The 144,179-nt window shown below is 37.9% G+C and overlaps 3 protein-coding genes and 1 pseudogene across 7 annotated transcripts; 3 read left to right on the plus strand and 1 right to left on the minus strand.

Moving 5' to 3' along the window:
- Positions 1–15,165: 15,165 nt before the first annotated feature.
- nckap1.S (NCK-associated protein 1 S homeolog) lies at positions 15,166–80,810 on the minus strand. 4 transcript variants are annotated; one of them, XM_041578904.1, is made up of 32 exons: positions 80,418–80,810; positions 65,867–65,884; positions 63,040–63,150; positions 55,059–55,145; positions 52,855–52,911; positions 51,121–51,263; positions 50,669–50,759; positions 49,599–49,736; positions 47,171–47,219; positions 45,739–45,895; positions 43,158–43,214; positions 42,514–42,610; positions 40,975–41,081; positions 38,978–39,110; positions 38,250–38,331; positions 38,029–38,087; positions 34,066–34,211; positions 33,023–33,155; positions 29,955–30,074; positions 27,705–27,844; positions 27,003–27,134; positions 26,479–26,697; positions 25,871–26,001; positions 23,797–23,894; positions 22,546–22,639; positions 22,199–22,281; positions 20,810–20,890; positions 20,458–20,551; positions 20,116–20,232; positions 18,111–18,220; positions 17,551–17,640; positions 15,166–16,214 (listed from the first exon to the last, which is right to left on the minus strand). In XM_041578904.1, the coding sequence occupies exons 1-32, from the start codon at positions 80,523–80,525 to the stop codon at positions 16,098–16,100; spliced, it is 3,399 nt and encodes a 1,132-aa protein (XP_041434838.1). In that variant the 5' UTR covers positions 80,526–80,810; the 3' UTR covers positions 15,166–16,097. The 4 variants fall into 4 exon arrangements, with proteins under 4 accessions (XP_041434838.1, XP_018094393.1, XP_041434839.1 ...); XM_018238904.2 differs by having other exon boundaries at positions 55,059–55,151; XM_041578905.1 differs by lacking the exon at positions 65,867–65,884.
- Positions 80,811–82,514: 1,704 nt separating this feature from the next.
- Positions 82,515–82,666, plus strand: LOC121399208 (annotated as a pseudogene).
- Positions 82,667–86,090: 3,424 nt separating this feature from the next.
- dusp19.S (dual specificity phosphatase 19 S homeolog) lies at positions 86,091–93,399 on the plus strand. The gene is made up of 4 exons (XM_018237759.2): positions 86,091–86,130; positions 86,341–86,387; positions 89,828–89,980; positions 93,154–93,399. Exons 1-4 carry the CDS (start codon positions 86,091–86,093, stop codon positions 93,373–93,375), a joined length of 462 nt encoding a protein of 153 aa, XP_018093248.1. The 3' UTR covers positions 93,376–93,399.
- Positions 93,400–99,367: 5,968 nt separating this feature from the next.
- On the plus strand, positions 99,368–120,329 carry nup35.S (nucleoporin 35kDa S homeolog). Of its 2 annotated transcripts, XM_018237424.2 has the most exons (10): positions 99,368–99,593; positions 103,056–103,214; positions 103,528–103,655; positions 103,832–103,886; positions 107,502–107,537; positions 113,062–113,203; positions 114,775–114,844; positions 114,923–115,051; positions 118,580–118,747; positions 119,752–120,329. In XM_018237424.2, exons 1-10 carry the CDS (start codon positions 99,563–99,565, stop codon positions 119,827–119,829), a joined length of 996 nt encoding a protein of 331 aa, XP_018092913.1. In that variant the 5' UTR covers positions 99,368–99,562; the 3' UTR covers positions 119,830–120,329.
- Positions 120,330–144,179: the final 23,850 nt, after the last annotated feature.

Genomic DNA, 144,179 nt, shown 5'->3' on the forward strand with positions numbered 1-144,179 from the left:
TATGTACAGTCAGTGCTTCTTTTCTGTAGGGAAACTATTTAATGTGACCTACTGTCTTACACCTGATTTGGAGATAAGAATTGTTTTCTGAAGGCGGTTTCCAAGTGATTTTAACCATTTAGCTAAGAAGGCACTTGGCTAAACTTGCATAGACATTCGATGGTCAGAAACAACAGTATGCAGAAAATGCTGAACTTGATTAATGTATCCTTTCCTCATTCTGCAGGCACAAAAGTTATTTATCTGTGGCTTGGCCATGTTTTTTTGCAGAAGAGAACTGAAATTGAGCAGCACAAGCAAGTTGAAATGTGAGGTGGAATCAGGTTACCAGTGGTGGGTAAGGGAAATACATTATTTTCTAGATCATTTATAATGACATGAATTCAGAAAAAAAAATACTGGCCTTCGTTTTAGGTGTATTTTGGGTCTTGAATAATTGGAGTCCACTGTCTTTTACCCTGGTTGTTATGATTATTGCAACATGAGGAGAGAGCTAAAAAACAGATAAGGTTATATTAAAACAACCATAAACATCCAGCAAGTAATAAAAATGGAGCTCCAGTTAGGTGAGCATGAATACAGCACTCCTTAAACACATGCATTATATATATATATATCCTTAATAAAGGGAAATACCTTCCTACAGAGGAAAACAGAAATTAAAAAAAAAGTTCCATCATTGGTTCTAACCCAATATATTTGGGCTTTTGTGGCTCAGGCTCCCTTTGCGTTCCAGCATTTAATTACCTCTCACAGCTGGTATACTGAACATCAAAAAATTAAAACCAAAAAATTGGACTCAAGATCAAGAACTTCTGCCTCACAATTCAACTGCCATATGACATTATCTACTACTGAAGCTGCGGTGAGCACCCATAGATCAAATCCTTGAACTTGGTAATGCCACCAGGCCTGGGTTATGTACTTGGGGGTAAATTTACTAAGCGGTGAAAATGCGGCAGTAACGGCTTTGCAGCCATCACAACATTTCTCCAGGCAAAAATTCGATCAGACGCTAATTTAGTAATATGCAAAGTTGCGTCCAGGGCGCCGAATGTTGGTTAATTTTTGCTATCGTTACTTCGGCAATGCAAGTAGGTCTTCACTTTAAAGTTGAATGGAGGTATGTGTTGTAGCAAATACATTACACTACACAAGTCCAGGGAACCTTAATAAATAAAATAGAGTTGTTATAATGCCCTACACATCAGCCCACTGTATAGTTTATGTTCCATATGTTAGGAAATGTATGGAACCCGGTTACCCGGCTATCACCAAAGATGCCAGCGTTTTTTGGACTTAAGAACGTTTTCCACTAAAAAATATGATGTAAGTAACAGAAGAATGAAGAAGTTCTATGCACTCCAGTGCACTTCACCTGGTCTGAGCTGGAGAAGGCAAGTCTGGCGAAAGAGGTAACGTTCAGTAAAATCCGCATCTTAGTGAATTTGGGAGTAATGTCCATTCGCCAGAGCAAAAATTTGCCTGGCCATAGAGTTCAAATCACTGCTAGCATTTATCTTTTTTGCTAGTGAAACCGGTAACGCTGGCAAATCTTCGCCAGTGTTAGTCACTTCACCCTTTAGTAAATCTGCCTCATAATGTTTACTGATGTCATCCAGGTAAAAAAAAATTTAAATGCGGATAAACAAATATCAATATTTGACCCTCTGTCTATTTGTTTTTCTTCTGTGTTTTATATTGTATTTTTTTCTTTTCTTTTAGACTAGAGAGTTAATTAACACACTTCCTCAGCCAGTTATAGCTGATTACACCGAGGTGTTGTTTTCTTGCTCCAGCTATTGTTTAGTAGAATGTTTCCCCCAATTCTATCTGTGTCATTGTCTCCGGTAGAGAAGCAGCTGCAGAAATGACGCCATTAAACGAGGACGAATCAGTCAAATAACTCATATTAACACCTCATGTGTATTCCAAAACAGGGATTAAACAAGGCGTCATTTCTATTTTCTTCCTTGAGTTGTGTGAATATACAAAGAGATTGGATTAGGAGCTGTCACAAATGACTGTAGTGTGGTAGCACGGAGATGGCTAATCAGTGGCTCCCTGGGTGCAAGATGGCTGGATGAATGCTACAGCCATGCCAAATATTTAACAGCAGTCTGTTTGGTTTTATGGCAGGACAGAAAGGGCACTTGCCCCAGTGCCCGCCTCAGCATTGGAAGGTCCCCTTAGGAGAAAAAAATACATTTTAAAAAAGGACATATGAAAGCAGCTGCAACTGCAGTAACATTAAAATCAGGGGCGATTTGGAGTCCTAATTTACCCTGAGTTGTCTACTGTGATGCCACCCCCCACGCTCTAACTTTATCTTACATCTTAGTGGGTCTGGGGGGGGCACATCGCTGACGCAGAGAGAAATTGCTCTTTCTTGCACTAGTACAGCTAAATTTCCATCTTAAAACATAAAAATTCAGCTCTTAAAGTTTTCTTAACTTGCCTCATGGCAATCGTGCTCCTGATTATAATGGATGGAAACTGACACCACCCATTAAAGTTATTTGCATCAAAACACACTTTTTTACAGTATTGCAGTGCCAAGAGATGTTGCATCCGGCTGAATCATGCCCAAGTTACTCTATAATTGCTACCACCACCTTGAATGTGTTGCTCGCGCCAAAGTGCCCACGGCAGGTTTGTGCCAAAAGAATAGCAAATGTTGGGCTCCAACTTCTGCCAGGGGTGCCTTTTACTCTAACTTCTGCCCTTACATCTGGTCTAGGTTTGTATTTAAGGTCAGCAACTGCAGGCAAAGTGACAAATGTTTAACATGGTCTCCCACTGAAATAATTGTGACCTGGGTGGGTTCAAGGTGTTGTGCAAGTTTTTTCCAAGCTGATGAACAGAGGGTTAAATGTTCCAGAAGACAAGACAAGGGCAGTTTTGGGATTGTCCATTTTGTTATTTGAATAAGCCTGTATTTAGCTTGGAAGCTTGGCAGATCTGGTGGATTTTATATTATTCCCAACAGCAAATGAACTTGACAAGGTGTAAGTGTGAAGATGGAAATGCTAGGAAATTCTGGAACTCATAAGGTACACGTGCTCGTACAAGCCTGTGAGTGTGTTCTGATTAATCAGGCATGGTGCACTGGTTATCACTCAGAGTTTTCCAGTTTTACCAGTGTATGCAGAAATGAGTTCTTCTATAGTTTTTCATTATTTTCTATTTTACGTGAATTATGTTTATGAAAGCTTACATGTGTTTTGGGTAACCTCTAAATTGGCATTTAAATTGGCCTTGTTTTTTTTTTTGATAGTTTTTTAAGTATTTACCTCCTTCTTCAGCCTCAATGAACATCCTCTGTTACCCCAGAAACTAGCAAATGTTGCACTGAGAAGACAACCTGTAACATTTCCTGTGCTAATGTGTCACGTGATCAAACCATATTAAACATGGACTTTCCCAGGCTACAGGGCAAAGTAATTGATTATGGGCAGCACGGCACCATAATGATGGATAAATTCATTATTTAGGAAATACAAGTAGGGAAATACCTTCTATTACAGTGTAATATGTTATTGCTGAACTACAACAGAACACTCAAACATATGAATGGTTGAAACATGCTGAAATCCATAGTAAAGGAACAATATTCATGGAATCCTAAAGCAACACAGATCAAGAGCCAATGGCCAACTTATTACAAGACCATTCTACTCCCCTCTGTATAACCGACTCGCAATTTATGGAGTTACCCATTCTTTTAATTTATTGTCAATTTATTGTCAATTGCCAATTGTCACAAATATTTCTCAGAAATGCTCACTGCTGCATTTTTAAGTGTTGTCTGACCCATGAGAGTACCGGTAGGGTACAGGCCATTTATAGATTAAGAACAAATGTGAATCTGTAAGACTTATATCACACATGGGAAGTAATGGGAAAACATGTTTTTTTTTTTTTCAAAACACATCAGTTATTAGTGCTGCTCCAGCAGAATTCTGCACTGAAATCCATTTTTCAAAAGAGCAAACAGATTTTTTTATATTCAATTTTGAAATCTGACATGGGGCTAGACATAGTCAATTTCCCAGCTGCCTCCAGTCATGTGACTTGTGCTCTGATAAACTTCAATAACTCTTTACTGCTGTACTGCAAGTTGGAGTGATATCAACCCCTCCCTTTCCCCCCCAGCAGACTAACAACAGAACAATGGGAAGGTAACGAGATAGCAGCTCCCTAACACATGATAATAGCTCCCTGGAAGATCTAAGAACAACACTTAATAGTAAAAGCCAAGTCCCACTGAGACTGATTCAGTTACAGCCAGCCTGCCAGAAAGTAGTTCCATCCTAAAGTGCAGGAACAAGTCACATGACTGGGGCAGCTGAGAAACTGACAAAATGTCTAGCCCCATGTCAGATTTCAAAATTGAATATAAAAAAAGTCTCTTTGCTCTTTTGAGAAATGGATTTCAGTGCAGAATTCTGCTGGAACAGCACTATTAACTCATGTGTTTTGGGAAAAAAAAAAAAATTTCCATGGCAGTATCCCTTTTTATAGAAGTTTTACGGTGAATATCTCCTAATACGTATATAAAATAATATTACTTTATGGAGGAAAGAAAGGGAAATGAAGCAGCCTCACATTAGGAGTGATTTTCAATCCAGTTGCAGAAACACTGTGCTACCCTGATGAGCTGCAGCAATAAATAATCACTCCATCACTGGCACATACAGATTGATGAAATGCCACGTAGAATACAGTTCAGGCTATGTTACTAATGAATAATTAGGGCAACTATAGGCTATTTTACTAATTGTAAATGAAATTGAACAGATCTAAATGGTTTGTCTTAATCAAGAAGGACAATTATTCCAGGTACAGACTCCAAATGTCTAGTGCCCTGTTCCTACAAAATCACAGCACACTCACAGAGCCAAACCTCCACGCACTTCCCCTGTGTATACATGCCTATTAGTTGTTCCAGAATTCCCTAGCATTTATATATTCACACTCACACCTTGTCAGGTTCACTTATTCTAAGGAGGGTTGAGGCATTAAACACATGAAGACATATCATGGTTTCCATTAAAATGATCACCGCATTGGTTAGAGGGATGGAAAAAAGGCGCTTGCAGGGGACATGATTACACTTTACAAGTACATTATAGACAAATAGCAGGGGACCTTTTTACCCATAAAGTGGATCACCGTACCAGAGGCCACCCCTTCAGACTAGAAGAAAAGAACTTTCATTTGAAGCAACGTAGGTGGTTCTTCACAGTCAGGACAGTGAGGTTGTGGAATGCACTGCCGGGTGATGATGTGATGGCTGATTCAGTTAATGCCTTTAAGAATGGCTTGGATGATTTTTTGGACAGACATAATATCAAAGGCTATTGTGATACTAAACTCTATAGTTAGTATAGGTATGGGTATATAGAATTTAGTTAAAAGTAGGGAAGGGTGTGTGTATGGATTCTGGGTTTTCATTTGGAGGAATTGAACTTGATGGACTTTGTCTTTTTTCGACCCAATTTAACTATGTAATTTAACTATGTAACTATAAACTTTTCCTGTCTATAAATGTTACAGCACACAGAACTTAGTAATAATTTTACATCTGTGAATATGAGTACAGAATTGCAAAAATGTGCTGCAATTCCAGATTGTTATCATAGATCTTTGTAGATACACATATATACACATAAAAATGTAAAATGTATCATCTATCTATTGTTTGAAAAAATGTTGTTGCACTCTAGGGGCTTTTCCAAATAAAAAGAATTTTATTTAAATCGACGTTTCAGCCCTCACTGAGGTCTTTATCAAGATTTTATTTGCAAAAGCCCCTAGAGTGCAACAGCATTTTTGCAAGCTTAATATATTACTACTGTTAGCACCAGGGCATTATCCCCTTTAAGGTGTGTGCAGCAGTGTTACAGACTTTGTTTTATTGAACCTTGAATAAGGTAAAGCAGGAGCCAAAACATTGTTGGTATACAGTTGTGTTCAGAATAATAGCAGTGTGTTAAAAAAAAAAAAAATCAAATGTGTGCTATTCCTTTACAGAAGGTGAAGAAAGTGGAATATTAGGCTGTGCCAAAAAATAGCAGTGTCTGCATTCTTATTTACAAACTCATTCACTGATTTTGCTTTCCTTTGAATCACTGAACTAATATTTAGTTGTATAGTCAGTGTTTCTGAGAACTGCTGCACATCTGTGTTACATGGAGTCCACCAACTTCTGGACCCGTTACATTTCACAATTCTTCTGCATTTCTTGGTTTTGCTTCCGAAACACCATTTTTGATGTCACTCTACAAATTTTCTATTGGATCAATAGTCCAGGGATAGGGCTGGCCACTACATCATGTCAATCTTGTTTGTCTGGAACCAAGAATTTGCTCATTTACTGGTGTGTTTGGGTTCGTTGTTTTGTTAAAACCCCCATCGCAAAGGCAAGTCCTCTTCAGCATAAGGCAACATGACCTCTTCGAGTATTTTGATGTATTGAAACTGATCCATGATCCCTGGTATGCAGTGGATCTGGGATGTATTTGACTAGATGTGTAGAATGTGTATGACTTCTACTTCATTACAATGGACCTTACACTAATGATCTAATTCCACCATCTAAGGTTAAGGTAAAATCCATAAAGTCCCTAGTAGTGATACTGAAATTACCATTTGCTCCCAATGGGAAGGAGCCTACCCCTAGCAAATCACAATATACCATCCAACAGTTATGATATAGCCCACTATTCAGATCTTATGGATACGGTGATCTGGGGAACTGTGTGTCTGGCATTATGCTCTCTAGGAATAATCTCCTTCCATTTCAGCCTGATTCGAGTGTTACTGCTCTGCACCAATTCTCAGAAATTGGAAGGGAAAAGTGATCTTCTGCACAGGGGAGCCCTTGTATAATAATTACACCTGTTGTGGCTCCCATCATTTAAAAGGTTCTGAAAAGCAATACACTGTTCAAATAAGGATACTTAAATAGGAAACAAGCATCATACGTGTATAGAACCATAAGTTTCTAATCGCAGTCCTGTGTCTACACCTCTAGGTTAGGGTTACACTGGCTTTAATACCAAGTGAATGTATAAGACATCCCTGAAATCACTGCATTAGGTTTTTTGAGTTGGAAATGGTCCTACTTTCTTTTCCAAAGTGTTTATAGCATCCCATGAATCTTTCACAAGAAGTCCTGCTGCCAGCCATAACTTGTGACCATTATACTGCTTACTAGGCATTTCTCTGATTTATTCCTTTGTCTGTCTTATACCTGCCCTACTTGTCGCATGAATTGTATAATCATTATCAACTATGCTGGGGGAATTTTAGAATCACAACTGCTAAATACTGTATATACACATTGCAAACAGACTTCATACTTCAAATTCATTCGATAGGACGGTTACCTGAGAAATATATATGGTAATATGTTTGTGGTATAGATTCTGACGTATGGAATAATTCTAATACAGTTTCCGCAATAAATACAAACCCTTAGATGTGTTTTTAGATGAGATGGTTCATTTCATGTACAGAATACAAGTAAATGCAGTATTTCCCAATTAATAGCTAATTCTAAACAAACACGTTACTTCCTTTATTTGAATGAGTTTTTTTCTTTAAGAGATAAAGACTGATTAGTTTGTCTCAGCTGAGCAGAGCTTAATGGAATAATATGTACAACACAATCACACATTAACAGCCCGACAAGTTGCTTTTGCTTTCCATTGTCATTTAAATAACTTTTTGTCTAATTAATTGGTTACGTGACAAGAAGTGAAATGGGCCTTAAGGTAAACACTAATACCACCCCAGTTTGAGCATTGCTGGCTCTAGTGTTGATCCAGAGCCAAGAAAATATAACAAGGTCTGATTTTTGTCTCTAGCAGGAAATCCACAAATATCTGGCGGCTTATTTTAATTACACCCACATTGTGTGCAGACTCCAATCCAAAGTAACAAAAACATAGCACTGGACTGCTTAAAAAGTAATACAAAAGGAAAAAACAAAGAGAAAGAGTTGTGAGAAGGCCATAAAGAATTTGACTTAATTATTAGGGGAACTAGGAAAAGAGCAAGGACTACAACTTCTTACTGGGACAATGACTTGTTCGCAAAGACCTTTAGGGTAAAGAGTAGAAAAATGGTTTGTTCACCAGCTATTGTTAAAAACCCTATTGCTAAGGTTTTTTTTTATTTAACAGGGATTTTTGTGATTCTTTTCTCTGGTTATAATGCCTCATTATATATTTCACCAGTACACCATTTAATTAGCATGGGTTGTTTAATAATGTGCTCATTTTCTATGATTTATACAAGGCTTTGCTTCCACAGGAATCATTTTGTACTATCTTTATAGTTGATATCATTCAATTGTAATTTGAACAATAAAATGTCTCTTAAGATACTGTTCCATATTAAACCAGAACAGTTAGTTCCCTTTTCTGTTCAAGAAAACACCAGTCCTCCCAGTACCTGCCCCCTAAGGTCGTTCCAAAACACCAATATCTAACAGAAGTGCTTCTCAAGCCTGCTCTACAGCATCCAGCCTACCATTCATTATCCCATTTTACTGCTTACTAGTCAGTTCCAGTGCCGATTAAAATGTCGTATAGCCCTACATGTTAATCCATATCATTTGGGTTCCCACTTCCCGATCATTTGGGTTTCTGATGTAAATACCTGGGTTAAAAGTGCAAACAGGAGTGTGGCTGTTGTCCTTGCTTTTCTGCTATGTTTGTGTTTGCCTAGGGACCTCTACAGTAATGGTTAATGTCCTCTGAACCTCATGATGGGAAGCCGGAACCTAAGTAGTCCCAAAAGCTTGCATTTTACATTCTCAAGGTTGCCACGCACAGGTAGATGCAATGTCATGTGCAATAACGGATTTTAGCACAACAAAATGTTGTATACGTTAACAAGGCCTCATCATTGTAACAGCCATCTGAACAAGAGAAAGTCATCTAGACTTCTGACTTTTAGCCATTTATACTGTGTGCATCTTTGCATTTATTCATTCCAACACAAAGTACACTTACATAATACACCATTATTAATGCAGCCCCCCTGATGTTGTTTTTAGCTGTCGGAGATAACCGATTGTTTACCATTACTAACCAACCTCTATTAGCCTTTGCTATATTGCCTTACAAACGTGTTTGATGAGGTTCTTACTCTTCCAAAACGACATTAGGTTCTCTATCAACAACAGCGAAGTGCAGTCACTAGATATAAACAAAGCTACTGACATATAAGAAATATATATAGAAATTACATTAAATCTCTCTTCATAATGCAGGTATTGTATAAAGGTTACCATTACACCATCTGGAAGTGCAGGGGCAACTTCCATATCTTGGAGGTACAGACTAGTGCATGGTTTTTTCACCTATTCAGATGACATTGTCATGAACATTTTCAAGGTACTACTGATATTGCTCATACTCTTCTAGCCTAACTAGGTCTGGTTCTACCATCTGCTGCACATGAGCAGGAGACAATTCCTTGGTTCTTCCACAAGTCAAGGGCTTGTTGACCCAAGTTGAAGACGTTCAAGTTGAGTTGACACCATGGAATAGGGTTTATTGGATTAAGATTTAAAAGTGCTCACACTTCATTGAAAAAGTCATTACACTAGACCCATGGATTACTTCAGTTCTGTGAATTACCCTAATGATAAACAAACGTGTTTAACCCTGTTATCCTACCAATGAGCCCATAAGCTGCACAGTGTACAAGGGGTCATGGGTAGTTACCATCTTTCTATGTTTGGGCAGAAGGGCCAGATTTTCTGGGCGTCCCCAGTGCTCCCCAGAAAGCGGCTGGGCCCGGGCCTTTGTGGCCTCACCACAAATTCGGGCTGGTTAGGCAGACAGCCCATAAGTAAATCATCAGGCTGCATATACACAAAATTAACAATTTGATCAGTACATGTATAGTCAAATACCTAGGAGAGAAGGGCATGCTAAATACATAAAGATGACACACAATTAACATTGATATACTTAAAATATATTTCCACAAATATTACTTTTACAGTAATCATAAAACAGAGATACAACATGTAATAGTATTCCCAAAGAACAACTAGAGTTTAATTTAATGTTATCTGCTGGTTTCCATAATATGCCACAGTTTCTACTTAAATCGCATATAATTGTGCACAGAATGATGAAAAGCACCTTGGGCTCAGATTTCATGAATGCAGAGGCTCTGAGCAGCTTTGCACAAACACCAACCAATAAAAATAATCAGTGGGTCCCACAGAATAATTTTGGAATCTTAAAGATTGAATAGGCATTGAGCTTGTTTCATACTGGGACATCTGAAGCTTTTTGGGGTGGTCCTTTTACAGGGTATTCAATAAGAAAATGCTCAAAATAACAGTCATTAACCTTATCGCCTTTTGATTATTTTACCCAATAGGGGCTGTCTGATTGCAGACCAGTAATGTCTGAGCGTGAGCTGATGACATTGGAGAATTGGTGAGTAAGGGGGGATGAGGCAGAGAGGTAACAATGGAGGTGGGTTAATGCCAAGTATTTATTTAGGTTTCACAAAGCCTAAAGTCGGTTTTTAAATCAACAGTCCCAATAAAAACTGAAACCAGACAAGTGGCAAACCCTACTCTGGTTGCTTGAGTCCAATTTACACTAGCAACCAGACAGTGCTTTGAATAGGAAGATAAGTCACAAACTGTAGCAATAATACAATTGTAGCCTGCAAGAGTATGTTGTCCATGTGTCTGCATGGATTTTCTCTGTTTTAGTAACCCCCACACCAACATACAAAAAGGTTAATTGGCTCCTGATAAAAATGACCACAGGGGATTTGATTGAATGCTCCAATGGGCAGGGACTGATGTGAATGACGTACAGTTGTGTTCAGAATAACAGCAGTCCGACATCACTAACCCGATCAATCCCTTTTTTTGGTAGAAATGATATTTCTACATGGCAAATAATTTACTAGTAGGTGTAGTAGAGTAATAGAAAACCAACAGACCCAGCAGTCATGACATGCATGCTGCTGACTCTGTGTAATGGCAGGTTGGCAACTCAATGAGGTACAGTACCATGAAGAGGTTATTTGGAAAGATCAGGTTGAAAAAAGACCAAAGTTCATCAAGTTCAACCCCTCCAACTGAAACCCAGCATTCATACATACACACAATGACCCCTTCATACACTTGCATACACAATATATACCCATATCTATACATATTAGTATCACAGTAGCCTTGACTATTATGTCTGTCCAAAAAATCATCCAAGCCACTTAAAGGCATTAACTGAATCAGCCATCACAACATCACCCGGCAGTGCATTCCACAACCTCACTGTCCTGACTGTGAAGAACCACCTATGTTGCTTCAAATGAAAGTTCTTTTCTAGTCTAAAGGGGTGGCTTCTGGTACGGTGATCCACTTTATGGGTAAAAAGGTCCCCTGCTATTTGTCTATAATGTCAGGGGCGATCCTGCCCATTTTGCCGCACGAGGCAGCCTTTGTTCTGTGCCCCCCCACGGCACTCAACTTTTCAGCACCAGAGGGTGTTGTGGGGTCCACTTCGCTAGTGCCATTGCGCTCTCTGCACTAGAAGAGACAAATCTATGGGTTGAAAAACTGAAATTCGGCTGTTGAAAGTTACCAGGAGCTGCATTTTTGCCGCCTCTGGGGCGCTGCTGCCTGAGGCGAGTTTCTCAATTCGCCTCATTGGCAGAGGCCCCTGTATAATGTTCTCTAATGTACTTGTAAAGTGTAATCATGTCCCCTCTCAAGTGTCTTTTTTACAGAGAAAGCAACCCCAACCTTGACAGTCTACCCTCATAATTTAAGTCTTCCATCCCTCTAACCAATTTAGTTGCACGTCTCTGCACTCTCTCCAGCTCATTTATATCCCTCTTAAGGACTGGAGTCCAAAACTGCACTGCATACTCCAGATGAGGCCTTACCAGGGACCTATAAAGAGGCATAATTATGTTTTCATCCCTTGAGTTAATGCCCTTTTTTATTTAAGACAGAACTTTATTTGCTTTAGTAGCCACAGAATGACACTGCCCAGAATTAGACAACTTGTTATCTACAAAAACCCCTAGATCCTTCTCATTTAAGGAAACTCCCAACACACTGCCATTTAGTATATAACTTGCATTTATATTATTTCTGCCAAAGTGCATAACCTTGCATTTATCAACATTGAACCTCATTTTCCAGTTTGCTGCCCAGTTTTCAAATTTAGTAAAGTACCGCTGCAAAGATGCAGCATCCTGCATGGAACCTATAGTTCTGCACAACTTTTTATCATCAGCAAAAATAGAAACAGTACTTTCAATGCCCACCTCCAGGTCATTCATAAACAAGTTGAAAAGCTTTATCTTTATCATAAAAGGAAATTAAGTTAGTCTGGCAAGATCCATTGCTTATAAAACCATGCTGGCACAAATTCACAATATTATTATTTGCAATGAATTCAAGTATTTTATCCCTCAATACCCCTTCGAAAAGCTTCCCTACCACTGATGTCAGACTTACCGTCCTACAGTTTTGAGGCTGAGAACAGTGAGAGGAGAGAAGGTGGATGCATGGAGGCCAATATTAAGGGAAGGACACTATTGTGTGTAGGTGTGAACATCTTAATTGTATTTTATTCAACTGGATCTGCAAATGCATACAAGGAAATTGTATGTACTATGTTTCGGATATATTTGGCCAGGTTAAAAGGAGCATGAATATCAGTTTGTGTATTTTGAATTTACCCACAACATTCACACATCTCTACTTTTACACTGGTGTGCTAGATTTTGTTTTGATAGTGGTAAAAGATCAAAAAGAAGAAAAGTTTTATTCTAAGGGGGTTGCCAATTTATTTGCACCGCCTAGTGGTTATAATCGCTAAGCTAAGTCGCTGGACCAGACCTCCTCTTTGCAGAAAACTGGGCCAGCTTGGGGTACTACTGAAGGTAAAACCACACTGCTACCTTGCTTTCCGCAATCTATGCTGCTGTTCTGGGTTGTGCACATGCACAATATTGCAGAAATATGGCATTTGATCCCAATTTTGCTTTGTTGTGCATATGCACGGCCCACAGAGGATTGCAAAGATTGGAAGCAAGGTAGTGGTGTGGTACTCCTTACATTAGTCCCTCCAGCTTTATACAGTTAATTTTTAATCAGCGGGGCGTGTTCTCATTTGCACTGAACTTCAGCAATAGCTTGATGTATAAAACAAAAAGCAATATCAAAGCAGTTGGTAGCCTTGTATTCCTTCCCACAGCTTTCTTGTAATTTTTCAGCACAAGCAGCTATTATTACACATGAACACACAAGAGCTGCTTTTCTTTCATCATAAAAAAAGGGAGAGGGTGGTTAGATAAAATTCATGCAGGAGCGCTGTGCAATGTCCAGAGCGAAGCAATGCAGAATCTCAGACTTTATGGTAGTGATCAAAGAATAAATCTGGACAGCTTTCAGATTCAATGAAGTAACTAGGCCAGCCCGTTTGGCAGAAAGGGAAAAAAATGACCACTTCAATGAGGAAATCGTCCTTGTTTGCTAAAGGAGCAACTGCATTAATGGACATCTCCTCTACGGATCATTCTTCAAAAGAGTATAAACTTTGGTTTGACACAAACATCCCACGAATATACAAAGCAAAACATAAGATATTCTAATAGGAGTCATTTAAACTAAACAGATACACAATGCAAAAACATCTTTTTATCAAAAAGGAAATCTTACCTTTAGTTCCCTCGCACTGCTGCCTTGGTGCTCTAGAATTAAGCTCAATAGTTATTGGTGTGCCTATATATCATGCATTTGGTGAATTTCAATGGGTGTTCAATTTGGTGTTAACTTTCAATTTAATTAAATCAACATCCTCTTGGTGCTCTTTACCCTATAGTTTCTACATGAACTTGTGTCTGGGATCACAGCATATGTGTAGCACAAAACTAACCAGTAAATGCTCGCGTTAGACCAATGTTTGGACCAGGTGCTTCACCAGTCTGAGCTTTTAAAGGAGAGTAACAAAAAGAATGCCACCTTAACTAAAACCCCGGTGACATCTCACCTACGGTTTGGCAGAAGGCACGAGAGCCTGAAGTCAGTTTGAAGAAGCTTCCAAGGTCTGATAAGAGCAGAACGGTAGTGCAGAACGGAGATTTTGTGCCCAAACAGACAATGAGCACAAGCATAAAGTCCAGACTAAGGGGGTTATTTATTTAAGTCCAAAAGCTCAAAAAATGTGCGTTTTTTACTATAAAATCCAAATTTTTAGTGGGGGAAAAAACCCACATTTTTTCGAGGTTTATTATACCAAGAGGATGGGAAAAGTCTGAATCAGAAATCTGAAGATCTACTAAGGTTGTATTCTTATTCTTGCGGTCTGCGCTAATAGCCCTAAAATCTAACTATTTCGAACAAAAATGTGGGCTTTTTGGGAAGAAGCCTGAGAAAATCAAGCTATTTGGGGGAAAAACTCTGTAAAAAAAATAAAATAAAAAAAAACACGATTCGGATTTTGTCAGATTTTTTCAAATTGTGCTTTTTAAATAATAAATAAGCTCCAATTGTGGATTCTAGTTTGGTTGGACTTTTTTTTAAATAAGGCACTTAAACTTTAAAAACAAAAATGTTAATGTCCTGGAATGGTCAGGGTCCAAAAATTCAACTGAGGATTTGTGGTTGGACTTGAAAATGGCTGTTCACAATCCCCATCACCTTTGCTGAATTGTTTCTAAAGGTGCATCTAGAACTAGGGGATGCACCGAATCCACTATTTTGGATTCGGCCGAACCCCTGAATCCTTCGCGAAAAATTCTGTTGAAAACGAACCAAATCTGAATTTGTATATGCAAATTAGGGGCATGAAGGGGAAACATATTTTACTTACCTTGTTTTGTGACAAAAAGTCACAAGATTTCCCACCCCCCCTAATTTGCATATGCTAATTTGGATTTGGTTTGGCTGAATCCGAATCCTGCTGAAAAAGCCGGAATCCTGGCAGAATCCCAAAACGAATTCAGTGCATCCCTATCTAGAACAGGACTACTTGAAGTGGGCGTATACTTTTACATTCAGAATTAGATTTCAGATATTACCAATAGCTCATTAGCACACGTCAGTCCAAGCTTACACCTCTCACAGCATTTGCTGAAAGTTTAGTACAAACATACAGATTGTTTGATACAGTTCAGTGTTTATTGTATGTTATGGAAGTTACACTTGAATTTCAAAAAGTTAAAACATATAAAAGTGGTTAAGGGGAAAACAATGTATGAACATTTGATAAACGCATAAGAATGTTTTTATATCATACCATATATCAGGGTACAATGGTAGTGTTAATGCCAAGAGGAAATGGCAGAAGTTAGTCTTTAAAAAAAAAAAAAAAGAAATACTATGCTTTTTACACACAACATTTGATGTTGCTTAAAAACCTCAAGGAGGAGATCCGTGTTGAAAATACTGAGACGATTAAGATTTGTGAAATTTTAACTTTCACGTTACTAGTGTTTTTTTTTGCAAGCATTTTGGGCAAGTGGAATGGGGGGGTGGGGGTAGTTACATGGTTCAATTACTTCACGGAAATCACAGAATCACCTATCCAAATTGTCATCGGTAAGAACATAAAAGAAGGTATAGATTAGAATTTCTCCTGTATGAAATAATTTACACAAAGATGTCACCTATATCACCAACTAAAATAATCACTAAATACATTTTTTTTTCTTTGAAATAAACAAGCAATAATATTTAGAATGATCCGATATCAAAACAGAGCAAAAGTAGCGTGGTTGAAACCATTTTCAGGATTTTTTTGTTCTTGTTTTCATAATGTAACCGTTCAAAGAAACAAATTTTTTTTTCTCCTTAGTGAAGTGCAACCAACCAAGCTTATATGGAAGGAATACTGCACCAAGAAACCACTGGTCAAAAAGACAATGGAATAGAGATAGAGTTTTAGTCACAAAACAGTTTCTTTTTTTTTTTTTGTTTTTGTTTGTTTGTTTTGTTTTTCCAAACCATTCAGTAAAAGTACTCCACCACAGTTTCTGGGGAAAATTGAGGCATTACAACTGAGCGCCGGTTTGTTCCGCAAAGTAAATATTTATGCAGAGGATGTGACACTCTGTTTGTAAACCGCGTGGTACGCATTTCTCAGTAAGACGTATGGGAAGCAGGACTCCAGCAGATCCATGGTCAGGAATGGTGATTCTTGCACAATCTGACAAAAGGAAGACAAAGCATTTGTTGGGTCACCAACTGCAATCCTGGAAGTGGCCCAGTGCTATTACAAAAACTCTCTGTCTAACCTGCAGCCCTCAGAATTAACTTAAAGGCGTTGTTCACCTTTGAGTTAAAGGAAAACTATACCCCCAAAATGTGTGTGTTTTTTTAAAGGGATCCCGTCATGGGAAAAAAATTTTTTTCAAAATGAATCAGTTAATAGTGCTGCACAAGCAGAATTCTGCACTGAAATCCATTTCTCAAAAGAGCAAACAGATTTTTTTTTTTATATATTCAATTTTGAAATCTGACATGGCACTAAACATGTTGTCAGTTTCCCAGGATCCCCCAATCATGTGACTTGTGTTTTGATAAACTTCAGTCACATTATTGCTGTACTGCAAGTTGGAGTGATATACCTAACATGTGTGGTTTGTTTGCTTTGTTTGTGTGCACTGTGAATCCAACTTTAGTTGGGGTTAAAGGTACAATAAGATCAAAAAATTAAAGTGCTTTAAAGGAATAAAAATATAATGTTGTGTTGCCCTGCACTGCTAAAACTGGTGTGTTTGCTGCAGAAATACAACTATAGTTTATGTAAACAAGCTGATGTGTAGCCATGGGGGGAGCCATTCAAGCACAGGATACACGGTAGATAAACTTTGAAGAATGTCATTATATACTAGAGAGCTTATCTTTTATCTGCTATGTAACCTGTATCTTTTCTCTTTTTTTCAGCTTTAAATGGCTATCCCCATGGCTACACAGCAGCTTAATTATATAAACGATAGTAGTTTTTCTGAAGCAAACACACCAGTTTTACCAAAGCAGGGCAACACAACATTTTCATTACTTTGAAATACTTCCATTTGTTCGGACTTCACTATAGACACAGGCCAGTCAGATAAAACTTGGGAAAAAAAAAAAGAAGCTTTCATTGGAAAACCATCTCTGATACAACCTAAAGGACATGAGTGCCTACCACTTTTGATTTTTCAAATATCGGCTTCCTTAGCTGAAGATTTGAGGCTTGTGCACTTTGACCTCATGTTGCATTTGGTGAGCTATGTACTATGTACAACTTTACACCTTGGCCCACAACTTTTTCCCCTAAAAGGTTCTTAATGTACCACTGCAGTTGTCCACACGAACCAATCGGATAGTCTATTCTATTTACAAACTGATAAATTGCTGACTGGTTCATAGGGTAACGCAGCATTGCAAGCAATTCATGCTCACAGAACTAATTTCAGACACCTTGATAAATATAGAACTGTCTCAACCATGGAACTAAAAGCACTAATTAACATGAATGGCTTAAATGAAGAACTTACCATATCTAGCAGCAAATAAACAGATTCCCTGTTTCTTGTAGTAGTTTTATCAGTCTCTTGGCCAATCTTTAGTAGGCTGGAGGATGCAAGCTGTATTGAAGACATACAAGTTTACATACACTTTAGATAACTGTAGACATGTCCTTTGATTTTTTTTTTCACTGTGTTCCTAGCAGTTTCAGAAAGTTTGGTACTTTCAGAACAACAGTACAGTTGGCTGCTGCAGGTAAAAATGTTGAGATGAGGAATCTCAGGAACAAAATGTAAAAAAAATTATGTTGCAGCACGGTGTTAAATTGTCCCTTTAACAAATTAAAGCTATATATGCATATAAATATGACAAACGTCTGAGAAGTAGACCTAGACGTTGATCTTCCCAATAAACTTTTCTTCTGAACTATCACCCAGCACCTAGGTACTTGCTGCAATGAGAGTGCTTCCTACTATATTACATATAAATATGGATATTAAAGGGCAGGCTGCCTTTATTGTATGTGAATTTACTAGTTGGTTCTTGATAGCCTGATACCTATAATTTCTATACAAATACACACACATACCGCCAAGAATTCTTTCAGACGATCTTCAATGCTCCCTTTGTGAATGGTAAATAGTGCTGCCGCAATTTGGTTGACTGCCTTTGCCAAACAGTGTATGTTGTTGCAATGACCTAAAAATAAAAACAATTGTTTAATTTAAACCCATCTTTCATATCTACACTATAGATGGCAGCCATTATCAAATTGTGAGCATGTTGAAAAATCACATATCTGCTGTATTTTTTGATAAAGGCAGCTAATTTGGCCAAAAAAGAAAAAAAAACCCTCAAAGCAACAGGAATACAATCAGAGTGCCAAGAAGGTAGAAATTAGAAGAAAAGGAAAACGTAGCAACTTTTTGAAGCACAACAAATGGTTATCAGGATATTGTGGATATACTAGACTGAGAATCACAACATCATTTCTAAGGAAACAGAACAATATAGCCAGGAGAGGGGTCATCATTCAAAGCACCAACCACAGTCAAAGCTCTAAGCAACAAACCATTACTATTACATATAGACCAGATGATGACTTCAAAAAGCAATGCTGCTACCATGATAGTTCTCACTACTATACCATATATATTTTTTGTTTATAAAAACATAATATCAAACTGACTGACAGAGCTGAAGCCACAGTAATATGCTTGGGGTCTATGCGCAGAAAGAGATAAATCAGTTTTCAGTATCATTTATTTAAAAAGTATTAAGTGAAATATCCCATGTTCAGTGTACTTTAATAAGATCTGGGGTATTCCCTTGTACTAAACATAAGCCAGTGAGATCTTTAGAGTTTAGGGGCCCTTTTGGGTACAAACAAAAAGTCATTGATTCACAATTCACAGAAAAAGTACCTCTAGCTAGCGCTCACAATAAATCTAAAGGGCTAAAGAGGTTCAGTTCACACATTACTGTATATAAATGTTGCCAAATTCTCCTGTTTCCATAGAGACACCTAACCCTTCCATTTTAATGTGGGGGGAACAAGCTGAGGAGAAATCAAAGACTTAAAAAAATATTCCTAGCAGCAATTGCAATCCACTTATTTCCATGTCTCTATTTTGAGGTAAGAAATACAGATTCTTAGCACACTCTAAGCAGAATCCAAGGTTTCCACCCTGTTCAATAAGAGAAAGAACTTTAGAAGATTTTATAAGGAACAGCACAGACTTATTTTACAATGAAATTTAATTTTCTATGTATTGATAAAACAGTACCTTGTACCTAAAGGGATTCTGTCATGATTTTTATGGTGTAGTTTTTATTTCAAAATTACACTCTTTACACTGCAAATAATTCACTCTACCATGTAAAATTTAATTTCTGAACTAGCTATTTTTTTTTTTTTTAATTTATAATATTGGTGTGTAGGCAGCCATCTCAGGTCATTTTGCCTGGTCATGTGCTTTCAGAAAGCCAGCACTTTAGGATGGAACTGCTTTCTGTCTGGTTGTTGTTGTTTTTCCAACTGAATGTGTCTCAGTGGGACTTGGCTTTTTACTATTGCGGTTATTAGATCTACCAGGGAGCTGTTATCTTGTACCAGGGAGCAGTTATCTGGTTACCTTCCCATTATTCTGTTGTTAGGCTGCTGGGGGGGAGGGGTTATATCACTCCAATTTGCAGTACAGCAGTAAAGGGTGACTGACGTTTATCAAAGCACAAGCCACATGACTGTGGGCAGCTGGGAGACTGTCTAGCCCCATGTCAGATTTTAGCCAGTAGCAAAAATAGCAAATAAAAAAAACAAATACAAAAAGCATTGTAGAAGTGATACCTATATTGGCTAACAATAAAAATACATTGCAAGCTTTCGGAGCACCAAGGCCCCTTTGTCAGGCAAAATACAAATGAAAGTTAGAAAGGCACAGCATATATACTGTTAGATCAGTGAAAGGTATACATGGGCAATAAATAAGGGAGTTACAGATAGATAGAGATCAAATGTAGAAATAATACAATGAATTAGGGTGGGTTGTAAATACTGTAGCTGTACAGAAACACTGTGAACGCTTTTATGATACCTTCAATTGCAGGACTATATTGCGACATGACGTTACTAGCCAACGTTGGCATAGAAACAGCCACAAACACCATGAGCAGACAGGCTATTTTGTACTCTTCCTCTGGACTGATGGTTTCTGTAAGAAAGTCAAAAAAAATGTATACGTTGAAGGAAGCCTTTTCTAGTGACTGACAACAGAAGTACTGAACTCTAAAGCTATATATCTATATAGGTATAATATACAAGAAGCCTGGATCTCAGACACACAAGATAAAAACTTAACTTTTTTGTAAAAGGAGGTACTTTTGTGATAGCAAAACAAAGTCATAGGGGGGGGTGCACATCAATATAAAATACATACCAGATTTTTGAGAGGACAGTGCCACAACCAAGGCAGGGTCTATTTCACAGGGCAATCCAGCTGCTGATGATAACTCATACACATTCATTGCAACCTAACAATATAAAAAAAAAGTAAAAAAAAAAGCAGCACCTATTACACAAATGGTCAGAATTTACCATTTATAAATAACCTTTAGTCGGTACCCAAAGTCAAACTCTTTCTTAGACATATTATATATCAAGTCCTCCTTACCCGTTACAGTGTCAGACTCGGTTTGGATCCACTGGGACTCAAACCTCTTGGGCCCCATTATTCAGTAGAACCAGATATTAGAAGCAGATATTTTTGCAGCAAATAAAACCAATTTTACCTTCATGTCCGTCTCTCTAGGAATGTGATCCTTGAAGTCTTCAACAGAGCTTACAAGAAAAGGAATGTGGTAAGACAAAACCTTTAAAGAGAATAAATATATTAGAACGGTAATTGTGATTATAGTAGAAAAGCATCTACAATGGTTTCTTATAAGCTAAGATGGGTATACATTGAAATATCCACTCATTTGGCGAAGTTTAACCAGATTGTTTGACCCTAAGGCTAAACAATAAGATCACAATGATGGGCTTTCAGACCGTAGAGGAAAAAACTATCAATAAGCTGATAAAATTAAATTGGTCAGATACAGGTTGGGGAGGCCCATCTGAGGGATTCATACACAGACAGATATGTTGCCACATTTGCCTTAAAGGGGTGGTTCACCTGTGAGATAACTTAGTATGATGTAGAGAGTGATATTCCGAGACAATTTGCAATTGGTTTTCATTTTTTATTATTTAAGGTTTTTGAGTTATTTAGCTTTCTGTTCAGCAGCTCTTCAATTTGCATTTTAAGCAATCTGGTTGCTAGGGTGCAAATTTCCCTAGCAACCATGCATTGATTTCAATAAGAGACTGGAATATGAATAGAAGAGGGGTTGAAAGAAAGACGAGGAATAGCAAGTAGCAATAACAACTCATTTGTAGCCTTACAGAGCATTTGCTCTTTAGAAGGGGTCAGCAACGCCCATTTGAAAGCTGCAAAGAGTCAGAAGAAAAAGGCAAATAACTATATAAAAAAAAAATAATGAAGACCAATTGAAAAGCTGCTTCGAATTGGCCATTCTATAACATACTAAAAGTTACCTTAAAGGTGAACCACCCCTTTAACTGGCTAAATATGCAGATTAATTCTACTGTATGGCTGCCTTTTGTTTTATTGTCTTTCTGTGAATTCAGGTAAAGCTGACCACACATTTGCAGATCCACTCCTTTGGCAAAGTCTTGCTCCATTATGCCCCCCTGTTAATGCAGGCTGTCAGGATGAGGTGGTCCTCATCCCAGCAGATTTTTTTAACCTTGCAATTGATACTACAGCCAGATATCAATTGGGCAAATTTGATTTTGCCTTCAGACTGAGGACCACGTGTGTGTTGACAGTCAGCATAGTGGCAATTAAGACCTGACCACTGGCCTGAGTGCTAAACCTGATATCCGTGAAAGATCTGCTTGTTTGGCTAGGCAAATCTGGTAAGACAATGCAGATGCAATGCAGGTTTTGTTGGATTAAGATACTATAACAATGTGGGAGAGATTTAAAAAAGAAAAAAAACAAGCAAAAAAACTCTACACATGAAGAGAAGGCAGTTCGCTTTCCCATTTAACAGTACTGGTCTAAAACATACCGGTACATAATAGCATTTACAAAGTGAAGAAAAATGACTTACATCTCTCAGTGCTTCCTGTGCAAGAGATCGGAAAGACAATATAACTCCAATAATGGTCATCCTCTTCAAGACACTGTCAACGGCTGATCAACACAAAAACACAATCAATTTATCAGATCCTAAGGACAACAGCAGAAGGCATTTTGACTGCCCCTATGCGCAGGCCTGCTACGGATTCCCATATTTATATATGGCAAACAAGCTATCTATTGTAGAAGCTGTGGTGGCAGGGGGACCATGGTTAAGATTATTAAGGGATATTGTTAGGACATATTGCAGAAGTAAACTAACCCTAAGAATTATATGGCCTTAATGAAAAGTACATAACATTTTATACATTTACTTACATGTAAGCCTTTTGAAAAGGGCTGCCATCTGCTCTGGCTTATCAAAACTTGTCCTCATATGGGTTAAGACCTCCACATTCTCCACAACAAGTTTCTGAAAATGTATAAAGTATTTTAAGTAAACTGATAATGCTCCTTGCTGTTTCAAAATTCTTCTACCTATGATGATTCCAATGGAAAGTGGCCATTGAAGTGACATGCACTGCCTTAATAGAAGTTGATAATCGTTGTGCTGACTACTTGTTACTACATACAGAGAAATGACTAACATATGAAGAAAGGGAAGAAATAGAAAGTTCAGGTAAAAAGGAATTTTTAATTTCTTTAGTTTTAGTGAGACTCTGCTGTGATGGATAATACATGGTTTCTTTCATCTTCTGGACGAGTTAATTTCTTTTAAAATGTACTTTCTTGTAGTGGACAACAAGAGTTTGTGGTTAACAGCCACTTACTATAACCAAGGCAACTGGGGAGAGCCAAAACAAAAACAGAAGGAAAGCAGCTCAAAATTGTAGTGATCACTTCATTGTTAAACTTTGGTGACCTTACTGAAACAGACATATCACAAAAAGTGAAACAATGACAAATATCCAGTATAATCCAGCACGAGATGATGCACGAATAAGCAGATCAGGTAATTATAAAGCTTTTGGGTTAGCTTCATATCACCCAATAATTTGCAAAATAACGTCAAGGAACGATTAACATAGCAATATTAACAATTAATTTTTAATGGCTTTCCTTTTTATTCTCTCTCTATCTGCAATTCATTTATAAAGCTCTGTTACATGGTTACTAGAGCTGCTCTTACCTAGCAACCAGGCAGTGGTTTCCATTACAAAGTGGGACTGCTGCCATAAGGCGGGTTTTTAACTTTCTATACCTCTGCATATCCTCCTCTCTCTGATATTTCCTCTAGCATTCCCAACCATTTTCTCTCTTCACCCCACTCTGTAATGTACTTTTAAATATCTCTACCTTCCTCTAATGCCTATTTCTTTCAGCTTCTCTCCCTATAATTTTTTCAAAATTGCAGTCAATATCTTTCTTTTTTGGCTCATTGACTTATACAGGACTGTGTGTTTTACATGTTGATTTAAGTATAATAGTATCCAGAGTGGGAGCCTGTGTATATGTTATACATGTGTGTAATTATATGTACTGTATTTGGAAAAGGTAAACAAAACAAATAAAAGTCAATGATCTGAAATAACCATAAACCATTTTCAGCAGATATTAGCTTGGTGTTACCTTTAGCTCAGCCACCTGAGAGGAAATATGCCACATGAGGCTCTCACTCAGAAACTTCATGCCATATGGTCCCAGCAGCTCAGAGAGTGCTCTCATTTCTGGGAAATTCATGTAGATTAGTTTTAATACTGATGCATTTTAGAAGAACCAAAAAACAACACATTTATTTAAAAAAAAAGTTCAAAAGAAAATGTTTCCTCCTAAAAAAAATATACTGTAGTTTTAAACAGTACTTTTTAATCTTTACAGACATAGCTTACAAACACATCAAAAATGGCCAAGATTTACCTTTAAAGTTAGAATTGTATATGGCTTATAATTAAAGGAGAAGGAAAGGCATCCTGACAAATATTAGGCACCCCCAAGTGATAGTATTGACTTACCTGAAACCCCGGCCGGTGCTCCTATCAGCAGAAAACTGCACCGGTTACACCAGTGAGCACTACTTCCGTTTTCTGCATGCACAGTAGAATGAAAAGCCGAACTTTAACTAAAAAGTCGGCTATTTCGTTCAACTGCGCATGTGTTTGCCCCAGGAATTTTGAAGCAAGAAGAAGCCGGAAGAGGATCACTCCGTAGTGCTCACTGGTATAACCACTGGTTTAGTATTGACTTACCTGAAACCCCGGCCGGTGCACCTATCAGCAGAAAACTGCACCGGCCCAGGGTTTCAGGTAAGTGAATACAATCACTTGGGGTGCCTAACATTTGGCACCCCCAAGTGCAGTATGCCTTTCCTTCTCCTTTAAGGTTGTACCCAGAAGAACATGAGCCTTAAAGGAGAACTAAACCCTAAAAATAAATATGGTTACAAATGCCATATTTTACATACTGAATTTATTGTACCATTATAAGTTTCAGCATCTTAAAGGAATAGTTCAGTGTGAAAATAAAAACTGGGTAAATAGATAGGCTGTGCAAAATAAAAAATGTTTCTAATATAGTTAGTTAGCCAAAAATGTAATGTATAAAGGCTGGAGTGACTGGATGTCTAATAAAACAGCCGGAATCCAACTTCCTGCTTTTCAGTTCTATAACTCTGAGCTAGTCAGCGACTTGAAGGGGAGCCACATGGTACATTTCTGTTCAGTGAGTTTGTAATTGATCCTCAGCATTCAGCTCAGATTCAAAAGCAACAGATATGACCCATGTGGCCCCCCCTCAAGTCTCCGATTGGTTACTGCCTGGTAGCCAGGGTAACCAGTCAGTGTAAACCAAGAGAGCTGAAAAGCAGGAAGTAGAGTTGTGACTGACTTGTTATACATCAAATCACTCCAGCCTTTATACATTACATTTTTGGCTAACTAACTATATTAGAAACATTTTTTATTTTGCACAGCCTATTTCTATTTACCCAGTTTTTATTTTTATACTGAACAATTCCTTTAATAGCAGCAATGATCCAGGATTTCAAACTTGTCAGAGGGGTCACCTTGTTGGAAAGTGTCTGCGACACTCACATGTTCAGTGGGCTCTGAGCAGCTGCTGAGAAGTGAAGCTTAGGGGTCATCACAAATTTACAAGCAGTAAATGAGGTTTGTCTGTAATATAAGCTGATGCTACAAGGAGGACTGGTTTCTGAGCTGACATTATCTGTATTAAGTATTAATCAGCCTTACTTTGTGAAATTTCTATTCTGTACATAGTGTATTGGAAGTTGGTCCCTAAGCTCAGGTAACTGACAGCAGCACAGAGCATGTGCAGCAAATCAGCAGAAGAAAATATGGGGAACTATAGGGGCATCTTTTGAGGATCTTCCCTGTTAAAGGGGTGTGGTTGCCTTGGGCTGGTACAGAAGCCCAAAACATACTGTTCAACATTTCTAGTCTACTTCTTTAGTTAGGCTTTAGACTATACTAAATTGATGTTTTGCCATAAAATAAGGTAATAGTATATGGAGAAATGATTAATAATGGCAGAGCTTAAACAGAGACACCCTTAAACTACAGTGGTGTTGCAAACATTGAATTTTAACATCCATGGTGCTCTTACATAAAAGCAAGGGATCCCAAGTCACAGCACTACTAATGGCTGCAATACAAGTGTTCAATGCCTATATAGGAGATGGGCTCACCAGAGATATCGGAATACTCTTCTGCATTAAATGTAAGCTCATTCTCAGTTGGCAGGTTTACAAAAGCTTTCATTGCTGGGAAACAGGCTATATGTCCATTGCTTACTTGCCTCAGTAGTGTTTCCAAATACCTAGAAGGTAAAAATGGCAAGTCAGTAGTCTGAAATATTACAAATACAAATGGAAAGTTGCTTCTACTAGGCCATTGACATTCACAACATGGCATGAAGCTTTCCCAAAATTCTAGAATGGCTACTTATTCATCTGTGACTCATAGTTAACTGTGCACAGTGTTGTACTACTTTCTTTAGTTGATATGTCTCCAAAATTTCATACCCCATTCATACAACTAAAAATGTTCTTTATAAGTAAAAACTATGACTTGTCTAGAACAGAGTCTACATAATGAACTCTTCACAATGATGCTACAGATATATTCCCAGATAGTTTACAACATTTAGTTAATAAAAACGAAAAGATTCCAAATGTATATAAAAAAATCACGTATAGCCAGTTTTCTTTATCCATACAGCAGGTATTCAACGTCTCAATCGAAAATGTAAATCACATGCAAATCTAGATAAGAAATTCTTATGCTCACAGCTTACCAATTAGTGTATAAACTGGTGATTGTTGGCTCTCCATGGCTGTCTAAATGTTGAGTTTGCTGAAGCAGAACATTGTTAAAAACCCTTGTGATGTCAATCTGCACATAGTTTTCTATTGACTGGAGTACAGTCATGTAGGCTCTTACACTTGTTAACAACTCAGAAGGTTTAGCAATCTCTTGGGTGACTTGATTGTACATGGTCATGCCAACAATAGACCTGTGGCAAAGAACAACAACACATACTGAATATATATGCAAAGAGAGATCGCAAATCCTGCACTGTATTTTTTAAATTATAATTCTATGTCACCAATGCAGTCTGTCATAAAGTAACTTCCCCATTTACAGAGCTGGGAGTGGTTGTGTGTCTCAATATATCTATGACATTACCGCACACCTATTATAGCTAGGTCCCATACGGGCCATAACACAATCTATGACCCGTGTCGCAGGAACTAAGAAAAAATTAATATCTGTTAGCTGCTACAAGCAAAGACAAATTCTAGAAGCTTAGACACTTACTTGGTAAAGCGGATTTCCAAGTGCGACGTCAAATACTCTCTTGGGGTAAATGTGTGTTCCCATACAACCATATTTGGTGCATAGTTGATAGAGAAACAGAGCTCTGAAAGTGCAGTGTGCAATTTATCCAAGCTGATAGAAAGTGATAGAAAGAGGTTAAAATAATTTTAGTTCTATATCTTGTTCTAGGACCAACTAATAAAGCTTGTTAAACGGCTACAGAGAACGCACACAAATATTTTTTTGGACTTCTACTTAGCATAGGCTGAGAACTCCATGCTCAGCATCCTTCAACCTATAAAGCAAGGTTAAAAGTATGCTGGATGCAGTATTGTTTGTTCCAGAGCTATGTAGGTATTTACTGCAATGTAGCAGATTCATTATTGAGAAATAATGACAGAAATCAAGAATATACACAATTTTATGAAAACTGGTTATAGCACTAAAGTGAATATAAAATGATAACAGGAAGACAATGTTGCAGTAATTGTTTACATTAAAAAAGTATAAAAAAAAAATTACATCTTCCCTGCATACAGTGTCCCCACGCATACAAAAGTGTCTTAGACAAATCTTTAGAAAATACCACATTCAAACAAAAATTTAATTTGGCATTATATTTTCATACATTCTGAACTAACAGACTGTTGCACATACACATTTTAATTATTTTGTGCACAGAATGTGAAAAAGATATCTTACTTTGTTACCACAAGTCTATTCTTTCTCATGCTTTCAACTCCAGGTTTTTCCCTTTCTGGTTCTCCTTTCTTTCCAGTCTGCTTTTTCGACTTTTTGTTAACCGCTTGACTGATTGTTTTGGCACAGTGCTTTGGCAGCAACTACAGCAGAAAAATCAAGCAAGAAAAATGTATCCATGGCAGCTCATTATAATGTATATAGCGCAGGTGGACATTCACCATTATGTTGCTTTTATACAAAATTAAGAAAAAGGTAAAAAATAAATACAAAGCAATAAAACAAACTCCTCAAGCCCATGTGTTATCATGCCATTGTTACACAGAAACAATGAATATAATGATCACTATACAGAGAAATTTTATAAGTATTAGGGTTAGTCCACACGAGCAGATTCGGGGAGATTTTGTCGCCTGGAGACTAATCGCCTCGTCTTCTGAGCGACAATCTCCCCAAACTGCCTCAGCATGTTTTCCCATAGGCTACAATTAAAAGTCACCTGCGCTAAAGCACACGTGGCGATGCGTTTTCAATAGTCGCCCAAAGTTGGCAACGTTGTAGCCTATGGGAAAACACGCTGAGGCAGTTCAGGGAGATTGTCACACACGAGGCGATTAGTCGCCAGGCAACAAAATCTCCCTGAATCTCCTCATGTGGACTAACCCTTAGGGTCAGGCCACACAGGGCGTTTTGGGGGAGGCGACCAAACCTCCCCAAAACGCCCTGTGTGGACTACCTTAATGTAACTCTAGGCAAATAAGACTTGGCTTGGGAGTTATTTGGTTGTGCAGAAACATATGGTTGTTTAAGGAGTTATAAAAGCAATACATATAGCTACAGTATTGCATTATAATTAATATGTATAAGTTTTCCCCTGTAGCCATCAACATAATATCAGCCCCTGCTCCGGTGGGGGTTTAATCTAAATCCCCAACACAAGCACATCTACATACACACATGGGGGTGTGTGGTGTGTGTATATACTACCTGCTGAGTGGTTGCTCTAAAGTTATAAGTAAACTTTGCAACACTTTACTCATTGGAAATGCTTTTGATTACATTACCGCTTTCATATTCCTCTGAATGTCCCCATATGTAGCAGCTTGAAAAGCCCTTCGGCCCATAACGGTCTACAGTAAGGACACAGCCAAAGATTACAAGCCTACTATATATGCCTTGATGTATGTTATAGTACATAGTCGTCTCAAATTATTTTCATATTTGGAGAATATATTACCAAAAAACATTGAAAAGATTTAAGAGTGACTTCACAAACGGCAACATGAAGAAGTCAAATACTATAAATGACCTCTAGGGTCAGATTTATCAAAAAGTGAGACTACAACTCAGCACAGAAAAACTCACCCACTTTCTATTCTTTCCTATGGGATTTTGAGAATCGTAGTGATTAACATAGTTCACCATTTGATGAATATCCTTTTAAAAACGCCATGGGATTGAATAGAAAGGGGGTGAGTTTTTTTTTGTGTCGACTTCTAAATTTACACTTTGATAAATCTGCCTCCTAAACTCACCAACATGGGATCTTCATGGGAAGTTCAGGATAGCAAATTTCCACCTAGAGGCTTTACTTCTAGAATAAGGTTTCCTATTGCACAATACAAAGCTCAAAACTTTAAAAAAAAAAAATTGTTCTGAGGGTGAGCTTTATGGAAGGACTTCACAATAACCTATGAAAATACATTATAGCCACCTAAATCTCAATTCCGTCCTGCCAGGCTTAGCATTAGCTCCCTTGGACTATGGCCTGGCAGAAGGGATTAAATTAGAATGGACAGCAGCATCAGATAGGGCCAGAAGTAACCAAAGCCCCCCCCTTAACTGCCACCTTCCCAGAGGAAAACCCTGAGGAACCTGGAGACCAGGGCTATTAGTTAATGCAGCCTTATATGGTGATGTCAAAGACAGATAAGTCAGGTAAGTAGATATGGTTTAAAGTACAAGCCTTTATTGTAATGATCTTGTGTTTTGTAAAGAATCTAATGACTAAAACAAGTTTGCTATTGTCATATACTGCCTACATTCTGAATAATATTTAAAAATTCTAATTGATATAATAGTTTTCAATGAATGTGTGGCCTTGTTCCACTTAAGGAAATAGCTTCCTGAAAACACTAGTTACAGATTAATATCCTTACCCAATGAAGACAAAATATAGCTTTTGTCAAAAATTCATAGTATTATCAACTTCTCCTCCACGATTTAATGGTAAAAAACATATATTGCATTTACCTGATCACAAAGAGTACATTGTTCTGTGCAGATGTCTGTAATTAGATTTCGAGCTTGCTTTGCCATTTCATCCAAGAACATGTTACATAGTGACAAACTGCGGTCTCCAATGTGATGCCGCTGTGAGGGAGAAATGTGTTATTTCTCTTAAAATTAACAAGACCACAGTATCCAGAATATTTATTCTGCAGGATAGTGTTTTAACAACTGAATAAATTAAATTAACCAAAAATACGCAGAAAGGTTCTGCTTGGACAGCTTGTTATACAAATTGAATGCAAAAGCAGCACAGTCCTACCAAAATGTCTGGAAGACTGTTAGCCTTTCCATAAATGTATTACTTTTTTAAATGTTTAAACACAATACATGCACACTTTAGGAAGTTTATAATAATGAACATTACTTAAAAAGGGACTGCTTCTCGTGAAATGAAAATCTGAAATATACATTTTTTTTTAACAGAGATGGAAGATATTTTGTTCTTGGAAATTTTAACTGAAATCTCTTAAAAAAAAAAAAACAAAAAAAACAATTTGCAGCTGGGTTGCACAGAGGCAGAACACATGCTGCAAGCTGAAGTTCTTAATGTGCATCATAAGAAAATCTCATACAGTTTTGCAGATTCAATAAATCTCGACAAAAAAAAAAAAGGAGCCACTTTCCGTTCAGTTGGGAAATCTTCAACTGTGTGTAGGGATAATCTAAATATTAAGATAAAAGACTGGCATTGCTACAAACATTTTCTACACCCAGAAATTCCACCACAAAGACAAGGTAGTAACCATCCAAATACAGTATGAAAATAAACACAGCCAATGTGGATCAGTTATCCAGAAACGCATTATCGAGAAAGCTCAGCATTACGGGAAGGCCATCTCCCATAGACTCCATTTTAATCAAATAATATATATTTTTTAAATAATTTCCCTTTTCTCTGTAATAATAAAACAGTATCTAGCATTTGATACCAACTAATATAAAATTAATCCTTATTGGAGGCAAAAATATTCCTATTGGCTTTAATAAATGTTTACATTATGATTTTGTTTCCTTACGATAAGGAGATCCTGGCTGCACGTGGGATTAAAATATAACAATGCAAAGCACCTCAATCAACAGGATCATGTCAGGTTATCTTCCTCAGATAACAGCTAATTTTTTGTATTATATTAGATAAGGAAATCTTTTCGTTCATTGTTGGGTGTACATAATGGAGTATCCAAGGCTGAAATAACACTTTTATCAAATAATGCTATATTTGGTCCAAGAAAATGCAAGCTGTAAAGCAAAATAGTTTATGAAAAAGTAAAAAGTACAAACAGTGCCATAAAAATATATTTAAAAATGCATAGTCTTTACAGAACTTGCAGAGACGTAACTAGAGGGGGGCGGGCCCTGGCGCGGGACGTGCAGCCTGGCCCAGCCTCCCTCCGTACGGCCGGAAACGGCCGCATTAGAACAGAGTGGCGCGAGCTGCTGGAGGGCCCTGAGGGGGTGCAGACCCCCTGCTCCCCCGGTAGTTACGCCACTGAGAACTTGGAATGACATGAAATTTCCAACAAGGATAAATTTCATAAAACCCAATACAAAATGTCCCTTTAAAGTTTGCTATTGAAGCCTCATTTTTAAGATACAGGTAAGGGATCTGTTATTTGGAAACCCACTATCCAGAAAGATCCAAATTATGGGAAGGTCATCTCCCATAAAATCCATTTCAATCAAATCATTCTAATTTGTTTAAAAATATTTCCTTTTTCTATTTTCTATGCAATAATAAAACAGTACCTTGTACTCGTTCCCAAATAAGATATAATTAATCCTTTTTTTGAGGCAAAAAATCCTATCAGAGAAAATTCATGTTTTAATTTTTTTTACTAGACTAAAGTTACGGAAATTCAAATGACAGCAAGACCTCTTAACTGGAAAACCCCACATCCCGAGAATTCTGGATAACAGGTCCTCTATTTTTAAGAGGATATAAACCAGAAATTAAAAAAATGTGCCTAACAAAAGAATTGTAATTCTAGGTAACATTATACATGTTTAATGGCTATTTGCTAATGTAACTGCAATATAGGGGACCTGTCACACAGACATAAAAAGATGCTTAATAAAAGCCCACTTCAAAAAAAAAAAAAAAAAAAAAAGTTTTGTGGGTTATTAACACATCAATATCAGTTATAAAAAAAGTTATTTTAAAATCTCCACTGTCAATAATATATTGCCTGCCCCGCCTCTATGCCTCAGGGATAGAGGCAGGGCAAGCAAATACTTTTTCCATTCCACACTTCATAGTCCTCACTGCATTCCCCTCCCTCCTTACAGACAATAGTGGTGTAAGCCAGTTCATGGGCATTAGATTCAAGATTTTGAAATTATGTAAAGCTTGCCTTAATAACAGTTTTCACAAAATGCCACCTGTCTGCTTGCCGAGATTCACTTCTCATCTAACGAAGATCCCATGTTTACATGCTTAAAGGGTTATCAAATGTCTTCTTTTATGTTGTTAAAGTCAGAACCAGCAATGCAGAGCATTTAAAAGGGACCGACAGACACGGCTTTTAAATAGCAATTACATATAATTATATATATGGTTTAAAACCAATGGAAATGCATATTGGAAAGTTGGGCACACTTATGTCTTAGGGTAAGGTCACACTGGGAGATTCGGGGAGATTTAGTCGCCCGGCGACAAATCGCCTCTTCTGCGGGGCGACTGCTTACCCCTGCCTTCCACCTGCTATAATGAGAAAAATTGCCAGCAGCATGGCACTCGCGGCTCTTCCTTTTTTGAAGTCGCCCGAAGTTGCCTCACGAGGAAACTTTGGGCGACTTCGAAAAACGAAACCCGCGAGTGCCATCCCGCTGGCAATTTTTCATTGTAGCCGGCGGGAAGGCAGGGGAAAGCAGTTCGGTGAGATTGTCGCCCAGAAGAAGAGACGATTAACTGCCAGGCGACTAAATCTCCCCGAATCTCCCCGTGTACCTTACCCTTATTTGGCAAAAACATTGGCAAATGAAAAAAAAAAACCTTGAATGAGGTTGAATGAAATGTTAATAGAAAGTACCTCTTCAGGGCAAAGTTCATGAGTGCAACTCATAAAGTGAGTGCATAAAAGTGGGAAGGAGATTGAATATCTTGACTGGGAAGGCAGCTCCAAACACTGCTGAAACATTTTCTCAAAAGCTCGGCTGTAAAAGCTGGAAAAATAACAGTAAAAATAAATGGTTAAACCTGCCGCATTAACCATAAAACAAAACAAAAAATTACAATATAGAATACATTACTACAATCATAATATTGATCTACCCTGCAACATAGTTGTGCTCCTTTAATATTAAGTAGAGTGTAGATCAAACAGTAAAGAAAGTCAAGATCCCCAAGTGAAAATGATGGACATTCTGTTTATGTAGCCAAAAAGCACTGGGCAACACAGTACAGGTTCTAATGAAGTCCAGCTAAAGGCCCTCGGCAGCGTGTGGCTCTTCAATATATTTTTCTGGCCACCAGCTTCTCCAAGATCTCCATAAATCTTTCTGTATATCCCACAACCATGGGAAATACCAAATCCACAGAAGAGAAAATAACAAGCTGCAAGAATTATTTGTCACAAGCAGTAAAATGTGAGCACGTGCACATAATAGCCAAAACCAACATTACAGGAAATCAGAGTTTCCTCAACACAGTCCAACTATATCCAGATTTGCTGAAGTGTGCACTTTGCAACATTGGTTATAAAAAATAGTAGCAAACCTTCAGATATTTGGGAAATCATTTATGTTTACATGAGGATCAGGAATGTTAAGAAAAATGGTTAAGTCAGAGTTGAAAAGAAATGAGTCATACTGATCCAAAGAAATACTTGCTCCAGCAAAGCAAAACAGGAGCTCTGCCAATAATGGAGTAATCCCATTGAAAACAAATGGTAGAACTATGCAACGTTTCCATTGCAGAGAGCAAGGGACAAGACTACCACATTACAATAAATATACTGCCAATACACAAATTAAATGAAGCATATGTTTGCACATCTCTGGAAAAATGAGTTCTGAATACCAGTTATAAAGATCTTTAAGGCACAATTACTGTTGATCCAATGGAAACACTTACCAAAATATTGAAAGGTCTGATGTCTCCACCAACATCTCCACTAAGGAATCCACCATTTTGGTATGGAATATTATAGTGTTCATCATTTTTCCAAGTTCTTTGTGGTCTGCGAGACTTAATGAAGCTTTGGAAACACTGGTATATGCCTTTGAACCAAACAAACAAACACACTTCTTGATTAAAATGCGCCACAATAGGTCATGCTAAATCAACAAAAAGCAATCATGCAGGTGCCTTTGATGCCCATGGGAGAAACAGTCCTTGAATTATCAAAGGTCATGTGTTCATGATAGTGGCGTTTTAAACAGCGAAAGACAGTAAAAAAGCAAAAACTCTAGGCAGGCAATTAGACACTATGACCATTTTAATTGCCCTGTGAGAAAACGGGGTACCTCCATGTTGTGTCCATCACATGTAAAGTAAATCTCTAGGTAATACGCACCTTCTGCCCACTGGGTATAAGATAAATAATAGAAGATATACATTTCTAAACAGGAAAAATAATAGAGAATACCTCATAACGTGACTCCATCTCAGGTAGCTTTTTTTTAAAAAATTTTTTTACAGTAAATGCACGCATGAAATATACCACATAAAATGAATATATTGTATCATTACACACTGACATTGCCAGGCTTAGTAAGATGACAGCAAGAGCCTGAAAACATTATTTGAGAATTTTCCTACTCCACCAATCTGAAATAAAATGTTCAGGTCTATAACAGCTAAACAACTAAAGTTTAGATTTTAATGTACATTTTTGAAGTCCAACGCTTTCTTTTTATGAATGGGTTCAAACAAAACCTTTACCTACTTAAGAAATCTTTCCTCAATGCAAATGTCTGGGTTACAGGAGAATCTATGAAGCCTACTGAGTGGCACTAATATTTGAATTGCTAGGATTAAAGTGCCATTGTTTGCAGCATAAAGCTTATGTTCTGTAAAAGGGGGGGGGGGGAAAGGAGCTTACAGAAAGTTTGGCAGTAACTTCTAATGCAAATTCCTGAGCCTAAGCACCTCTGAATTTCATTCCGAGCAGCTATGAATCTGTTAAAATGCTCTCTACAGATTTCCATGACTCAATAGAAGTGGGATGTAAGATGTCAGCACATCTTTTGAAGCATGGTTTTAACATTATCTGAAAACAAAGACAAAAATGCCAACAGATTTTGACTTTCAAGCAGTTTTGCCCTCCTTGAAAGGCAACTGAGAAAAGGGCAGCTTGTTTTTGTCGAAACCATTATGCATTTTGTTGCATAGCCTCCTAGTTTCCAAGCCAAAATTAACACAAACGGAAGCCATTTTGGAATCATCAAAGCATTCTCAGGTCAGAACAGACAAAGTGCAATTCAGCTACTGTTGCACAGATGTTCAGACAATTCTTACAGTTACTCTCCAGCCAACATTTCTCTGATTACAAATCTGAAAGTCTTTTTAAAAGTTTTGCTTGTAAAACAATGTGTTACATAAAAAAACAACATCCCCACAAATCTCTGCATCCCTGGAGCCAATAACCCTCTTTCATTATTGCTTACATACTTTCTCAAGAAGATAAAAACTTCAACCCTTGTGATAGTATGTTTTCTGACATTAGCAATTATTTATTCTTGGAAGAATGTTTTTTGATTAATAAGATGGTGCCGACTGGTGGGTCAGCAGAATACACTGCCAGCAGTCTTAAATTACTTGATTAGGTAGTCTCCACAGCAGTTTACCTCTAGGCTAAATTATTCACATACAGGAATGGGATACATTAACAAAAAAAAAAAAAAAAAACTATCTGAACATTTAAAGAAAAACTATACCCCCTTAATTCATACTTAAGAAACAGATCTCACATTAAGTGGCATATCAAAGAATCTTACCAAACTGCTATCTATTTTTAAGTATATTGTCCTTTTACATCATTTGCCTTGAGCCCCCATTTCGTGATGGTCTGTGTGGTCACCTGACCAGAAATACTACAGCTCTAACTGTAACAGAAAGAAGTGTGGAAGCAAAAGACAGAACACTGTCTGTTAATTGGCTCATGTGACCTAACAGGTTTGGTTTGTTTGTGTGCACTGTGAATCCTATGATCCCAGGGGGAGGTCCTTATTTTTTTTAAAATAGCAATTTTCTGTTTATGATTACCCAATGGCACATTTTACTAAAACAATTATATTACAAAAACAATTTATTTACATGAAGCAGGGTTTTACATATGAGCAGTTTTATGCAATATATTTTGAGACCTACATTGTTCAGGGGTATAGTTTTCCTTTAAACACACAGAAAGAACAATAGGACTGTGATTGATACATGGTTTGGTTATTACTATGAAATCAAAACTAATCAATCAAAACTTAAGACTTGTTTAATGTCAATTAGAAAAGATTATGGCTAGAGATGCTGAAGTTACTGTGCAAGCCCAGAGGTTGACATTGTAATGATCCATGTTCAAGCTGTCCACAGCAGATCCCAATACAGGTATGGGACCGGTTACTCAGAATTCTCGAGATATGGGGTTTTTCGTATAACAGATCTTTCTGTAATTTGGATCTTCATATCTAAAGTCTACTAGAAAATCATGTAATAAGGATTAAAATATATCTTAGTTTGCAGTACAAGCTACTGTTTTATAATTACAGAGTAAAAGGAAATAATTTTTTAAAAGGTTGGATTATTTGATTATGGTGGAGTCTATGGGAGCCATAATTTGGAATTTTCTGGATAACAGGTTTCCAGATAAACAAATTCCATACATGTATTTATCTTGTTCAGTCATTTTTGCCAAGCCAGTGGCTCAACGCAGGTTCATTATTCTTTGAGCTGCCAAGCTAATTTTAGAGGTCATCAAAATTCTCAGAGTGAGATTACATCTGTCATTAGATGGTATAAATTATATTAATAAATTTTGAAGCAGAATGAACTGGATTCTATGCTGTCTTGTAATTTATACTTGAATTTAATATTGGCCTCGCTAAAGTTGTATTGTACATATACTGTTGGCCTCTAAACTCAGGTAGCCTAGAATGTGAAATGAATCTGCATGAAACAAGACAGGGAACTACTACAGGCATCTTTGGAGGTAGAGAGCTTCATTGCTAAAGAGCTAGGTAATCTTGGGCTGGTACAGAGAGATAGGTTGCAACATGTCTAGACTAATTCTTTGTTGAGTTTTAGTTTGCCTTTAACTATCTATTGTATAATTTGTGTTGAAATTGCTAATCCCAGAAGCAAATTGCATGCAGGAATTAAAGTCGATAGGTGTTAGAATACAGTGTTGCTGCTATGCATCACTGTGTGCTGACACCTAGAGGAAATTTGGTATAGTATAAATTTAAATAAATTTGTAAAGGTGTTAACAATATCCTGAAGGTATTGTTTAAAACTAAATTAGTTGCTGGGAATACAATTTTCCCAAGATTTAACTTTCATAAAGTAACCGGTGTTTAAGTGCAATGACTAGACAAAGGGTGAAGAGCAGTAGTGCATTTGATTTATATCTACACAAAACAACTTTTTTTGTTACTGGTTCTTTAATAAAATAATCCTATAATGCTTTAACACCTGAAAAAAAGATGATAATTATTACAATTTGGCTCTTCCTGAACAACAGGGTTCTGGAAAATAGATTGTGTATCACATGACTGGCTATTGTCCAATTCTGTTGGACTTTAAAACTATTGTTACTTTTATATAACAACATATGTCTTACAAAAGTAAATATTATATAATGAAAGTTTTTGCAGTAGAAAAAAATCTAATTTTTATTGCCAGGAGGACGACAAGTACCTACTTGTGATCCATGAATGCAACAAAGAGCTTGTTCATCCTCTGTACCATATGCCTGGCAGTAATAATACAGTCTGTGTATCAACACTATTATTTGGTAAAGAAAGGTTTCATTTACAAACATAATGAACAATGAATTCCAACAACATGACCCAGCAAAGCTCTCTTAAATAACAATCTAAATACCTGCAATCTAAACCAATCCAGTCTCATTCCTCTGAAGTCAAAAACCTCTCCATCTTCAACTAGAGAGAGAGAAAAAAAAAACATTCAGAATGGCCATATTCTGCTCATGTAAAGTAAAGCAATAAAATGCATAAATTAAATTTCTCCTTCTATAGATACACATTCATAATTATACGCAAATATTCCGCGTTTCTGGGCTAGCCATGCAAAATACTTCTTACCTTGTTTCACACACAGGGAGGTCATAGTGTTTACAAATGACGACATTATAATGGATTCATCCTCAGGGCACACAGAAAGATTCTATAAGAACACAAAGCAAAGTTATTTTTCATAAAAATGTTCCCTTTGTAAAAAAAAAAGAGACTGCTCATATCTAAAAATAATCCGTTAGTTTAGCATTTAGAGCTGAACAATAAGATAAAATCAGCACACAAATCAAATTCTTTTGCATTTATGCATCTTTGTGGGTTAGAGAATTAACATTAAATTTGTCTTATTTGATGAAACCAAATTATATTTTGATTAAAGAAATGCACAGGAGAGCCATCTAGTGTTTATAGGAATCCAGTTTTTGCTGTTAAACATAATGAACAAAATTGTACTTTCAATATGGTTTGATGTGATGCTTAGTAATATTGCTTGTTTATATTTTATCTTAATAATGCTAAACATTAAAGTCCAATCAGTCAGATATCAATTTGGGTAAGGTTATAAGGTGTCATTTTTAACTGCTTTTTAACATGTTCCCTTCTTTCACATACAAAATACAGTAGTTTTATATTCCGTGGTAATCAAGATAAGTAAAAGACTTAAGTCAGTCCAATAGACATCATCTTACTACCATGACTTGTCACCAATTTAAAGTGTACATTTTGTTAATACACTTGGTAACAAAATATCTTCGGCTTGAAAAAAAGTCATCATACACAAAACAAAAACTTCTTACCTGAACAAGCTCATTTAATACAACTGCATCAAAGCCAGACAAGTACTGCACATAGTATCGCTGCATCACTGGTCCGTACTTCCGTACATGCGCTCGAAGTTCTTCCATATAAAATATGAGCTCAGCAATGTGCCTATAAGAAATAAGAAAACAATGTCAGTCAGTAAGAATGAATGACAATAAAATTAAGTTGTTTGTATATTCAGTGAAGGATTGTAAAACTGTATGGTGTATACACAGGGCCACTTTTATGCATACTGCTGCAGAATCAATTGCATGTATGTTTAACATCCAAATGCTCCAACTTGCTTCAGGTGGCTCTAATGCTGATCACTTTTACGTTAGTTACACAAAAATATAAGAAAATACTTTATCGTTTTAACAAATGACACATGTAAGTAGTGGCAGTATTTATTTTTATTATTCATTCTGGTGCAGTTGCTATATAGAATAAAGGAGCACAATAGAATGGGCTAATCAACAGCACCTCCCCAACCTAAGACACAGGCATATTATAAAAATTAGATTAGTCAAATCACAAAAACTATTATTGGTATACCTGTAGTGGCCTGCTGATCCCAACTGATAGCCAAGCACTACTTTTGGTTTGGAAATTGGGCAGTTTTGAAAATTTCATATGCCAAAATAAAAGGGGTTCTTCACCTTCCAAATACTTTTTTTTCAGTTGAGTGGTTTTCAGAATTATTTACCATGCACAAAGACTATTTTCAATTGCTTTCCATCTTTTATTTTTTGCAGTTTTCCCAAAATGTAAGCTTAAATCTTAATGTTCATTCCTGACTGTAGTGTTTCAGTCTGGCAGCTCAGTGATCCAGGAGCATTCTAAACTTTTACAATCTGATACATGTAGTAAATACAATTAATTGATACATTTCTCAGCAGTATCTTTGCAATATTAGCTACTATTGTATCAATTCTAACAGTTGCCTCAAATGAAACTCGGATTCTGCTTAGCAGGGACAAAGATAACAAATGTATCAACTTAGAACAGTTAAAGAGTTAGCGACCCCCCCTTCCCAGAGCTGCTTTAGAAGGTGAAAAATGAAACTTTGATTCGGGGGGGGGGGGGTTTATTCGCCTGGCGAGAAATCGACTCTTCGTCGGGGTGACTAATCTCCCTCAACTGCCTCCCCTGCTAAAATTTAAATCGCTGGCAGGATGGCACTCTGAGCAATTCCTTTTCCGAAGTCACCCGAAGCTGCCTCATGAGGAAACTTCAGGTGACGTCGGAAAGCAAAGCACTCCGAATGCCATCCCGCCGACGATTTACATTCTAGCCGGCGGAAGGCAGTTCAGGGAGATTAGTCACCCTGAAGAAGAGTCGCCGGGCGACTAATCTCCCCGAATCTGAGATGTGCTCTGACCCTTACACTTCACTATTAGAAAAACGGTCACAAATAGAAAACAGAAAGTAATTGGGAAAAAGTCTTTATTTCTGGTGAGCTAGCTGTGACCAACTGAAAACTCAAAAAAGCGTATGAAGGTGAACAACCCTTTAAATAAACCCAGTAGAATAGTTTTGCCTCCAATAAGGATTAATCTTATATTATTTGGGATCACATATAAGCTACTGTTTTATTATTACAAAGAAAAAAGAAATCATTTGTAAAAAATGTAATTACTTGATTAAATCTATGGTAGATGGCCTCTAGATTATTCGGCACAATCTGGATAACAGTTTTCCGTAGAGCTGATTCCATACCTGTACAGACCTGCTTCATTATTTTACTATTAAACATGCTGCCATTTCTACAGCTTTTGCCTGGCCGGATGTACATAGAAAAATATTTGTTGGTGCATCAAAATATTTTATCCAGTATGTTAGAAATAACAGATCCCTTTCTTTGTATATTCATCCTTTTTGATTTCATACTAAACAATATTAGGTCAATAGGCTGTCTGTACACAAAAATAACAATTACTGCAGTTAAAATTAGCCATATTTTAAACACTCAAGAGATAAAAAGACAACTCACTTATCCATAAAGTCATCTGCAACTTTCTTGGGAATGTTGTCTGCATGACGGAGTAGCCATATTATTTCATCACGGGCAAAAGATAATGCCATGAATACAAAAAGTGCCTAGAGAATGAATAAAAGTGCAATTATTAATATACAAGAATTCTGCTGGTGTCTGTTAGCAAACAGCACTGTTAAATAAACTGACAGAAGGCCAGCTTTGAAGTATAAAAGGTAGTTGCTTTTTTCACATAAGAAAAAAAATTATTGCTATTCCAACTAAAATGTTTTCTATATTAATGATTTTATGATTTTTTTTATGAATCCGAATTTGTAATTTTACACGTTCTTAAATTTGAATCTGCATTTCTTTGATCAGGCTAATGTCATACTAGCTATTAAGTAGCTACAGTTTTACACCAGGAATGAATAAGAGCACAGTTAAGGAATCGTAGGCACCCCGATATGCTTTATTATATTAAGCTGTCTAAATCAGTCATTTTGTTAAGTGCCAACAAACACCAACCATTAACATTTGGTATAAAATGGAATCTATGATTTGCACATCTGGTACCGGACTTCAACAAGACTACACTATACAGCTCATATACAGTGCAGGCAAGTAACTTTTCTTCATGTCATGGTCATTTGTTTTCTCATAAATCGAAAAGAATTGCTCATAATTTCCCCATAAAAATCCTCATAATAAGTCCCACAACTGGAAAGACAAGTGATATATGCAACTAAATGAACTACTGCTTTAGTTCGGTTACAACAGATCATCTTCTAGGAATGGTTTATTACATTACATGTAATACATGTTGCTTGAACAATATATAGAGCAGCATTAAGCATTATTGGAGGTTAATCCACAAATTTCATGTAATCTTGAAACCAAGCAGGTTAGGTTATTATGGTCTATTGCCTGTTCATAATGTGCATTTCTTTAGGAATATTGACTAAAAATTGTATTCCAGAAAATGTATATTGTCTGTAATCATTTCCATTGTGGACAATTGCCACTGTGATCAGTATGGCACACCTTAAAACCATGTGACTACCTGCTTTTTGTTAAGTGATAACTGTGCAGATATATACTGTATATTTTACTTGAGGCGATTACAGTAGTCCACAATGGGATGTGACAAGAGAGCTCCATCGGCTAAACTGCAATCTAACAAATTTTAGGTAACATTAAGGGGCTGATTCACTAAGGGTCGAATATCGAGGGTTAATTAACCCTCGATATTCGACTAGGAACTAAAATCCTTCGACTTCGAATATCGAAGTCGAAGGATTTAGGGCAGATAGTACGATCGAACAATCGAAGGATTATTCCTTCGATCGAACAATTAAATCCTTCGAATCGAACGATTCAAAGGATTTAAATCCAACGATCGAAGGAATATCCTTCGATCAAAAAAGTCGTAGTCGAAGGTCGAAGTAGCCCAAAAAAAAAACTTTTACTTCGAATCCTTCACTCGAAGTAGTGAATCGGTCCCTTTGCTTTATGCACATATAATCCTTTCAACCTTCCCCATTTCCTTTAACTTACTTTGGGACCCAGAAGGCCTGGCTGATCGGCAAGTACGGTAGCAAGTTCTTTCAATGCAGACCTTAAAAATTTGCGCCTTTCTCTGTGTGTTGCTCCTCTTAAAATAAAAAATAAAAACAAATTACATTTTCTACAGTATAGAGGGCTTTTGACTTTGCAGCAAGGGGGAAAAAAATTCATTAAAAAAATGAATTCACCTACAAAACCCATTAGGAGTTCAGTTGCCCAAGATTTTTTCTTTGAAATTATTGTCTACATTTTTGTCTACACTCAAGCAATAATCTGATTCTGTGTATTTTTATACTAATGCGTTAAACGTTTTAGATGTTCTTAGAAACCAGCTCAATCTGTCACTGCACAAAGCAATACGTACTATAACTATTAATTCAGAGTTCAACACCATTAGAACAGTTACATCCTTTCTTCCATTACTTCATGCTTGTATTTTTTGCCTTTGCAAGTCTTTGCATTATCCCGTAATATATTTTATTTAAAAAGAGGTAAAGCTACGGATTAACAAATTTTGCATACTAACAGACACTAAATGAGTCACCTTAATACTATGAACTCACATACACAAAGGATTTATGAGGACATACTTATGTCTATACTAGCATACACAGTAGTGAATAAAAATTACTTACGCATGTGATACTGCATTCTCTTTACACTCCCTGATGTCATTTATCCTTTTGTTGTAGCTGGAATAAAAAAAATAAATAACAGCAGATCTTTATAGAGAAACATATTAAGTGAGTTAATTCTCCAACTTGTTTTTAAACTTAAATGTGTGCATTTTATATGTGTTCACATTTGTAAAAATGTGCATGTCTATAACAATGTTACTTATCAGCAAGAAACATCTGCCATACATGAGAATGCACGACTGCGGGAGACAAATCACCCGAAAATGCCTCTTCATTGGCAATAACTGAAATCGCAGATTGCAAAACCAAAGCATCGCTTCGTTCTTATGAAGTTGTCCAAAGTTCCCTCAGTAGCAGTGCATCATCACTGGTGCCAGTGGAGAAGCATTTTCAGATTTGTCACCGGCAGTCATGCATTCTTATTGCATGAGCCATTGGCCATCACCCTTAGACCTAATATTAGATCATCAGATTATGTGAACAATAAGGGACAATTCAAAAGGATCACTGCAATTCTCTTGCAATCATCGAAGCCCAACAACCTGCATATATGAGAAGTGCCCCTACTTTTACACAAACTGGTACCCTTACTCCACAATTTTGCCCTGTACTTAAAACAGCCATTCTTCCTTTTTGCTACCATAATGCAACCTACAGTACTGTGTAGTATTATTGACTAGTTCGCCAGTCAATTATCTCAATCCAAATGAGAATCTGCTACACTTTGGAATTTACATGTATATCTAAGACAACCTGGAGGGATTCTATCATGATTTTTATCTTTGAGATAACTTTTAGTATGATATAGAGTGATACTCTCAGCTAATTTGCAATTTGTTTCATTTTTATTATTGAAGGTTTTCAATTTGCAGGTAACTAGGGCCCAAATGATCCTAGCAACCATGCATTGATTTTGGAATATGAATAGGAGAGAGACTGAATAGAAGGATCAGTAATAAAAGTAGCAATAACAATACATTTGTAATTTTAAAGAGCATTTGTTTTTTAGAAGGGGAGAGCGACGTCCATTGAAAGCTGGAAAGAATCAGAAGAAAAAGACAAATAACTATAAAAAATAATGAAAACCAATTGAAATGTTGCGTAGAATTGGCCATTCTATAACATAATTAAAGTTACCTCAAAGGTGAACCAACCCTTTAAGTTCTTTTTAATTTCTAAATTATGCTATTTACTATGCAGATAATTCACTCTACAATATAAAATTTCATTCCTGAACCAGTAAGTGTATTTTTTTTAGTTGTAATATTGGTGTGTAGGCAGCCATCTCAGGTCATTTTGCCTGGTCATGTGCTTTTAGAAAGAGAGAGCACTTTAGGATGGAACTGCTTTCTGGCAGGCTGTTGTTTCTCCTACTCAATGTAACTGAATATGTTGCAGGGGAACCAGGATTTTAACAGTGGCGGAACAACCGGGGGAGCAGGGGGTGTGATAGGGCCAGGGCCCGCACCCCCTCAAGGCCCCCCTGGCAGCTCGCGCACCGATGATTCCAGGCAGAAAATCTTACGGAGGGGGGTGGATCCTGGTTGCACGTCTCACACCAGGGCCCCCCCTCTAGTTAAGTTACTGGATTTTACTATTGAGTGCTGTTCTTAGATCTACCAGGGAGCTGTTATCTTGTGTATGGGAGCTGCTATCTGGTTACCTTCCACTTGTTCTGTTGTTAGGCTGCTAGGGGAGGGGTGATAGCCCTCCAACTTGCAGTACAGCAGTAAAGAGTGACTGAAGTTTATCAGAGCACAAGTAACATGACTGGGGGCAGCTGGGAAACTGACAAAATGTCTAGCCCCATGTCAGATTTCAAAATTTAATGTAAAAAAAACAGTGCTTTGTATGATGTTTTTCAATAAAATGAAAGACCACTTAAAAAAAAAACACTTTTGCACTTGTGTGCTCTCTGCTACTTAACAGCAAACTTTACCCCCAAAATGAATACTTAAGCAACAGATAGTTTATATCAAATTAAGTGGCATATTAAAGAATCTTATCAAACTGGAATATATATTTAAGTAAATATTGCCCTTTTACATCTCTTGCCTTAAACCACCATTCCATAATGGTCTGTAACAGGAAGAAATATGGAAGAAAAAGACATATGTCTTAATTGGCTCGTGACCTAACATGAATAGTTTGTTTGATATGTTTGTGTGCACCGTAAATCCTACAATCCCAGGGGGCGGCCCTTATTTTTGAAAATGGCAATTTTTTATTTAGGATTACCCAATGGCACATACTACTAAAAAAGTATTAAGTATTATGAAAATGGTTTATTTACATGAAGCAGGGTTTTACACACGAGCTGTTTTATGCAATACCTACATTGTTCAGGGTTAAGTTTTACTTTAACAGTGCCCTAAGAAATATTATCAGTCGCAGATACTTAACCCCAGTAAATGATTGGGGCCTAATATCTGGAATGCTTAGAAATGGTGTTACCCGTCTTCAAAAAGCATTTTGGTGTATACAACTTGTTTCAAATGCATTTTCTACTGAAGTGACAGAGCAAGTGGCTTTTCGATGACTGATCCCACCAGCCCAAAGTAGATGACAGCACAAGTACCCTCTGATATTGACGAATAGATCTTCTGCAGCCTTGTGGATATGAAAAACTTCATCTCTGTAAAGACAAAGGCAAGAACTGCTTTGCAGGGCAAGCTTCCACAGATTCAATGATGTAGCATCTGTGTTTAGTATTCCATGGCACAAGATAAATCCGACTGGAAAAAAAAAAAATACATTTTGTCAATTCCTATGTCCAAATATAATATACACTACTACAACTAAAATGATGTCTCAGGTCACATAATCTTGTAAGTTGCCATACTACTGCTACAGAGACATTCTAGAGGTATATTATACAGACAATTCTACATAAAAACTCCAAAAATGGACACTACACAACGTCACTTGAATAAGACTTTGGAATAGTTTGTTATAAACAGTCACTTCGCCCTTTAATGAATTTGTTGCAGTGGTAAAGCAATAAAACACATTAGTATAAGCAATGCCTTTTACCTTGAAATAGAATTCTTAAAATAATGGCAACATTTCATTTATCAGAGTTATTTCATGTAACATGGAATACGTAAATTTATATTTAAGTTAAGTGAAAATCAAACCTGCCCAATTTTTGGCCAGTTATTGGTCGGTAGCCCTGTCAGAGGGCCCTATACAGGAGCAGATGTAAACAGACGATTCTAGTCCTTTAGACCGAGTCAGCGGCTAATCTGCACCTTTAGTCTTGGCAGAAGGCAAATTCTCAGGACAAGGCAGCAGTACACGATGAATGTCAGATAAAATTCAGTCTGGGTGGTTTAATTTTAATATCTGACCAGCACCACCAAGATGGTGCTAAGTATACGGGAAAAATTGAATCACCATGTAGTTGTATAATGGCAATGTAGTAAAACAGGTTAATTCACTGCTAATGATCAAGAATTGTGCTCTTTCCCTAGGTATAGTTCTAAGAAAATAAATGAGGATAGTCTTGTCCTTTACTTTCTTACATGGTTTAACATGTTGCATATTTGGATTGCAAATTATTTATTGGTTATATCTTTGTATAATATTTATCAAGTTATGTCTAGTGAGTACTTGTTAAAAACAACCTCTCTGTTTCTCTGACCTGTACAGTAATTTACACACTAGGCGCACCCTAGTGGCCTAGATTGCCTACTCATGTACTGCTTTCAGTTTCAGTCTTGCATAAGCCTCCAATATTCATTAGCTGGGTGTTAACAACCCCACAAAAGACAATAGCCGCCTCATAGCCTGCAAAGGAAAATGCTATAAAGCAGACTTTAAAGACACCCAAGAACAGCGATCTAGACTGCAGTAACACAATGGGTTTGAGGGACAATATTTGCATTTGAGGCCCTTCTAAACTGATACTGGAAACTTGCCCCCTTGGCACATTAACTTAAACTTTGGGAACATTTTCATGAAGCTGTTAAAGCAAAAGGGACAATGGCATTTATTAACTGCATACTTACGAATAATCCACTTCTCCATTGTGTCGAGTGAAAGGTACTCACATGGCATCTGTTTAAAGAAGCATAAGAAAATAATATAAATATACTGCAAGATGACAACTCTATAGCTACTGTTTAAGTCAATTTGTTTTAAATATATAGTACAAAGGATATTTCTGCTTCAAATTATTGGAGGTATTGGGGTACCTGATATTTGCACAAAGTCTGGAGATAATGAAGGTTATTGAAAAACACAGTTAAAGGGGTGGTTCACATTTAAGTTAACTTTTATTATGATACAGAATGGCTAATTCTAAGCTATTTTTTTTAATTGGTCTTCATTTTTTTCTTTTTTATAGTTCTTAAATTATCTGCCTTCTTCTTCTGACCCGTTCCAGCTTTCAAATGGAAGTCACTGACCCCATTTAATTTCTGTAAGGCCACATATATATTGTTATTGCTACTTTTTATTACTCTTCTTTCTATTCAGGCCCTCTCCTATTCATAGTCCAGTCTCTTATAAATATCAATTCATGGTTGCTAGGATAAGTTGGATCCTAGCAACCAGATTTCTAAAATTGCAAACTGGAGAGCTGTTGAATAAAAAGCAAATTAACTCAAAAACCACAAATAATAAATAAAATCCAATTGTGAATTCTCAGAATATCATTGGCCACATCACATTAAAAGTTAGTTTAAAGGTGAACAACCCCTTTAATGTTTTAACCCTCTACTGTAACTCATAGCAACCAATCAGCAGTAAGATGTTGTTATGCTAGTGCAGGTCAATAAGTAAACCCAAAATTAGTTCATATGCACTACCTGGGCACTGGGCAGGATAATCTTTTCACAAATAATTACATAGACCTATGGCTTCATACAGATTCTATACAATGTGAGTTAGCCAAAAATGTAATCTATAAAGGCGGGAGTGACCGGATGTCTAAGATAACAGAACCCAACTTCTTTTAGCTCTCTAACTCTTAAATTAGTCAGCGATTTTAAGGGGGGCCACATGGGACATAACATTTCATTAAGTTGCAATTGATCCTTAGCATGCAGGTCACATTCAAAAGCAACATAAACAGTTATGACCCATGTGGCTCCCCCTCCTCAGGTCACTGATTACTGGTTACTGCCTGGAAACCAATCAGCACAAACCAAGAGAGATGCAAAACAGGAAGTTGGGTTCTGGTTATTATGTTAGACATCCAGTCACTCCAGCCTTTATAGATTACATTCATACATTTTTGCCTAACTATATTAGAGATATTTTTTATTTTGCACATCCTATTTACCCAGTTTTTATTTTTATACTGTACCATTGCTTTAAAAACTTGCCTCCAAGCCAAGAATACAAAAATGAGCACCTGCTTTGAAGAGACTAGAAGCAACATCAAATGGGTCGGTGAGCAACATGTTGCTCACGAGCCACTGGTTGGGGATTACTCCTGTAGAGAGCGATATTCTGAGACAATTTGCAATTGGTTTTAATTTTTTTATTATTTGTCATTTTTGAGTTTAGCTTTTAATTAGGCAGTTCTCCAGTTTGGAATATCAGTCTGGTAGTTAGGGTCCAACTTACCCTAGAAACCATGCACTGGTGTCTGAAAAAGTTGAGTAATAAAAAAAAAAACCAATAATACATTTTTAAACATAGAGAGCATTTGTTTTTTTACATGGAGTCAGTGATCCCAATTTCAAAAGCTGAAATCAGAAGGTAAACTTAGATTTAGCCATTCTTTAACATACTAAAAGTTATCTTAAAGGTGAATTGCCCCATTAAACAAACCAGAGTCACAGGCATCAATATTAGCTGCAGCAAAACTAAAAGGGCACACAAAAAGGTATATGCTGTAATTACAGGAGATCAGAATGTTTTACAAATTTAGACTATAATACTAATAATATTAAAAAAATAAATTTTTCTAGGTGCCTCAGAAAAGTCTGAAAGTGTCAGTGTTGTATTTTGCATCTCACCAAAGCTGTAGTGCACGGCTGTGTGGTAGTGTCTAAGAAGTTCTGTGTGTAGATGAACCGCACCTCTCACTCTTTCCACAAAGCTTCCTGCCCTGGTGGTGCAGTTCTCTCTAGACAGTCGGCACTCGTCAGTACAATGTAGAAGATTTAAGAGAATAGCACAACACCATGTATCTTGCAGGTGTGGAGCTTACCCCTTTTATTTAAAGTGACCACTTTAACGTTGATGCACAGGTGGTCACTTTAAATAAAAGGGGTAAGCTCCCCACCTGCAACATACATGGTGTTGTGCTATTCTCTTAAATCTTCTACTCTGTAGTGTCTAAGAAACCTTCCCAGATGTTTCCCTTATAAAGAATCAGTCAGGGATATTCAGAGTAATTGGAAATGCGGAGTGTATACATGGTATGTGAATCTAAGCAGTTGCAGGTCCAGTTAGTGAGAAGTCATACAAACCAACTAACCATACCGTGTCAGATTGTGCTGGGTTCAGCATTGTACTAGGAGCACTGATGAGACTCAGAAGTTGTGCATTGCGCCACTGCTCAGCTGAAAGATTCCTTCTTGGATAAACCATTTGCAGTGATAAGAGGGCATCTGATAGAGACTAACAACAAAGACAAGTAACAATCACCATTTAATGAATATTTTAAATTCATGAACAAATATCATTAAAATAGAACAGGCATTCCCAAATGACTATCCCCATTTTCCTCCTTACAACTAGGAGGCCCAAAACAATTTATCTTTGGCCAGTATAAAGATCAGTTAGGGTCACATTCTTCAGAGACTCGGGGTGCATGCAAATTTGCTGCCCTGAATGTGGATCTACAGTAGGATGGCTGTTATGATGACAATGGGCTGGGGAAGGATAACCAAAATTTGGTCCATGAAATCAGGCTTCTATCTAAAATGTCTGAAGACCTATCGATAGGGAAGATTCTTTGAATAACAGCTCTCCAATACAGACTGATTGTCGAATGGTTTTATTTATTTATTTAATTTATCTATCTATAAAAATAATTGCCATTGAAAGCAGATTTTTTTTTCACCCCTTTCTGTTCTCTGGATTTGTCAGATTCAGAAATGTAGGAGAAGTCGATTCTCCTCCAGGTCTGTTACACTGCTGCCTCCTGTTACACTGTTCAGGGGTCAGAACAGGGAATATTATGTTATATTTTAAAATCAAAATAATTAAAGCAAACAATAGGTGCAAAACATGGACTGATGGAAAGGATTTGTATAGATACTGTTTTTAATAGCAATTACATTCCAAAATGACTTTAGAAACCACTAAAAATGTTAATCACTAAAAACTGAACATTGGTAATTACTGTAAATGGGAAAGGTTTTTTGGGGGTTAATTTCTCCTTTAAGATGGTATCAATACTTACAGCAGAGCCAGTGGCTGTTGGTAGGATGTTGGACATTATAACACAAACACCTGGATGGGGTGCTGATTACCCATCACTGCTATATTTATTTACAGTAGTGGCAATGGCTATATTTAAAAACAAAAAAACAACAACACAAACTTACTTTACTATGGGGAACAAACTCCTCCATCATCTTCTTCAAAGGGTTTTCATAGTCCACTATCATCTGTCCAAGTCGAGGATATTCCCGATCACTAGATAGACAAACATGCACTTGCTTAAAAAGAGAAAGCTTTCATAAAATTATAAGACTCTAAATCATGACCTTTTTTCTATGTCTGCAATAATCTTGTCATTTTTTTCAAGCAAAGATAAGTGTTAAAGGCAGTGTATAACCCCCCTTTTTGGCAGCTCATAAAAAACGGATTCCATATATTGAAAGGCAGAGATGCTACCTTGACGAACCATTTCCCAATATCCCTTAGGCTCACAGTGTAATGAATCCCACCCCTTGCCTTGTCCTATTGCAAAGTGAAGAAATATGGGATTGAAGTCATAACTGGTGCTAACATGAACTGAACATATGCTGTATAACAAAGCATAAATAAAAATTACCTTGACCCATGGGTCATTTCGTGAGAGTAGTTGTAGAGTCCAATAATGGCTTTCCTCTCCTCAATCCGAGAAAGCAAGATCATTAGTGTTGTGTAGGTTACAATCAGATCTAGATAGTTCTTTGTTAAATCAAAGTTAACCGTCTGCAGGGAAAAAAACATAGAAATTGTGTCTGTTAGTAATCCAGAAATCTCACGTTTAATGATTCCATGATTAATCACATTTCACAGACAAGGCCAGATTACACTGCTCTCCTGCTTGGCGATTGCAAGAATGCAATGATGTAATGTGGTGCATTAATTCTCCCAAATAATGGTTTGAAAATCACTCTCAAAGCTAGAAATGTTATCTTAACCAATATATGTTTTTATATTACCATTAAGGGTTGATTTATGCATTTACTATTTACACCATTTCGTAAAAAGGTTTCTTATGCTGGGAAATTATCAGGTAAGAGTTTATGGGTAAGTGAAATGACTGCACTTACCTGGAATTACTCGACACATTCCTGCCACAGAGAAAGAATCTCTAGTAATGGGGCAGAGGAAGTAATGGGGTACCTACTAAAGGGAAACCATTTTTTAAAGGAACACCAAAAAATAAAAGTGTATGACAATATAATGTAGTGTTGCCTTGTACTGGTAAACTGGTGTGTTTGAATCAGAAACAACTATAGTTTATATCAACAAGTTGCTGTGTAACCATGGGGACAGCCATTCAAGCACAGGATACACAGTAAATAAAGTATCTCATTGTAAACGGTTATCAGTGCATCCTGTGACTTTTCTCCATTTTCGGTTGTTAATGGCTGCCCCACAGTTGGTTAATATAAACGATAGTAGAATTTCTGAAGCAAACACACCAGTTCTACCAGTGCAGCACAACAGTACATTATAACTTTCATTACATTGAAACATTTATTTTTTTGTTGTTACTGTTCCTTTAAGTACACATCATCTCGATCACTGCAGGAATTTAGGCCCTTAGATTTAGGAAACATGCTGTTTGCTGTTTGTATTGGTGCTTGTCACTCAGAACCACACTGCAGAAATGGATAACAATTTGATACTGGCCACAAGAGTTGAAGATTAAGATGCTGTATGCATCATAGCACTTAACAAAAATATCAGAAAAAAAAGCTGTGTCACAGTAAACAGCTTGCATACTAAATGCAGAATGCAGGCATTCACTCTTGGCTGCAGCTGTAATTCCTGGTGGTCAGGGAAATACCACATAGAAAAAAGGCTTGGCTTGCTTCAGTAGAAATTTAGTAGAATTTTTTTTTTCCTCAACATATACTGTAGAGTAGACTACATCTAGGAGGCTTTAGGAAAAACGCCTATACAAAGTACTACAGCCATCTCCTATACCTATGCATAGCTGCCTACATTCTAAAACAACATCCTGGAACACAGAGTATCACTACTTACGAAGACACAAAGCTATATATTTCTCACTATTTAAGACAAAGTCACATAACATAGAAATAAATATAACTTCACAAGTCATTGTCTTAATATCTGTTTCTGCCTAATTGCAGACATTAGATTTGCAATCTCCAAATGAGTACCTTTGCTTCTGTGGCTAGTAAATATTGAGAAACAATGGCTTCCTTAAAAAGGCGGAGAAAAAAAAGGCTGTCACAGAAATTGATGAATACCTATAATGCATATGGTCATGGCAGATTTCACAGCAATTTTGTGCACAGATCTGCATTTTTCTTTTTTTACTTACAATATCGAAGAAGACCTGGCAGACATCAATAGTGTTCAGCAACTCGCATACATGGTCCTGGCAAAATAAATAATACATCAATACAAAAGCTTTCATACATAAAGGGGCATAAACATTTGTGTAAAACAAAATTCATTGGAAAAAAAGGTGTAAAAAGCTGTGCAAAATAAATGGTAAGTTTATCAAGGTGTGTGAAAATTATCCGCCATTCGACATTGCTTCTGGAGGAAATCACTCCAAGAAAAAACGTGTACAAATTTTAGGCCGTTTTTTACACGGGGAAGCTTGGTGATGCGTGGTGCGTTATCCTGCATAACAATTATGCCCCATAAACTTTAGCATGCCAATAAAAAAAATGAATTTGCTTCATCAGATATGTTAAGAAATGGTTAGCAATCAAAGTAAAGAGCTTTGTGCAGAGAAACTTTTTAACTGGACCATATCATCCTCAGTTTATAGCTGTAGATCACAAACTGTAGAAATGTATTTCTTTACCCTTAAATACAAAGAAATAATGCAGGTGGACAGAGTAGACAGCTACAAGGCTACACTCTTGCTAGCTTAAAGTTTGCTTGCACTTGCCAATGCGCGATATCACTCGAACATGCAGTGCAGCGTTAAAGAATGACTGAAGCCCAAGTAACACCACTGGGGGCAACTGGAAAGCAGACTATATGTTTAGCACCATCTTAGATTTCAAAATTAAATATTAAAAAAATCTATTTGCTCTTTTGAAAAACAGATTTTAGCGCATAAGTCTGCTGGAGGAGACCTATAAACGGATGCATTTTGAAAAAATAAATAAATAAATAAATAAATAAAGTTTTCCCATGACAGTATCCCTTTAACAAAATAGCAGCATCCCTTTAACTAGGCGGCAGATATCTACATTAAAAATAAGCCTAGTAATAGAAAAATATAATTAATAAAAAATCAAGCAAGAGCATATTAAACAATGCTTGGGACCTGTTTTCCGGATCAGGGATCTTTCCCTAATTTGGATCACCATACTATTAAGTATGCAAAAAAAAACTTTTTTGCCACCAATATGGATTTATTCAGTGCAAATGCCATCAGGAACACATTTTACAAAAATTTGAATTTTTTTTTAAATTAACTTTTAGTATGACAGACTGATATTTTTGAGACAATTTAGAATTCATTTAATCTATTTTTCCGTGGTTTTTCAGTTATTTAGCTTTTTGTTTAGCAGTTTGAAATTTCAGCATCTGGTTGCTGGGGTCAGGTCTATCTTAGCAACCAGGCAGTGGTGTGAATGAGATATTCGAATATGGAATAGGAAAGGGGCAGCATAAAAAAAGATATGGAATAAAAACAAACTATAAAATTGTAGCCTCTTAACAAAAATCTTTTTTGGCTGCTGGAAAGATGTAGACAAGGAAGTAAATTCAAAAACTAACAAATATACAGTATAGGAACAGGACATGTAACATGCTAAAAGTTAACTTAAAGGTGAATCACCCCTTTAAAATGGACTTTCTGGTGTTTTCTGTAATTCAGCACTTTCTGGATTAACAGGTTTCTGATAATACCTGTACTCACGGTGCGTAAGTGGGAAAGATTTATTTCAAACATTTTCTCTCCCAAATAGCCAAATGTAGTCACACTATTCAAATGTTTCTGGTACGTTTTAAATATAAAACACCATGCTTGTTAAAGGAACAGTTTAGTGTAAAAATAAAAACAGGGAAAATAAATAGGCTGTGCAAAATAAAAAAAATTTCTAATATGGTTAGTTAGCCAAAAATGTAACGTACAGAGGCTGGAGTGAGCAGATGTCTAACATAACAGAGAGCTAAAAAGCAAGAAGTTGGGTTCTAACTCTGAATTAGTCAGCAACTTTAAGGGTGGCCGCATGGGACATAACTGTTCAGTGAGTCTGCAATTGATCCTCAGCATTCAGCTCAGATTCAAAAGCAACAGTTATGACCCCCTCAAGTCACTGATTGGTTACTGCCTGGTAACCAATCAAGGGAAACCAAGAGAGCTGCAAAGCAGGAAGTAGTGTTCTGGTTGTTATGTTAGGCATCCAGTCACTCCAGCCTTTATACATTACATTTTTGTCTAATTAACTATATTGAAAACATTATTTATTTTGCACAGCCTATTTACCCAGTTTTTATTTTTATACTGAACAATTTCTTTAAGTATAATATAGAAAGCTGGGGGACTTAAATGCTCACCTTAAATTCCATAACATCAACAAAGGTAAAGTAGTATAGTGCCAGGTTTTTCAGAATCTCAGATTTCTCTTTCTGAAGTTGTGCAAGCTGTTGCTGTAGAATGAGAAACAGGCATGAGAACTTTTAATTAACAGGTGAACAGGCAGCATTCATTCATGGATTAGAGAAATAGTAAACCCTTCGCAATTAAACATTTTTGGCTAAAAAAGAAAAAATGTGTAGGGTGTGTTACTTACCTCAATATACACAGAAAGTAAATATGTTACATTTACGTGAAACAAACCTTAAGGGCAAGGCCAGACGTGGCGTTTTTAAAAAGGCCCTGTCGGGCGTAAATACGCATACTACCACTTGAACTAATGGAAAACGCACTATGGCAATTCTCACAGGGCACTTGCAAGCTGAAATCTGCCACAGGATGCCAGTATTGGCGTTTAACAGAAACACCAATTTGTCAAGAAACTACTAAATCATGGGATCTGCAAGTTTCAAACCACACGATATGTAAATACACAGCGTATTTTAAATATGGCGTCCAAATTCTCACAAGATAAATGACGCATATATGTTTTTACGGCCGGTGACGTAATTACGTTATGTATTGACGATCATTCCTGCTCCATTTTGCATGTAAATAGTTTTTCTATTTCTAAATAACGAAATGGATGAATAGGCACACACTCCTGCGACACACCAGGTTGGATAACATTTCTTGATCTTTATTCCATAGATTAAAATCAAATGTCCTAACAACATTTTGTATCTAGAGATATGTAATCATAGGCCTATGAATACGTATCTTTAGATACGAAACGCGTTAGGACATTTGATTTTAATCTATGGAATAAAGAACAAGAAATTTTATCCAACCTGGTGTGTCACAGGAGTGCGTGCCTATTCATCCATTTCGTTGTATCTCACCCCAAGCTATTGGTTCGGGGCGCTGCACCCAGGCTACCTTTCTTCATCGGTGAGTGCGAAATAACACTTATATTGATTGAATTAACTTGCAGATAATGCTTCACCTTAAGAGACGGACCTGGGGCCACGCAGCCAGGTCAGTTTACATGCTGGATGAGCTTTGGTTTTTTATTGGAAATTGGGAATATCTGCTGTTTGGGTAGAGCCGTGTTTTTTTTCTGTCCTTAGTTCTAAATAGGTTTTCTATTATATATCTATATTTCCAGCCAGCGGATTTATGGGGAACGAGAACAATGAGAAGCGCATTTTGGGAAAAGAGACCTACGTGCTGAAAAACGCATGTTGACAGCCACGTGTGGTTTTAGTGGTGTATTTACGCAACGTAAAAACGCCATGCCTGGCCTTGCCCTTAAGCTTGTTCGGTGGGGCTTGAGTTCATTTATGATCAGAATATCAACCAATCAGAATATTCCAATCTCTTTATTTAAACAAAATATGCTTTCCAGTCCACATGCATTAAATAGAGCAGAGGAGATGGATATTAGCTTGGATTCACAAAACCATAAGAAAAAACAGACTAATCTTTCAACAAGGGTTTACTATGTCTTTAAAAAGTATGTCTGAGCAGTGTTCTGTATACAGTGGGGTGAAAAAACACAATTAAGTTCAACTTTTGCTAAATAAAAGTTGCCTGTGTAACATTCCAAAATTTTGTGAAAATTAAAACAGGAGAGCAATTGCATTACATGCTTCAAATTTTAGGTGCAGCCCCTAAAGAGTGATTTACAATAGGAAATGTGGAGGGCATCAAACAAATAATGGCGCCAATAACACATCCAGAAATTATTTTCAGCCATACCCTGGCCTTTCAGGCCACACCGAGATGCATCATAACTCTACCCCAAGCTTCCACTATAGAAATAAGGACTGTCCCATGAGGGGGGTTTGGCTGTTATGAGAGAATTACTCTAAAAAAAAAACTCAGATCTATTATGTTAGTACAGGTATGTGACCGGTTATCTAGAATGCTCGGAACCTGGGGTTTTCCGTAATTGGATCTTTCCATAATTTGGATCTTCTTACCTTAAATCTACTAGGAAATTATGTAAACATTTTTTGCCTCCAATAAGGATTAATTATATCTTAGTTTGGTTAGTTTGGATCAAGTAAAAAGTAGTTTTATTATTACAGAGAAAAGGGGAATCATTTTTAAAATTCTGGATTATTTGAATAAAATGGAATCTATGGGAGGTGGCCTATATGTAATTCGGAGCTTTCTGGATAATATGTTTCTGGAGAACAGATCCCATACCTGTACAATAACCTTATTAAGTGCACAACTGTTGAAATATTTCATACAATGCAGAGTGCAACACTTGAGTATTCTTCCTCAGCCCCCATGAAATGTGTCTTTTTCCTTAATTACGGTACCTAGGCTAACTAATAAACCTTCTTGCCACAGACACATGAATGGCTGGAACATGTGAAACAGGGCTATGCAAGAGGTTTTATGCACCGAATGAAAAGAAGAGCAGTTGTCCACATGTGAACAAACAGGAAAGAGATTAGCTGAACATTAAAAAGCAGGAAAGGAGGTGATTGAATCTTTCAGCGTAAAGACACAAATTCTGAACTTACCAAACAGAATATCCAGGCAAAGCCACGTTAGGCATGCAAAATAAATGTAGATACAAACATAAAATACAGTAAAACGACCTAGAACTAGTTTCCAACACGATACAACACAAGCGACATAAAATAAAGAAAGCAAAAAAAAAAAAAAAAGCAAATACTTCTGTTAGACACATGAGAATAATGAACAGATAGTTGTAAGAAAGTTAAAGACAGAGAAAAACAGAAAAATAATGCAGCACATTTAAGCAAAGCATAGATTATATCTAGTGGTTTTATTGAAGGCTCTTTAAAGAGTGTAAGTTCTTTGGGGCAGGGACTTAATTCCAACTGTGTATTGTAACGCCTACACTATGGGGCAGATTTATCAGAGGTCTAAGTGAATTTTCGAAGTAAAAAACTTCAAATTTTGACCATCGAATAGTCCAACTTCGATTCGAAGTTGAAAAGCTTCAGAATTCAAATATTGAAATTTATTATGTACTGTCTCTTTAAAACTTCGACCTCGACCATTCGCCACCTTAAAGCTGCCAAAGTGCTGTTTTAGCCTATGGGGGACCTCCTAGAACATATATGGAGGCAATTGGTGGAGTTTGAGAGATGAAAGTTTTTTGGGGATAACTTGGAATTGAAGTAGATCGAAGGTGACATTCCTTTGATTGTACGATTCTAATATGGACCACTTCGACCCCCAAAAACCTTTGACCTCTATTCGGTTGGTCTTTTTGAATTCGAATTTTTTATTTAACTTTGAACTTTGACCCTTGATAAATCTGCCCCTATATGTATGTATTCTTCCTATTTTATTTAGAACAGTACCTCTGTGTTTACCATTTGTAAAGCACGGTGTACATTTTCAGTACAATTTAAATTAGTTACGTTACTACTGTGGGTAACTCAGGTGGGAGCTGTTAGGTATGATGTCACGTCCCCATATAAGGGGAAGTAGTAATCATCAATACAACATATACAATCAAACTTACAAGCAGTGCAAGAAAGCCCAATCAGTACGTAGAACAATCCAAACTTGCCATGGAATGCTATCTGTCTGCATGTAGTAACCTCAGCTATCTTCTCTGTAAAATGCGTCAGCAGAGACCCTTTGAGGCAGGCTTTTTTTTGTAACACTCTTTAGTTCTTAGAAAGTCTTTACTGTTAATCTATTGCCAGAAAAAGAGTCTACAAAAAAGCCTTCTTCTGCTGTGAAAACAAAGGATAAATACTATTCCTTTTTAATTATAGGTGTGTAGCTCCACTGACAGCTACAGTGTTGGTCTGAATGCAGCTACACAATAAATGCAAACTTGCACATTGTTGGGCCAATCTCCATTCCATATACCCTGCCGTATTGTCTATGGCAGGTTATTTGCTGCCATGTAGCCACGACAAATCGCACCATGTGCCATTGCTAAAGTGCCTTTAGCAGTTCTACCCAATATAGATCAAACCCAATTCCCTAATCTCCTGCAGAGACCAATGCCACAACAAGTTATACCTGCTTTTTTTATGAGTCAATTTTGGGCTTACAGCCAAGAATGTGTGATTTAAGATTCAGAGCAGTAACAAGGTGAAAACACCTCCTGCATCAACTGGAAAAAAAACGTTTCGACCTCTTCACAGGCCTTTCTCAAAGGCCACTGAAGAGGTCGAAACGTCTGTATGATATTGTATCTAATTTTGGACACTGCACCCAGGCATATTTGAATTTTGTGACGTGAGTGCTGACTCCTCCATGGACTGTATATATATATATATATATATATATATATATAAATATATATATATATATATATATATATATATATATATATAAATATATATATAAATATATAAATATATATATATATATATATATATATATATATATATATATATATATATATATATATATATATATATATATATATATATATATATATATATATATATATATATATATATATATATATATATATATACACACACACATACACACATACACACACACACACACTTTAACTAGCACAACATTGACAGCCCTATGTTGAAGCATATCATAGTGTGGTGGGTTAAATAAATATATAATTGTCAAAGAAGCAGAGGTGGCACACGGTAGGTTAATTTGCTGGAAAAGTGTATTAAAAGGATCACATCAAAATGCGACGTTTCGGGCAAGTCATCTGCCCTTTGTCAAGCTACATGCAACTGACACAGAATGCATTTAAAGGGATTTACAGGAAATGATATCACGTGAAGCCTCTGCTTCTTTGACAATTATCTATGATTGACGGCTGAACGGAGTTCCTTATGGAGGCTGAGCACCGGGAATATCGCTATATGTGAATGTGCTTCGGTCGCTCTCTCTTCGAAGGTCAAAAACAGACCTATTCAATCAAAATGGATCTCTCTTTTATTAACTCTCTACATTTTATAGTCTGGATCTGCTGCCGACAGTTCATATTTGCATCAGGTAGTAAAATGCAATTAGATACAATACCCACCGGAGGTTTACCCACAGGAATGTAAAACTCACCATTGTCATTATATATGCTTCAAGATAATTATATGTTATCAATTGGAAAAGCTGGATATGGAATTTATGTTTTTACAGCAATTCAGGTGTAACATTTTTACCCCGAACACACGGTGCTATTATGGCAGAAGCCACAGAATGGAAAAAGTAGACTATAGTCCAACACACACACACAATAACAAATATAATACCAGTATTAAGAGAAATCATGCTATATAGGTTATATCAGACTATTAATATTCAGGACTAGAACAATCTATACACTGCAACTGAGTAGTAGAAGTGTCTCAAGCACACTTGCAGCAGGCCTTCAAAATGGCAGTGAGGTAGGCTATTGTGGGCAGTCAGAATACATGACCCCTGGTGATTATTGGGCTAGCAACTATGTCAGCAAACTTTAACCTAGACAGGCATGTGCACATTCTTCCTCTCCATTACTAAGGCAGGCGAGTGCTTGACACAGGAGCCCTAAAGAATATGCAGAAAGCATTTTTACTAAGTAAAAAGTTATGTTAAGCAGCATAACACCAAATGTAAATATTGATTTAACTTTGCCTTTAAAATTTGGCATAAGCAGTTATATTGTGTTTAAATAAATAATCCTATATAATAAAGTTGAAGTGTCTCTGCGTCCAGTCCCTGTGTCCGTGGGATTGCGCTACTGCGCATGTGCCCCACGGACCGTCTCTGGCGAATGTTTGACTACATATGTTCAAGCGCCCGTTAATTTAACGGGCTTAATGTCTAGTGTAATAAAACCTCTATTTTTGGCATTTCGAATGTTTGCAAGCTTGAATCTTATAGCTAAACACAGCATATGCTGAACTAATGCAATGCATAGGGGAAATATTTAAATCCATTGATTTAACCTACCATGAAAATCGTGAGAAATATTTTGAAGTTTAATTTTAAATGCAGTCACATAACATTGCGTCCCATAAGCAATATGCTTGCTTACTCTTTATGGTGCATACTGTCCATGTACTATATAAGCTTGCTAACTAAACTTGTCCAATCTTGAGGACCCAAGCAAAGAAATGTGAAGAATGAATCCCACTATCCATCAGGCAAGTGTTTAAGAAAAACTGAGTAATTACTTTACAACCAGCATATTAAACGCACGGACAGTTTTACAGTCCTTTTGTAAAAAGCTGCTAAAGCGGGCATGTCCGAAGTGCGGGCCATCTTCAAATTTACACCGGCCCTCAGCCTCTACCATGAAATTAATAATAATGCGGCCCACCATCACAGTGCAATTAGGAATCGCCTAGCCGTTATACGTGGGCACATTAGTGAAATGATCTGCCACTTGGTCTAGACTGCTGCCTGTGTGCTGAAGAAGTTAACAATAGATACGTACTGGCACATAGTGATACGCCGCTCTCGCATACTTCTTTAGGGCTGAAGGTGTCAATAGATGTACTGACGTGCCAGTACAGTAAACTAAAGAAGTGTGCCAGTATGTGTCAATTACTAATACCTTCATATTACCAACACCTTCAGCTCACAGGCAGCAGTATAGACCAAGTGGCAGACAATTTCACTAACGTGCCTAAATATTACTGCTACGGCTATGTGATTCCTTGTTTAAATGAGTTAAATGATATTAATGGTTCGAAGAATGTCAGGCTGAATGGTCGGCCCACACACATTTTCACCTCACCAAATCTGGCCCTCATTGCAAAAGTTTGGACACCCCTGTGCTAAAGGATTCAAGTTTTTTTTTCTAGTTGGCTTCATCATAGCAATACTCAGAATTAAATGTGTATATCAGGATTTTTTGTTGTTAAAAGACAGAAGGATATTTTATTATTATTGGCAGCGATTTATTTCCAAGGAAATAAGTGGGAACAAAAACTATCCTAGTGAAACTCTGCCTTAAACTGCAATAAAACAAATTTCACCTAGTTTAAAAAAAAAGGTTCAATTACTTTATATGGTTACAATGCTTTTTTTCCACCCTTAAAATAATGTTATGCTTTCTAATGGAAGAAATATTAGGGAATAAAATAAGCAAGAAAATGTGCATATTTATAATCAACCACACTTTTTCAGTTAGAATGTAGTGGAAATGTAAACTCAATTTTTCTTCAGAACATTGCACCACACCAGGCCAAGTGTTATGTGGAGCTCTAGGCAAAAAAAAAAAAATTTAAAAAACCCATCATGGCTTGGATGCCAAGGATGAAGTGAGCTAAGTCATTTGCAATGCAAGAAATTTTAGAAAAAGACTTCTGAAATTGTAGAAGGTACTCACATAAAACAAAAAGAGTACTGCCGTTAAGCCAGAAATAAGAGGCCTTCACTCTCACTTAAACAATTACAGATATGCATTGGCCAATTTGGTAAGATTATTAATAGGTCTCTTACGATGATATAAATTATATGTTCGTTAAAGATTTGTTCTGAAGGTATAGCTTTTTGACCCACTAGATTTTGATCTGTATTACCAGTAAACACAAACTGTTTTGCTTACAAGAAACATATCTCTATAAACTATAACAATCAGGAACTTTAAACCATAAAAAGAAGTTAACATTATCAATCATAAACAGGCCCTATTCAGTTGAGAATCAGAACCGTGCTTCAGAATGACCAATGCTTTAAAAAGGAGAAGTTCCCGACAAACTTGTGTACTTTTTAGACAATGACATTTGAATACACCGAATACACACCAGTTGGCATTATTTTTTCATATACCATTTTTGTTCTGCAAACCTCAAATTACAAATATAAATACATCATAGCAAAGTTAAGTAAAAGCCACCCTACAGCAGAACTGATTGTTACCCGTGCCTTGAAAACATCCTCTCACACAGTGATCATTGCATTCAGATTTATCTAAGAATGTCAACATATCAAGATTCAACTTTTATCAAGCAGGAACTGAAACAGCAAACGTTACTAGTTACTTACATTATTATTGCGTGTTTCGACTGCTGGAAATTTCCGGACAATAAACTTGACAGCAGATTCAAGATTTTTGTCGATCAGATAAGAAGGCTTTGCTTTGGGATCCCCACATGCCTAGCAAGCAATCAAAGGAAAAAAACATGTAAGAATTAAAAAAAAAAAATGTCATATTTAACAAATGCATAATCTGCACTGAAACAGATTTAGCTTTAATTGAAAAAGGTACAATGTGAAGGGTTGCCAGCGCTGGAATTAAAATATAAAGTATATTGTAAATATATTTGTCCTACAAAAGAATAAATAAATGCGATTTAAAAATTATTTTTAGGTTTTGTTGGATTGCAAGAGAAATGGAATCCTTGAAAAAGCAGAATAGAAAAGTAAAATATCATAATATAGGAGCAGTGAAAAGTGGTCTATTACTGTGTAAATCTTGATGCATGTAAGAACATATCCATCACTAACAAAATCTATGAAGTTTGAATAAACGTACCTATGTGGACCACCTGCTCACCTGGTGTGTTTTGAACAAAATACGTAGATGGGCCCACACAATAGTCTCACCAATCATTAAAGGGGTTGTACACTTCACATCAACTTTTAGTATGATGTTGAGAGGGATGCTCGGACACAATTTGCAATTGATTTCCATTTTTTATTATTTGTGTTTTCTGAGTTATTTCGTTTTTCGCCAGCGGGATGTATAGCTTCATACGCATTGCCTCACAACGCGACTTAGGGCGACTTCGAAAATGAAGCTATACTTATGCTATCCCACTGGCGATTCGCATTCTTGCTGGCGGGAAGGCATTTGGGGAGATTAGTCGCCCGCAGTAGAGAAGATTCGCTGCTTGGCGACTAATCTCCTTGTTTGTCACCACCCTTAAAGAACATTTATTTCTTAGATAGGGTCAGTGACCCCATTTGAGAGTTGAAAAGATTTAGAAGAAAAAGGCAAATAATTAAAAATATATATAAAAAAAAAATAGACCAATGGAAAAGTTGCTTAGAATTGGCCATTCTAGAACATACTAAAAGTTACCTTAAGGGTGAACCACCACTTTAATTGATCAGTATTTGATCAGATATCAACTGAGACAGGCATGTGTACAATGGAACCCCGCTTTTACACTTCTCAATGAAACAAATAACCGAGGTAGGGGTACATAAAATCTACCATATCTGAAGACTGAGTTAAAGCTCTGCACAAGTGCCCATGTGATCTGACTGCTGGCTAGCACAGTTAGGCCCTACAAACTAGAAGCAGCTTGTAAAATAAAATCAACCACTATCTGATTTTCCTGCAAGTGCCCCACCCAAAAGTACTAATTGCACAGTGAAAGAAAACCACTAAGCATCTTTCAAATAAACATTCATTACACTTTTTCAGGGCTTTAAGATTATTTCTAAGGGTCAGGGCTCATATTCGGGTAGAAGTCACCCGAAGTTGCCTCACGAGGAAACTTCCGGTGACTTCGGAAAACAAAGCACTCTAAATGTCATCCTGCCGGCGATTTACATTCTAGCCAGGGGGAGGCAGTTCGGGGAGATTAATCGACCCAAAGAAGAGGATATTTGTCACTGGGCTCTTTGTTGCGGTCAGTTACTGAGCTTAGGAACAGACTCAAAACATACAGTTCACATAGAATATAAGTGTCACAATATAAGGCTGAGAAACTGGAACTTTAGGCTGGTGCAAGAAGTTCAGTATATACAATATGGCATTTTTAGCAAGATGCATTTTTAGGGTTTAGTTCCTTTAAGCAATTACTGCCCAAATACAGAAATATCTGCATTTTAGTGGAGATGTACATATTCCCCACATCTACTGTATCAGTGGGAGACACAACTGGGTAATTCAATTTCATACACCTTTCAGAAATCACTGCTTGTTAGTGACCTCACACAACAAGTTAAAACGGGTCCCACAAGGGCCAGCTCTGGTGAGCATTTTGCCTAAGGAAAATTATTTGGGATGTAAGGATAGGAAGTTGCACTCATTTAATCATACCTTCTGCCGGCAGAATGCTCACTGAATGCATGGGAACTATAGGCCTTCTATTATTGGACAGCTAATGGCCTCCCATACTGGCCAATAAAACACATCAATATGCTTACAAATAGAAAAAAAAAAGGCTAGGATGATTCAGTCATAACATTCAGTCGAGAATATGATTATATTAACATAATTTTAGTGTCATTCCAGTCGCAATCACTTGTCAATATTTTGATCACACTTGCGTCTCTATTTTGCCTCTTAATAAAGCATGTTTATCTGGCTGCCAGGTGTTGGCAACATTTGTCAATGTAATATTGAGGTTTTTTTGCACAGCCTTTCTTTGCCCAGTTTTTATTTTTATACTGAACAATTCCTTTAAACACGAACGGTCAGTTTAAAACCATTAAGGTGCTTGTGCAGAGTTTAGTTTTGTACAGTTAAACATGTCTGATAAAAATAAAACAAAAGATGTTAAAATGAATGGAAAAAGAATCGGGCCATCAAGCGCATTTAAAGTCAGTTTATGTAAACAGATATAGCTCAAAAATTGAGTCATGCTGGTATTACATTAAATACATCCATCCACGTATTTGCATAACGGTTTGTACGAGAGGCTGTAACCAAAATGTGTCTCTCAGAGTGCTGCATGCACAAGTGCACCTCCCATGCTTAGCAGATTATGTAGCAAGTAACGAGTGACATGGCTAATTGCTACTTAGCTTTACTTCACTGAATTTTATGGCTTTGCTTTAGGTTACAGAGAGAGAAGTCATGAAGAATGAAGATGCTGATTTCAAAGCTGGTAAAAGGAAGGTGAAAAGTAATGCAAACCTTCCAGACTTGTCCTTGCTGAGGAAGCATTTAAATAAAAAAAAAGAGAAAGTTACATGTAAACATTGAATATTAGACTAACATGCAAGTATAGATTAGGACTACACAAAGACACATATCTACACATTTCCCGCTACGTAGCATTTCTTTTTTACATCAACAATTTAACATTTAGAACAAGGACTTTCAAGCCAAGTAGGGGCACTGACATTTGGCATACAATACAGTATTGCTCCTTTATCTTTGTATTATTAGAGATGGGTGCTTTGAAGAGGTCATCAGTTAAACGGATTCCTTACCCAGTTACCTTTTTCATTGGGACACAGACAAACGGAGAGGAATGGAGCCAGAGGGACTCATCTCAAAGATGCTGCAAGTATGATACAAATTTATGCGCTTCAACAACTTCATCACACCATCACTTATGTTCCAAATGCAGTAAGGTGATTTTTATAGCGGCAGTATACCCCTTTTTCAACACAAGACCCCTTTTTTATACTTTGCCATCCGTATAAACAACCCCCTCCCTTCCATTAGCTGGAGGCTGGTTATTTTACAAAAGAAAAAACAAAAGATATTGCACAATTAAACAATAGGCAAAAGTATATTTGCTATTCATTAAACTAATGCCTATTTAACAACAACAACTCCATCATACTTTGACCAATCGACTTCTTTTGGATGTTGTATTCCAGCTTTAAATACTGTACTCATGCACAAAATTGTCATTAATCCAAACACATGTATGACATCAGTTGATGTGCAGTGCAGTACATAATTACCAGCAAGAACTTTTATATTAAATGGCTCAGTTTATAAAAAGTGACTTGTTATATTACCAGAGTACAATTCATGCACAACATGGCTATGAAGCATTTTTCAGCTACCCTGCACAAGTAAATGTATTGGATGTCACACAGGGAAGTTAAAATATAGCTGGCTAGCAATCTGTTTCTATGGGTACATAAAAAAGGAAAACAAAGCCAATTACTAGCCAGTTGTGATTAACAGCTATCCTTTGTGACAAGCACCTGAAATACAAGTTCTGCACAAGAGTTAGCTGTGTCCAATCTTATCAGCTTTTTGGTTTGAAGCAAATGCTCTTTTGGATCACGTGGAATACATTTGTATTGGTTAGAAGGAATTAGCAGACAGAAAATTTGTTGTTAATCAAACAAAACCATGCAAATGCTCTTTGAAACCATGCATACCTTCACATACAGCAATAATCCCTGGTGAAATATATTTCCAGGTGAATAAGTCACATTGTGAAAATATAATATTTAACTTGACACCCCAATCAATACATATCATGGTTTCAACTATACACACACACCATATTCTACTACATGTTCATATCTGAACTGGCCACTGTATAAGGAACAGACTGATTAATAATCAGAATATGCAAACTGCACTGGGTCCTGTGTTGTCATATAATCTAATGTGCATTTTATAGTTTTTGTATTGTTTAATACAAACTTTCTCCAAGTCTGCAGAACCAGTGGCTGCAGCAAAATAATCCTTCAAATACAATCCCAGTTTATCTGTTCTGGCTCCATGATCTTTGTCCCTGCAACTGGGGTTGGAAACAGTAAAGAGGATGTAAAGGCAAATATAAAATCCAATACAAATCTCTACACAGTCGCCGACTGCTCTACAGGGAAACAAACAAAGCTGCTTGAGTTCTGTACAGCTTTGAAGTAAGGTGGGCCTCCCCCTGCTGTTCATAAGTATGATTGTTTCCCTGCAGAGCAGTTAGAGACCGTCTGACAATTCCTATGCACAGCAGTAAAGGAATGGAGAATTTCACTGCATACAGTCAGGTTTCTTATAAAAACGGTACACATTTTTTAATTAAAGTATATTGGAGATAGGTTTCTGTTTCATTAAAGAAATTAAAATGGGATTTTATTTTTTTGCCTTTACATGCCTTTTAAAGAACTTTTGTCTTTTAGTGTCTTCTCTCAAGTAAAGCATTTCATAGGCAATCATGGTAACACCAATGATCACACATTTACAATTTGATCTATGCTATTTAAGCTTGGGGCTCTTGTGAGTATAATCAACTATCGGATTGATCCTGGTTTTTAGTGTAGGTATCAAACTTACCTGAACTCTTCTTCATTCACCGTACTAAACATGTGTGATGTAATATTTCTCACTATTCACTGTTCTACCCATGTATTAGTTGGTATTCACTGATCCAGTTTATTGTGTGTCACGGGCGTCAAATTATTTGACGTATTACACTATATATTTTTTTTCTGTTTTTCCCCCCCTTCTCAACAACGGTTTGCTGTTGAGATTTACAGTAATTCTTTCTGGAAATCATTGTTTTGGAGGCAAAAGAGAGCCTTATTGGATCACTGGATTGGGGATAAAAGGAGTTTGAGATTTAAGTGAGCTTAAGTGATTTTAAGATGACCGGTTGTATGCAATATATTTTTAGAGACCTGCATTGTTAGGGGATATAGTTTTCTTTAAATTTCACTACAGCTTACATATTGAACTTTCTGTGTTCAATGTCACCTTTATCTCATAAGTAAGGCAACAGCTATGAGGAAATTTAAAAGAAAAAACATGCAGGGTGCTTTTCAACTGGCGAATTTGAGAAATTAAATTTTGGAATATATAATTTAATCTAATGTATTCTCAAAATTGCCACAATAAATGATTAAACAACACGCACATCCAGGAAAATAAGATAAAAACCAAAAAAATCCCTTGAAGAACAAACCTACCAAAGGTACATAAAGGGCACACATTTATGAAGAGTGAAGATGTGAAGGGAGAGTGCAAACTGTCGCTTTATAAATACTATTAATAATTAGGGTGATTTGAGATTATGCAATTTCTGGATTTAGTATTATTACATGTATGTTTCTCTCATCCTGTTTCTGCATCAGATATATTTCTCTCCTGATTTACCTATGCTGGCTTCTGTAAATGACAAGCTGGACATTTAAACAAAGGCACTAGGGCTTTGGCAGGCCATTCAGGCACAAGTTGGCCAACGCAAGAAATACAATGTCATTTTTTTTATCTAGAAATAGCAGCTGTGACACTGGCACAATATGTGAGCAGCTCTCTGTAAATATAATTATATAACTGCCAGATGCACAGTTTATTACACAGTCATTCTGCATCACTAAAAGTGGGAAGAGCTCCTGGATAGTTATTAGAATAAACACAAGTCTTTAAATATTCTTTAAAATAAACTCTTTAATGTCTTTACATGCAGATTCCGCACTGCCCAAAATCTCCCTCATTCTATAACTTTAATGTGACCTACATAACAACTTGGAAAAAAACTATATTTTGTTAACATATTTGAGGTTGTTCCAGAGAATGATAATAGGATCTGTTATCTAAAATGGTTATGATTTGGAGTTTTCTGGAGAAGGAATCTTTTAATATATCTTAAGCTTGCTAATAATCAAAAAAAAATATCAAACATTAAATAATGCCAATTTGGTTATGTGTCGACCAATATGAATTTGTGCAATTTAGTTTTGATCAAGTACAAGGTAGAGATTATTAAAGAAAACAAGAACATAATTAAAATAATTTATAAGGACAAGGTATCCCATACCATATTTGGCGTGAGAACACAATTTTTTTCCCCCACAGATAATACAGAGAGTGATTTAGATCTACAGAAAATCAGAGTAAAGGAGAAGCTGCTATTACAAAAGCAACTGTTGTTGGTTTCTTGTAAGTCTAAGGGCAGAGTCATACAAGTTGTTTTTTCCACTAACTTATTAAAACCATCGGAGAAAAAGCCAAAGTCAGTGCACACACAGGGTGGATTTTGCTACAAAATCGTGAAAGTCTATCCTCTGCGCCAATTGATGGGAGCACATCAGCCGTTGTGTGCCACATTGCTCTTAATTCTGGAAATTAAACACTTGTAGCAGATACAAATATGCCCTGACTGCAAATAATTTCTGAATAGTATCCAAACATCTGTCTCTCAAACTGACTGGAGTTTAACAGATAATTCATTTAGCTTTCCTCTATGAAATCAATGATAATTTCTGTGTTTTGCTTTTATTGTCCCTACTAAAGCAGCCACCCTAACCATGGGCCCATGGCTGCTTATAGATAAATAAACCCAACATCTTCCTTCTTGTCTAAGTGATTCTTTGGCTGCCCTGGGCTGTGTCCTTGTGCAGTAGAGTGAAATGGAAACTTTCAATGCAAATAGCTGAGCTGCCACGGGGTAGCCATTCAAGCACAGGATACACAGTAGATAGCAGATATGTTCTGAAGAATCCCATTGTATACTAGAGAGCTTATTTTATCTGCTGTGTATCCTGTGTCTTTTCTCCTTTTTTAGCTTTAAATGACAGCCCCCATGGCTACACAGCTGCATGTTTATATAAACTACAGTAAAGTTTCTGAAACAAAACACCAGTTGTACTAGTGTAGCACAACAGTATATCATATTTTCATTACTTGAAAACACTTTTTTGGTGTTACTGTACTTTAGGGGATCACATTTTTCCTGACATCTTTCGCCCTTCCGTTCCCTAATTTGCATATGCCAATTTGGATTCAGTGCGTGAATAAATTTGCATAATAAATAATTATGCAGAAGTATACATGGTGCTTTAAAGCAAAGTTTACTTTTTCAAAGGAAACACTGGTCTCCAGTGGTCAAACATATTTAAACAAGACATTACTTTTAAACACGAATAACAGACACAGGAGTGTCCTTGATTTACTCAGTATATACATTTTTTTTTTTTTCAAAAACAGCATTTTACAAATACACAGTGTCCTTGCCCCTTAAAAGCATGAGTGGGTGTCATTTCTGACTCACTGTTTTGTTAGTCTTCATAAGAGATTTCTTTGTAAGAGAATTTGATACATTTTCCTTGGCAGAATAAACTATGATAATATGTTTCAATTAAAGCTTCTAGATTATAGTTAAATATAATTTTCAATTAAATGTTCTTATATAATAGCTTTCATTTGTATTCTATGGCATAGGTGCTACAAAAGAACCAGAGAATACAAGAAACCTGCCATCTGAGACCATTATACTTCTTTCACTTTTTCTACCCACTGCATAAATCTTAAAATAGTATTTGCTACATGTTTACACCAGAGCTGGCCATGTAAGGGCAAATATGAAGTGCCCATTCAAATCCATTTGGCACGTTTACTACTGAAATGATGTTCAGCGTGGCTCTAATAGACAGAATTGGGAATATAGAGTTTAAATATAGGGCATAACAAACAAAGGCTGTCAACTCAAATTGATCTTGCAATCAATAAATTCATATTTATCAAGGTACAGACAGTTTTAAACAGCAAGCAGGAAAATACATCTTGCAACCAGGGATTTGGAGTACTGCAGTTCAGCAACATATGGAGTTCCTATTGTTGCCTATCATGAACAAATGGTATTGAGAAAACAAATGTATATTGAAAAAGATAAAGTTATCACATACTAATTTGCTAGTATTTGCAGCTGTTGAGTGTAAATTCAAAGAATCTGCAATGCAGCTTTTTCATTGTTTGTTGAGCCTCTCTGCCCAAAATAACACAATCCAAAACAGTGACATCACTTACTGTGCAACTTTCATTAAATCGCATTGCCATGATTGGGAAACCTGGAGGGGTTCAGCAAATGCCACAATGGTTTAAAACTAGCTAAATATAGCAGTAGGCACTGCAACTTGGATTTTTTTTTTTTTTTGAAGACCATTATCTGTCTAAAATTTACAGCTGAATTAAACTTATATTTTAAACATGCTCCAATATACAAGACACTTAATATATTTTATTGCCACCTCTAAATGCTAAGAGAGCACAGAAGCACATATAATAAAGTATATCTAAATTTCTAAAGGATAAAATTTTAAAAAATTTAAGAATTTTAAAAAATGCTTTGAACATTTTATTTAGTCAATGCTCATTTAGTTTTTATTACATAAGCCCTTATTAAAATTATTTTTTTTAAAGTCCACCGATCCCTTTCTTTAGTAATATAAATGCTAACCGTATTATTCTTTATTTATCGCCAACATATTCTGCAGTGGTTTACAGAGTTCAAGCCATAGCGCAATCTCACTTTGCTTACCTGCCATTAAATGCAGCAGGACAAGGTCCCCAAAAACAGTACTGTGCATGTGCAAATCTAAAAGCCGACAGAGGGACGACTTAAGTGAAGGTAAATTGGAATTGTAGCAGTGATTTAAGCTTCCCCTTGCCAGTGGTTCTGTTAGAAAAAACGGCATTACTCACAGAGTGGTGCCAAAGTTAGGAACACCCCAGCGAATTGGGATTTTCTGCTGTTAAAATGTTTTAAACAAAGCCCGCACCATCTATATTTGGGAGTAAAAGGGACTTTTTTTTTTTTTTTTTTACCATGAGGGCAATTTTAAAAGTTGCTATGTGTCCCCTTTAGCCAGGTCATTGTTCTGAAAGGCCTCTTGAAGCTTTAAAGCAACCCATAATATTAGTTCCCAATAGAAAATATAATTAAAAAACAAGTGCAACTGTATTGCCTGACCTTGCTAGAAACTGTGCACCTCAACTTCCTCTTTCTATACATAAACCAGTCTAATTAACAGTCCTTATGACCGCAATACCACAGGAGTTTAATTTTCTCTGAGATTTGAAGTAAGAAATGTCCTTTGAGGCCTCACCAAGATTTAATACAGGTTGACAAGAGGTTCTCTGTTGACTGTGCCACATACTTAAATGGCCCATAAAGTTAAAGATCCTGTCTTTCAAGAGTGATGAACACATGAGAACCTGTGCAGATAGTTTAGCCAAGAGGGTTATGGCAGCAGAGCAAGGCTTTTTTTTTTTTTTTAGGATTAATGCAGGTTCTGGGCCTCTGATGAGACCACGATTTTTGAAAAAACCAAAAATAATAGGACATGCATTAGTCCTGTATTGTATGGTTATACTGACTGGTGTCTCAAGGTGGGTTAAAGTTAAAACGTTAACTTAAAAATACAAACAATGCAGAAAACATAAAAATCAAGAAACCATGGGAGTAGGCAGTATACATTGATCAGTGATTGAAATTTGAATTTGTAGTTCAACAACAGCCACATAGGACAGGGGTCCCCAACCACCGGGCCGCGGCTCACAACCAGGCTGCGGATAGTCATGAACTGGGCCGGCGAACAATGAACGTGGAGCGCTGAATTTGACGCCAGTGCGCCCAATTGGACGGTGACCCCACCGACAACCTCCCCAACCCCTGCTCCTCGACCACCTGTGACTCCCTCCCCAACAAAGGGTAAGATTTTTTTTTCACCATCACCAAAATATACACTGGAATTTCCTGTAATCTTTTGTCTCCCTTCTTTTGAAAAATGATGGCAATTTGAACGTATCAGAAACATAAATATTGCCTGAACAGCGGTTAGAATGGGCTGCTCAGCAGTCAACACAGCTTTCATACTCCTATCTGTCAATTGTCAGAAACATGCAGCTATATGGGGCACCGAAATGGGCTGACACAGGCATTAAAGGAAAACTATACCCCCAAAATGAATACTTAAGCAACAGATAGTTTATATCAAATTGAATGACATATTAAAGAATCTTACCAAACTGGAATATATTTACATAAATACTGCCCTTTTACATCTCTTGCCTTGAACCACCATTTCGTGACTCTATCTGTGCTGCCTCAGAGATCACCTGACCAGAAATACTACAACACTAACTGTAACAGGAAGAAGTGAGGAAGCAAAAGGCAGAACTCTGTCTGTTAATTGGCTCATGTGACCTTACATGTGGTTTGTATGTGTGCACAGTGAATCTTACGGGGGCGGCCCTTATTTTTTTAAAATGGCAATTTTCTATTTATGATTACCCAATGGCACATACTACTAAAAAAGTTTATTATTATGATAATGGTTCATTTACATGAAGCAGGGTTTTACACATGAGCTGTTTTACTCAGTATCTTTTAATAGAGACCTACATTGTTTGAGGGGTATAGTTTTCCTTTAAATGGTGTATTTATAAAGGATGCAAAAATGTATCTGCCTTGGCTATGTCAAGGGGAAAATAAAAAAATTCCCAATTAGCCCAACAAACCCTTCTTCTGTTGCCATCAAGCAATGTATCCTGTGAAAAAGGAGAATAGAGAATAACAGGACAGCAATGGAATCTCAAAACTGCACCTTGTACTTGATCCAAATTAAGATATAGTTAATGCTTATTGGAAGCAAAACCAACTTATTGGGTTTATTTAATGTTTGCACAATTTTCTAGTAGACTTAAGGTATGAAGATGGAAATGAATTAAAGATTCAGAAAACCTCAGATCCTGAGCATTCTGGATAACAGGCCCCATACATGTAGCAGCATTATCTAATCTGTATATGTCCTAGCAAAGAGAAGGTATCAACTTTAGCCGTTAACCACTTTATTGCAATTTTATAATGGGATCTCTTTAAAGAAAGCATTGAATAAAGCAAGTGATTTGGTAGCTTCCACTTAATGTAAATACTAAAACACGGAGAATGGATGTTCTATGAAAACAGTAAGCAATGATCTTAATCCTAAATGGCACTTTGCCCTGTCCACACATTCTATAGTACACCTTTCTATCAATAATTCCCATCAACAAATGAATTGGTGAGGGAACACACAGAAACATGGGAAGCAGCTTAAAGTGGACCTGTCACCCAGACACAAAAATCTGTATAATAAAAGTCCTTTTTATATTAAACATGAAATCCAATTTCTATTTTTTATTAAAGCATTCATAGCTGTTGTAAGCTCATTTAAAAATCTCAGCTGTCAATCAAATATTGTCTGCCACTCCTCTATGCCATGGGCATAGAGGCGGGGCAGATAATTACTTTCACTTTCCATTCAGCACTTCCTAGATGTCACTGCTCTCCACATATTCCCCCTGTTCTCTTTACCATTTAATTGTGTAACCAGGGCATGGGGATGGACATCGGGTCCCCCATTTTGGTGCACAAACAAGATTCTGAGATGATGCAAGGCTTGTCTTAATAACAGTGTGCACAAAATGGCTGCTGCCTGCTTGCTATAATTATGAAATCCCAGACTCAAGGAAGCAAGATTCAAATAATTTATATAGTGGAATTAAAGGAATAGTTCAGTGTGAAAATAAAAACTGGATAAATAACTAGGGTGTGCAAAATAAAAAATGTTTTTTAGTATAGTTAGTTAGCCAAAAATGTAGTGACTGGATGTCTAACATGATAGCCAGAACACTACTTCCTGCTTTTCAGCTCTCTAACTCTGAGCTAGTCAGCGACTTAAAGGGGGGTCACAAGGTACATATCTGTTCAGTGAGTTTGCAATTGATCCTGATGCAGCTCAGATTCAAAAGCAACAGATATGACCCATGTGGCCCCCCTTCAAGTCTCTGATTGGTTACTGCCTGGTAACCAGTCAGTGAAAACCAAGAGAGTTGAAAAGCAGGAAGTTGGACTATGTTCTGTTATGTTAGACATCCAGTCACTCCAGCCTTTATACATTACATACTGGCTAACTTACTATAGTAGAAACATTTTATATTTTGCACAGCCTATCTATTTACCCAGTTTTTATTTTTACACTGAACAATTCCTTTATAGTTCATTTTGCTTGACTAATGTGATTAAATAGGATTTTGAATAATGTTTTTGGGTGACGGGTCCTTTTTAAATACAATAAATATGTTGTATGCACCAATTAATGCAATTAAATGTTTACTGGCTGTTTTTATATTGTATGCTCTACTGCTCTAAAATCATTCAGTATACCATGTTGTAAGTGTAACCAAGGCTTTCTAGGTGCAGTTTTACATTGCCTTTAAGCAAGGCTCCGTCCACTTATCCTATAAATGGGCAGTGTATACATATATACAGTTTTGCTATAAAAACACATTAAGGGTTAGTCCACATGAGGAGATTGGGGAGATTTAGTCATCTGGCGATGTTTTCCAAAGTCGTCTCACGAGGAAACTTTGTGTGACTTCGGAAAACGAAGTGCCGCGTGTGCTTTAGCGCAGGCGACTTTTCATTATATCGGATGTGAAGACACACGGAGGCAGTTCGGGGAGATTGTAGCCCAGAAGAAGAGGGGTTTAGTCGCCAGGCGACTAAATCTCCCGAATCTCCTTGTGTGGACTAACCTTTAGTAGGATTGTGTTAAAGGGGTTGTTCACCTTCCAAACACTTTCAGTTGAGTTGTTTTCAGATTGTTTTCCAGAAGTAAAGACTTTTTTCAATTGCTTTCCATTTTTTACCGTTTTTCCAAAATCTAAGTTTAAAGTTGAATGTTCCTGCCTGTGGTGTTGGAGTCTGGCAGCTCAGTAATTCAGGTGCAGATTCTGAACGGTTACAATTTGCTACATTTAGTTGATACAATTAGTTGATACATTTTCAGCAGCATCTCTGGAGTATTAGCAACAATTGTATCCAACAGCTGCCTTTTAATGAAATTTGGGGATTCTGCTCAGCAGGGACAAAGATAACAAATGTATCAACTTAAGGTGGCCATAGACGTGCAGATTACCTGCAATATCGGACGAACGAAAGGAACATCCCCATCTCCCGACCTGACACTAACCTTCAGTTTAAATGAAGTAGTAAAAGCAGATCAGACTATGTTCTGCCCTGACAGCAATCATATGAAAGTTTATGTCCGGCAAAAGCTAGTGACAGCCTCCCACTGAAAATCATCCAATCGGCAATACATGCAGTGATATTATGGTGAGCCAACAGAAATCTTTTAACCTGCCCGATCGTCCAAAGGACCGATCTTCATGGGACGAAAAATGTCGGGACTATCCACAAACTGCCCGAAAATCATACGAATCAAGGACCGAATCTTTGCGTCTATGGCCAGTTTAAGGCTATGGACACACAGGCTGTTGTCAGCCTGTTTAATTGGGCTGACCTCAGCCTGTGTGTGCGCACACGGGCTGATCTGATTCAAATCAACGGAGCAGCGGCACTGAGCAGATCTGCTTCTATCAGCCTGCAAAATTACTGATCAGCCGCCGACAACAGCCTGTCTGTCCATAGCCTTATAAGATCCGCTTGTTTGGCAAGGGTTTGGCCTTGAGATAAGGAGCTGCTCATTATACAAAGGGCTTATCTGTGGACTAGTACATTTTTTTACGTGTTAGAACCAGGATGTGATAGAATAAGAAAGTGGCCTTATTCTTGTTTTCTGCAAGTAATACCACAAATATTTCTTAATTAGAAACAATCAGTAGAAATTATGTTCAGCACAGACATTCATCAAACTCAACATACAGTTTAAATGACTGGTACTGGTAGTCCAATGCCTACATTAATTTAATCAAACTCAGATCCAGCTGAAAAGTGGACAACTAAATCCAATCTGGGCAGCTAGACCTAAACAGTAAACTAGAGTCTTTACTAGGGATACACCGAATCCACTATTTTGGATTCGGCCGAACCCCCGAATCCTTGGCAAGAGATTCGGCTGCATACCGAACCAAATCCTATTTTGCATATGCAAATTAGGAGTGGGAAGGGGAAACCATTTTTTACTTCCTTGTTTTGTGACTTCCCTCCCCACCCGCTATTTGCATATGCAAATTACGATTCGGAGTTGGTTCAGCCGTGCAGAAGGATTCGGCCGAATCCCGAACCGAATCCTGTATTCGGTTGCTTCCTTGACAGGTACAAAGGACAAATGAATAGTGCATGTATAAAGCCATGTCTTCATAAAATACATACCCCCACATGTAATAAAAGGTACAGGTATGGGACCTGTTATCCAGAATGTTCGGGAGCTGGGGTTTTCCGGATAACAGATGTTTCTGTAATTTGGATCTTTATACCTTAAGTTGACTAGAAAATCGTGTAAACATTCAAAAACCCAATAGGCTGGTTCTGCTTCCAGGATGGATTAATTTGATCTTAGTTTGGATCAAGTACAAGCAACTGTTTTATTATTAGAGAATTTTTTTTTAAAAAAAAAAATGTGGATTATTTGGATAAAATGAAGTCTATGGGAGATGGCCTTTCTGTAATTTCAGAGCTTTCTGGATAACAGATCCTCATACATGTACTAACTTTGCCCAGGAGCAGTAACACATAGAAAACAATAAATGATCTGTGGATTGGTTTCTATGGGTTATTGCTCCTGGGCAAACTTTGTGCATTTTATTACATAACCACCTAAATCCTAAAAAGTAACCAGTTATATTTTGTTTTAAAGGGGTTGTTCACCTTTGAGTTTACTTTTAGTATAATGTACAGAATTTGCAATTTGTTTTAATTTATTTTTTATTATTTGTGGTTTTTGAGTAAATCTTTATATTCAGCAACTCTCCAATTCCTATAGCAACCATGCATTGATTTCAATAAGACTAGAATATGAATAGGAGAGGTCTGTATAGAAAGAGGAGTAATAAAAAGTAGCAACAACAATACATTTGTAGCCTTGCAGAGCATTTGTTTTTAGATGGGGTCAGTCAGCCCCATTTGAAAGCTGGAAAGAGTCAGAAGAAGGAGGCAAATAAATCAAAAGATATTAAAAATAAATAATGAAAACCAATTGAAAAGTTGCTTACAATTCTTCCTATTTTACAACATACTAAAAGTTAACTTAAAGGTGAACCACACTACCACAATATGAAAAAAGTTGAAGACCTAAGAATTGAGATTTTGCCATTCAGTGCAAAATAATATTACATATCAGTAGGAGGTTTCAACCTTCAATTCACTTTCCTGACATAAACAGAAAGATACTGCGCCAACTGAAACAAACACGTGTTAAAAGAGCTTTATAGAAAAGACAACAATTTTAGGCTGCTGGAAGTTGTACTTCTACATCCTCACGAGTAACACAGGTTACACATCAGTGCTTTATAGCATTATACATTATATCTCACTAATACGTCCATTAATGACTACACAAAATGTGGTCTAATGCTTTATCAGAACGGAATATGCATACATCATGACTGCCACCACATCACTTTCATCTCTTCTTAACCATCCAGAAAACAAATACAGTTTTACATCATACATACAATAACTTTCTCCAGCATCACTCCAGCAGTTATATTTTGCCATTTTGGGCAAATCAGAAATGAATCATAGATTAAAATCATAGGCCAGCCCAGGATCCATTGATGCCCGAGAACTCCATCAGATGTTTGATTATCATGCCCAGATTACAATACATGTAACATTCAGTGCAGATGATCATTAAACATCCAACTCTCTTCCCAGGTAGATACGGTTTCCCATCCTGTAGTAGGGCTGCCACCTGGCCGGTATTTTACCGGCCTGTTCGGTAAAAATGATGGTTGATCCCAATTAATAGGGAAAAAAGATAAATATATAGGAAGGCCGGTATTTTTTTCCAGAAAAGGTGGCAACCCTAGAGAGTGATATGCAACCAGTGCCCCCACCACCACTCCAAACTGTCTTATAGTTAAACCTCTCATCATCCTCTTATAGTCAGAATTGAATTAGATATCTGAAATTGTCCTTGCAAACAAAGCTGTGGGGTCACATACTGGGCAGCCATGGGATCTCTAACACAAAACTATGTTGCTCTAAGTTTTTTTCAAGTACAAAAAAAGCAAACTTTGCGTTAATGAATGGACCAGGAGGTTTTGTATATGATACTTTCCCACATGGCAATTGGATTTGTGTTTAGGGAAATAATTTATCAGAAACTTGCAACCATTTGCCCTTTAAATGTTGTTGTCAATGGGATGCAATGGTCTGACAAACACAGCATTCCATGTTTAGTTTCATGAAAGATGGATACTTGAGTGAATGTACTGTGACAGCACATTACTGACACAAACACAATTAAACTAGACGGAATGTTATTTACAGCTATGGAATCTGTGACCCTGAAACCCATTATCTAGAAAGCTTTAAACATGCCACTGTGATTTCCCAAAAAGCATGAAGCAGATGTGCATTTTATAAGAATGTGCCAAGTTAAAATGTACCTTGTACTAATAAACAAAGCAGAATAAACCCATATGGGGTTTAAATCATCCAGTTTTTTAATGGTTGTGGTAGTGTTAAGACATGATGCTCTAAATTATGGAAAACCTCAGGCACCAACCATTCCAGATAACAGATCCCACCCCTGTGATATGATATAAATAGCATTTCATGCTGTAGGCCTTTATGCTGTAGCACATTTATTCCCATGTACATAAACAGACACTCAGAGGAACAAATTAGAAATCCATGTTTCGTGATGAGGCAGCTGAGCAGTGATTTCTTTTCCTGGGATTGATTAGGAAGGACTTCCTCCTCCCACTCGCTCCCTGCAGCTGGGATCTCTCATCCTGCACCGCCCAGGGAACCTCTCCACTGCCCCTTTAACCATCTCACCCTCTCAGATGCCCCAATCCCACCGCACTACAACTCCCAGCACCCCACCGCACTACAACTCCCAGCACCCCACCGCCCACAACCTCTCCATAGATAAATGCTTGGAATTGCAGCCCTATAAAGATTTTGGCCCCAGACTGACCCCTATATATAGTGAATGCATGGGCCCCAGTGCCTGTAGAGGCCTCCCACCCTCACGATTACCTTCTTGATGTTGTACAGGCGAGTGAGCATCCCGACCCCCCTGTCGTTAAGGATAGTGAGCTTCTCCGCCAGCTTCTGCTGACTGGGCTGCAACACGGAGCGCGACATGTCGGCTCTTCAATTCGACACCCCGTCGCCTCCGTTGTAAATTACCCCCAACCGCTCGGCTGGGGTGAGAGAGCGCCTCTCGGAAGCGATAGTGTTCGGTCAGGGCGGGGGGGGGGGTTGTTGTGGTTGGTGGGGAAGGGAGGGAGGGGAAAGCTATACAGCGCCCATGCTCCGCAATGTAACGCGCTGACACGCCTGCCCTGATTCTCGCCGCCTGCTCCCTCCCTTCCTGCCACTGAGTGGGCGTGGAACACAGAAGCACACGCCCACCCCAGCCCTGAGCAGGCGGCGGAACGACGTGACGTGCAGTAGCGGCGACGCTTCTGTTGCGCTTGCTTAAGGCGTGGGAGTGATGATGTCACCAGAACAAATCGCTCTGGCTGCTGAACTGCAATGAGACAGTAGTCCTGGGCGTTCAAGTTATGTAACAGCAGTGGCCAGGACACATATTTGCATCTTATGTCGATTTATATGATCTTAAATTTAGAGCAAGTGGAGCTCTATGTCCTATGTTTCAGTGAAATTCACATTAATGCACATTAATAAAAAAACTCACATGTGAAGTGATTTTCAGTATTATTTTTTTCTAAGGGCTAGTGCCAGTGGTGGAACTAAATGTCACTGGGCCCCACAGCAAATTCATTTTAGGGCCCCCAAAATATGCAGAGGTTGTCCTGTTTTACAAATGTATATTGAAATTGCTCATTAAATAGAGCCTCATGGGGCCCCCTATACCTCCTGCCCCCCTGCAGTCACAGGTATGGTTGCCACCTGGCCGGTATTTTACTGGCTTGGTCGGTAAAAATGATGGTTGATCCCAATGGAAAAAAGATAAATATATAGGAAGGCTGGCAACCCTAGTCACAGGGTCTGCTTCCTTTGTAGTTAGGGCAACTCTGTCTGTAGTTATGCCCAGGCACTGACTGGCAATCTGTGGGTTCTGGCAAATGCCAGAGGGGCTGCTATGAGGTCCCATAGAAAGTCAGTATTTAGTGGGCTGGTTGGGGCTGCGTGGGCCTCTATGTGGGCTGATTGGATCTCTGTGTACCTATTTTAATTCTCAGTCCGGACCTGGTTATGCCCCTGGGCTAGTGACCTAAAAGGCTCAAGCTCCCCCATGTGTGCATTGACAGATGTCAAAAACATAACATGTTGCATACAGGGTGAAATCTGGAAGTAATGCTGTTTTTTTTCATGAGCTGAGAAAAAACATTGTAACATTAGCCTAAAGCAGGCACATTACCCTTCAAATTGGCCTACAGGGCGATCAGACAGATATAGCACAAAGGGTATGTCATGTGTATGGCCACATTTGTATTGTTCTGTTTATTCTGGGAAAACTGAATATCATTTTCACGTCAGCCATTCAGACCACTGCATGGTTGCTAAGGTAAGGACTAAAACAACAAAGTTTACATTTCGGTATAAAACAAACTGTCTGATCCTATATGGTGGAGGTTGTCAACCTATTTTAACCGTGAGTAGGGTTGCCACCTTTTCTGGAAGAAAATACCAGCCTTCATATATATTTTTTCCTATTAATAACATCGGAATCAAGTATCATTTTTACCGGCCAGGCCGGTAGAATACCACACTCAAATGTAAAAATTGTTAAGGAGCCAAGCAAAAATAAAAAAGGTCCAGGGTTTGACAAATAAGCAAAGTGATTGGCTGTTTTATAACGCCATGTAGGATGCCAGATTTCAGGGGACTCTGTTTGGAGTAAATTCATTTCCTTTTAAGGGAGGAACTCCACGGTACGGCTCGAGAGATGAAATGTATGCGACGTGTCGGATGTCCTGAAGATACAGGAAGTGAAGGAGAAATCGCAGGTAAGAACTACATTTATCCAGCTGTTGGATGAAAACGCAGCGTGCAGCGTTTTCATGCATTTCGGCTTGAGCCACACCTCCCTAACTGCCTTCAAGCTAAGAAAATGAGCACCTGTGTTGAAACCAGATAAGTGAGTAGATGAGCCCAAATCTGATTCTTAGTTCTCAACCTTTTGGCTAAGATCAAGTGTAGTATCTGTTCTTATCAGTGGAGGGGATACCATATGCATATGATTTGAGCCATGAGCTTTTTGTCCCAGGCCTTGCAAACCTGGGGTGCCAGAGCTTCACTTGGTGAAGCTAGCCATCAATTACACTTAGGGGCACATTTACTAAGCTCGAGTGAAGGATTAGAAGTAAAAAAACTTCGAATTTCAAAGGTTTTTTTTGGGTACTTCAACCATCGAATAGGCTACTTCGGCCTTCGACTACGACTTTGATTCGAACTATTCGAACTGAAAATCGTTCAAATATTCGACCATTCGATAGTCAAAGTACCGTCTCTTTAAAAAACAACTTCGACTACATACTTCGCCACTTTAAACCTACCGAGCACCAATGTTAGCCTATGGGGACCTTCCCCATAAGTTTTGCAAGCTATTTCTGATCAAAGGAAAATCGTTCAATCCATGGATTAAAATCCAGTATTTGCGGTAAATCCTTTGACTTCAATATTCGAAGTCGAAGGATTTTACTTCGATGGTCGAATATCGAGGGTTAATTAACCCTCAATATTCAACCTTTAGTAAATATGCCCCTTAGGGTTGCCAACTTTTCTGGAAAAAATACCGGCTTTCCTATATAATTATCTTTTTTCTCTATTAATTACATTTGGATCAACCATCATTTTTACTGGCCAGGCCTGTAACATATCGGCCAGGTGGCAACACTAATTACACTACAGCACTTTTTGCACTTTTTGATCTGGTGCACGAACCTCCTGCTTATTTGCATGGATCGGGAGGGGGGGGTGTGTGGCTGTTAGGCTCCTTTCCTGAACCCTGGCTCTACAAAGGTGCACCCTGTTGTCCGGAATTTCTTTGGAGGTCCATCAGTTATCCCCGTGCCCCGAAGGCTTTCGGACTGGAAGGGACAAATAAATCCCCCTAGCCTTGCAGTGACACTTGCCACCTATCCATCAGTGTTGTTGTTTTTTATTTGGGGGACCCTGGCCACTAATTATTTTTTAATCTTTTTATCTGTGAGGAATCTCCTGGCTACCAACTGTTTCATTTAATGATGTAGCAGGCTTAATAATCATTTGGCCCAAAGTGTTTTAATTATTGTTTTAGCGTCTGTGTGGCCTCTGTACTATAGGTGTAGGGAGCCCAGAAAACTTTGTCTTATAGGGTCCCCTTAAAGCGGTAATTCCAGTGCTGGTAGCATCAATAGTTGTAACAGACTAAAGAACCTAAAGCATCGCATACACAAAGCACCTAAAGAATAATATACACAAAGGTGTTCTTATGTGTTGAGCTTAAAGTGATGCAGTCTCAACTCCGAAATTGTGATCCACAACTTGCACACAATTTGCAAAAAAAAAACACACACATTAGGCTGCACACAGCGGATCCAACTCAGCCCTCCGCAAAAAAGAAACTAAAAGTCTGAAAAAAATTCTGCAATGAGGGATGAAACATGGCAATTTGCATCTAAAATTGCACACTGCACTGTGCTCTTTTTCTGCACTGGTGTTCAATAACAGATTTACAGTGGCATTAGACACAGTGTGCCCAAAGGGAACCTGATGGATGTTTGTGAAACAGGTCATCTATTTGGGAATGCCCTGTAACATTGGCATCAAGCATCATTTTGGCACAGACAATATTTAGTTGTTACTTTAGAAGTTACTGCAGTGGTGCAAACTGAATTTTGCTCCTATTTTAGTAAATATGTTTTATTATACTCACAAATTTATAAAAAAAATATACTATAAAAAGATCCCCAAACCACATGCAGGCATACTCATTCTCAGTTCTCACTCTGGGGCAAATTCACTAAGATTCGTAGTTGCGCCAGGCGCAACTTCGCCGCTCTTCGCCGCACTTCGCCACACTTCGCCAGGCGTAGTTTCGCCAGCGCTCCGCAAATTCACTAAAATCCGAAGTTGCGCACAGGGGTAGCGCAAGATTGCGAAGTTGCGCAAGCGTTGATTCGCTAAGTGAAGCGAAGTTACGCTAGCGAAGGTTAATTTGCATACGGCGCCAAATTCAAATTTCAATGGAGGAATACGTATCAGCACTACAAATGCCTAGAAAACCTTCAAAACATCAAATAAAAATTTTATTTTGCCCTACACATGTGCCCACTGTATAGGTAAGTTGCCATGAGTCAGGAAATGTAGGGGGGAAGGAGGGGAGCCCCAAAAATTTTTTCGATCTTTTTCAGCCTATCACCCATAATGTAGAAAACATGCCAGTGTGTTTTGGGACTTAGAAAAAATTTTGACTTTTTTTGAAACAATCCCTGTCTACTCTATTGTGCTTCGCCTGGTCTGAGGTGGCGAAGGAAATCTAGCGTAAAAGGTAGCGTTCAGTACACTGCGCGCGTTAGTGAATTTGCGTAGTTACGTCCGTAGCGAAAATTCGCCAGGCGTAAGGGTGCGAAGTAACACTAGCGAACCTACGCCAGCGTTCGTTAGTGAATTTGCGCAGTAACGAAAATGCCAAACGCTAGCGAAGTAACGCTAGCGTTCGGCGCTTCGGCGCTTAGTGAATTTGCCCTTCTGTCTCTCTTACAGCCCCAGGCACATACTATGACATTCACGCTCCAACTGACATTCATTGGCTGCTTCTGCACAACTGTGATCAAATAGCCAGTCAGAAATGGCAGTGCCTTAGCCAATGAAAACAAAGATAACATGTAAAACCCAGGAACAAAGTGGAAACATCAGCTGCCCAGTGAACAGAAGGAGAAGCGTTGAGACGATGTTCCGGGTAGCTGTGCTATATACATCTACTCAAAAATGTCAGCGCTTTAAAAGGCTTTTGTAAAAACAATTACTATTGAAAGCAGCATTTGTTTAACTCTTGGTTGTTGCTTTTTAAACAATGTTGCAAAAGTTCCCCAGCAAAGACAGGTCTGATAATCAGCTGCATTGTATCAACAGTCTGAGACACTAGGGCAGAGAATAGAAAGGGACAGACAAACACTGCTTTCAATAGCAATACATATACAAATAACGTAAAAAACATAAAAATTGTAATAAATGTATATTACAAAGTTGCTTTGAATTATGTATTCTTTTATTAGGCAAAAAATTATATTTTGGGTTGACATTTACTTTAATTAATATTGGAAAGTTGCTTAGCATTGCATTTTCTTACACTTAGTGAAAAATAGTTTTTGGGCAGAGATCCCATTTAGTTTGACAAGCAAGCATTTAGGTTGTTTTACTGTAAAAGTATCTTTGTTGGCCCTACAGAGAATATTCTGGAATTAATTTTATCAGTTTTAGACAGGGATGCCGGATCTTTCTGCCCGGCCGAACCGAATCTGCATCCTAATTTGCATATATGGAAAGAGAAATCACGTGACTTTTTGTCACAAAACAAGGAAGTAAAAAATGTTTTCCCTTCCCACCTCTAATTTGCATATGCAAATTAGGATTCGGTTCGGTATTCAGCCGAACCTTTCGCGAAGGATTCGGGGTTTCGACTGAATCCAAAATAGTGGATTCCGTGCATCCCTAGTTTTAGAGCACTCTGATCTAATACCCCTATGTAACACAAGAATGCCTTTCTCTATGAAAAAAAGCACACAATCCAAGTTGGGTCAGTAAACCCAAGGACCTGGTTTCATGTATCTATTAAACGATTTTGAATACTCTAATGCATGATATTGACTGGGGATGCCATCATTTTCGTCCCACACAAAGGCCAGTCTGTCCTTGTATGGCTAACTTAACTGAATCATATAAGATTAGAGAAGCTGTCAGTAAGTGAAGAAATGTATTGTAAAACAATATCAATTTCATTTTCTAGGATCACAGGATGTAGCACAAGACCTGGATATACTGAATAAATATAAGGTAATACAATGCAAGTCCATTTTTGTTGTCACTTTTGTAGCAATAAACAGTGAAGGCTACCCAGGGGCGATCCTGGCCATTTTGCCGCTTGAGGCAGCCTTTGTTCTGTGCCCCACCCCACGGTGTCGTGGGGCCCACGTCGCTAGTGCAATTGCGCTCTCTGCACTAGAAAAGACAAATCTCCGGGTTGAAAAACTGAAATTCGGCTGTTAAACTTACCAGGAGCTGCATTTTTGCCACCCGTGGGGGCGCTGCCGCCTGATGCGAGTGTCTCAATTCGTCTCATTGGCAGAGCGCCCCTGAGGCTACCGAGGCAGTTTAATGCCAATAGATTAGCCAAAATAGTGCAAGTTAGAACGCTGTACTTATTCTGTAGAATGCTTGACCATACCAGAGTAAACAGGTCTAGCAGCTCTCTCTTTTTTAGGATGATAGCTGCCATATTAGCTTGGTGTGGCATAACTTTTTGCAGCAGTCTCTCCCTCCTCACTCATAGTTCTGAGCTCATATTACAGGAGGTAGGTGGGAGAAGGGAGGGGAAGAGGGAGAGAGGAGAATACTGAGCATGCTCAAGCCTGTGCCCTGTAGGTTTAAGCTGAAAGAAAGAAGTCTTATATAGAAGCCCATGTGTACACAATAGAAGGAAAGAAATGCAATGTTTCTTTAGAAAGAGGATTCAGAGCAGTATTACTTTGAGGGTTTACTGGTGTATTTATATAGACCTTTCTGATAAAGCTTACTTAGTTTTAACCTCTTCTTTAAGATGGGCATAGATGCAAAAATATAGACGTATGAAACTTAATTTCATATTTTTTTCTGATTTGGCAGTAGCATTTTGGTTTTCCAATGTTGCTCAAAACTTTAGGAAGTTTGCCACTGTTGGGTTAATGGGCCTAGATCTAGGGGTAGGCAAAGGAGGCAGCTGCCTAGGGCGCAACAATTGAGCGGCGCTGGGCAGCTACCTCTTCTGCCTACCCCTAGACCAGACATTACTATTCACCAGACTTAACTTACTTACGCGAGCGTCCGTGTCACGAAGTGCATACTCTTCTGTAGAGTGTGCGCATGAGTGTCATGGCGCCCATCAATGTGCTTGCGCGTGACGTCACTGCGCAAGCAACGGGGGAAGTGAGGGCGAGCTGGCCGGCTGGGTCGCCTGGCTAGCTTGGCCCGCCTCTGAATGCATGTAAAACAGATGTGCAAGCCTATTCTGTTTCCTTTACAGTAATTATACCTGATCACAGGTACCACTGGAATGCTGCCAGGCATTCTGTTTCACATACAATAGGTATCAATATGTTGTGCTTTTTATAGCTGATCTTGATTGCAGACCTAGGAAAAGGGTGATTGTTCGGAGAAATCGGCTAGTCTAGTTTGCTATGGGATCTACCTGCCCTAAAAATCAGCTAAAGTAGAAGTTACTCAACCCAACACTTTGCACTCTTTCTATTTAGGGGAATTTCCTTGGGGAAGTTTTTATTCACCTAGGAACACTAAACATAGTTGGCAGAGAAAAAATATCACTTATAGTGGCACAAAACAGTGTATGCTTAAATATCTGTTAGTAATTATTATTTATTTAAAAACAGTAGACTGTCAGTTATTTGTGGGAGTAAAGGCAAGAAGAAATACAAATTCAGCTGCCTTCCACTCTTTGAATGTGTGTTCAACAACAAGCAATGAATCAGCTCAGTAGCACACACAAAGAATACATTTTGGCACAAAAATGCGTTCTTCATTGTTTTGGAACCACAAATATGGTTCTCATTAATACCGTAAAATTATGAGTGTGTGTGTGTATTAGGGTTGCCAAAATTGAACCTGTCCTGAGAGGGGTGGGACCCTGTGGGGCAGATCCGTGATGTAAAAGGGTTGTCTTGATGATACAGTATATGGGGAAGAGCAATGATACAGAAGGGCAGGGCAGTGATGTAAGTGGACAGATCAGGGGCCAATATGGGGAGTATGGGTCATAAGACCCAACTGGAATCAGGGATTGAGGGTGGCCTGGGGCAGAATTTCAGGTAGTTACAAATTTACCAGCAACTGGTAAATTTGTAATAGCGGCCCTGGCCTTGGCTGGTATTTTACCAGCTAGGTAAAATACCAGCCAGGTGGCAACCCTAGTGTATACAGAGAGAGATAGGCACACAGAGGCCCACCAGCCTAATAAATGATGACTGTCTATGCAAATTGCAGCAGCCCCTCTGGCATTTGCCAGAGCCCAGTCTGGGCTTGTATATAATTCACAATAATCATCAAAGCCTGCCCAACCTACGAATACAGTGTGCAGTAAATTTGCAGAAGCACTTAAGCACAATCCTACCGGCTTCTATTAAGTTAGCAAAGCTGGGATTTCTTAAAAGTGGGAGCAAAGCCAGGCAACTTACAAAAAAAAAAAAAAAAGCACCTGGGTCCTGAAAACTGGTTTGCCTTTCTTTGTTTTTTGTGGTACTGAACAATTAACTGATTTTGTGTGTTGATTGTGAAAAATGCAGAGATCAGATCTTTTTACTTTAGGGCCTTATTTATCAAAATCCGAAATTTTCGGATTATTTTAATAAAAAGAAGTCTGACCAAACTAGAATCCACGATGGCTTTATTTTTTCAGGCTTTTTCCTGAAAAGCCCGATTTTTTTGGATTTTATGCCTGAAAAGTGCAAAATAGTTAGATTTTCAGGCTAATTCCAACCCAGACCACAGAAACTTCCAAATAAGTAAGGGACCTCTCCAATTGACTTATATACAACCTTGGTAAGTCTGAGATGCCATGTTTTAAGATTCAGACTTCTTCCATCCTCGATGTATAATAAATCTCAAAAAATGTGAGGTTTTTTTTTTCACTAAAAATTCTGATTTAATAGTTAAAAAACTGAAATTGACGTATCAGTTGTCTACATACATTGTTTTATGCAAAATCCTGCTTCTGATAATGTTTTTCAAATGATTATATAATAAAATAATTGGAGTAATTTACTTTATTCAGGGATGCAAGTGCTGAAGAGTTATGGAGCACACCCCTTAGTACTAATCTAAGGAGCACTTAAGCACCCCAGTGTAAGCTGCACTCTGCTTCTTGTGTCATATTGAAAATAACATGCAAGCTAAGGCGGGTGCCTACATGCCTGCCCCTTCCTGCTTCTCACCAATACATTACTGACTAATGCAGTAAGCATTGTTTTTTTAAGAAGCGGACGACAGGGTTCTGCACTCCAAGTGGAGTGCATATACCTGCAGGGAAACAGTTAAATCCGAAAAGTGCATAAAAAGTCCAATTGCAACCTTTTTTGCACTTTAACCTCTACATTCTGCATGGTAAATGACCCCTAATGTGAACTGACATGTTTTGAAATCTTCTCTACAACTTTACCAATGCTAAGGGTTCCATTAGCTGTGAAACATATTTAACAGATGTTTTTATCTTTATTATTTATTTATAGGTCACTCACATCTTGAACGTTGCTTACGGAGTGGACAATGCTTTTCCAAATGAATTCACTTACAAAAAAATGTCTATATTGGATCTTCCAGAGACAGACATTGCTTCCTTTTTCCCAGAATGCTTTAATTTTCTAGAGAAAGTAAAACTCCAGGTATTATAAAAAAAAAAATATTGCATGCATGTACCACTGCTAGTGATTGCATGTACCACTGCTATTGCTGGAAAGCTTAATGCTTAATGCTCTTAGGCAAATTCTGAACAAGTTCTGAATAATTTCCAGCAATATCTGCATCTGCATAGCTCCACGCCCTGGTGTTATGTCCTTGGCATATCTTGTATCACATCATGTCAAATAGCTCAAACTGTTGGGAAACTTAAATTTCTCACATGACTAAAGGCAGGAAGTTCTAAAACGGTTAACTGACCTTATTTTTTGGCAGCGTTTTTGCTCTTATTAACTATGTATGAAGTTTGCTCAAGCCTGCAATTGCTGCAATTGCAATTCTGTTTCTTATATTTTTTGTTAATATTTGATGCCCATTTCTCCATTATGTATCCTGACATACATTTTATACCAATGATGATCATAATAATGCTTATATCAGTATTAGGCAGTCTCTGTTTTTCCATTTGTGGATGTGCAGCTGCCAAGTGAAAGAGAAGCTTGATGCAGTCATGTCCCAATAGCTGAAGTACACAAGTATATTAATCCCTGGAGCCCAAAGCATATACAAAATGTGAGTTAAAATTATTCTCAGGTGTCCCTGTTTTTTAAAAATATTAAACCCATTTACAACCTTCTGGCAAGGTAGAAATGGCAAAAAAATTGTGCAATTTTCTATTTTTACCTACAACACAATGTTGCACTCCATTGTAGACAATTTGTATTTTTTCAGATGCAACTAGCTTTATCATCTACAATCTAGATCAGTGATTCCCCAACCAGTAGCTCGTGAGCAACATGTTGCTCTCCAACCCCTTGGATGTTGCTCCCAGTGCTCTCAAAGCATGAGCTTATTTTTGAATTCCAGGTAAGTTTTGGTTGCATAAAAAACAGGTGTGCTGCCAAACAGAGTTTCAGTGTAGGTTGACAATCCACATAGGGGCTACCAAATGGCCAATCACAGTACTTATTTGGCACCCCAAGAGCATTTTTCATGCTAGAGTTGCTCCCCAACACCTTTTATTTCTGAATGTTGCTCACAGGTTCAAAAGGTTGGGGATCACTGATCTAGATGTATAATTGGCCATCTTGCTGTATAAGGAGAAATTTACATGCCTCTGACTCAGGGCCGGGCCATGCCGGCCAGGCACCCCAGGCAACCCAGCCAGCCGTGGCGCCCCTTCCACCATGCGTGCTGGAAGTACGTGCGCATGTGTGCTGACTGACCGGCACCCCCTTCTGGTAAGCTCTCCTCCTGTACGCGCACGTATGCGCAGGCGCACAAACAGTACGCAGGACTGAAGAGGAGCGCACTCAGCCGGACTAGGGGTAGGAAGCGGAGAAAGGTACGTGCCTGGCGCCCTCCAAGCTTTGCGCCCTAGGCACGTGCCTACTCTGCCTACCCCTAGTTCTGGCCCTGCTCTGACTACAATTCTTAAAATGAGTTTAATCCCTTATTTTTAGTTTTGCTCTTTGTTTAGCATGAGGCATGCAAATAATTCTCTGTCTAAAGAAGGCCTTTCCTATATTCAGTGTACATTGGGGATCATTTAAATTTCTTCATGTTTGCTATAGGCCATGGATAAAGAGACCTCCACTCAAGAGACTAGCAAACATTGTGCTTAATGTGTAAAGAACACAAGCAAAGTACCTTTTTCATTTAATCAGTTACTGGCAATGAATAAAGGCACACCTTTATGAAAGATTAGAGCCTCGTCACATCAAGGACTGGATTATTCATCATAGATTAACATAATGAAAGGTTATGTTGCACCAATTTTTGTTATACGTGGTATCCTCTTCTCTTTGCAAGAATGTGTTACAGGATACCAGTATTCTATTTTGCATAATGACCTCACTCAGGTTACCTGCTAATAACAGACTAAATTTCCACTGCATATCGTAGTAAGGTAGAAAAGTTTCTGTGACTCTCTCACAGTATAGGACTAAATAGACCAGTCTTGTTCATTCATATGTAATTGTGCTTTTGAATGTTCAGTGTACAATACAAGCACCTGATGTTTCATCAGCTATTTGTCATGTACCAGTAGGTCAAAAGTGATCTTAATGGATATAAAACTCTTGCACGATGTTCTTCCCTGTTGTTTTTTTCTGGCAGCTTCTGAATCATCAACCATTAGTGCAAGGAAAGCAAGGGGTCAATTTCTTAAGCAGCAAATTTCTGCAATTGAAAAACCTCCCTGCTTCTGTAACCCTTTCAGCCCTAGAAAAGCTTGTTGTATTGTAGTATATCATGTACATGTTAAATCACTAACAGGATATTGTATGACAGGGTAATGCTGAAGCTCAACATTGTTCAGGGCACTCTTGAGTTCATAACAAGGTTATAGATATATAGGATAATTGCTGTATCACCCATCAAGAACTATTTACAAATGCAAGTGTACATATAAATTGAGTTTGCACCGTCACAAAATTTACTTGTGTTTAGACATGCTCCTTGCAACTTGAAGGAACACCAATGCGCCTGTCCAACCTCTGTTGATAAATGTGCAAGTAAATGCATGAAAACTAAAACCTCTGCAGTAATTACAGGGTTCATCTAGTGCAGGGAGCCCCAACCTTTTTAACTGTGAATCACATGCATATGTAAAAAGAGTTGGGGAGCAACACAGGCATGAAAAAAGTCCCTGGGAATGCAAAATAAGTGCTTTGATTTGGTAGCCCCTATGTGAACTGGCAGCCTACAGGAGGCTATGTTTGGCAGTACATCTGTTTATTATGCAATTAAAACTTGCCTCCAAATCAGCAATTTAAAAATAAAATAAAATACCTGCTTTGATTCCACTGGGAGCAACTCCCAAGGAGTTGATGAGCCACTGCTTTAGGATCACTGACCTAGTGGGTTGTTTCCAATGCAAGCCATAAATTAGCTCTGGAGATTGGTCAAAGTGAACAATACATGCTGTTTTCAACAGTTCCCTTACTGCTTATTACAATAAGACAAGCCAAAATATTGCCTGCAATTCAAAGGGAGGTTTGAGGTTTACCCCAGCTGCCATAAGCCAAATATAACCAACAAAAATCTGTCAGACTGAGCTGCCTGCATTCTACCATTGGCAGATGTGTGACGTTACCTACAACAGCCAGTAGCCTACAGCATTTACACTATGTCCAATCTTTTGTTTTATGTTTTACAGAACGGAGTGGTGCTTGTTCACTGCAATGCAGGAGTTTCCCGTGCACCAGCAATAGCTACTGGTTTCTTAATGTATGATGAGATGAATTTTGCCAAAGCCCTTTCCATAGTAAAAAATTCAAGGCCTGCAGCTTGCCCAAATCCTGGCTTCATGGAGCAACTTTATAAGTACCAAGAAACCATTAGAAGACCTGAAGATATGATGCATGAGAAGACAGATTGAAATTTCTGTCAATATCAGAAATTGTATCTACATTGTTATCTAGACTGCAGTGCTTTTATATATTGAGTTTATATGCTTAATTTAAAGGTGTTTAATGGAGAAGGAAAGCTACTGAGGCTACTGCCAATATCTGCAATAGTGCAAGCTAGAATGCTATATTTATTCTGTAGAATGTTTTACCATACCTGAGTAAAAAGCTCTAGAAGCTCTCTGTTTGTTTAGGATAGCAGCTGCAGCATTAGCTTGGTGTGACATAACTTCCTGCTTGGCTCTCTCCCTGCTCACTTATAGCTCTGGGCTCAGATTACAGCAGGGAAGGGGGGGAGGAAAAAACTGAGCATGCTCATGCCTGGGGAAAGGAGGTAAAAGCTGAAAGCAGGAAGTCTGATACAGAAGCCCATTTGTACACAATAGAAGGAAAGAAATGCAGTGTTTCTTTTGACAGAGGACTCAGAGCAGCACTACTTTGATGGTTTACTGGCACATTATATTTACCCCTAGACGCGACGATTCTTCTTGCCGAACATCCGATTTTAGGGAAGCCGGACCAATCCTTCGAAATTATCGTGCGGTTAGTGGGATTCGAACGATCGTACATCTTACGATTTTTCGGCCGACATCTGTCAGGAAATTGATCGGCCAGGTCTAAAAATCTTTGTCGGTCCCAGTGCAATCTATCTATGTTTGCAGGGCCAAGTAGGCAGCTCCCCTTTGTTTTCCTGGCAAATTGGTCTTTTTAGTTGATGGTAAATTCGTACGATCGTACGATCGTTCTGAGAAGATTGTGGTCTCACGATCAGGATCTGATCTTTTAAAAATCTCAACATCTATGGCCAGCTTTAGTTTTAAACTTTCCTTCTCCTTAGTTTAGTTGTATAGAACTGGTGAGATGAAGACTCATCAGTAATGGCTGACATTGAGCATTCTGGGATATATATATATCCTTATTGAGGAATTGACACATTTATCAAAGAAAATATTTCTACGTACATTTTCATGTGTTTGACTGATTCAGAGGTCAGCACTCAGAATTATAACCCATTCAAATCCTTACTCCCCAATGCAAATTGCATACTGCGAAATAATGATTCCAACAATCTTAAATGCTGAGTATTTTTAACCCTCATTATCATTCAAAAGTATTTGGCCATGATAGATCAGCACCTATGGGTAAATTATAAGAAATGGTAAATGTAACTTTTATTATTTACTACCAAGCTATATGCCCTTGGTTGTTTGACTTTGTTTGCCTCCCATATTTGCTTGGCGCATACATCGAATTTGTAAACTGTATTTTTAACCTGTGAACGTATACAGAACATTTATTTACATTTATGCAAACTTGAATCCAAGCTCACCACTAAGCTCTTCAATATGGCCAAACTATGATAGTCCTTTAGTTTCTGAATAGACAAAGCCACATGAAAAGTAGCGAGTACAGGTACACCTAGTCATAGGAAAGGATAGGAACCTACTTGTTTACATCAGTACCTCTTAATAAACAACCCAATCACTCTGTCTCCTTGCAACACTGCAAATTATATTACTGGGAGATGCAGATTTCCACAAAAACGGAAATTCTTCTTGTGGGTGTATGCTTTCAAAGCAGTTACAAATGTTCATTACTTTAGGTGCTTGTTTTATTGTACATATATTTCCAGTTAATGTTTACTGATGCAACCCACCCAGCTGCAAATGTATTTTTTAATGAGAATGTTTCTATACTTGTATAAATAACAACCATAAATAAATAGCTTCAGGTGTTCCAGGTTAAATGTTTTAAACAAAGAGCAAAGTTGATATTGAGCTATTTGATTATAATTAAATCAAATAAAACTTCTCTTTGGTGCTTTCTGCTTGTTAAATGCTACACTATATCACATATTAATCATACATCACCTCCAATTCTCCTTTAGTGTACCACTTCAGATTTCTGCTGAAAACACATTAATAAAACTCACCATTTCATCAGATGGTAATTTGGCCATTCTATTTCTATTAGATTTTAAGGGCATGTCTATCAAAGCGTGAAATCTCACCCTAAATGTTTAATATACATGCATAAATACCAGCTATAAAAAGCTCTATTTGAACTCTGATCAGTGTGATCATTTGTACATTATATCAGACTTGCCCTGTGTAAACAATTCCAGTTTAAAGTTTCGTTGGGTAAAAAAACAAAAAACTCAAAGATCGAAGTTCATCAATTTGAATCCCTCAAAATGATTCCCAGTGCACATAAACACACACCCAAATCAACCTATCTATAGGCTCAAAAAGGAAGCATTCCAGAAGATGCCCACATGCCACTCTCTCTGTATGGTGGGCTTCTGAATTCAGGCACAACGTTACTGGTAACAGCTACAAATGTGGAAATTCATGAACCATTAAACATAACTGTAAAACACTTTGCATTTTTGATATTATTTTTTACATCATGTATTGTGACAAGCGGACTGCCTGTACAAGTAATTTTTGGGGTTAATTAGCTATGGTAGCCAGGTAAGCAAAGGATCCGGGGCATAGAGACAAGGACACAGTACAGAAACACAGGTTTATTTAGGAAAACTCTCAACATAACTTTCAACATAAAGTCACTGGCATACAGGAACACAGTTCATCAGAGTTTTTACAGCACACATTCAAAGACTTTTCCCCACACTGGGGTTCTCACCATATAGGTTGGCTTCCACACTCTGGAATATTCAGGATTCTCACTAAGCCCCTTTTACTCTCCCCTCCAGGGACACAAATTCACCAGCTTCTGGCCTGGCTCACCTTCTGGCTTTCCTCAATCACTTTAGACTCAATCTCAATAACCTGGTCACGTCTTCCTCTGGGAGTTCCTAACACAGACAGGTAACCTTCCTGATCTGTGCCCTGCTAAGAGAGACCTTCCTAACACTTAACTATGATTAAATACTTTTCTACAGAACAGCCTGTGGAAAGTGAGCTCCAACATGCAAACTGGATCACTGGAATGGATTGTCTGTTCCTTCCAGAACACTATAGCTTCCAGGGCCAGACCATTATATACTTTAAACAGAGAAACCATTCCCTGCTCAGGCACATCTCCCTTGGAGCTTTCAACTCCTACAAGGGAGACATTGAAGGCAAAACCCACCTTTTTACACTTGGGGGCAGATTTACATAGGGTCGAATATTGAGGGTTAATTAACCCTCGATATTCGACTGCCGAATGCAAATCCTTTGACTTCAAATATCGAAGACGAAAGATTTACCGCAAATCGTTCGATCAAGCGATTAAATCTTTCGAATTGTTCGATTCAAAGGATTTTAATCCATCGATCAAACGATTTTTCTTCGACCTAAAAATTGTTACAAAGCCTATGGGGACCTTCCCCATAGGCTAACATGGCACCTTGGTAGGTTTTAGGTGGCGAACTAGGGGGTCGAAGTTTTTTTTAAAGAGACAGTACTTCGACTATTGAATGGTCGAATATTCGAACGATTTTTAGTTTGAATCGTTCGATTCGAAGTCGAAGCCAAAGGTCGAAGTAGCCAATTCGATCGTCGAAGTAGCCAAAAAAATACTTCGAAATTCAAAGTTTTTTTTATTCAATTCCTTCACTCGAGCTAAGTAAATGGGCCCCTAGGTGTTCTACAGTATATATATTAAGTTGATTAGTATAGTTGACAGTCAGCTGGTATATCATTTTATGATACAGCTCAGTTACACATTAGTGCATACTGCAACTATTGGATTAATAATTTTCAATTCACCATAAGATAGATGGTGAAAATAAGGCCATACATGGACCCATAAAAGTTGCTAACTGGCCCATCTAGCTGTAGGCCATGGGCACACCAACGGTAGTCTCTGCTGCTCTCAGCTTGTGTATTTTTGCAGACTAAGAGACCTGCTCTATTCATCTCAGCCGTATTCATCTGAGTGCAGTCACATGCAGTGAAGCGGAGGTAAGCCTAGGGTTGACCCGGAGAGCCCGGTTTTCGTGAGGGCTGTCCAGGTCAAAACTGCCTGCCTAGTTTTCCTAACTTGGAAAACCGGGCAGGATTCCCTAAAATTGATGCTGCGACTGGCCAATATCCGATCCTGGCGTCATAGCTCTGCCCAGCACTACATCATCTTTCCACCCACACAGGGGCGATCCTGGCCCCTCCGCTGCCTGAGGCAGAAGCAGTTGCTGCTGCCCCCCTCCCCCAGAAATTCGCTCTTAAAGTACCAGGAGCAGCATTTTTGCTGCCCCTGGTACCTAGTGGGGCGCTGCCGCTTGAACGACAGCCTCAACTTGCCTCATTGGCGAAGCACCACTGCACCGACAACATCACCACCCCTCCCCTGTAACTTCATTGGACTGCCCCCACCCAGACTTCCCTTCTGGGAAAGGTGGCAAACCTAGGACAGCCCGAAGATGCCCCCTTTCATGTATTTAGGCTGACATCTGCTACCGCTTTGCTGTGTGAGTGCACGCAGGCAGATCTAATTCAGATCAGTTGAGACGGGGCACGCCACACAGAGTAGATACGGATACGCAGGATGAGAGCAGCAGAGCCTACATTCAGTGTGCCTGTGACCTTATCTGACACCCTGCATGACAGGTGCTGTAAAGATTGGATAGATATCTGTCTGGCAGGTTAAAGAAATCCTGTCAGACAGGACAGCATTTGTATGTTGATGTGGTCCTCTCCCAGGGCCGGGCCGAACCAGCCGGGCGCCCCAGGCAACCCCGCTGGCCGCATCGGCCCCCTCCGCCGCACGCATGCGCACTCAAACGCGTGCATGCGCGCAAATGAGCACAACAAGAAAAACTGCAGACCGGACTGGGGTAGGCATCAGTGAAAGGTACGTGTCTGGCGCCCCTCAAGCTTTGTGCCCTAGGCACATGCCTACTCTGCCTACCCCAGTTCCGGCCCTGTCCTCTCCCGATGGGTCTCCAAAGAGCCATAGTATGAGCTCATCTTTGGCTCTAGGGCGAAGTAATTGGATCTGTCTAGTCTGATGGTAGCCTAGTTTGACAAAGATCAGCTTACATGGCAAGGACTTTCCATTAGTGATGGACAAATCTGACAGTTTTGCAAAACTGCAAAAATTCGCCAAAATGCATTAAAGTCTATGGAAGTCAAATTTTTTGTCGCGCAACAATTTTTTTCATTGATTGAAATCTATCTGTGTCATTTTTTTAGCCAAAATGCGGTTAAAAATTTCACTCATTACTACTTACCATGTGTGCCCACTTTTAGATTCACATACAATTAGGAACCTAGAGCTTATATATTTTGGCCAAAGTGTGGTATTAACACATGTAACATTGCATTGCCACTTCTGCTCTGTTGTAAATATTTGGTATGTTTCAAAAGTGTTGTTCACTTTTACACATAACAGCTTTTGTATAAAAAAATAAGAATTTACCAGTGCATTACTCATTAAGATATAGAAGAATTGTGATGCAAAAAGTAGTGTTTCAGGATTATTTATTGAATATGTCTGCAAAAATCCTAATAATCCCTCCCTTCTCTTCCACTTCCTCTTCCCTGAATTGCCTGGCTGTGCAGGGGAGCTGGTGGTACTCAGCTCACTGCACTGTAGGACAGGAACCAATCAGCAGCTAGAAGGACCTGATAGGGAACTGAAGCCTGTCTTCGCTTGTGTGACTGCAGGGCTGTGATTGGCTGTCCCCTCCTACTGTGCTTCTGGTAGGGACACGTCCACCCCTCATTTGAAACACAGACAGGGACCAGAGAACATCTATAGGGAGCTCCAATAAAGGGGCTATTTGTAAAGATATTAATTTTAGCACCATGTAAAAGCAACACCATGTATTACTTATAATTGCCTACAAAATTAGGGTTTTTTCACTTATCCTATATCTCCTTCTAAGTGACCTGTGCAGATTATGTCCACCTCTTTATTGCTGTTTATTTCATCTATGCACTGTTCTTATTTACACACATATCTCTGATGTATGGAGGCTACAGCCAAATCTCAAATCCCAACATCATATCATTAAAAGAGACAAAACAAATTAATTTCGGTATTTCTTGTTCTTAAAACAGATTAGCCACGTCTCTAGTAGGAAGCAAAGATATTGGATAGCGTGTCGGGCTCCCGGAAGTGACGTACTCCCCTGAACGCCCTACGTTTTCTCAGCTGATCACTCTTCCCTAGAATTTGATTTGCGCGGCTTAATCTGGATTTCCTGGAAGCATGATGGCCGCTTTCTCCATGGAGCCTATGGGTGAGTTTATGCGCCTAGTGCTGGTGAGACTATAGGGACAATGAGAATTTAGGACGAAGTAGTTCTATACACACTTTAGTTAGCGTTCGTCTCCTCCTGTACACGTGACTCGTGCTGCCACACCGCGCTCGGCTGTGATAATACCAGGGAGCTGAAATATGGCAGCCGGGGGTTGGAACACTCATTAATAAGTCAAGGCGCGCGTAGTGAATATCATTACGGAAAGCATTTTAGGACATCATTAGGAAAACGCACGTTCCCCCATTCGTTCTCATAATGGATAATGTCCTAAAATGGTTTCCGTAGATCCTATACGCCAGAAGTGTCCAAATTGTAACCCTCATCTGGGCGTTGTAGTTGGATAGAGAGTCTATTCATCCCTCTCACTTATGTAAACCATATTTTTCTCCCCCAGTTTTTCATCATTACAAAGTCATGGTTCTATCGCACAGCTTCTCGTTAGTAGAATAAACTGCTTTATAAAATGTATTCAATGCAGGAGAGGGAGACTGGGATTGGAATTCGGCAGGAGAGTCCATAGGTGTCCATTAATCGTTAACTGGATGTAATTCCCTCTAATCTGTAACCTCTGTAATGACAGCTGTGGGAAATGTACGATTGAAGGTTACTCACTGTGCATATTACAAGTAAACAAGTGGCACATCAGCAGAATCTGGAAAGAGACCTGGCAGCCAAACAGTTAAAGGAACAGTAACACCAAAAATGGAAGTAATGAAAATATAATGTACTGTTGTGCTTGACTGGTAAAACAGGTGTGTTTGCTTCAGAAACACTACTATAATTTATATAATGAGCATCTGTGTAGCCACGGGGGCAACCATTCAAAGCTGGAAAAGGTACAGGATACACAGCAGATAACCAATACATTCTGTAGCATACAATGGGTTTCTTCAGAACTTATGTTATCTACTATTTGTCCTATGTTGAATGGCTGCCCCCATAGCTATACAGCAGCTTCATTATATAAACTAGAGTTGTTTTTCCGAAGCAAACACACCAGTTTTACCAGTTCTATGCTCCAGTACATTATATTGTCATGCCTTTAAACATTTTTTGGTGTTCCTTTAAACAGTGACAACCCCCCCCCCCCCATCCATGGGCTTTTTATATGGACAAGAAGGAGAAATTCACCGTCACGCAAGACTTTTTGCAGGGGGAGCCTTTGCTGTTTAATAATGCAGAAGTGCAACGTTTGATATGAAACATTGCACTTCCGCTTTATTAAACGGCAAGGGCTTGCCCTCAAACAGAAGTAATGTGTGCCAGTGATTTTCTTCTTCTTGGCTACATTGGACATTGCAGACCTATCATTGTGTGCCAAGCTACAAATACTGGGTGAAGTAAGGGTGTGCGGTTGCTCCACATGTTCCTGTTGCTTTTTAAATGGATGTCATAAAACCCAAATGTGTATTTGCTTTTGTTTTTGCCTTCTGCAAGGGTACTTCGGGCTCCCTTCGGTTTTAGCCTTGCTAGAGCTGCACTTGTGTGGCACTCCACGTGATCAAAGCTTCCTTATCCCTCCTGTTTTGTTCTAATCCTCTCACAAGAAGCCATACTCACTGTAGTGTGGGGATTGGTCCGCTGCATGATGTGGAAAAGGAACTTCCCAAAGCACAGACTTCTTTCTACATATTTTTCATATCATCCTATACATAATAAAACCATCAAAACACATAACCTGTGATTGTCTTAAAGGACATGTAAATCCTAGATTTTCCTACCATGCATGTAAGTTGGGCACATCTTCCCCACCCAAGCCACATTATTTGTACTGCATATACCCCTCCATTTGCCAGCACCATCACATTTTCCTAAAACATATAGCAGCTTTCACCTTGCGGCCATTTTCCCCTCTAACACATCATCAGAATGCAGAGTTACACAGGCACAACTTCCTTTGATAAAAAGTTCTGCTGGGGTTGATCACTGTAATGGTTAAAGGAGAAGAAAACCCTGTACCCCACCCCATGTAGACCCTCCCCCCAGGCTAACTGCCCCCCGGGGAAATGCCACATACTTTATACTTGCCTCTCGTCGCAGATTCTGTCAGCGGACTTTACGGCATCCATTTTCAGGAAAGGTGGTTAGGAGAAAAAAATAGGATCAGACATCTAAATCAGAGTTTCTATGGGAACAAGTAATGCTATCTCTTCATTGGCTGTTAGACTGGAGGGTGTGTTCAGTCATCTGAATTGAGAACTGTGCATGCTCACAAGCCAACAGCCAAAGCAAATTCTTGTATTGTTACTGCTACTTTTTATTAATTATCTTTTAATTCAAGCCCTATCCTATACATATTCCAGTCTCTTATTCAAATCAATACATGGTTGCTAGAGTAATTTGGACCCTAGCAACCAGATGAAATTGAAAATAGCAGAGTTGCTGAATAAAAAGCTAAAGAACGCAAAAAACACAAACTGCAAAATGTCTCAGAATATCTCTCTCTACATCAGGGATCCCCAACCCTTTTTTACCCATGCGCTACATTCAAGTGTACCGTAAAAACTGTTTGAGAGTCACACAAGCAAAAGAAAATTCATTGGGAATGCTAAATAGGGGCTGTGATAGTTGAAATTATAATCCCTTGTGGACTGATAGCCTGTAGGAGGCTCTGTTGGAGTAAACCTGTATCTTCATGCCTCAAAAACTTGATATTTAAGACAGGAACTTCAAAATGGACCCTTATGAGGCCGCTGGGAGCAACATCAATGGGAGTAGGCAAAAAAACTATTTGGGTATTTAGAAAAGTTAACAATTAAGTGAATATCTCCACTCCATAAAACAATTTATGTAAGGGATCAATGTACTGGGTTGGTAATAAAACACCATGAAGACTGTTTTTAAAGTGGGAGTGCACCATTGCTTATATTACACAAGTTTCAATGCATGTGACATCCCTAATGCTGTATACAAGGATAAATATATTGTTATATGTATTATATTAAATGTATTATATTAAATGCTGTTATTTAACATATTAAACATAAATTGTTGTTTTGAAAGATTAAAAGGTTTGCATCTTAAATGGGATGTGAATCCAGAAATAAATTTTTTACCTAAGACATGAAAATGTAATTCTAAGCAACTTTCCAATATTTATTCACAACATTCTTTCAAATTTTTAGTGGTTTAAATTTAATTGTAAATTTCTCCTCCAGCAAAGACAGGCCTGTTAATCTGCTGCATTGTTTTAAAAGTCTTGCAGGGCAGAGGATAGAAAGGGCAGACAGATAATGATTTTGGTAACAAATACATTTACAAATCATTTTGAAATCGGTGAAAATGTTTCTAGAATTTATACTGGAAATTTGGTTAAAACATAAAATTCTTTTATTGTACAAAGTTATTCTGAGGTTTATTTTTAATTCATGTTTTTGTGATTTATTATATTTTAATTAGTTGTTATATGTAATTTTATTTTTCTCCTCTTTGTAAATGCAGGTGCTGAACCAATGTCACTTGGATCACCAACATCTCCAAAACCCAGTGCTGGTGCCCAGTTCCTGCCTGGCTTTTTACTGGGGGATATACCAACACCTGTAACACCACAGCCACGTCCATCCTTAGGGGTTATGGAAATGCGGTCACCTTTATTTTCAGGTAATTTAGAAGAGAATTGTATATTTTTCTTCGTAGCAAATGTAACTGACTTTGAAATGTATTAACATTATACATTCTGACACCTGTGCAAAAGCTACACATTCTGATCTCCCATGAGCATTCAAATTAACGTCTGCTGTTGTCTTGCCTGTCTCCAACTCTGCCAGGCTTTTTGCTGACTTTACTCCTCTGTTCCCTGGTGCAGTTTTTCTAAGCATTATGTCCAAGCTTGATGAAATACTTTTTGGACTATTATCCTAGTGATTTAAAAGTTTCTATTGCATTTCTTACATTGCTGTCTCTCTCTATTTAGGTGGCTCACCCCCTCAACCCGTAGTTCCTACTCATAAAGACAAGAGCGGGGCACCACCTGTTAGAAGTATATATGATGACATTGCAAGTCCAGGTCTTGGTTCTACACCTCTGAATGCAAGGAAGACGGTAAATTAACAGTAGTAAATGAGTGATCTTATATTCTGAAAGGGTAAAAACAGAAAGGATGATAGATATCACTTTCAACGTAGTTTGTGTGTGTTGGGGTTTTTTAAGTCAAACCAATGTATAACACTATTTGTCTCAGATATGAATGAGCACAGTTTTTCCATTTCGTTATGCAGGCCAACTTTTCTGTGTTGCACACTCCACTTTCTGGAGTTATGCCGTCAAGTCCAGGTGAGATTTATGTATTTAATTTTTGCACTTAAGTTTTTCTAGTTCTGTTTGCAGTTTAGTTTATTTTATTTTATTTATATTATTTATGTATCTAGAATTTGTTATAGTATGCACAAGCTGTTACACATATACTGTTCTGTGTACATTTATGATCACAGTGGCACTGATCCTTATATAAGCTAGTACAGGTATAGGATCAGTTATACCATTATCCAGAAAGCTCCGAATTAAGGAAAGGTTGTATCCCATAGACACCATTTTATCCAAATAATACATATTTTTAGAAACAATTTCCTCTTGCTCTGTAAATAATAAAAAAATACCTTGTACTTGATCCCAACTCAGATATAATTAATCCTTATTGGAAGCGAAACCAGCCTATTGGGTTTATTTAATGTTTACGTGATTTTCTAGTAGATTTAAGTAATGGATATCCAAATTACAAACAGATCCCTTATCTGGAAAATCCAAGGTCCCCAGCATTCTGGATAACGGGTCCCATACCTGTACAGTGTTAGTAACACACACATTTATTAAGTCATATTGGTTTTGGTACACACACTGGGTGCATGGGTTATCTTCAGTTTAGATTTGGTGGCAAGAAATATGGAATATGAAGCTATCAAAAAGTAGGACTATAGCACAAGTCATCTGCATTTTTATTACTCACTGGTCGGGTCATATGTTGCATGCAATAGTGATGATATAACTGTGGAAGGGACTGTCACAATTTTAAAATTGCCTTATTACTTTTAGGTGCATATTTACTAAAACTGCAGACAAACATCACTGGAGATGTTGCCCATAGCAACCAGTCAGCAATAGATTTGAACAGTCGCCTACAAGTTAGAAAACAAAAGGAAAGATCTGCTTGGATGCTATGGGCAACATCACCTGTTTGCTTCTAATGTTGATAAATAACCCCCTGAAAGTCTTAAGGCAAAATTTACATTTTGACAGTCCTTTCCACAGTTATCACTACTGCAGACAACATATGACCCTGACCAATGAATAAGAAAAATATAAATGTACACAGATGACACCTGCTATTGTCCTGCTTTCTGACTGAATCAGACTGATAAGGGTTGCTTTCACCTGTGCCACAGAGCTATAAAACACTTGATATTTTCCTGTTTGCCATTAAATGTTACTGTTCTAAAAACAACAATGTTTGCCCAGGTCTAAGAACCTATAGCAAACTCTTGGATGTTTACTTTTTCATAATTTGACCAGTTAAGAGTACCTGCTTATTGGTTTCTGTACAAAAACATTTGTATCAAATCATAAACCTTTTGTGACATCACCCCTAAGAATCATGTACAGAGGTCTGGCATTTGACAAGAGGCCACACTGCTTAATGGTAAATGATATCCTTTTACGGAGTGGCTCATTTAATCACTTCTCTTTAGTGTATGTTTAGATTATGCTAAGCTGGCGGTCACCAAATGAGCTGATCTTTTCCAGATAGCCCTTCAAATTGAGCTGGGTCATATATACAGATCTACACTGCCATATCAGAATTGTATCTGTCTTGGCTAGCAGCTTCTGCTGAGGGCAGCTAAAATGCTTTTGCCTGTAGGCGAACACTGTGGCTACTGACATTTCAGCAAGCCTTGTTTTTATAAATGGATAAATGGGTTAAGTATCACATTTGCTCAGGGGCTAATCCCTGCAGCATTCCTTAATGCTTATTTCTGATGAAGGGTACACTACAGGATACATTGAATTACTCTTACATTGTTTTAATATCACACTCACTCGTCCAAGGTAGAAACCAATCACAACCTGGAAATATTCTTAAACGCTGAATTTCAAATATTGGGAGGTGAGGAGAGTTGTTCTTTTCTGGGTCTCTAGGTATCTCTGCCATATTCCACAACCCTAGGTCTTCTCCTAGAAAGCATACATGATCCTGAAGTTTACTTCTGGACCAGAAGTGATGTCAAAGCTAAGGCTAGTGCCATTTGGGGGGTTGAAATTGGCCTGCTGAAATAAACAGAGTATCAACAACTACACTGGTATTAGCATCCTGTATTGACTGCACCTGGCACCATTGTGTCGGCTCTGGTACAGTCACACATGGGGTTTCAGTGCCAGAATACAAAGACTTGAGTTTCTTTCCCGAAATTTGTTGTGTGTGCCTGCACTAAATCCAGCACAATGGTTCTGGATGGAGGCAGGACAGGTGGCTAATGCCCACATAGGGGCTGGTTCTTGATTCCTGATATTTCTGCAGGTTAATTTCAGCCCCTGCTTAGTGAACTAAGTACTAGTTCTATTCAGTCAGGTGGCAACAAAGATTGCCTGCCCCTGAAACATTGCATGCTTTTTACAAATAAAAATTCAAGGGCTGGTGCCCTGCTTGAAAGTGCTGCGTTGTGCTGTTTTGATATTTTTGCGAGGGTGCCGTTTCTTTGTACTTATTGGGCAGAAGTGAGAAGAGAAGCTAGGGTATGCAGGCGATATTCTCTCTCCGGCAACAAAAAGGCATCTCATGGTTGGCGTTTGCCGCTTGCTTGTTCTTTGGCACACGCTTTGGACATCTTTATAGAAATGCTGAAGGTGGTGCTCTTAATGTGGATGAGCCTGATCGCCCTGTATTAGTATCTTCTGAAGATTTAGGTGATGCGTTTTACAGATGTATTTATTTGGAATTTCCGTCTGAAAACTTGATTTTTTAGATCTATTTATTTATTTTTTTTGCCCGAAAACCACAAACTTTTTTTTTTTTTCTCCAACGAAACCCATTGCAGATCAAGATATCTTCTGGACTTCTCCCATTGACTTATAAACAACCTCGGCAGGTCTGAGATGCCAGATTTTCGTATTCAGACTTTTTCAATCCTCTGGGTATAATAAATCACAAATTTTTTTCACTAAAAATTAGGTTTTTATAGTAAAGAAAACTTGAATTTTTCAAGTCTTGGCAGCTGGACTTTAATAAATAACCCCCATAGTGTTTCAAATATCATATATAATATAATGCAAATAGTATCTGAAAGTTGGAATCATGGCTCTTGTATTTGTACTGTATTTTGAGAATAAACCAGTGGTTCTAAACACACTGACTGTATGTTGTTAATAGATTAATGACATATATACTCTGTAAGGTGCACCTGTTAAAACTGAAAACCCAAAGATTAATTCATTTTGTGATTTTTGTCGGAGGAACGTGAATACATTCTAGGCTTTATTTAAGTGTAAACTGCTTTTTTGCTTCCTTTTTAGCCTATCTCACAATAGTCTTACTAGCTGGTTTGTTCAGTTACTATCCATGTCCTAAGTGAGTATCATAAATGAGAATAATTTAGTGTGTTAAGGAATGTACGGTGCTCTTTGCATAGTAGGAGGAAAATAAACAGTTTTAAGATCTGTAGCTTCATGCCCAAATTGATGTATATTAACAGCTAGAAATAAAAGCTGTTGTTTGCAGATGATTAATGTTGCTGGGGTAATTATGGAACCTTTTAGAAGTCTCAACATTACACCTATATAGTGTATAAGTTACAATTATGATCTTTCATAGTTATAAGATCTCAAATATCAATCGTTTGTTACTTTTCTAGATCTATATATCTTGTTTCAGAGCTGTTTTCTTTTTTTATATATTTACAGAAAGTAGAAATTTCTCTGGCAGCAGAAAAAGGGCAGGTAATGTTGCTGAAAAGCTACTTGGACATTGTGTTATGTTTAATTTTACTTCTCCCTTTTATCAATAAGTGAATGTCACAGATGACTTGTTAAGCTTTACGCCACATATTAACTTAGGAAAAATTTTTTAAAATATCAAAGATCCCCCAAACCAGTATTTGAAAGGTAATCTTTGGCTGTCCGTGTATCTTACCCCCTGCATGTGTTCTCAGCTCAGTGATTGGGGCTGATCTGCATGTGTGATCTGCAAAATCGTAGGTTATATTAAAGGAGAACTAAAGGTTAACTAAAGAAGTAGGCTGGAAAGGCAAATAACTATAAAACTATAAAAAAACAAATAATGAAAACCAATTGAAAGTTGCTTAGAATTGGCCATTCTATAACACAGTAAAAGTTAACTAAAAGATGAACCACCACCAGATAATTACGGTACTACATGACAGCACAGAAACCATTTCAACTAGCATCAGTAATTAATAATCGGCCTTGTAGCATCAGAATTTAATAATCGGCCTTGTAGCATTCACTAATATTACAGGCCAACCTCATTTTCTGCTTGATAATTTGCAACAACCCATAAGCTCACCTTCTCAACAGCTGCTCAGAGCCCACTGAGCATGTGCGTGTTACAGACACTTTCCAAGATAGTGACCACCTGTGAAAAGTTTGAAGTCCTGGATCATTGCTGCTATTGAGAAGCTGAAACTTTAGGCTGGTGCAATAAGTTCAGTATATAAAATGGCATTTGTAGCCATATTAGTATTTAGGGTTTAGTTCTCCTTTAAGGGCTACAATACCATTATATGTATTCAGAGTAGTTGGTAATAACTGTGCTTTCACAGTTTTCTGGTAATTTTCCTATTATACTTGGAAAAAACTTTGAGAACTGGTTCTGTTGATTCTGTGCAGGCATGGATTTCACTTGCCACTCCCTTAAAAACAAATGCTTTTAAAGGAGAATGAAGTCTAACGTTCCCCCAATCCTTGAGTGTAATGACATACCTGATTTCCAGGCTTGGTACCCAGCTGATGTGTTTCAGTGAGTGAGCTGTGTTTAAGTGAGCACCAAGGATGTCTTTTCCTGCTCCCAAATTTATGGAATTGTGTGACAGTAATAGTATTACTGTGATTTTAGGTTGGTAGGAAAATTGATATATTTAGCCTGATGTTATCTTTAATCAGATGCATGAAAGGGATCAGATACATGATTGAGCTCGCTAGACAAGTTGCTATTTTGCAGATGAAACACTGGTTTTCATTTACCATTCCTTGGGTACAAGTTGGTACAAAACCCTAGTGCCCATGCAGCAAGGACTTCACCTGGCCCAATGGTGTGTGCTGACCATGCTTGGCATCATGCCCAGGTCAAGATGAAGAGCAAAGCATTGTCTGGTACAAGAAAGCCCTGTATTTAGTCTGCCGTAGCCAGATAGTATGACCAGAACTCCCTACTCCCTAGCCCTTTCTCCCAACAGTAGGGACACACTAGCTTGAACATTTGAATGACATGCAAGCTTGGGGCATTTCATGGGACACCCACCTGCTGACATCTCTATGAGGCACTTATGAATCCGCGCAGTGCTTCATTTAGAGTGTGCAATGTTTTGGCTTTGAAGGAGAAAAGTCTAGCGCGTAAGTGATTGAGCTTCTCTAAAGCCATATATACCTTCCTCGAAGTTAGAAGAAACAGTACTATGAAAAAGTTTGGAACCCCTCCCAATTCTTTAGAGTTTGGTTTATTATTTGCTGAGCTTTCAAAGTAGCAACTTCCTTTTAATATATAACGTTCCTTATTTCAGTAGCGACATAAAGTTTATTGGATTAACAGAAAATATGCATCATAACAAAATTAGACAGGCGCAACAATTTGGGCACCCCAACAGATATATTACATCAATACTTAGGTGAGACACCTTCTACATTCCTTACAGTTGAAACGGACCATTTAAACCTCTGAGATAGCTTTTTGTAGCCTTCCTCTAAACCATGATACTGAACAATTGTTTTCAGCTCTTTAGAGAGTTGCTTTGAGGATCCCATGCTGTCACTCTTCAAAGGAGAGTCAAACGGAACCACAACTTGCAATTGGCCACCTAAAATACACACTTGCCTATGAAGTTCAAGGCTTAACAAGCTAATCCAACCAATTTGGTGTTACCAGTAATGGGTATTGAGCCGTTACATGCATTCAAATAAGCAAAATTTCAAGGGTACCCAAATTTTTGCACAGCCAGTTTTTCACATTTGATTTAATTTCTTACAAATGAATACTGCTTCACTAAAAATGTTTGTTCAGAAAACGCCCCAGTACTCATGTTCCTGGGAAATAAAGACATACCATTGTTTTTTTGTGTTGAAAGTGGAGTAAATTATTATGCAGGCTGAGAGGGGTTCTTTAACTTTTTCATATGACTATCACTATGGCTGATGTGCACATCTTGGTTTGGCATAATTGGGTAAAGCGAATACATTAATTACCTAGCAATAATTTAAATATGGTGAAGTAATATGAAATTATTGTATAATTCTTCAATCCCTAAGGCACTTGGGTCGCTCAGTATAATATTAAAGATGCTACCGACCGTATTGTGTTTCCACATTCTAATCGTGCACTTAATTTAGCAGAAATGGTATATGCAGAGGGGGTAATTTAAACAAATACAGATCTACCTGCTGCCTAATGGCCAAACTAGCAGAACATTGATCTCAATAATTGCTGGAGCTTTATATGTGCAGTTGTTAGAGAGAGAATATTTGGTGCATTAGCAATGACTTTATAAGGTGTAAACAATATCTAAATGATGGCAATAATGAATGTTTGTTGCTGAAATATGCTTTTTTGTACTGCTTGTATGAAATGTTTTCTTTTGAGTTTCAGTAGATGGCACTGTTGCACCATAAGGTAGTTTAGAAGCTGACAATGGAAAGCCATTACAGGATCTTTTTGGTGCTGTGCAACATGTAAATAGCTTTGTAATTACACATGGAAAAACTGAGAGGAACCATTCTAAGAATAAATATTCCAGTGTCTCTAGATTATACTTAAAGGGGTTGTTCACCTTTGAGATAACTTTTAGTATGATGTAGAGAGTGATAGTCTGAGACAGTTTGCAATTTATTTTCATTTTTTATTATTGAAGGTTTTTGAGTTATTTAGCTTTTTCTTCAGCAGCTCTTTAATTTGCAGCTTAACCAATCTTGTAACTAGGGTCCAATATACCTTAGTAACCATGCACTGATTTGAATATGAAATGACTGAAATATGAATAGGAGAGCATCTGAATAGAAGGATCAGTAATAAAAAGTAACAATACATTTCTAGCCTTACAGAGCATTTGTTTTTTTTAGAAGGAAGTCAGCGATGCTCATTTGAAATATGCAAAGAGTCAGAAGAAAAAGGCAACTCTAAAAAATAAATACTGAAAACTAGTTGAAAAGTTGCTTAGAATTGGCTGTTCTATAGCATAATAAAAGTTACCTTAAAGGTGAAGCACTCCTTTAAATATATAATACTGAGATTGATTGTTTAGACATCGATTCTCTTGGAATAATCTAAAATGCTAAATATTTTGGTTGTGTTTTTTTTTTTTTTTTTTCAATTTATCGAGTGTAAGTAACCATGGTTGCTGAAGCCATAAAAATAAAAAGTTAGGGGAGCAAGTGCTTTTATACAGATTCTAAAGCTCTGTGGTGCCTAATATCTTAATATTTTGGGTACAAGTTTAGTGGGGCATGTAATGCAAGAAACATCACTAGCCACCGACTTTATATATTAACCATACTTACTGGATCCCCCAAATAATTGCCCTTATGGGTGATCTGAGAGACTCGTCACTTTCCAAGTATCAACAAGCTTCTTTATTAAGAGAGATTAGATTAAGGAATAAGGGCAGAAACTTAAAAAAAAATGTAGGTTTCTATTACAATACTTTAATAATAGTGTATTGCTGGAAGTAGCCACAGTCTTTTATTAGTAATATGAGTCCATTGGCCCTTAAAGTGCCAGTTTAGAGAAGATTGACTCCATGCATAAATATGTTTCTTGTAAATCTACCACATCTGAAGAAAATGCATGAATAGTCTATAAAAAAAATATCTTTATAAACATCGCTGGGTGACATTGCTTGACACATAACTCATTGAAACAAATGTATTATAAGAACTAGTGTACCCCCCATAATTAAAATATAAATATTTTAGAAGACTCCTCCGAGTTTCATGACCTGTACAGAAGCATTTGCTGACTGTCACTGCTTCCTTTTATATCCGCTCCTTGTGGAGTTCTAATAGTGTTATTTTTACAACAGAAAAACGTATTCCTTCTGCAAAGATTTACATTGCACACTCCAGCCTGCTGTATGCAGTGTACCCTTTGATCTCTCCTTCACTAGTTTATTCGTATAGGTATTTACTGACAGGAACTGATCTATAGCTTCCCATTTTGCTTACAAGCATACTACTTTGAAAGTATATGTGATTCTGTGTAAGAAGTGATCAAGGCAGGCAGGTTGTAAGCATCACAGGAAGATGTGAATTAATTTCCCTTTTGGTAGACTGTATGTACCGCGGTATACTCAATAACACTAATTTGTCGGGAAAAGATGAAAGGCAGCTACGTAAACCGACACAGCAGTCAGAAAGAGATTTATTATACCATTCCAAAAGTAAACCTTAGCCAGGGAGGAAGCAGTTCAGGCAAGGGAAGCTTCAATGTTTTATAGCACAGCAATATTTTAATGAGGAAAAGGATTTGCAGCAGTTATGCCCTCATCATATGCTAAATGAGATGAAGAGGAAGGCAATTTTTAAAAGTGTAAATTAGTAAGCATTATATTACAAAAAAAATTCATATGATGGGTAATTAAAATGTTATACCTAAAAATTTTTTGCCCATTTTAAACCCTCTTCTTGGTTTTACTAAGCTTTAATCCTTTTCATGGAGCCCCTAGCTCCCCTCCTGAGCCACATTATCGACCAGCTGTCATACATTACTGCACTGCTGTATCAAAAAGAATGCAGAGAAAACGCTTGGACCCTCTCCCACCGAGGGTGTATACTTGGGTCATATTAAATAACCCATGATAAAGCAGGGTTCTGCTGTATCAAGAATAATGCAGAGGATATCCTTCAAGATCCTCCCACTTTCCTTTACTGTCTGTCCAGTTTAGAAAAGGATGGAGCTGAACTATATGAAAGTTAGCCGGCAGTAAATGTGCCAGTCAGATGCAGTATGTTTGAAGTATATTTGCCAAAAATTTTACATGACATTACATTGGAGGTGTCCAGGTTCCATTTGTTTAGTTTTTATTTCATTTGTATAGCTTATGATAGCAGGTCTGTGTTTGTCTAATTTTACATGCAAATGCATTTTGATGCATAATTATTTTTCAGATTGTGGCCACCATATCTTTTCATTCTTTTCATTCAAAATTCTCATTTTATTCAAGTGTATTATTGGCATGCAGCCTCTTTTCATCCTGTACATGTCTTTCTGCATGTGAAATTATTTGATGTCTTTGAACAGCTTCAAGTGTCTTTAGTCCTGCAACCATTGGACAAAAGAGAAAAAACACCCTATCCCCTGCTCAGATGGATCCCTTTTATACACAAGGTGATGCCCTGACTTCTGATGACCAGCTGGATGATACTTGGGTGACTGTATATGGGTAAGTGTTTTGCTTTTAAATATATTTAACCCGTCTGGGAACAATTCTGAAGAAAACCTTCCAACACATTGGGGCACATTTACTAAGGGTCGAACATCGAGGCTTAATTAATCCTCGATATTCGACCATAAAGTAAACTCTTTCGACTTCGAATATCGACGGATTTTAATCCATCGATCGAACGATTTTCCTTTGATCAGAAATTGGTTAGAAAGCTTATGGGGAAGGTCCCCATAGGCTAACATTGGTACTCGGTAGGTTTTAGGTGGCGAAGTAGGTAGTCAAAGTTTTTTTTTAAAGAGACAGTAATTCAAATGGTCGAATAGTCAAACGATTTTTAGTTCGATTCGTGGTCGAAGTAGCCAATTCGATGGTCGAAATAGCCAAAAAAAAACTTCGAGATTCGAAGTTTTTTTCATTCGAATCCTTCACTCGAGCTTAGTAAATGTGCCCCATTGTGTCAGCTGGGCTTGACAGTACCATGAGTATGTTGTGACAGTAAAATCCATTGCTTCCAATCTTTCTGATCTTGGTGTAATTAAGGGTAAGGGCACACGGGGAGATTCGTGTAGATTTAGTCGCATGGAGACTAATCGTCTCTTCTTCTGGGCGTCAATCTCCCCGATCTGCCTTCCAGTAACTTCCCGCTGGCTATAATGAAAAATCGCCAGCGGTATGGCACTTGTGGCACTTCGTTTTCCGAAGTTGCCTCACGAGTAAACTGCAGGCGACTTCGGAAAATGAATATCCCCGTGTACCCTTACCCTAAAGCTGGCCATAGATGCAAAGATCCGGTCATACGAATCATTGTACGATCGGATTTCCCCATCTCCCGACCTGCCACTAACCGTTCAGATCAAAGTCTTACCAGTCAGATCAAATAAAGTAGTTAAAGAACAGATCAGCCAATGTTCTGCCCCTGACAGCAATCGTAAGATATCTATGTCCGACAAAGCTAGTGACAGTCTCCCACTGAAAATCGTACGATCGGCAATACACGCAGAGGTATTACTCGCAGCCGACAGTAACTTTCTAACCTGTCCGATTGACCAAAACTACGGATCTCTGCCGGACGAAAAATGTCGGGACTCTCCACACACGTTCTGAAAATCGTACGAATCCTTGATTCGTACGATCAAATCTTTGCATCTATGGCCATCTTAAGAGAGGTTATATAACTAGCAGCATTGTTTTTCAATATGGTAATCCACAGTAGGCAATCGTATGTTTGATTTTAAACAGCCAAGCAGTAAATACTACCTGCTGATGTTTTTTATGGTTTAGTTCAACTTGAGATTGTTAGATTATCTCCTTGGTCCTTTACCTGAGCAGGAGGCTAGAAACACATTTTGAGATATGAAGATCAAAGCTTATATCATTGAGTCAGAGGCTGATGTAGCTTTAGTCAATACAGCCAGACTGGTTCAAAAGATAAAGTAATATAAAGCTCAGTAGCTGTAAGCAATTCCTGCTGAAACATGGGGGAATAGTTTTATTGCTGTTTCTTTGTGTAGGCTATGCGCACAAAGTAAGCCTGTTTATTTAACCAATCACACTTACCTTCTTTCTAGGTTTCCACAAGCTTCTGCTTCCTATATTTTACTACAGTTTGCACAGTATGGGAACATCATAAAGCATGTGGTAAGAATATTAATAAATATTTTTACTATCTACAACAAGAGCAAATGTCAGATCTTAATTAACATGTCTGTTTAACAGATGTCAAACAATGGTAACTGGATGCATATACAATATCAGTCAAAATTACAGGCCAGAAAAGCACTCAGTAAAGATGGAAGGATTTTTGGCGAAAGCATAATGATTGGAGTAAAACCTTGTATAGATAAGGTAAGAATGATGTAAACAATACCCCTGGTGGGGTTTCTATCTATCTATATCTCAGACATGTCAAATCTGACATGGAACTTGACATAGTGTCCATTTCACAGGTACCCCTAGTCATCTGGCTTGTGTGCTGATAAACTTCAGTCTCTCTTTACTGCTGCACTGCAAGTTGGTGTGATATTGCCCCCTCCCTTCTCCCCACAGCTGCCCATCAGCAGAACAATGGGAAGGGAACCAGATAACAGCTGCCTGGTAGAAATGAGAACATCACTCAATAGTAAAAATCCATGTCCCACTATGACACCTTCAGTTACATTGAGTAGAAGAAACAACAGTCTGCCAGAAAGCAGTTCCATCCTAAAGTCAGTCTCAAATATTACATCTAAAAAATTACACTTGTTGGGTTAGGAATGACATTTTACATCAGGAGTACCCATACTTTTCTAATGTGAGGTCTACTTTTAGTGATGTACCATTATGATCTACATCCATAAAAGCATTAGCATTCTGTTCCATGGAAAACTTTACTTAAATATTGATTGATAGGAAATTGTGTATTGCTATAATTAACAAACCACTATTTCTTATGTAACCTTAACATAATAAATATCTGAATGAAAAGCATTAAATAGGAGGGTGATTTAGAGGAGCATTAAATAGGAGGGTGATTTAGAGGAGCATTAAATAGGAGGGTGATTTAGAGGAGCTGTTTGCTGACAGTGTCTCACCTGCTAAAGGTCTACTGGTAGATCCCAATCTACTTTTTGGGCACCCCTCTTTTACATGGTAGAGTGAATTATTAGCAGTGTAAACAGTGTAATTTAGAAATAAAAACTGCACCATAAAAATCATAACAGAATCCCTTTGACAGTAAGTGCTGATTGTACTGACTATGAAGATTTTCATTCATACAATAGTGCTGATTGTACTATTCATGGGAGGTAAATGGTAAAGGGGCAGTATACACCCTTTTCAACATCTACCAATTAACGCTTGCGATTAACATATTTTTGGGCTGTTATACTAATGAAGAAAAATAGAGCTACGTCTTACGCATAAGACGTTGAGACATTTTGTGCATACAGCTACTAAAAATGCCTTACCCTTTAAACAAAACAGGGATTGTTTGTCCATATATTGCAATATATTTAAGCTGGCCAACTACGTCAAAGTCATCCCATATCTGGCCAGTCCTATGCTCAATTTTCATCTGATTCATTAAGAATTCTATTGCTTCATTATACATTTTACAAAGGGACTACATTTTACCCGCAACTTGCTTGCTGCTTTCAAAGTAAAGCTCCCAAACTTGGTTGTCCTTTTATTAGACACCAGTGGGATCACCTGACTATAGCTGGGAGGGGTGGGAGCTACAACATGGAGCTGGTCACTGCTCCTGTATAACTATAACAAACAAGGGAAAGTTGTGCTCACCACAAATTTTTAAAACCATTAGACATATAGACAAATACAAGAGTCCTCTGCACTCAAATTCTGGATTCGGTGCATCCCTAATTTTGAGTTGAACGACAAGTGATTGCGAAGTCTTGGAAATTGTACAAATTTTAAATAGACATTTGCACATTTTGGAGCAGGATGATGAAGTTATTGTAGAAAGATCTCTCTTTTAGGCATAGTAGAAATTTTAAGGATAGGTTTACACAGAGCCATTACAGAACACAAAATCTAGTATACAATTTATAAAAATGATGTGAAGGTGAAACCAGGACATACCGGACAGTAATGTTTCAAAATCCACTTGGCTCACGAATAAAACAAAGGGCTGCTTTAGATGTGGAGCCTGTCAGGCATGTCCGTGGAAAGATAAAGCAGTCACAATCGAAGGTAGATCTGACACTAAGGAATACAAAATAAAACAACATTACCAAAACAGGTGTAATATACATTATGAAATTTGAATGTGGAAATAATTATGTGGGGAAAAACCAAAAGAGAATTTAGATGGAGAGTCCTGCAACATATTGGTTATGTGGAGCACAAATGAGGGTTTCACCTTCACACCATTTTTATAAATTGTATACTAGATTTCATGTTCTCTAGTTAGTATTATCAAGAAAAAACTAATTTTATTATAAAGGGTTTCCAATTATTGAGGGAGAGAAATAGGCAGGTTGTGGCATAAATATGGAAGAAACAATGTAACAACAATAAATAAAAAAATAAATCAAATACTGATAAACAGAACAATATGAATACAGGAATACTGAGACTATTTGAAATGTAATCAATTATGGAGTGGATAATGAATTCATTCTAAAAGTTGATTAGTTCATATATTACTACATTATAAGTATAGACAACGATCACAGTAGCAAATTAATTCAGTACACTTTGCAAGTGTGGGCATGGCATTCTCAGAAGGGATTAAAAATAGTTTAGCTTAACAATACCACACTTCCGGTAGTCTTAGACAGCGAAATGTGGGCAAAGCATGCACACAAGGAGTATTGGCAAGAACAGTGCCGCACTTCTGGTAGATACAGATAGCACGTAACTTTTGGTCCGGATGTGACGTCTAAAGTAGACCCTGAACCTCGCTGCGAATTGAGGCGCTATCCTATACCTATTTAGATCTCGGTATGCAGTGCACCCATCACTTATGCTCCTGATGAAGCTGAACAATCAGCGAAGCGCGTAGGGTAGCATAGGTGGAGGACATGGTCCTGCGCTTTGAAGGTTAAAATCAGAGAGTCTTTATATGTATGGGTAGTATGTATTAAAGGTTAAGCAACATTATTACAACCGTTATCTGAACTGGTTTGCATGTAACAACAGGACAAAAGTGTTTTTTGAATCCATTTTGCCCTTGTTTGTTTCAATTTTGTGAATAGTAAGTCTTGGAAATCACCTTTTATTAACTTTGAGCTGGTGAAAGTTTAAAATGGATTGGATCATTTGTAATGAGAAGCTGACCAGTATCCTGTCAGATAAACAGCAAGCATTTAATCAAATCTGGCAGCAGTGGAGTCAATACAGATTTCAAGGTGCTCTGTCTAGCCACTTAGTTTATAATGGTTTTGAGATAGTGTCAAACATAATACCTGTAGGGACTTCTGAGTGATTAAAATTAAGACTGTCATAACATTCTAGGGGTAACTTTATTTTGACTTGTTTTTCTTTCCCTTTTTTTCTTTTCTCCCTATTTTGTTTTAGTTTAAATGTAATATTTATAAACTATAAATGACACGTTGAATCAGAGTTTAAAGTATGTCATATTCTTATGGCATATGATTATTCTAATAAGACATAATACATATTACTGGTATGCAAAATGAAATGTTTGCTTGTAGGTCTGAACATTGTAACAAGAACATATGAATACATGTGAAAATTGAATAAAAATCAGCCAGTCGTTTTCACTATAACATCCCTCAGATATGGGACTGTCGCTGTTTTACATGTATTTTAATTATGTGCTTTTGTCCTTGACCATTTCAAACATTTTTTTTGTCTCATATTTATCAGATTTTATTATAAGGCGGTAACCATTGTATGCCTTCTCTCACTCAGAGTGTAATGGAAGCCTATGAAAAAGTAACAACACCTTCTGTGTCATCAGTCTTCACACCACCAGTAAAGTGCATAGGGACTCCTACACAATCTGCTGGCACTCCAAGAGCCGCATCCATGAGACCCCTTGCTGCTACTTACAAAACACCTGCTAGTGCAGATTATCAGGTAGTGTTTGCTAACTCTATTTGCCAAGTATTGGCACCACCCCAATATACTATGCAACCTAATTTTCTTACATTTCTGTGCATAGCATTAATAATAAATGCAGACTTTGGTGCTTATCGGGCAGCTGAATGCTTTACTACTTTACAAATGTAAAATCATTTTTTTTTTAAAACGTTTTGTCCCTTTCACCTATTGATCAAGTGACCAGGCTGTACTCTGTTTCCCCTGAGGAAGATCACTGTGATATGATCGAAATATTGGAATTTCTTTAAACTGAGCCTGTTGAGTGTGGTATTTTTTATTTTATATATTTATAAATCACAAAAAAAATCAAATCCTACTACTTCCCTAAAGCTAATGTTCATGTCAAACTTTGGTAAATCATCCCTCCCAGTCAAATGTTATTGGAATAAATTAATTTGTGCTGATCTGTTCCACCTGCTGTTAGGCTGGGAAGTATAATGCTAAATATCCAACCTCACCACTCACTACTCATAATAGTTGCTGAAAACAAGTAAGGGTAATTATGCTTGGAGTGGTTATTAGATAGGATTGTGTACTGGAGCTGCTTGAGAGTGGTTTTGCCAAATACAGTGTACAACTATTCTCACACATGTCTTACCCACTCCCAGTATCCTGAAAATTTTCTCCACCTCTAAACCTCTTTAGACACCCATATTGAGGGGCTTAAATGTTTTAGAATGCTGAAAATGGGTGAGAAAAGTGTCAAAACGAGTATAGTGTGTTAGCGAGGTTATATGAGCAATATGAACTTTGTAAAAAAAAGTTAATAGTTTAATGAAAAGAACCATTTAAAGTGGACCTGTCACCCAGACCATGTAGTGTATGTGCAGGGATGGCACAGGTACATATATGTTTAGTTATAGTAGTTCTGCAGCTTTGTTATAGTACAATAATGTCCTTTAACAAGAGCCTTGAAAGATATACAGTACTTATAAATAGCATGGCAAAAAAATAACTTTTTAAAATATTTTTTTTTTAAGGTTGTGACTGATAAACCAGCTCCTCGAAAGGATGAAAGCATTGTATCAAAAGCAATGGAGTATATGTTCGGCTGGTAGCATTTTCCCTTCTGCTCTGCCTGCTGCCAAGGTCCTTGGTTAGTTGTATAACCATAAATGACAGACCGCTAGTGCAGTGGATTTTGCCTTATAATCCCCTGCTGAAATGAGCTTTGGCTTGTACGCTGCTTTTCCTGTATAAATATGTAGATATATAAAATCTCTGTATCATACTTTACTTTTACAAAGTAATTGTCGTTCTTTTGATCATGTCCAAACTCTCACGAAGATCTACATACATGATCACATCCATTTCCTTAATATCCAAATTCCTTTTAATCTGCTTCTTGGTCCCAGGCTGGTTGCCAATGCACCATTACATTTATATGGTCTTCAGTTATGGGAACTTATGTGGCCAGCCTTTATCATTCTCTTATTGATTTATGGCCATTTATCTGATTGATTTTAAGTTTGGAAACTGTCATTTAACACAAGTGTCTTCTATTACTGTCATCTTTTAATGTTTTATCCTGTTTTCAAATAAATTTGGTTAAATTGTATTCTGTGTGTTACATCAAATTAATTGGAAATTGTATTTTTTTAACGTAACAGTCTTTGCACACAAGCTTGTTTCCTCCTTCTGAGACAGTTTCTTGTTGCTTTGGAAGAATACTTGTGTTTTGTCTCGGCATTGCATTCTGTTGCACTTTTCCCAGCTAGTTCACCATTACCTTTCATTTTACTATGATGTAGACTAGAAATCCCCAACCCCACATTCAATTGTAAAACATTTGAAAATGTTCCTGGGGATGCCAAATAAGGCTGTGATTGGCTATTTGGCACCCCCTTTGTGGACTGGCAGCCTATACATGACATGTTTTGGGCCAACAGCCCTTCATCAAAGTGTTATAACACTTTGATGAAGGGCTGTTAGCCCGAAACATGTTGTGGAAATAAAACACTTTTGCAGCAAGATCTGCTTATGGCTTTTTCCTAGTAAACCTTTGGATATTTTGCACTTTATGTCCACACCTGAGGCGGGGGAATTAAAAGCCTAGAGATATATATCTCTCTCTCTATCTCTCTCTCTCATTCAGCTCATATTCAAATGACCAGCAAAAAGAAATGTCTTCTATGAGCTGAATATTGTACTGTATGTGTCAGAGAACACCACAGCTTCATTATGCAGGTAATCCACTTGAAAATGGAACTAAAATGTTCTGAAAGCTTGCGATGATTATCTTAGTTAGCCAATAATGGTATCAATTTTGTACCACCTTTTTGTTGTTTTTTTTTTTTTTTTTATTGCCCTGTGACAGGCTGACATGGTACAACGACTTTAATTACAACGGATATACAGAGATACTTTTTATACCAATTGATATTATTTGAGAAGTAGTATGCCTGACAGTGCAAAATATGAAATATTCACCTCAGTTGCAGGTATATCCAATATTTACAATATTTACTCATACTACTTATTTATTAATTGCATTGTGCTGTTATTGGTAGGTACATTTGGTAATCCAAATACAGTATTACTGTATGTAATTAGACAAAAATAGATTTTAATATTAAGTCCATAGCATTATCGTTCATCCAAAGCAATAATCCGAGAACCATGGGCGGATTTTCAATAAGGGAGGAAATAAGGAACTGGAACGTCGGATGGTGTCGCAGCAAACGTCAGACAAGGGGTGTCGCGTCGGACGCTGCGATTACATCCGACATTTCCATCTCTTGCCTTATTTCCGTCGCATCCGACTTGACGCCTGCATTTTTGCACAGCACGTTGGATCGCGCCAAAATCGCCCGTGGAGTTCCTCCCTAGGGCTTGGGAAGACTGATCCTCCCCAAACCTGCCTTACAAAAAAAATATCTGAATCAAATGTGCAAAGATATCACTTCGCATCTCGTGGGAATACCACACGTTTGCAGGACAGCCCCTCTGCGAGCCAAGCACAGTGTCTGTCCCAAACTTATTCAGAAGTCTTCACGTCCCCCCTCCTGCACACTTTTGTTGGAATTACTGTAGTTGAAATCAAAGGTCAGTGTTTAATGTGCATTCTGCATGCAGTTTCTACTTCTTAACTTTAGAAATGCTTTCCTTCTCGACAAGTAGTTGTGAACTCTGGATTCTCCCGAACAGGCATTCTCAATACCCCCCCCTCAATATTTTATTACAGTTCTGTCTCTTGCTGCCCATATTTCCAAGCTAACAGGGCAAACCAAGCAGATCTGTTAAAAAATTTCTTACAGGATGATCTTAGGTTACATTTGTGTGTTGCATTAAGATTTATAAATATTTAATTGTGACGACTATATTTTGTAATAAAATGCCTTCAAAATTCAAGATGCAAGTTTGATCAAAATGCAGAAATATGTGAAATATCTTCGCATTAGTGTTTGTCATGATTACTTTCACTTATATTTACCATAGAACCAATGAAATATGTACAAGAAACTTAATGAGTAACTGGGTTAATTTAAAGGCTCCGTGCAAATGAATTAAAGATTTTATGCAAGAAACAAAAATTATAGTACTCTTTACTGTAGCTGTATTAGGGAAACCACTGCAGAAGCATACCTTAATAAACATTCAGCTACATTTGTAAATTTGCTAACTGATATTACTGGCTTCCGTGAGCTTAATAAAGTGCTCATCATAGCTTTTCTGTATACAATGGCAATTATAATCTTACTGGCATGTCAGAGGTTAATGCAGTGTTTATTATCCAACTGGAAACTTGTACAGTGTGCCTAGTGACAGGTGAATTACATTTTTTGTCAATGCCAAATAATCAGGATGGTAGGGGGAAAATCATCTGTTTCTCTGACATTGGATAAAGCACTGCGAAAAGCAACATTAGCCATAGCCTCCCCAAACAAAAAGTTCACTTTCCGCCTATGCTGAGAATCATACAAAAAACAGCAAAGATGAGAGAATGTGCGTTGCTATTGTAGTAGGCCATTGATTAGAGACCGAATGCACCCTTGCTGAGTAATTGAATGGTGACCATTGTTTTTTCAATGGAGGTTAAGTACTGTATATAACAATAGTGCAGCAAGGAAATCTTATAGCAAACAATCTTTCCATAGAAAATGTTCTTATCATGAGTTTTATACCGTAGATAATCTGCTCTGTTTTTACTACCTACATTTTGCTACCCAGTTAAATTAGAAATCTGAGCAGTTTTCAGTATATGTTATTCATATATTCATGTTCACATTTAAGTTGAGCCTGGTGGTTTCGTTTGATAATTGCAAATCTCTGAAATGACATACCCTAAGGTCTAGAATTTTTATCTTGTCGCTCGTTGGAAAATGAACTATGTGCACTAGATAAATGTTTCTAGACACACTGCTGTTTAGCAGACCCAGCCTGCTCACTGTATATCTTATCTATCAAATGAAATTGTATTTTAAAATGCTTTTTTATTTACTGTTTTCACTGGGAAGTTCTGTTATAAAAGTGAATTCTTATTTGAAACTCGTATGAAAAAACAACTACCTGCATTGCCCTGAAATGGCCCCACTCAACAAAGTGTAAAAGAAAATGCTGAAACAATTTAAGAATGTTGCTCCTGTGTGCTAAATGGATCCAAACCACAAAATGGCTTGTGTTGCAAAGCCTATAATCATAGCTGGCAGAAGCTGCTCCTAAGTGACTTTGTATATGCTGCTTCTATAAAACGCAGAAAGTACCAGATAGCCTAAAAGGATTCCTATAAACATTAGAATTGAAGCGTTTCTGGTTATTCCTGTGGTTCCTTCATAATCTTCTTCGGATAAAAGTTCACCTAGAGAAAAAGCACATGGGAAAAGCAGCAGATATTCCAGACGGTTTATAGATATAAATAAAGTACCTCTTTCCTTTTTTTTAAAAAAAGATCTGCCTTACAAACAATGTAACACCTTCAAAACCGTTCAGTTTGCTTTATTTTGATTTCAGCTACTTGGCCAGTTTGATGGTTACCCATATTTCATGTTTAGACTAATTGAGCATGTATACAGGTTAGCCATATACCTTAAGGCTGCAGTGTGGATTACTGTGCAGTGATCCGGCAGGTCCAATACCCACTCCCACAATAGTTTACACATATGCTGTCAGCCTATGGCCTAGGTTATGCTCTAGGTTAGTCTTTTTCTCCTGATCATTTCACTTGACATTGTACACCATCTTTGTTTCTCTATTTGACTGTGCTCCCATTTTTTTTTTCATTCTATTTTAATCAGAACATCACTAGTTGATGTCTGGATCAACCTCGTACCTGTACAGGGCCCCTCAACACTGGGGGGCAGATTTACATAGGGTCGAATATATAATATTCGACTGCCGAATGTAAATCCTTCGAAAGTCGAAGGATTTAACGCAAATAGTTCGATCGAACGAAAAATCCTTAGATCGAACGATTAAATCCTTCGAATCGTTTTGAAGGATTTTAATCCATCGATCAAACGATTTTTCTTCGACCTTTCTTCTAATTGTACACCCTCCGATGTAATCCTCACATGCGTCTGAATAAAGCCATAGATTGAAGGTAGCAGTATCAGACTCCTGAATTATTCTTGATCAGCGCTCCGCAGCGGTTTGAGAGTTTGGTGCAATATAGGGAGGTGACTGGGCTTTGCGAAAGAACCAAGAGGGAATGGACACTGGGCCTTTCGGAATATTTAGGTAATAAAATAATTTTGAAAAGATTAATCCTGCCCAGCACCATTCGGGGAGAGTGGACCATGTCTTTCATTTATCAGCCTCACAAAGCTCTAATTACTGATTGTAACAGTCTGCAACCCAGCAACCACACAGTTTGAAATCCTGAAATCCCCCTACGTTTTACCTAATCGGGGCTTAGTATATACAGAAAAGGCTAAACATTTATGGATCATCTAACATAAATTAAATAATTGGCCCAGAAGTTTTTTTCTAGATTTATCTTTATGAATTCATCTTTGATGTTTCTGTACTACAACTCCATTCACACAATGATTTATGGATGCTGTGACTGGTAGTCCAGCAGCAACCGAGAAACAGAGGATTGCACACTAGTGTTTCATCCCGTTTAGCAAAACCAAAAGGATGGTTTTGATTGACAGAATTAGGTTTGCTGCACCCCAGAATCATTACTAACATGCCAGAGTGTTCAGACATCTGTGATCTGTGCAGCTTTACAGCCCTAGCAAAATAATAGGGCCAAATAAATCTGGCAATTTGTTAAAAGCTGCAATATAACTGCCACCCTGGGCACCTGTATTTTCAGTGACAAGGATGTAATTTGTGCCATCATAGTTCATATTAGGATGTGTGTTTTATTGAATAGTGCAATGGGTGTTTAAATTGTACCTCTCTATGGCCTTCAGTTTTGTGATTGGAGCTGAACAGCAGCAGCTACTGCATTTTATAGATAGTAGCAAATAATGGTGGGGATAAATTATATAATGACAAAATAACACAAGAAGAATTCAGCTTTTAAAGCTTATTTGATTACATTTTTGGAGCATATTCAAGATACAATTTAGGATTTATATTTTGTCTTTCTTGTATGCAATGTGTTTTATAGATACTGGGATGTAGGGATTCTTGAAAGAAGCATATTCCTGCATAAATATTGTCTGGGAGCTTTGCCAAAAAAAATAAAACTGTTTTATTCCTGAAATATTCTCAAGTAAAAACAGTGTCTGTTCTAACAGCCAAGCACTAAGTGTTTCTCCAGATTGTAGTTTTTGATACTTGAAGCACTTATATTAATTGCATTGAAGCTTTTTCCTTGCAAGGTTAAAACATGCTTTACAGTGTGCCGCTTAAAGGAAAAGCAAAGAGAAGCAGCATTCTAGTCAAGTGCAAACAAATGATAGGTGCTTTACTGGCTCACAAGCATAACAAAGATGTCAATTGTTCTGTCCTACTTAGGCTCTTTGTTTAGAGGCTTGGCATAATAATCTATATACTTGTAAACCAATAAAACTCCAATAACTAGCACACTACAGTTCTCTGCTTTGTGAATTCTGCTCAGAACTTGCTAGCACCTGACACTCAAGGGTATTTCTTTTAATCACTGTAGAGCACTTCCCCTCTGTTGATAAAGGTACAGTATCACATTCAAGAGAGCAAAAGAAAATTTGTAGTTATAAACATTCAAAACAACATTCATTAAAAACATAGCAATGCAGAAATAAAAATAAGCAAATGTTTTTGTTTTTTTTCTTTCTAATTGTTCCTATTTTGTTTTTCAACAATGACATCTATTAGGTTTTGCTCCGGATGCTTAGTTCAAATGCAGTGCCTTGCAAAAGGATTCGGAACTGTGGCCAATTATCTTATTTTACTTAACGTTGTAGCTCTTATTTTACTTATTCAAAATTGTAGCCTCACAGGACAATAGTTTGTAAGTTGCTGGGATCAGTGACCCCCATTTGAAAGTTGGAAAGCGTCAGAAGAAGGCAAATAATTCAAAGACTATTAAAAAAAAAAACATAAAGATCAATTAAAAAGTTAAGAATTTGTCTTGCAAGAGATGGGCTTTTTGGCTTCTTTAAAGCTGGCCATAGAAGCAAAGATCTGATCGTACGAATCGAGTATTCGTACGATTTTCGGACCATGTGTGGAGAGACATTTTTTCGTCCGGCGGAGATTGGTCCTTTGGTCGATCGGACAGGTTAGAAAATTTCTGTCGGCTGCCGATAATATCTCTGCGTGTATTACCGATCGTACGATTTTCAGTCGGAGACTTTCACTAGCTTTGTCGGACATAGATATCATACGATTGCTGTCAGGGGCAGAACATCGGCTGATCTCTTCTTTAACTACTTTATTTGATCTGACTGGTAAGACTTTGATCTGATTAGTTAGTTGCAGGTCAGGAGATGGGGAAGTCCGATCGTACATTGATTCGTACGATCAGATTCGGATCTTTGCATCTATGGCCAGCTTTAGCCGTCTTTTCCTAACCAGGTTCTCCACCAGATTGTCTACTTAACATCCTTAATTATTGCTAGGGTGGCAACCTCTTTCTTAACTAATACCGTTCTTCTGGCTAGGAGCAGGCAATGATATCCCTTGGAGGCAGGGTTATGATGTATGTGTGCTTGAGAAATGGGCAGAAAAATGTGGATGGGACCGGGCTTGCATTCATAAGAGGTGATCAGTAGTAGAGAGGGGAAGGGAGGGATTTATATGGTGTTCTTTATTTACTGACAAGTGCATTGCCTATTCCCGTGCCGTCCCAAGTTGGTGATATACCAAATACGCCCAGGTGGCAAACGTACCAATTGCTGAATTCATGTGTACTACTAAAATTGTAATCACTTATTAATTATAATTAATAACATATTAATTATATATCACAGTGGTGATTAAATAGCACAATAAAGTATTTCTTTAAGCATTTAATCTTTAAACATTTGTTTGAGTTCAGATGATTTAATACCAACTGTGCATAAAGCAACTTCACAAGGGCTGCTGTTTCTAAGTATCCTTGTCAAGCCTAGGCAGGTTGTTTGGATCAATGCCACCCTAATGCTGAATTGCAACTGATCAATACAAGCCTGGAGTTTAGCTGGCGCAGATCAATAAAACATATTGCCCAGGTGAGCCGGATCAATATGCATTGATGTTATTACATGGTTAATCTAGTCCTTTGTGATCATTTTATATTTGTGACACATCTGTTTCAGAAATTGAATTCTGGGCACTGCTGGTCACTCTTTGTTACTTTTATTTTTCAGCAAATGTAACTTCTACACAGTGTGAATTATATGAAACTGTGTTATGTCAGTTGCTTAAAGATAAGTGCTGAAAATTAGTGGCAGGATAATACCCATCTATCTATAAAGCCATTGTTGGTGAATTATTTAGTAAGACTCAGCCTTCCCAAAAAGATCCCAGTTGCTATTTATTCCTTTATAATAGATGTTCTACAATTAAAAGCTTTCAAGGAACTAACATGAGTTTTGAGAGCAGCTACAGGAGGGCCTAGAACAGTACAGGTATGGGATCCATTATCTGGAATCCAGAAAGCTCTGAATTAAGGGATGGCCGTCTTTTATAGACTCCATTATAATCAAATAAGCCACATTTTTAAAAAGGATTTTGTTTTTCTCTGTAATAATAAAACAGTACATTGTAATTACGGAAAGATCCTTTAACTGGAAAAACTCAGGTCCTGAGCATTCTGGATAACATTTCCCATACCTGTATTACTGCAATCTTGAAAAAAGCCCTTTAAATGATTGTCATTTGTCAGGGGGAAGCAAATGAGACATATTGCTGCTTGTGGGAATGAAACTAGGGACTTTTTGTCACCTGCAATAGCACTAATTTACCATGGGTGACAAAATGTCTTGTGTGCATTGCCCCTAATGCAGAGGAGTTAGTGAGGGACTCTTGGGACACATTGGAATCGGGGGAAGCACGGCAGTGGAGGAAAAAAAGCACATTTTGTAAAATTTAAAAAACAATATCTAGTCTATGAATTTTTCCCTTTATCCAGGTTTTCTACAAAATCTAATAGGGATAACTCTGAGTATTCTTGAAAATGTTTTTATAACTTATCAGAGCAGCTTCTTCTGTTCAGCTTTGTGCTAGGGAATTCCCTGTCATTACCCTTGTTATTATCTAAAACCTTTTTTGTAGTTGTGGTCCTTTTTGCAATAGCTGTATAACAGGAAGCAGATACATGTTAATATAAATAAGATACTGTGTAACCATGGGGGCTGCCATTGAAGTTGAAACAGGGCTAAGAGTGAAGACACATGGAACTACTAGTAGCAGCTACTTGTCACGGCTACAAAAATAGACAATGCTGATAATTTACTAATAACTGTCTATGTAAAGGCAATTCTCAGCATTGTCTATTGGTATTTTACTGCCATTCCGTATTTGCTACTAGTAGCTCCATGTGTCTTCACCTTTAGGGTGGTGGCAGACGGGGAGATTAGTCGACCAGCGACAAATCTCCACTACTGCGGGCGACTTATCTCCCCGAACTGCCTTCCCACTGGCAAGAATACAAATCGATGGCAGGGTCGATTCGGATTTCCGAAGTCTCCCAAAGTTGCCTCGTTTGGGGAGATTAGTCGCACGCAGTAGAGGAGATTTGTCACTGGACGACTAATCTCCCTGTCTGCCACATCCCTTAATGACACAGGTTAAATAGAGGATACTAGATAAACTCTATAGAATACAATGGGTTTACTTCTTACACAGGAATCTATCCCTTTTTTCAGATGAAATGGCTGCCCCATTGGCTACACAGCTGTTTTTTTAAATAAACTAATGTAGTGCAGTATTAAATTGTTTATTTAATAATAAGAAAAATGCTTATTTACTTCCATTCCAATCTAGTCTGTAAGCTCAATGACATAAAACCATATAAATAAGAAAGGCTTATATAAAACTTGAAAGTGGAGACCTAGCTTTAAATCCCCCAGACTTAAAGAATGAGATAACAGGCTTGGCTGTATGACCAATAAATATATTTTTTCTGATGTGCATAGGCATAAAATAATTAAGACTTAGTAAGTCTTAGCATCCACAACTGGTATACTGTATATTCATAATTATAACTTCTCCATTAAAAAGTCTTATATTGGTAAACCAAAACTTTGTACTTTGCACGCAGGCTTAAAGAGACTTCTTAGAGAAGGTATTACTGATGAAGAGCTACAGTATATTGCTCTTTGTCCTTCATTACTCGCTGGGGAATTCTGTGAGCACTTCTCAAGATAACTCCTTAATGCAGGTAAAATGTAATGCTTTATTCTGTAGCAACCGTTTACTTGCTTTCAACTTTGTACATAATTAAAGGAGAAATAACCCCCCAATAAGAAAAGGAGAAGGCAGAAGGGAATATATCCGGTTTGGGTTATTAGCATAATGTGTAAGGCGTATCATTGGCCCACAGGCTTATGACCACTTTCTGTCACACTTCAGTCTTGGGCAGAGTGGGTGGATCTTCTGCTCTTCAGGAGGGAGTGGATGTTGATTGTAGCTTGGTGCTTAGGTCCCAGTAAAGGAAAGGCCCCAAGAGTTGTGAGGCTCTTAATGAAGTTGGGATACAGGGACCATGTGAATAAGTTGTAGTCAGGGCAGGACTGTTCTCTGTAATAGCTTTTTCTAGGAAAGTGAGGCAGATAGAACTAGTGAACAAGAGCAGTATGTGCTCCTACTAGGATGGATTGCAAGAGGGTAGCTCTCCCCTCAGGCAAGACTGGCCTGTAGTGTAGGGATCACTAAGCTGAATAAAGATTTATGTTTAGCGTATGCCTGTCCAGAGATCACGAGGGTGCATCTATCAATCTGGTACGCTATCTCCCCAAGGTGCTGGGTCCGAATTCACTGCAATGTTACCTGACATGTATGTGCAATAAATAATACATCTCAGCTATTGCTGCGGGAGAGGCATTTTTTTGGAGATTTGTTGCCCACAGTCGTATATTTTTATCGCGGGTGACAAATCTCCCCATTGGCCATCACAAAGCAATGTAAAAAGCTGTGTAAAATAAATGGGGAATTTATCAAGGTGTGTGTAATTTTATGCCATGCGAACTCCAGATTTGATGTCATTATTTTACAAATTGCCATCACTAGAGCTATTGTGTTAGTCTCCACATTAGAGTTGTTAAAAATTGCAGCGACTAATCACCCCATGTGTCATTGCCGTTAAAGGAGAACTAAACCCTCCACCAAAAGCCCTCTTAATCTTGCAGGCATTGCCCCCCTTCCGCGTTGTGCTTTAGTGTTAAAAAAACCCTTTTTTGAGACCCGAAGACTACATGAAGATCCTAAAGATGTCGAACGGGAGCTCTGCTGCACATCTCTGCATTTATGGGTCAGAATTTTTAAAAGGTTTTTTTTTTAACACTAATTAAGCACATTGCGGGGAGGTGATGCCTGCAAGATTAGCGGGGTTTAGTTCTCCTTTAAAGATAAATACAGTTGGCTGTAGCCTAGGAATGGATAATACCCAATCACATATTTACTTTCATTATTCTGGCAGCTCTTGACTAGTAAAACCTTGCTGCAGATTGACTGATTCATTTCTTATATAAGTATATTCGGTGCTCTCTTTAATCTAGAGTTACCTGTATAATGGAAACTGAGGGATAGATTGCCTTTCCAAAGGTGACATAAACGTGACTTAAATTGTATTTATATGCATGTATTTTATTGGTGCTTTCCCTCTTAGCATGCTCTCTCCCGTACAAAAGGAACTATACACAATGTCTAGCAATTCACCTCAGACCCATGATTTAGATCTTTCATAATAAGGCATATAGCATATGACAGGTCAGAAACAAAAGCTAATTGCAGTATTGGAAATAGAGCTACACCTCTGCAAGCAGACAATAGGCATAAATTCCATTTGTCAGGCTTGTTACAAGGAATGTACCATTACTGAGCTATTGTCTAGTATTGAGTTTGAGACACAAAAGACATGGCAATGATTATGCTAATTTTAACAACAAGAGTTTTCTTTAATCTATGCTGATTATTTCTCAAAATCACTTTATCAGTTTTCCTTAATATAATCCCTACTCTCCCCCTCTCTCTGTTTATCATATTGCTGTTCTGTTATAGTTATTGCTTGGTGACAGTTTAAAGGCACAGAGGGCATTTTCTGTGCCCCCGTCTGATCAATAATGATATGATTTTCCTTGCCAGTTAGGTGTTGTTCAAGGAGATATAAACCTTCTAGTAAGCACTTCTTTTACCCAACAGTTGCTGCAGTATAAATTCTAACACACATACACATATAATCAAGATTCAAAGCATACAGTACTAGGACCTGTAGTTCTGGCACAACAGATATAAATATGTGAAGCAACACACTTTGAGAGCATGTTTCCTTAGCTCTACATGGTCAGTGGATACAAGTCCTCCCCTTAGAATCCAGCTTTTTCTATGTAAAACCAGGGGTGGTTCACTTTTAAGTTAACTTTTAGTATGTTATAGAATTCTAAGCAACTTTTTAAATGGTCTTTGTTTTATAATTATTTAGTTTTTGAATTATCTGCCTTCTTCTGACTGTTTCTAGCTTTCAAATTGGGGTCACGGCCCCCATCTAAAAAACAAATGCTCTATAAGGTTACAAATGTATTGTTATAGCTACTTTTTATTACTCAACTTTCTGTTCAGGCTCTCTCCTATTTATATTCCAGTCTCTAATTCAAATCGATACCTGATTCTTACCCGGTACCCGGTTTGAATCTGCAAACAGGAGAACTGCTGATTAAAAAGTGATATAACTTAAAAACCACCAGAATACCCATCTCTACATCATACTAAAAATTAATTCAAACGTGAACAAGCCCTTTATTTTGTAGAGTTTATTGATGCAACTTATGGGAGGTGGAAAACAGCAGCTTCTCCAGACGTGTCATCCAGGGCACTTGCCATTACATTCATCAGTAGAAGTGGCTTGTCCATAGATGTGCCAGTGGCCTTATACAGTCATATGAAAAAGTTTGGGAACCTCTCTCAGCCTGCATAATAATTTACTCCACTTTCAACAAAAAAGATAACAGTGGTATGTCTTTCATTTCCCAGGTACTGGGTGTTTTCTGGAAAAAGATTTTTAGTGAAGCAGTATTCAGTTGTAAGGAATTAAATCAAATGTGAAAAATTGGCTGTGCAAAAATTTGCTAATTTGAATGCATGTACCTGCTCAATACTGATTGCTGGCAACACCAAATTGGTTGGATTAGCTCAATAAGCCTTGAACTTCATAGGCAGGTGTGTCCAATCATGAGAAAAGGTATTTAAGTCGGCCAATTGCAAGTTGTGCTTCTGTTTGACTCTCCTCTGAAGAGTGACAGCATGGGATCCTCAAAGCAACTCTCAAAAGATCTGAATACAAAGATTGTTCAGTATCATGGTTTAGGGCACTTATGTCCAAAATCAGGCCCGGGGGCCAATTGCGGCCCGTTTTCAAATTTACACCGGCCCGCAGCCTCCTTCATGAAATTAATATTAATGTGGTCCTCCAGCACAGTGCGATCAGGAATCGGGTAGCCGCAGCAGTAATATTGGGCACATTAGTGAAATGATCTACTACTTGGTCTATACTGCTGTCTGTGTGCTGAAGGTGTTAGCAATAGACACGTACTGGCACGTAGTGATGCGCCGCTCTTGCATACTTCTTTAGGGCTGAATGTTTCAATAGACGTTCTGATGTGCCAGTACAGTGAACTAAAGACGTATGTGAGAGTGGTGCATCACTACATGCCAGTACGTGTCTATTGCTAACACCTTCAGCACTCAAACCACAATTAGTCGCTTGTTGTATGCAAAAGCTCATTTAGACAAGCCACAGTCATTTTGGAACAAAGTACTTTTTGACTGATGAGACAAAAATTGAGTTATTTGGTCATAACAAAAAGCACTTTGCATGGCGGAAGAAGAACACTGCATTCCAAGAACAACACCTGCTACCTACTGTCAAATTTGGTGGAGGTTCCATCATGCAGTGGGGCTGTGTGGCTAGTTCAGAGACTGGGGCCCTTGTTAAAATCGAGGGTCAGGTGAATTCAACCCAATATGAACAAATTCTTCAGGATAATGTTCAAGCATCAGTCACAAAGTTGTAGTTACGCAGGGGTTGGATATTCCAACAACACAACACAACACACTTTGAAATCTACAAAGGCATTTAAGCAGAGGGAGAAGTACAATATTTTGGAAAGGCCATCACAGTCCCCCGACTTGAATATCATCGAATGGACAAATAGTCAAAAATACCACCATCCAGAATCCAGACACTCAGCAAAGGCTATAGGAGGTGTCTAGAGGCTGTTATATTTGCAAAAGGCTCAACTAAGTATTGATGTAATTTCTCTTTTGGGGTGCCCAAATGTATGCACCTGTCTAATTTTGTGATGATGCATATTATAACTCCAAAGAACTTTTTCATATGACTGTATTACCATTTTTTAGCACAAAAAATCTGAACATTAACCCTCTTCAAGTACAAATGAGGTAAGCAGCAATGGGAGGGGTGAGAGGGGCAGCACTGGGGCATTAACTAGAGCAGGGATCCCTAACATTTTTTTTTACATGTGAGCCACATTGAAATGTAAAAAGAGTTGGGAAGCAACACAAACATGAAAAAAATCCTGGGGTGCCAAATAAGGGCTGTGATAGGCTATTTGGTAATCCCTGTGTGGACTGGTAGCCTACAGGAAGCTGTATAACTAGTTTTTGTGCAATGAAATCTTGCCTACAAGCCTAGAATAAAAAAAAAATAAGCACCTGCTTTAAGGCCACTGACAGCAACAGCCTAGGGGGTTCATGAGCAGGCTGCAGCATGTTGCTCAGGAGCCACATACTGGGGGTCACTCAAATAGAGGATGATCTTTATTTCCCCTTTAAACATCTTAATACAGCCATAATAATTAAAAGCTATTTCCAATAGTTTTCCTTGTACATCTACATACCCCTTGCTGGCTTTCATCAAAGTCTTTATTGATGGCTATATATAATACAGAAATAAAGCTCAGTCATCTCACAATTGAATGATATTTCTTGCAATTTTTGCTTGCCGATATGACACTGTAATCATATATCAGTAAAATATAGTATGTGTTTGCGAAAAGAATAATGTCTATAGCCCCCAGAGATGCTTGCATATACAATACAAAGAAAAGAAAGTTGAATGTAGGAAGAAGAACAATGAGTTTTATATTTTATGATGAATAGAAAAATTTCCTCTATTCAGCACCACTGTTAATTATCCCAAGTTTAGGTGGCACTGGGTTATAATATGTAAACTGAGGACATATGCTCAGGGACCATTTTGTCTGTCCCCTTACCTAAGAAGACAGGAAGGGAGAAGTTGTACCTAGACAGGTCAGGTCTAGCCAGTGATAGGCTACTTACTTTTTTTTAGATCACTCTAGACTAGGAGTGATAGAAAGTTAAGATATTTAGCCGAACAGCTGAGGCTCCACCAAGGAGTGTTGAGAGGAATTAGGATTCAGTTCTATTATTAAATTGCAAGAACCACTGGCACCCAATCGCTCTTTGGAAGAAGCCAGACAGCGAAACATGTCAGCGGTGAAATAGGAGTGTGGAAGCAGCAGCCGGAGACCTGAGACATGTGTGCTGGAACAGGAGAGAAGCTAACAGACTCGGGCCACCAGACAGATGCGCTGCAATGTCCTTAAAGCAATTTTAAAGAAGAAATGTTTGTGAGTGTAATTTTTACTATTTATTAAAACAGTTTAAACGCTTCCACACATGTTGCTTCATTTTACCAACTAAGGATACAAGAAGATTATAAGCGAACCAGGACACCTACCAATCTTAAAGCCTTTCTTTAACTTACTTCTTGTAAGTATGATCACCTGTTACACTCAATAGGAAATTGGATTGTGGGCTCTTGTGGAACTACAAGTAGACACCACTGGTGCAATTTCTACTTTTCAATAACTTTTGTTTATAGGGGATTGTATTCCACAGAATGCACATGTATTAATTTGGCATGCAACAAAAAAATTGGGTGTGAACTTAGCACTTAGAACAACTTTTAGAGTATATGTGGACATTTTACTCATAAGTACTACACTATATTATTTGTCTGTTTTTCCCCCCTCAATGGTTGTTACCTTTGAGGTACACAGCAATCCTATCTTGAAAAGTGTCTTTTAAGGGTGGAGGAGAGCCCTCTTTGACTGCTGGACTGGGGAGACACCATTCGTTTTAAAAGATTAATTATCTGTATTGTGCAAATATTATGTTCATCCAGTTATTAGATGGCACTGTTAGGTAAGATATTTCCCTGAGGAGGTTCTAGAGCAGATTTTCCTCAGTGGCACTTGGGATGTTCTGGTAGCTCCACTCTGGACAAGGGCAGGGGAAGATGTCAGGGCAACCTCTGTGTCTGGAGTTTCAGCAGGGTCCTTATTTGCCCTAGCAATCAGGCAGTGATTTAAAGGGTAACTTGAAGATGAACAGGAGATGCCCTGAACAAAAAGATAAGCATTAAAATGTCCAATAACAATAAGATTGTAGCCTCACTAAGCACCAGTGTCAGGGACCCCCATTTGATTCATGAAAAAAGACAGAATAGGCAGGCAAATAAAAAATATATGTATTGGAATATTTACAGTATGGGTCTTGATAGAGACCGAAACGTTGGCCTGTATTTTTTAAATGTACTAAATAAAGTAATATATTTTAAATGTTCAAAAGGTTCCTGGTGTTTTTCAAGAAATTATATATAGGTTATTTTTGTCTTGATTTTAAGGGACAGATCTCAAACAGCTGGTCAGCCAGCCTAATGTATAAAGCAGAGGAACAATGCACAGGATAAGCAGATTTTTGGTATTCCTCTATATACAGATTCTGTAATGCAATCCCTGTGGCATCCAATAAATAGTGTCACTTGGCAAAACGAAAATCATGGTGCCATTCAGAATGACTTAAGAATAACTTGGCTGTGGTCTTGGGTTAGGGCAATCTTGAAAGGAAATGTAATCACTTATACGTAAACATGGATTGCCAGGCCATAAATCTCACAATCTATAACATGTTATCAAGGACTCAAATATGTTATCAGATCTGTAGTCCAACGACATCTGGGATGGATATACCATTAAATATGTACTCTGAGTTAGAAAATACATTTTAATATATTTGTCAGTGATTATGTGAAGCCTAGACAAGAACCAAGTGCATACAGAGAAGAAGCTTTTGGAATAACTGGTTGACCAACCACAGCTGACTTGGGAAATGTTTTATTGTGCAGTGTTTCTTTAATTATTATTACATACAGAGTATTTGCTTTTTAGAAGGGGTCAGCGACGCCCATTTGAAAGCTGCAAAAAGTCAGAAGAAAAAGGCATACAACTATAAAACTATTAAAAATAAATGATAAAAAAACAACAGAAAAGTTGCTTATAATTGTCTGTTCTATAACATAATAAAAGTTACCTTAAAGATGAACCTCCCCTTTAACAATAAAATCAGTAGCTGGATTATTTGCAAAAAAGTTAATATTTATTAGGAAATGTATGGCCTAACACATTTTGTGCCAAATGGGCACTATGCCATACTTTTTGATAAACCCTTGGACTGGGCTATCCGTAGTGAGACTGTACTACATTAACCTTCATATTTTGTATTTTCTTATACAGTTATGGGACCTGTTATCCAGAATGCTCGGAAACTGGGGTTTTCCGGATAAAGGATCTTTCCGTAATTTTGGTCTTCATGCTTTATGTCTACTAGAAATTCATTTAAACATTAAATAAACCCAACAGGCTGGTTTTGCTTCCAATAAGGATTAATTATATCTTAGTTGGGATGAAGTACAAGCTACTGTTTTATTATTACAGAGAAAAAGGAAATCATTTTTAAAAATTTGGATTATTTGGATAAAATGGAGTCTATGGGAGACAACCATTCTATAATTCGGAGCTTTCTGGATATCGGGTTTCCGGATAAGGGATCCTATACCTGTATTTATAAAAGCAGAAATACACACCTTTCTTTACTTATGTAAAATCAAAAATTGGACAATAATATCCCTAAATCAAATAATAGCAAGATGTAAGTGGTGGTAGACAGGATTCTCAATGATGCTTTCTCTTGCATTTGTCATTCATTTTTTGCGTCTATCTGTTTGGAGTAAAGTGGGAGTGTTTGCCATATATTCAAAATAAATATTCAATTCAGAAACATTTTACATTGTGTTTTTGATTCCATGGGGCAAATTCACTAAGATCCGAAGTTGCGCCGGCGATAGCTTCGCCACACTCCGCCACACTTTGCCAGGCGTAGTTTAGCCAGCACTACGCAAATTCACTAAAATGTGAAGTTGTGCTCAGGGAGGCGAACGGTAGCAAAGTTGCGCTAGCGTTAATTCGTCAAGCAAAGCGAAGTTACGCTAGCGATGCCTAATTTGCATACGGCGCCAAGTTAAAGTACAATGGAGGTATATGTAGCAGCAAATACATTACACTACACAAGCTTGGGAAAGCTTCATAAAATAAAATAGAGGTGTTATTTTGCCGTATACATGTGCCCACTGTACAGTTTAGGTGCCATATGTTTTTTGAAGCAAGCCCTATCTACTCTATTGCACTTTGCCTGGTCTCAGGTGACGAAGGCAAGTCTGGCGCAAGAGGTAAAGTTCAGTAAAATGTGCAAGTTAGTGAATTAGCGTAGTTACATCCCATTCGCCATAGTGCAACTTCGCCTGCCGTAAGGGTGCGAATTAGCGCTAGAGTAGGTCCTCTTCGCTAGGGAATTTACGCCAGCGCCTGTTTGTAAATCGGCGAAGTAACGAATTGACGTCACGCTGGCGAATTTGCGCCAGCGTTAGTCACTTCGCCCTTTAGTGAATATGCCCCCATGTGTGTATGTATGTGTGTACATATATATAAAACAGCACCCACAGATGAATCTGCCTGATATCTTAATATAGACCTCAGTGCTTTTGCACGCTGCAATCTCCCCTGGTCACCAAAGGCAAGGCTAATTAAGTCCTGGTTGATGAATCATGGCTTATAACATGTTGTCAAGGAGTTATTACTGTTTTAAGACTTTCCTTGTTTACTTGGGTATCTATTAATAAGTCTTCTGATGATATATAGAGAAACACTATCCTACAGATTCAGATAATAAGCCCTGAGAGTCGAATAAAAGCTACTAGGCAAGATCTGCTAATTCATCTCAGAGTATTAGCTCTTTGCACCAGAGGGCTGGTAATTACAATAAATGAGAAAGCTCTCAGATCCCTGCAGTATCCAGTGAAGCCTAGATATCAACTCATTAATAAAAACACCTCTTTGCTTGTCGCTTGCTGAGTGGGTCTCATGAAATAACTTGCTCGTGGTTACTAGTTCTCCTACAGTTTTATGGGCTGAATAACTTCATATCTTCTAACTTAATTACTAATTAGAAAACTTCTTTAAATCCTCTATTTTTCCAGTATTTCTTGCTACACAAATTCATTTTTGAAAAGCATCAGGAATTCAAATGCAAATGACACAACAAACATCACTTACAAACACAGTTCTGCCATTTGCAGAAAAAAATTTAAAAATTTTCACCCACAATGCAGCATTTGTTCCTCAGTCATCCTGTGCCATTGCAGGCATACACCAAGTTGCATTTGCCACAACTTGAGCAAGATGAGCCTGTATGGAAGCCAACAACTATGTAAATTATTGTTAAAGGGATACTGTCATGGGAAAAAAATCTTTTTTTCAAAATTAATCAGTTAATAGTGCTGCTCCAGCAGAATTCTGCACTGAAATTCATTTCTCAAAAGAGCAAACAGATTTTTAATATTCAGTTTTGAAATCTGACATTCGGCTAGACATTTTGTCAATTTCCCAGCTGCACCTGGTCATGTGACTCGTGCCTGCACTAGGAGAGAAATGCTTTCTGGCAGGCTGCTGTTTTTCCTTCTCAATGTAACTGAATGTGTCTCAGTGGGACATGGGTTTTTACTATTGAGTGTTGTTCTTAGATCTACCAGGCAGCTGTTATCTTTTGTTAGGGAGCTGCTATCTCGTTACCTTCCCATTGTTCTTTTGTTTGGCTGCTGGGGGGAAAAGGGAGGGGGTTGATATCACTCCGACTTGCAGTACAGCAGTAAAGAGTGATTGAAGTTTATCAGAGCACAAGTCACATGACTTGGGGCAGCTGGGAAATTGTCAAAATGTCTAGCCCCATGTCAGATTTCAAAACTGAATATAAAAAAATCTGTTTGCTCTTTTAAGAAATGGATTTCAGTGCAGAATTCTGCTGGAGCAGAACTATTGACTGATTCATTTTGAAAAATTTTTTTTTTCCCATGACAGTATCCCTTTAACATTCTCGTTTTTGTTGCCTAACATCTTGTTGTGTTTGTCATTGCTACACAGGGTTGGACTGACACTTCAAGGTACTGGGATTAAAAATGGTCTGCTCCACTGGGCTGTAGGGCATAGAGGGCAAGGTAACTTTTTGCCGGTAATTTCCCAGTATTGGTGGTGTGGACCTTGCCTTGTGCTTTCTGGTGGAACTGGCTATCCCAGTCTGACACTACTGTCACAGTTGAGGTTGTCACACTGTCTGTTTAAAAAGAGGGACCTTAATTTATGATTTAAACTGGGCAGATGGTGTAGAAGGTAGCTTTGGCCATGGTAGAGGATACTTGGTTTTGGTTACTGCCTTCATGTCTGCTCAGCTGGTATAATGTGTACAACTGGTTGTCAGGTTTAAATGGGTGGTTCACCTTTAAAGGTGGCCATAGACATGGGGAGGCACATTTATCAAGATTCAAATTCATGTGAGTTTTCACACAAATTAGATTTACTCAAAATTTGATTGGGGGAAATGTATTTAAAAAATTGAATATGTAAATTGGGGACCCAAAAACATGAATCAAATGGTTTTTTCCTCCGAAAAAAGTCAAAGAAGGCCACAAACATCTCCAAATTGTCCACTGCATCTCTCCCATTGACTCATACAGTAATTCGGTTTTAGGTGACGAAAAGTCGAATTCCAATTCTTAAAGGGACAGAGTATAATAAATCTCGAAAATTGGATTCGAATTTTTTTTTAAAATCTCGAACCGAGTTTGAAAAATTCCCTAGTCGATTTTGACAGTTTTAGAAAAAGAGTTTGAAAATTCAAATTTTCAATCCGACCCTTAATAAATCTGCCCCTATGGTTTTTAAAAGAGCTTTTCTTATTGCAAAACCAAGCTTATCCTAAAGCAATCTTTTAAATGTACGATTTGACCATAAACCAAAATGACCGTTTTAAGCAATTTTGTCTAGTTGAAGCCAGAAAAACTGCTTCACCCTGCAAACAATTGGACAATGGATACATTTCACTGTAAAAGATGAAAATCTTCTAACCTGACCAATTTATTTTCTGACTGGTGTTGGGTGAAAAAGCGTTAAATGCACGATCGTTTGGTGCCCATTAACCTCTCGATAATTTCACGGATTTGTCCGATCGCACTAAAATTGGTTGCTAAGGAGAGAAACACCTTAATGGCTAGGGGCACCTTAAGTTAATTTTTAGCATGTTATAGAATGGCTAATTCTAAGCAACTTGTCAGTTGGCCTTCATTTTTTATTTTTTATAGTTTTTGAGTTATTTGTCTTCAACTTCTGACTCTTTCCAGCTTTCAAATGGGGGTCAGTGATCCCATCTAGAAACAAAATAATCTGTAGGGCTACAAATGTATTGTTATTGCTACTTTTTATTACTCATCTTCATATTTTGGCCCTCATCTATTCATATTCCAGTCTCTTATTCAAATAGTGCATGGTTGCTAGGGTAATTTGGATCCTAGCAACCAGATTGCTAATATTGCAAACAGGAGAGCTGCTGAATAAACCGCTAAATAATTCAAAAGCCGTAATTAATAAAACATCAAAATCAGTTTAAAATTGTCTTAAAATGTTACTCTCTACATCACATATCTACAGCATACGCTAGCGCTTGTATGTGCCGGAGCACTGGGGATTATGGATACAGAAGTACACTTCCCCAGTGCTCCTTAGAATGCGGCTAGGTGGCCTAAAATCTTGCCACCCTAGGCCCAGGCCTAAGTGCTGCAGAATCTGCCAGTGCTGTATTAATAAAGGATAATAATAATAGCAAGTATATAAATATTTATATTAAAAATACATATTACATACATATATTTCCTTTCATAATGCCTGCTATTGTTTTTATACCCAGTGTTCCCCTCTGCAAGGATAATGTATGCTACTTAAACTCTTGTTCTACAGAACTTAGTCTCATCAGCACAAAATTTTCAAAGAACAGAGGGCTTATCCATTTTCATGTGTATTCAAAATTGCAGGCCATTTATTTTATGCCCAGGGTTAGCCCGGACCCATTGGGGCTGCTGCTTCAGGGCCCCCCACATCCCCCGGGCTTGGGGGCCCGTGAAGCAGTTCATTGCTATACAGGAGGGAACGACCTTTACCACCTTTAGAAGAGACTGAGTTTCAGGTGAAGTCTAACAAACAGTATTAACAGTAGCTGAAACGTTTGTTGATAGTAAATTGCTTAAAGGAGCAATATGTCTCTGGCAATGCATTTGTAATTTTAAAAAGGCTATTTTCTTGACAATATATATATACATACAATATCTGAAATAAATAATGCTGTCAGTTGGAAATTGAACTGAAGTGATATATCCTGAATGAATGTCTTGCCATAACGTGAATATCTAGGCTATGAAATAGGGATGCACAGAATCCACTATTTTGGATTCGGCCGAACCCCCGAATCCTTCGTGAAAGATTCGGCCAAATACCGAACCGCAATGCAATGCAAATGCAAATTAGGGGTGGGAAGGGGAAAACAATTTTTACTTCCTTGTTTTCTGACAAAAAGTTGCGCAATTTCCCTCCCCGCCCCTAATTTGCATATGCAAATTAGGATTCGGATTTGGTTCGGCTGGGCAGAAGGATTCGGCCGAATCCGAATCCTGCTGAAAAAGTCAGAATCCTGGCCGAATCCCGAACCGACTCCTGGATTCGGTGCATCCCTACTATGAATAAGTCACAACTGACAACAATTGTCAGATTCATTTAATTGTTTCTGCAAAATGTTCGACTACAAGGTAGAAGCCAACAGTTCAATGAGAAGATACATTAGTGGACATGTAGAACATGATATACTGTATTAAGAGTAAAAATTACAATATGCTGAAGAACATTTTGTTGGTAATTAATATGGTTCAGAAACAGCTATACATAGTAACATAATGAGAACAATGACATTATAGCTGAGTTTGAAAAAATAGAACCAACAGAGTCAAGTTCTACCTTAGATCTCATGTAACCCTAGATTGATCCTGAGGAAGCAAAAAGAACAACTCCTAGAAGCATTAGATAAATGAAATACTCAAGGGAACCTTTTTACTTATTCTTCAAACTTCTTCTTGTATTTAGTTCAAAAAGTATTTAGAAGCAAAAATGTATAATAAAAATTCTTAATTTTTCTGCAGTATTTGCAATTGGCAGATCAATAATCAAAGAACCCCCTCTCAGTTAGTTGCTCTAATTTCCTTCACGTTTATTATTATTTGGCAAAATGTAATAATTTGTATAACTGTGTTATTTTATTGTTTCTTACAGAAACCAGTTGATAGGCTCCACTACATTCCCTTCCCAGAGTACAACACCAGCAGGAGTTGCATGATCAAGGACCTCACCTACATAGATCCAAGTTGGCTGGACAATTGTGCCACCACCAAGGTAGAAGTCTGAGGTAGGATTACATTTTATTTATTTTTCAGGCAATTCAGTTTTTCAATTCTTGCAGTGGCCTGATGTAGGGCTTGAAACCCATGGTGCTGAATTAAGTTTTTAGGTCAGCTTGCTGGACAGACTAAGGGGCATGTTTACTAACATTGGAGATAAATATCTGGAGAGATTTCTGGAGATGTTGCCCATAGCAACCAATCAGATCTTTGCTTTTGTTTTCTAACTTGGCTGTGGCTGTTTAAATCTAATTGCTGATTGGTTGCCATGGGCAACATCTCCAGAAATCTCTCCAGATATTTATCTCCAATGTTAGTAAACATGCCCCTAAGTAGCAATTAGTAATAATTAGATTACTGCTTCCTGAAACACTGGTCCAAGGAGCCTGTGATGAATGCATTTTAGATTTTCATACAACATTAAAGGGATACTGACATGTTCCTATAAAAATCATAGTCGCCGCCTCCAACCCCGCGAACCTGTGTGCAGCCGACCCGCTGACACTACTAACAGATCTTCTGTATTGCTTCAGTGATGCTGGGCTTAGGGTGGAGCAATCCTTCCATAGGCTGAATTCCTGTTTTCATTCGTAATCAGCCTACAAAAAGGTTTGCACCGCCCCCAGCCCAGCGTCTGAAACTGACTAACGGTACAGAAGATCATTTAGCAGTGTCCTTGGGTCGGGTGAATGCAGGTTTGCGAGGGCTGGGCTTTGTGGGGGGGGGCTTTGAGGTGAACTATTCCGGGGCAGCATTTAATTGATACTGACATGTTCCTATGATTTTTATAAGTGTCAGTATTGCTTTAAAATACCCATTTTCAGAATTTTAGGCTGTATTTTATAGGCGTAAGGTATTATTTCCACATAACTCATAACCAAATCACGCAGCAGCTTTTATTCAATTGCGATATATGACCGAGAATCTTTCAAAATCTGTCATCTACAGAGCAACATAAAATCATTATGCTTGTCAGTAATTTGTGAATTTTTCTGCCTGGGTCTCTACATTTGAGTAGCGGAAATAACCAGATTTAAGCACAAATGTCTACCTTTAATTTAGTTGAAATGAGTTGGCAGATTTTGGGACACGATGGACTTGCTGTATAATTTTTATTTTGGAAATTGCTGACTCTGCTTTATGAGCAACTGATGTATTCAGTCTGGAACAGACAAGAAACACAATTCT

Source organism: Xenopus laevis, chromosome 9_10S (genome assembly GCF_017654675.1).
Source record: "Xenopus laevis strain J_2021 chromosome 9_10S, Xenopus_laevis_v10.1, whole genome shotgun sequence".
In the NCBI taxonomy this organism is placed as follows: domain Eukaryota; kingdom Metazoa; phylum Chordata; class Amphibia; order Anura; family Pipidae; genus Xenopus; species Xenopus laevis.

Excerpts from the sequence above, each read along its gene's own strand:
- nckap1.S (XM_018238904.2), bottom strand. The coding sequence starts at position 80,525 with ATGTCGCGCTCCGTGTTGCAGCCCAGTCAGCAGAAGCTGGCGGAGAAG. Across the intron at positions 50,760-51,120 it reads GAAATGACCCATGGGTCAAG|TGATCGGGAATATCCTCGAC; the intron begins GTAATTTTTATT and ends TTGTCTATCTAG. Across the intron at positions 22,282-22,545 it reads CCTTTTCAAAAGGCTTACAT|CCGTTGACAGTGTCTTGAAG; the intron begins GTAAGTAAATGT and ends TGTGTTGATCAG.
- dusp19.S (XM_018237759.2), top strand. The coding sequence starts at position 86,091 with ATGCCTTTCTCTATGAAAAAAAGCACACAATCCAAGTTGG. Across the intron at positions 86,388-89,827 it reads ATATACTGAATAAATATAAG|GTCACTCACATCTTGAACGT; the intron begins GTAATACAATGC and ends ATTTATTTATAG. Across the intron at positions 89,981-93,153 it reads TAGAGAAAGTAAAACTCCAG|AACGGAGTGGTGCTTGTTCA; the intron begins GTATTATAAAAA and ends TATGTTTTACAG.
- nup35.S (XM_018237424.2), top strand. The coding sequence starts at position 99,563 with ATGATGGCCGCTTTCTCCATGGAGCCTATGG. Across the intron at positions 103,887-107,501 it reads AGTTATGCCGTCAAGTCCAG|AAAGTAGAAATTTCTCTGGC; the intron begins GTGAGATTTATG and ends ATATATTTACAG. Across the intron at positions 118,748-119,751 it reads CTGCTAGTGCAGATTATCAG|GTTGTGACTGATAAACCAGC; the intron begins GTAGTGTTTGCT and ends TTTTTTTTTAAG.